Here is a 115,007-nt window from a genome sequence, read left to right as displayed (position 1 = left end):
TGTGGAAGAAGTTTATGCGTTACCGAAACGCGAAATACTACAAATCACTTGTCGATGTATCATGAATTTACTGGTATATAAAATCTGAGGTTAGGGATGGGAATTACAAGAGAGCAAATGACAGGTAGAACGAAATAAACATGTTCCATTAAAGTATTCTCGCAATAAATCCAATTTCACGTGCTCTTTTGTGGGTAATAGCTAAAACACACCGAGACCAAAATTAGAATCTGTTCGTTTATGTCTATGCACAATGTATTGATTAATGTGTTCACGATGCGAACGGACAAGTAGGCCTACACAAAATACAGCGAACACATTTATGACAAACCGGTGTTATCTCGTATACTGCTTATATAAGATGGTCTTGTGTTGTAATCTCATCTGTCAGTGTTGTCAAAAAAAAGTAGTTATACACTGTGTAATTATGTCTGGTCACATAATTCATACTTGAACCTTACACTGCAAACGAGAGTCTAGACAGAGTGTTTCTAAGCAAATACAAGACCCACTACTGTGATTTTTTTTAAAGAAAAGACAAAAAACAGCAGGAAAAAGGCCGAAAACTGATGATATTCTCGCCACAGAACTTGACAGCATTTCCACGTTTTTTTCTGCATACAGATAATGAACCGGTTCACAATGAAGAAATATGCGAACAAATAAGATAAATGTTTGGTGCAGTCACTGTCACTAAACAAAAGCGAATCATATTACTAAAGATGGTGAAAAAATGATGGATGTACTTGACACACCGTCTGACACTGGCGTTGACTATAAAACATATAAAATCATATATATAAAATGAAGTTGACGCTATCAGTTCAACTTCACCCTGAAAATTCTCATCACTGGACACACTACACTGTAAATCTATGTGTTTTAAAATATGACAAATTTTTTTCCCACTTTAAAATAACTTTTAAGTGATTTATATTTAAACACATTAAGTGTGTTTCTTAAAATCGCAAATGAGTTATTTTACAACACTACTGTTTTAAAATAAAACATTTTTACTATTTTGTGATAAAACATTTAAAGTGTTTATAAGCTTGTCCACACTTTAAAAACACTTAAAGTGTTTATAATCTGCATAATTGCGAGAAGTGTATATTATGAAAACACTTTTGGTGGAACATTTCAGGGATGTTTTTGCCCATAACACATTAGAACACGTTTTGAAAAGTGTTTCCACCAGAAACATATATATATATATAATATATATATATATATATATATATATATATATATATATATATATATATATATATATATATATATATATATATATATATATATATATATATATATATATATATATATATATAAAGTGCTTAATATCACAACACTTTTTTTAAAAGTGTTTTCACTGGTCACACATTTCTAAAGTGTTTCCAACAGGAACATGTATAAAACGTATTTATTATCACAATACCTTTTAAAGTGCTTTTATTAGACACACATTTTGTAAAGTGTTTTCAATCACGACACGTAAAAAATATCTCAACCAGTGATTTCACTGGTCACACAAAGAGTTTCTACCAGAAATATGTATTGAAAAAATGTTTATCATCGCAACACTTTGAACAGTAAAACACAATATTGACAAGTGCTCGTAACAGAGACACAACATGAATTTACACTGATAACATGGTAAAAAATCATTAACATTATCATTTTTGAAAACAAAATATATCAAATGATGCGTTTCATGATGAGGCACTATTATACAGTAATCATAACAAACGATAAACAAATCACATAATCAAGTAAGAATGTATTCATAAGTATAAACATTAATAAGGTAAGTTCGAGTGTAACATTTAAGAAAAACAAACATGTATATTTCTTGTAAAAGATATCAATCGCGTGAGTAAGTGTGTTTACCAGTACTGAAATTCAAACCTTTCGTAGATATAATACCCAATATTTGCGAAAATTGACATTTCAAAACAGATGAGTGTCACACGCAACGTAATATTACCGTAATTGGTATAGTACAGGTGTGATGGTTCATATACCAAAATGGCAACAGTAACAAAAAGACTTCCCTGGCGGCGATGATAAAATACGAACACGGAGCCAACAGATGAGGTTTCAACTGGTACTGGTATTGTTATACTCTGCAAACATCAAGTACAATAACGCGGTAAAACTCCACTACTCCAATAACTAGATACTTAAACTCCAATACAATTCAACGAGATCTCCGATCTGATCTCAGTGCTGAACAACTCCCCTATATATACCCACACTGTCTATAAATAGACCATTACATCAGCATACATAATGAGTCTGGAATTTACTACAAATTTCTAGAATGTTTCTTTACCTTCTATTGCCTTCTACAGTGTCCTATTACCTATTCAACCAACTTCTAAAAATTCCTCCCAGACACAGTACGGTTCTAGAACATTCTCAGTCACACGGAAGTGGTAAACAAGTCGTATGCGACAATGAGTAATTAACTGAAACGAACAACAACATCTTTGAACCCTTTCAGTAGTAACCCATATAACAGGACAAAATTAATTCCCAATATTAGCAGTTTCATCTTGTTCGCTCCGATCGCTTCTCTTAAAATCTGAAAAGTATAACATTATCAAAATGCAGCGAGTAATGTTAAAATAATTATCATTATTGTTTCAAACAATGCGATATAAGATGAAAATATTATTGTTGTTATAAACTAACGCGCATGTAATGAGAAAACGGGAATAAGACCACAAACAAATTGAACTGGAATTTCCTGTTAAATTCTGCAACATTTCTATGATTTTATTTGGTAACTCAGATCTTGATCTGGGGGGGGGGGTGTTGGCATGGACGTAATGGGGTATGGAATTCCCTGGTCCTGTAAATTCATGAACTTGATTCAATCTGTTATCCCGCATATGAAGAATTGAATGGAGGCCGCTGCAAATATCAATGTAGTACACAACTGCCGACGCTGGCTTCATCAATTACAATTTCCACACGATTTGTAACGGAGTAACAATATTATCGTACTTTCAGATTCGTTTAGAATAGCTTCCGGTTCCCTTCTTTCCTCATAAATTCAAAAAAAGACTTCATTCGGTTCAAGTTGTTATTGCTTCTTCAACGAATATGCCACCTGTCCACACACTCCCGTTAGTATAATTTAATCATGAATGAGCGTGCGCACGACACAAGTTACCAGTTACTTGAACACGCAACGCCGTCGTTTAGGAAAGGTATCTCAAAATATTTGCAAAGAGGTAGCACACTTATTTATTGTCCAATATTTATTTTCATGTTGTATTTATTGTATTAATTAAATTTCCGAATAACAATTCATTGGTCATGGATTATTAGAGGCTTAAAGGAGCTCGTTTAAATTAGGCGACAATTTGCACAGGTGCGTGGTAATCACCATAATGAATTCAACACCGAGTCTCCGCCAATAGAAAAAGAGCTGTTAAGAAATTGAATTTAATGATTAGATGACAGGTAATTGCCTGTCTAGCGCACCGTCGTCCAGCTTACTAACTCGAACATTGATAACAACACCGTGCATGTTTAATTCCATCGGTTATTAAACTTGTGGCAGGTACATGGTATGCACACTCGCAAAACACTAAAATCGGCGAATTTATCGCTACATGCACAGTATGACTTGCTGCCAAATATGACGTGTGTGAGCATTTGTTATCAATAAATATGCTGCATACAGTCGATAATAAGTAGTGTGTCTATTAGAGATGCATATCGTAGACGGCATACAAAAGTGTCCTATATATAATCTGGTGTTTTAGATTGAAACATTGCATGCTTGTTTGTTTTCTGAAGTGCCTCAAAATAAAACAGTTTCAAAGAAAAGTGCTTTAGTTACTCTTATGATATTTTGTACATGTCATATATATAAACATAAACACTTATAAAACATGCATAGTCGAGTGTTTTACCTTGAAACATTACATGTGTGTTTGTTTTAGAAAGTGCTTCATGATAAAACAATCTGTAAGAAAAGTGTTTTAGTTACATTGATGAAATTGTGTACATGTCATATACATAGAAACTTATAAAACATGCATAGTCGAGTGTTTTACCTTGAAACATTACATGTCTGTTTGTTTTAGAAAGTGCTTCAAAATAAAACAATTTGTAAGAAAAGTGTTTTAGTTACACTGATGAAATTGTGTACATGTCATATACGTAAACACTTATAAAACATGCATAGTCGGGTGTTTTACCTTGAAACATTACATGTGTGTCTGTTTTAGAAAATTCTCCATGATAAAACAATTTAACAATTTGGAAGAAAAGTGTTTTAGTGTGCTACTCCCATGAACACAAATGTGTATTATACATTAACATTTTGAAAACATTTATAGTTTGGTGTTTTGGGTTGAAACATCGTTGGTGATTTTGCTTTTTGAAGTGGTTCAAATTGAGCATTTTTCGAGAACAATAACATGTGAGAATGCTCAGATGTGATTGGAACTACAACTACCGTTCACCAAATAATAAATAATTAATAAAATTAATAAAATCCGTTAGGCCACGAGGTACTTAATTCACCACGTTTCTCTATTCCTAGTTGTACTTGGTAAGACCATATAGGTTGGCGCGTGACATGAAATTATTTTCTAGAGGTAATGTCATGACCCATCGCATCATTACGTTACTTTCGGTGATTTTCTAGTTGGCATATATACCTACTGTTTACTCACGCGCGAAAAGCTTCGGCAATTTGAGCAATTTAAACTTGCTATAGTGAGTTATACCCGGGTATTTATAGCCAGGTGTAACCTAAAGCTCACTGTAAGTCGACCAAAATTAATTAGAACGTTTTATCAATACACATTGTTAAACGCAACGCCAGTTCTACTAGTATAACATACATGTTGGATGTAAGTTTAGCAAGCGTCAGTCAGCTTATCTCATTATTTCTGAAGCTGGACATTTTAGATACGGATCGAAATTGTATTACAATGTATTATACTTCTTTCACAGTAACGCCAGGTTTACAGGTGATGTAATTTTAAGGTATTGTATCAGATATTTGCATCTTACCATATTAGAAAATGCGAATTCTAAATATGAAAGGACACTTTATTTACAGTGTAATTCATATCTTGCGAAGTTTGACCGGACCCCACAAAAAGAAGTTCGCTAAATCTGTTCTAAACTTGTTAGATTTTGGCATTCCCATGATGTGTCATTGAGAGGAAAAGATGTACAATAAAAAGGTTAATACGAGGATACCGAAAAATACGCAATCAGACATCGATGGACGCGGTACTGTCGTCGTGCATACTTTGCGGCATCCTCATAATAACCTCATATTATAACGATATATATATTCCTAACACAAAATACAAATCCGGGTAATTCTTTTTGAGAACTAATTTACGGCGGAGACCTTGATTTTTGCAACTACACAACTACATATCCATTTTTCATTTATGTGGTTGCAGTTTATCGAGGGAAAGCATAACTTAAGTACAGTAAGGGGTAAAATAATATGCGTATTGAAACAGTCCCAAAATTTCAAAACGAATAAACCGTTTCATTTAATATGTCACATATATATTATGTTTGCACGTATATATTATATATTTTGTTAAGAGAGACATAAATTACTGTTGTATTCACAATGGTAAACATCGGAAGCCAATTGCCGGGTGGTGGCTTATCTCGGACGAACTGGAGCATATTGTTTATGTGAAACCTGTACACGTGTGGAGCACCTCTGATGATTCTGATGTTCAGCCGTGGAACGGACAGAAACCCTGTGTTATCAGGTAATCTCCCCGACTCCTCTATTAGTAGTGACCAAGAGATGGATGACCACCCTTGACTTAACTAGAACGGCGCTATCAGTGTCACTTTTGTGTTTGAGAAACGCGTGTAGGCATCGATGTTGTCCCAGCTGATGAGCATTACGTCCCATGTCAAGGAGTGCCTCTTCACAAACACCAGTCTTTTGGTGTTTAGTGGTGTAGCAGGCAGATTGATGTACACAATCATTTGGTCCGAGCCCACGATAGTGCGTTGGCCAATGTGTTGCAGATGAGATTGATGTGATTGCACTTTAAGATGAATAGAGAATTTCTGCTGCCAAACTGTTAAATAGTCGTATCATTGTGTCCCCTCCTTGTTGAGGTAAGGTGTTTTTCAACCTCACCAATGTAGAGCAGAACAGTTAAGAGAGCCGACTGAACTGCATTTTACTCTTTTCTGGCTGATGTGGCGGTTAACTCAGTGGGCCTGTTGGACGTCACAATATACACTATTGGTGGGAATTGTATGAAAGGCATTCTGACCAGCAATTGATCAGTGATGGTCCATCAAACTACACGACCAGAGCGTAATTACACGTGATATGAGTGGAACAATAATCGCGAGATACTTGGTAAAATGTATATAGAAGAACACGAGTATACGTATAGGAGAAAAGGTATGCTTATTATATGCAGACCCGTAGCCAGCACTTTTGAATAGGGGGTTCGAAAACAACAATAAATGATATATTTGATGTGAAACGTGTGAATTTTATAATATTCAAAAAGTGTGTTTGAGCTCTGTTACATACATTTTTATATTCTCGGTTTTAAATTCAATTGGTTTACTTTGTGTTACGTTGGTAAGTTATTCCATATAACATTTTTGAACTATTTTACCATTTTAGAGAAGGGGTCCTAGGCCATTCCCCACCCACACCCTTGATCCAAAATGTTGTACACAAAAAAGACAAGACTGTACGTATCTTAGCAATATTGTCTAAGATTTTAAGGTAGTATCAGGGGGAAATTCTTCTTCTCTTGGTTCTCCACACGTGTCGGGGGGGGGGGGGGGGTAATCTCGTGTCGTCTCTCTATTGCGTCCCTTTGAGGTACGGGATCGGGAAAGTCACTTAAACTTTACAGTCAAATAGACACACACAACGAAATACGTTTCAGCTCTCGTGTTTAGTCGGTCAGCCGAGCACTCTACAAGACACAGCGCCCTGGTGAAAAATCCCAAAGACTATCGCAAGGCTGACCCAAGACTCTCTCCAGACTGCGTCAAGACTGGCCCCAAGACTCTCCAGGACTGCGTCTCTCCTGGTGTACTCGCCAAGACCAACTAAAACAACTTTATTCACTTTCAAAACCTTAACCAATTACAAAGCAGTAAAAAGACTCTAGGGCGTAACCTTCAATCATACAGCCAATCACACTAAGTACTGAACACGTCATATCTTTTGATTAGTCGTTCACTACATTAATAACTGCGAATACTAACTGTCAGAAATAGTAGTTCGAATAGCGACGGTTATCTCGTAATTAGTTCCAAATCACTGAGTCGCGTTCCGTCCAGAACCTCAAATGGACCGAAACGATGACAGACATAACACAGCAATTCGCTCGTAATCAGCTAATTAAGTCGATTAACAGATACGCAAAAACAATTCATCACAGTAGAATGCTACTAATGAGTTTTTTTGCTCTTCTCAGATGTTAACGCACATATAAAGTGATACAATTTCATGTCGAAATCTGTCTACAATTATTCATTTTAGTATTGGTCAATTATGTAATTTTATTTCTATACAGGGCTTCACCACAACGTACAAAATGTAATGGGTAGAACAGTGCATATCACGTTTTAAAAAAAATACAACATCCATATGAACATATAGTACTAAGTTAAGCTGGATTCATATTTATCTCGTCGCTTGAAAACTTTTAAAGATACAAAGCTACTTGATATATGGTGTGGCAGTTTGTGTAGCGACAAAGTAAGCCCAGACTGTCAGTATAGCATAATTGCATAAAAGTATTGACAAAAGATCAGCCCTTAGATCAATATAAAATGAACATGTACATGCTAAATTCAAACGTATCGCTGCAAAAACTAAAAATGTATTGATCTAACTGTATTTTTGTGTGTCTGCCTAATTCAACATTATGTTCATGGCCAAAACAGCGAAAACTCGTCAGTATCATGATATATTTTAGTCTATAATTGCTTGCCAATAAATCTCCCCGGTTATAATACCATACACAGTCTGGATGATTGTGAAATTGAGGCATGCCATTCTTGCTGACAACAATTTGTTAGTTAGTAAATATCCCTAAGAAATTTGCAGTATCTGCAATTTGTTTTCCAAACCAGGCAATGCCGAAACCATATTTCAACAGGAGATTTTTATGTGGGTTTCCCAAGTAAGTCTGCCGGACTTGTCTAATCGTTTAAGCATGATACAACATGTTTTGGGGTTCCAGCTATTTGTTATTTAATTCACCAATATAAGAGACAACGCTTGAAATAACCACAGCATAATGGCAGCCTTCCACATTCGTCCAACATCGCTACATTGTTTGTACAACTATTAATGCTAAGTAGATATCTGCAAAATGTTGTCTGTACCCTCTCGATTTTACGAATTTTGGTACCCCCATATCGCTAACATAAGAAAAAGCTGGCACAATGATTGCATCAAACAAATTAAATGCACTAACCAATGGCATACTACAAAGTTTCTTGCAGTACGTAAATTTGTTGGGTTACTGTAAATCTGTGTTTAGAGGGCGGTAACATAATATGCATATAGTAGCAGTTTAGTAGCGGTCTCAATAAACTTCAATGACTACATCTCCTTTTTATGAACCCACTAAAAATATAGAACATTTTCTAAGACATCAAAAAAACGTGTAAAAAATATGTTTGAAAAATATGATTTATCGCATAGTTTCAGTGCTGAAGCAACACTGTGGGATAAATTTTTGGTTGGAAGAAGCTCTTCGACCTATACAACTCGTGATGATAAATCTTCGTCATTTTTTAATGTTTTCAATCCTCAGCTGTACACTATGTCCAATAACACAGGCTACACGTACTAATACAATAAGTTGACTACATTTGGCTGATACACTTAGAACAAAGCAGTATAAATGCCATCATTAACTTGGAAAATACAAACTAATGAACCAAACTAGGAAAGTACAGTGTCGTGTTGCCGTCTCAATCCCGTTCGAACCCCACACTTTACTAACTGAGCGAACACTAGCACAAGACAAACGGACCTATTCAGGACCACCAAATCCTTCAGAGAGTGACTACCATTACATTAGTGTTTCAATGTTGCTTTAATATTTAACATCAGCTGCTTGAACGCGATCTTCATTACACCATCGCGGAATCACCGAATAAAAGCTTGCCCATTTATAACAACCTGTTTTGATTGGCTGCTGTTGAACTGAGACGGCGTAACTTCACGATTGACATTTAAAGCTCGTTTCCATCTAAATGCTCATTACTATGCAATTTCGACAGTCTGATAGTTACCTCACTGAGTCGAGTGATTTAAACAATGATATTTATTTGAAAAAATACTGTTTGTTTCATTATGTTCTAATCTACGATCACATATCTATTCACTTCCAAAACCCCTCTACCCCCCCCCCAAAACTACGGGTCTGATATGGGGAATCGTGCATCGTATATTGAACAGTAGGTTTCGTGTTATTTGACGGACTCGTCGTGTAATGAAAAGTACGTGACATGTATCGAAACGTATGCGTCTTATAAAGACAGGTACGCTTCCTATATAGTCAAGTATGTATCGTATATTGTCATGTATGTATTGTGTATTCACAAGTATTGAAAAGTAAACTCCGTACATCGAAATGTATGCATTGTATTAGTGTGAAAACCGTGTTGTGTTCGGGGAACATTGTCTCGCTTGCTAATAACACTTACACGAGAGATTTCAGGTTCAACCCAAAGGCCCCGGAACACGCATTAATTCATTACGAATAGTCCAGCTTTATTCATTTATTCAGTTGAGGTCACGCTTCGCTGCTAACTTCTATCCTCCTTTTGTTTCAAAATTTTACAAACTCTACAAGGCATGGCAGAGTAAACATGCGATCAGCCAATCGCTGCAGTCATTGGCACGATCACGTGATTACCAGGAACATGTCTCACGGTTTAAGAACTGCGTAGTTGCCACTGCTAAATGCAATTAGTACACAATCAGTACACAATTTATTGAATTCCTGTAATAAATATTTATAATGTCTACCCTAAACACACGTTGTTGATTCTAAACAATACTGCAACGGCGTGTGAACCAAATATGCCCACGTGATATCATTACGATAACAATATATTGAAAAGTATACAACATATATTATAAAGTATGTACCGTATATCGAAATGTATGCATTGTATATTCATTAGTATTCAATGTATAATGAAAAGTATTAAATTAAGAAAACATAATATGTTGGTGATGTGTTTGGTTACCATGAATATGAGACAATGTTTTTTTCAATATGGCACACATTATGAAAAATGTAAAAACTTTAAAAATGGCTGATTAACAGAACATTTTAAAAAGCTTTAGATTTTTGTCGATCGTACGACTCGGCATGAATAACACCACGAGTCAGTCATGTATTACTTGTTATGATAATATAAAAGTCAAATTTCACTTTCCACAGAATTCAAAGTATTGTAACATTCAAGGACATCATGTTATTAGTATAATATTAAGTTCATTCAGATTTGATAATTATGTATATACCAGCCAACACTTTAATTATGACCATATATGCCTGTGTTAAATCCTACTTGGCGTGCTGTGATCTATATGAGCCCATGTGCGACGTTGTGTTCATTTCTGCATTTAATATAGCGTCACGTGCGCCGTCCCATTTTCCAGGGCCTTGCAAACGATACATGTACGGTAGCTGTGGCCCATACTGGAACGCCATGGCCAGCTTTGGATCAGAGAGCAGTAGTTTCCAGAATGAAGGTTTCACACCAATATCTTCAGCAATTTCGTCTTCGTATTTAAATGGGTTTATCTACAAATAAAAAAAAAATATTGAAAGTGAAAATAACAAAAAATTAGATTCACAACATACAAACGACAACATAATCACAACAATTCACGTTCAATAAGCATCACATGTATACATTAAACTATCGATTCTTAAACACGTGGCCATTTTTGAAGAGAATTGTAGCACATCTCTAGGAATATCAGGAGTATTATATATTGTATGGATGGTGATGTATCAAGTACTGTCTGAAATATTGTATACCTCGCCTTTACAACATTTTCAGTCACAGGTATTTATTCTGTAGTCATGTCGTTGCAATAACATGTATGACATTTAGGCTCGGTGATGCATCACGTACTGTCTGTATTATTATAAACCCACCTCATCAGAATTGTTATGAATCGATGTTCAGATACAATACTTACGAAACAGTAGCGTCTGCCATATTTGGGCTTTGTTTCAATGTCGGCGAGCATTTCTTCTTTCTTCGGCAACTTCAGGTTTTTAGTAAACACCCTTGTGGCCCACCTGGCTTGGAGTTCCATGCATGGCCACACGGCACTAAATGGAGCTATCATGCCAATTATAGCAAGTTTCTCTGGGTTTTCCACACGAACCGGAAACACGTATTTATACAGCTGCATATTATCGCCGTCTAATAACGGTATTGGAAAATAACATATATTATTTATAATTATAATATATAAATATAGTTAAATCATGTGATTCCTATTTCAAGTTAAATAAAAGCAAATCGTAGCAAATGCTTCAAAGTCAATAACTACTAGCTATGTAATATGGCTGTCAAAGCCATAGTTACATTATAACATTACATAACATTATAACATTACAATGAGGGTTCCCATTGTTTGGAAAGCCGCATATGCTAAATATCTGCTGCTGTTCGATTTAATCGCATCATTGGTATAGTTAACATTGTGTTTATTATTTCCTTTGTTGTAAATTAAAGCAATCAATGCCTCTGCGTTCAGGATATTTCATGATATATACTCACCAAAAACCCAGTCGTGCTTGAGAACTGGCAAAGATATTTCATAACCAGTAGCAAAGATTACAACATCTATGTTTTCAATGGTGCTACCATCTTTGAGTGTTACACTAGTCTTTCCAAACTTTTCAATTCCAACCACAGGTACAAGCTTGCCTTGCATTATGAGAACATGGATGTCATCGCTGATCATCAGTGATTTGGTGGCTAATATCGAGTCGCAATTCTTGGAATAAAACATTAAATTGAGGTCCGTCATATGTCATGAACTTGAGGCGAAATGAATGTTGCAGTAAATATCAGATTTTTGATTTTCAGAATCATTCACCTCGTTCAGAGCATTTTACTGTTGCTTTTCACAAAGTAGCCCCATTAAAACTTAATTCCATGACGAAACATAATAAGTTTAAATCAATCTAAATATTATTTTAAATAATGATAATTTAAATAAGTTCACAATTGCAAGTAACATCGTTCAGGATTCGATCCTACAACCTTCAATACACAGAACTGATATACAAACCATCAGTCATTCGATTGAATTGGCAATGGGCAATCTGAGATACAAGGGAAGACGAGCTTTGAAACACCCACAATGATTATGTGTGAACTATTTCAAATGTACACGCTGCTATATCATTACATAATGATTCAATAAAATTGATTGAGCAATATCATTCATACATCGATTCAAATTCAACTAACTGAATATAGGTTTCATATTTTAATGTAGAAGAAATTGAAACAAACTTTCAAATATGTACACCAAATCATGTACAAGTAATCTTGCTTGCTCACATTTCGAGTTCTAATCTTATCAAGGTATGTAGACATACCGATCGAAATCGACGGAAGTGTTTTACTGTGAAATGAGAGCATGCGCATTCATCATTGCACATATCTGAGATGGCTTTCATACTATGATGAATGAAAACACCACTGTAAAACGCCTCATTTTGTGCGTGTATGATGACTAAATATACTACAGCATAATGGACCGCATATTTATTGTCGTGTGAGTGAAACCATCATCTGGTGCTTGGTGACTGAACACTAAAAACAAAAAATGGTTTGCATCATGCCGTTACGATGACCGAATATGCCACAAGAAAAAGACTCGCGTCGTTCTTCCGTTGTTCACAAGACTATACATATTTTAGTTTTTTGAAATACAATGACCATAATGTGAAAACCTATTCACCCAAGTGTCTGTGAATCATATTTTCTTTGAAAATAAAATAATTAGTCTTAGCCGTAATTCTCACCTGCAATCCTAAACGTTTGTAGTCTCGAATATTTTGTCTCGCAAGTTTGTCTAATGTAGACTCCATGGTTTTTGTGGAACCAGTCATGACGGACCTTGAAAACGTTCGCATATCGTATGGATAACTATCCGGTCCGGTGCGTGGAATAACCCAGGTGCCTTTGCGCATGCTCAGGTATACCTATATATAATAGTATATATTACTAATATGTTGATTTACTGGTCATTATTGTTAATACTTGTCCATATGACGTAGCAGTAGCAAAGACTTTTAAAACAAGGACACACAATTGTTATTGATCATTATATAGGATAAACGTGGTAGGGTGGAAAATATTCCCAGGGAAAGAATAATCTTCACTAAAATTATGTGTTTTAAAGAAAGTGGAAGACGAATATCATTTTTATTGCCATAACAAATTTATTCTCCTTACTATTACAAATACCCACCATTTATAAAACGTATTTTACTTTTATATTCACTCAACCTGTTTGTTTTACTGTATTTATAGAAATTATTTATTCTAATTAAGAGACAATATTATTTCCAACATTCACTAGGATGGCTTGACCATTCTGATCATATTTTAGTGAATTTTGTGTTGTATATGAGGCCAACGGTCTACAATACTGTAGTAAAATATGAATAATTATAAAATGTAAATTGTAGTATAGTTTCTATTCCATTGTAAGATTATGTATATACATAAAAAAATATATAGTAACCTATAGTACATGATTACCTCAGTAGATCCAGTCCTGGCAAGTTCGCATGATATTTCTCCAGCGGTGAAACCTGCACCTGTCGAGAAAGAATCAGATATACATACTCAAGGCTAAGCTGCGAGGTAACCTTTTACTACTTCTACTTTATATGTGGAAACATTACGACATGATTTTCGTACGAGTATCGTCCGACAGTATCCTGTATTCATGTAATCTACGTACCTACAACAACAATTCGTTTGTTAGTTAATCCTGTTGTGTTTCGGTATTGATTTGCATGTATCTGTATTCCCGTAAATTCATCCAAGCCAGGGTACGATGGGTAATGTATTTTGTTGTATATTCCAGTACACACCATCAAATGGTCAAATATTTCTTTAACCCTGCCATCACTATTCATTGAGACAACATTCCATCCATCATCGCCCGACTTTTCTATTGAAAGCACATCTTGGTTATATCTGATGTATTTCTTCAACCCGAAGTGTTCTGCATAGCTGTGCAAATATTGATGTACCTTTTTATGTGGTATGAACGGCGGCCATTCCTTTGGAAATGGAAAGTCGGAGAAGCATAACATTTCTTTGCTGATATTGGTAACCACAGAATCATAGGTGGCCGCCACCTGTCCTTTTCGTAGTTCATCACCGTAGTACCAAATACCACCTATAAAAGTACAAGTATAATGGACTTGGATATAAAATAAACACGTGATCACGGTCTGTTATTTTAACCTCTCCGATGGACACACTGTCCAAGCATGAATGTGGTAATTATATGTATACATTTGAAAACACGTACAGGTGTCACGGTTAGGTTGAAAAAAAAATCACTACATTGTAGCAGGATATAGAATATAACACAAATTAAACGAATTGGCTAAAAACATGTACATTTTATGCATATTATATGTTCACTAGTATAATTACATTTACGTGACCAGGGACAGCCACCGTTGGTGGCACTGTATAGCTTTGAACTTTCAGAAATTTGCTGTTTAAAAATGAAAGGCAAATGAACTTGTTGAATCGAGTAAGCAGTTTACTATAGCGGAGAGCATGCACAGTCTTCTAATCACCACATTAGATAGGCAGCAAGCCGAGGCTAAAATATTCGGTTGCAGTGTTTTATGATCAATGCTTTTTTTATTAATAATAATAATAATAATTGTAGGACTGACATCGAGTTACTTCTTGAATCATACGTCTTTATACGCCGTATATACATCTGCGGGCGCGACCTACGGTCGTGCTAATGATGAAGTGAACGCCATGACAAAACATAGCTACATCGTCGAAAAAGAAAAAAGAATAGTTTCATGAGCTCCCACAATGATAGTACCCAACACACCGTGACAAATTGCTTGCTGATGCCCCGAGCTTCTACCACGCCATATTATCTGTGATTGATATTGACCAATGACCACATTTTTGAATTATGTATATGGAGGTCAAATGAGTCGTATGAGCGTGGCTGTCTATTCACAAAATTGGGTTAAACAGTATATCCGTACACTTCAACTATGGGAGTAACCAACCCGGGCCTGCTGTATGCAGAAACAACTTTGACGGCTCACAATGTAGCCCATTGAGATTAACTATTGGGTGCTCTGAGCATGTTGGTACCAAGAACTATTTGTTAAATGATTCTGTTATTTTATTGTGGGATTAGTGCCTGGCGTATTGTTTCTTTTTCTGTAAATTGTTGTTGTTGCAAAAACTTTCATCAGAATGCAAATAAACATAGATTGACACTGGTAACACTGAAATTTATGTTCAATTGGTGCTCTGACTGTAATGTTATCTCAATACTTACTAAGACGTTGTAGTCTTCACTGTCAGAAATATACTGTTCCCTTTTCGGTGTTATGTATTTTATACCAATTGCTTTATGCTATTGAACGTTTTACATATTATACATATAATTTCTATGATTACTACCGCTTTTTATTTTATTTACCACATTCACTTTATTATCACATGTACACCAGCTGAATGTGTCACAACTGTTCACTTTTGTGAAAGTGGTTTCTCAAATGTGTTATACTAATACCGTCTTCAAACATGTGCCACATCGCGGGCTTGACTATCTTTGTAACAATCGTTATCAGTGGTTTCAATTGCTACTGTGTTCACACGTGTATAAACACTAGACAGAGCCAAAATTTATTTTGACCGACATGTTTCTTTAAAATACTTGCAATGAATGGAACTGAAGATTGGCCATGTATACGCATGTGTCTTCACCGTAGTCAAGAAGTAACCTGATGACCTGTCTCAAAAATTCGTGTTCCTCTGACCTACCACTTACAGTCAGGCATTAGCAAGAATGCCAATAACGTTGCCCACGCGCCAATGACAATGTAGCAAACTACAAGCGTGCCAGTTAAGGTACTAACAAAGAAACATTTGGAAAATCAAAACCAAAACACCTGCTTATAAAACTGAATTCTCAGCAGGCCAGCGATCACTTTCATATGTCAATACAAAATACGAAGATCATCACAAAACTTACAGCGAAAACAACTGGGTCGAGCTTGTAAGCTAAAGGTAAACCCTAGTATTGGTTCCAGCATGTTAATTATTTATAACGTTATTTCTTTTTGTCGCTGTAACGTTTTACCAGTCTTTCCCGCCTATTATCACTTTTAATTACATTCGTTATATAATTGTAAATTGTTATGAAATCGTAGTCATAATGACGATTAGGTTTCGGCGGAATGTTTGTATCGCCATTTGCTAAAAAGGTGGTCAAACGTGTGTTTATCTATTCAGCAAAATTAAAGCTATGCGCATTAAATACATTTAAAATATTCATATTCAGACAACAGACATCAATGTTTCAAGTTCACGGATTATTACTTTAGCCATGTAGATAACTCAAATACACATTTGAGTTAATGTTAACCAGCATTGATATGTCTTCCTTTCATGGATCTATCTTTTATTCTGATCTTTCGACGTGTTTGAATTCTTTGGATAAATGCCATAATGTTAACACCGACAATGTTTCTGACGTTCTTTCGGAAGTCCACTAGAAATTAACGGTTTGCCCTCAAACATTTTTTTTCATGCTGGAGTCACAAAAGGGGATGATTTGAGTGGTTAAAGGGCTGGATTTGTCTTCAGTTTTATTCAGGAAAATCGGAGTGCAGTCAGAAAAACTATTTAATCTCAATTTACAAAATGCTCGAAATTCAATGAAAATGAATCTACGAATTTAATCCCAGCAACAAACTGCTACATTGATACTGTATAAATTATTCATTGTGGTTTGCTGTGTTCCCACCTCAAAAGTCACGTGCCTGTATTTGTAAACAAGTATTTCACATGCCATTTACATTATTGCCACACCAGAGCTGTCAATTCATCGCAGGAATCAGCGTGGAAACTACGGATTTACAGGAGATTTTTAAACACCACACGCATTACTGGTCTAATATTCAATTTGAGTACTGCCGTTTGACTAAATGGTTACGTGTTTTTGATCAGTTTGGTTTGGTCAGTTGGTGGTGCACTGTACAATCGAGGTGAAGAGGCGCTCAATATTTTCATATAATCTGTTCTCATTTTCGTGTTGTGGAACAATTGGATATGACCGAACATTAAGATAACAACTGGGGGTGGTAGACATATTTACATGTTGCCATTTACTTTTAATAAAGAAACTTGTAACAACATGTTCCCTTGTAGGCAGTTATTTACCCGCAGTGTCGTTCACATAAGTTTTATACATTGTATTGTGTGTTGTATAGTGTGTGGACAAGAGTGTCTGGCATATCTGCAGAGTTATTTTGTTCAACGTTCACGTTTTTCTTTAGTTGGGTAATTTGCATTGTCGTTTTGGTGATTGAAGCATGTTACCAAGCTTAATGGTGACATTCAATGGCGTATTATGCACGGTGCATATACCACAGCGGGGTTCCTCTTTAATGCTGGACTATCGACTAGCAGGGCGTGCCCGTTATGTGGAGAAATGGATTCCTTGCAGTATATCTTTTTTGACTGCCCCGGTATATCTGACCTTCTGATCCGCTTCAAAAATATAATTGTTAAGCTAACCCATACTCATAATGACATCCCTCCATGGTGGTTTGTTATGCTTCCTCCACCTAAATCACGTGCATTTACATCGAGTGAGGCACAGTGTCTATTTAACTTTACGGCGGCGGGTGCAAAACGTGCAATCCAATCTTGGGTTGGGTGGCGTCCTTTGAGAAGATACATGGGTGTTTTTGTACCTGGCGTCAAGTTTGCTTCGTGGGGTGGCCAGAGCTAAGCTCCACCGCACATCAAGTTAAAGTACTGTAGTACCATTGCTTCAAGTGAGCATCGAAGGGATGGCTAAAAAGCCACGCAGATTTCAACAGTTAACCAACGCAATAAATTTCCTTGCCTATATTTTATAATAAAGTTCTGTCCTAACAACCGTGTACAGTAGTATTTTTAGTTAATGTTGTGTGTTTTATTTCGGCTGTGGGATTGGTAGGGGGGTTCGTAACCTCTTGTGGTGAGAACCGGTGTGACCGGCCTACCTGCAGGATCCCATGGTTTAACGTGATAGTTTTTTTCTTCCTCTATTAATTGTCAACTGTACTTGTCTCTAACTGCGACACAAAAATCACTACTACTACGACATGAAATGGAATTATTTGGGATATTTCTGTATTCCGTATGTCATCGTTCTCTATGGGCGCAAAATAAGCTGTACGCAATGATAATGATATTACCACTGCTGCTAAGGTAATCCCAGTAGCCTACATAAGTCGTAAACCCCGGTGTCTTTTAATGGTGTGAGTTTTTTTAATGGTGTGAGTTCAACCATGAATACTTTCAATGTAGGTCGTTGACTTAAAAGCGAGGTGAATTCCCCGCATATTCATATACATATTTCTGCATTGTAAATTCTTTCCTCGTTGAACAAACATAATTTCCACTAATGACATAACAAGAACAACACAAGAACAGAGTTCCGAGTTGTATTTACAATCGACGTAATTATACAAGTTAAAAAGTACTTACCTAAATCATCGTGCCTCTCCAAACAAACTGGCACCAGACCTTCCTCCAGACAACTTTTAATGGACAATAACCCTGCTACTCCAGCTCCAATGATAGCCACACGTTGAGACATGATCAGAATCAAACCTATTGTCTATGTATGAAATTGAAAGATGTACAAAAATCTACACGAATAGTTAAATGTACGTCTTTCTGCAGTCACACCTTATTTATTCTTTCTGCAGACTTGTTTCACTAGCACTCAGACATATCAATGCGCAATGACACATTAACACCCACGGAGTGGCTAAATTGGCATGATTCTATGAACCAATTTCCTGTGAACTAAACAGTTTTAGGGGTATTATTAATGCCAATGCAATTGTGGTCAATATGAATGTCAACATAGCTAAGTCTACCTGGCTGAATTGTAAAAATCCTATTTTTCTATCGGCGGATTAACACGTCCACGAGGAGTGACTACGCGTTTGGGGCAAGTACACGATTGATTGTACGTGTACTAATTACGTTGTAGCCTTCTTTATGTACATGTGACACTCAACGGAAGCATGAAGATTAGTAAAAGTTTGCGGAAAATCTTACAACTATGCAGTACTCGATAGTTGACGGCAAAATAACCTTGCACAGCTCAATCACAAATTTAAATCTAATATAAGGTGTTATGAAAAAAATTATAAAACTTATGTAATTTAATATTTGCATTTGTAAGTTAAAATTTGCATTTATAAGCGACGATTTGCATGTATAAGATAATATTTGCATCTGTAAGTTACGCTTTGCATTTGTACGTTAGGATTTGCATTTGTAAGTTACAACTTGTATTTGCAAATAACGATTTGCATTTGTAAGTTAGGTCTTGCATTTGTAAGTTAGTAATTGTATTGTAAGTTACAACTTGCATTTGCAAATAACGATTTGCATTTGTTAAATATTATTTGTAAAAGTAAGCTACGATTTGCATTTGTAAGATACGATTTGCATTTGTAACTTGCAAATTGCATTTTCAAATTACGATTTGCATTTTCAAATTATGATTTGCATTTTCAAATTACGATTTTTATTTCTTACACTGTAAATCTTGGAAGAAAAGTGTTTTTGAGACTTACTAAAACATCTTTTGATGAAAACTGTTCAATGTGAAGCACTCCAGAAATCGCCAAAGATCGATGTTTCAACCCGAACACCGGGGTATAAATGTTTCGCAATAAGGCACATTTGTATTCATGAGAATAACTAAACTACTTTTCCCCCAAATTATTTTATCTTAAAGCACTTCACGCTTCAAGCTAGAACACCTGACTATGCATGTTTCATAAGTGTATGTGAAATATACACAAGTTTATAAATAACACCTTCAATCCAAACAGTTTTATTTAGAAGCACATCAGAAAAGAAACACGCGTGTAATGTTTCCAGGTAAAACGCCCGGCATGCATGTTTAATAAGTGTGTTTATGAACGGTTTATGAAGCACCTCTTAAAACAGTACGTTCACGATAAACACTGTTATATATTGCGTGTTCAAGTAACTGGTAACTTGTGACGCACACTCATTCAACGATTGAATTATACTATAGGGAGTAGGTGCACAGGTGGCGTATTCGTTAATGACGCAACGACATCTTTTCTGAGGTAAGAAGGAAACCTGAAGTTATCCTAAATACACTTGTAGATATGATGATATTGTTACTCCGTTGAAAATGAAATTGATAGAGCCAGCGTCGGCACTTAAGTACTGCAGTGTTATATGCAGTTGCCTCCATTCATTTTATTTGATTATAATCAAGTTCATGCATTTACAGAACCAGAGAATTCAATCCTGCGTAACTTCCTTACCGACACCCCCAGAGACATGATCTGAGTTACCAAATAAAATTATAGAAATGTTAGCCAGAATGTAACGCAGTTCAATCCGTGTTAATGATGCATGGTCATATGTTTGTTTTCCCATTACTTGTGCGTTACTTTATAACAACAATAATATAATTTTATACCACATATTTCTGATTCAAATATCACATTTCTGGAAAACAAGGATAGTTAATTAAAAACTAATCACTGGATTTGATAATATTATACTTTACAGATTTTAAGAGAAAAGATCGGAGCGTGCAGTTATTGTGGGTTATTGTTGGTTGTCGAGTAAATGCTGACATTGGGAGAATAATGAGAACAGAGTGAATTAGGCACGGATTGCACTCGTTGGCAAGGATTGTATGAAGGGCATCCCGACTACCATGTGACCGAGGATGGTCCACCAATCTATCAACACACGGCAAAGCTTTCTTTGCCACCTAATGGTACGAACTATAAATTCACGAGGCAATGACACCGTAAAAAGAAACCAGCCTTAAGAAACGGGATGTCCCACCATTCATTCATATTTGTCAAACAATTCACAATTGCCTCAATATACGGTACAATTATATTGTGTTACAAATGAACAGAAATGGTTTGAGTATCAATTTAAACCAAATACAGTATATAAGTGATATCAAACACAATCAACTGATTGCTTAACCAAAACAATTCAAATTCAGGTTTTAAACTGCAGTTTACAAGATCTGTGAATATTTCTAGCGGATCCGTGGTATACATGTGGTGTTGTTTATTACGACGACTTATAAGGATCGCCAGTTTTGCAATGAAAATAAAGCTTTTCGAGAAAAAAAGTTTGAAGCTAAATGTGGAGGCAACCCCACAAACCAACAGTGCGAAATGGGCGTTTGAGTTTTAGTGATGCTTACTCGACATTGTTCTGTAGAAGAATTTTATTTGTGTATGCTCCTTATAGGACACGCCATTGTAGGTTTCGAAATAAGGGCTCCATATAAACAATCTTTGAAGTTGGGTTTAATTTTTTGTTGAAGGCTAGAATTTCACATCATACTAGATCAATTGTGTCATGCGGAGAATAATCCACACTGATGATGCGTTTATAGAAATTGTCTTCATCAAATTCACATCTGTAAAATTCAATTCACCAGAAAAATATAAATTAAATTTGTAGTGTCTAGTGAAATGTGCATTATCACGGCCATTGTTAGTATGTTTGTTTAATGTTTATTTCAACTTATCAGGTATAGCATGGAAAAGTTTGTTCATATGTTATAGTATAACACACAAACACAGATCGGGTATTCACGCAATTGTCAAGCACAGATAACCAGACGTTTTCATTAAACAACTATTTAATTTTAGTCTTACTAGCAGTTACAAACTGGTTAAAATAGTATGTGCCATGCTTTATGTTCTTGAGTGTATGTGCTGTGTATGTGTATGTGTTGATTAACGGTTCTTGTAATTGGTGAGTAGTGTCGCATACGACTTATTTACCACTCCCGTGTCACTGAGAATGTTCTAGAACCGTACTGTGTCTGGGTAGAATATTGTAGATTTTGTTTAGAAACTGGTTGAATAGGTAATAGAACACTGTAGGAGGTAATATAAGGTAATGGAACATTCTAGAAATTTATAGTAAATTCCAGACTCATTATGTATGCTGATGTAATGGTCTATTTATAGACAGTGTGGGTATATATAGGGGAGTTGTTCAGCACTGACATCAGATCGGAGATCTCGTTGAATTGTATTGGAGTTTCTAGTTATTGGAGTAGTGGAGTTTTACCGCGTTATTGTACTTGATGTTTTCAGAGTATAATAATACCAGTACCAGTTGAAACCTCATCTGTTATCTCCGTGTTCGTATTTTATCATCGCCGCCAGGGAAGTCTTTTTGTTACTGTTGCCATTTTGGTATATGAACCATCACACCTGTACTATACCAATTTCAGCAGGAATCCACAAGTTCACGAGCAAAAGTTGTATGTAGAAATGGTGCTATAGATGGAGACAGTGAGTTGAGCCGGTACATTTTCAGAGCATGGAGAATTTTCTTGAGAAATCGGGTCAGACTCAAAAACAGAGATATAGTATTCTTATAAAAGTTCTGCTATGAAGCATTCTGGTCATGAGGTCAAGAGGACAAATGAATGCATTAAAATCAATAAGGTAATACGTAAAATGGAATTCGAATGTAGCTCCCAGCCAACGTTATTTATCAACTCACTGCGGTTTTAGCCAGCAACATAATTGGTTTGGTCTAGAAACACAGTCTACAAACCATAATCCTGAATATCAGATGCACGTTTGTTGGAAATAAAAATAACTACTCTCTTCATACATTGCACACATGATCCACCAGAACTCGCATGACATTGCTACGTATTTGGGTCTAAATCGCAGTATGTTTTGATGTATTTTTACAATATTCAAAATTAGCACTCACGATCCCACAATGCCTGGTTACTTTGTTAGCCCAGAACATCAAACATCATGTCACAATATGTGTTAATGTATATTCCATGTATAACTATAGAGGACAATAGCTAGGGCCTTTAAACTTGGCACTCCTTTCCCATTGTGTGTCGCAAAACCTTACTACATTATAGGAAACAAATTTAAGAAGGAATAAATTAATGAACAAACGAATGAACAAATGAATGATTGTTGAGGTTTGCTTTGTATCTGCTGTATTTATATCTGTGATATTTGAATCCATGACGTGATCGTGAATATCTCTGATATCCAACTTCACCTTATATGAATGTGAGCATTTGCAATGTTCATCTTAGTCTGATGTGAATGTTTATGTTTTTTCTTTCATCGAATATGAACGTGAGCAACGTCCACATTTATCTGATGTGAACGTAAATATTGGAGATGTTCACTTCCCTCTAAAGTACATAAATGATTTCATGTGATGTGTGTGATATAAACGTGAACGTATATAGTAATAACCAATTTGTACGTGTATTCACTTTGATTTGATAAGAACATGAATGTATGTTATGTTATGTGCACATTATTGTCGTATTTTAACCTGATCGAATGTGAGCAACATACAACCATAAGTGTTTGGGTGTTCATTATGTGGCAAGAAGATCTATTTCGGACAATGATTGAATACTTTTGCGGCGATCTGACAAGAAATCTGCAACTCCCTGTCGAAACATTTTGTTCGACTTCGCAATAGTAGGTTGGATATGATATTGTGGACCCACGGATGTGCTTACAGCTGGTGCTGTGCATTTTCAAGTTGTAGAGATACAACCCACCCCCACAAAAAAAAACTCAACTGTTGAGGCGTTGTAGCATCTGATTATTAATACATGTCTGCCACAAACATGGGGCATTTAACGTATAAACTGAGTGGTGTTCCAGAGATACACAGTCTGGAGGTTCATCATGTACACCCAGACATCCCCAAGTCGTTCTTGTTGAGGAATTATTGCACTTCACTATTAATACATATCTGCCACACCAATTCAAGGCGGAGAAGTCAAGAGGGTCGACTGAACCACCTCCACGTCCTTGCAGCTGATGTGTCTGAGTGATGTACTGGAGACCCAAGATATGAAGGTTCAACATGTCAGGCCATCACTAAGCGTCTGTCGAAATTGCACTTGTTGGCAAGGATTGTATGAAGGGCATCCCGACTACCATGTGACCGAGGATGGTCCACCAATCTATCAAACCAAATCATGATTACACGTGACATGAGCCGAACAAAAAACACAAAGGATGCTAGGTGCAGTATGTATATAAAAGAACACGAGTATGCGTATATAGGAGTACAAGTTTGCTTATTATGTGGGGAATCGTGCTTCGTATATTGAACATCAGGTGTTGCATATATTGACGGACGCATCTTGTAGTGAAAATAATGCGTCATATATTACATTGTCATGTATATCCGCTTCCTATATCGGAAAGTATGTGTAACATATTTTCAATTATACACTGTATAAGTACAAGAGCTCGTCTGTCCAAGTTTTCAATGACAACATCCAAAATATTCTCCAATCACACCTCCAATGGTTCGTATGTATATCTTTAGATCCCACCCAAAATTAATGTCACATTTCAGATTTATATACGTATCAACTAATTACAAACGACTGTCTGAAAGTTAAGAAGTTGCAATGTTTACACATGACTCGCGCGCTCACAAACTAACAAACAAAAACACGGCACTGTGGGGAGGGGGGGGGGCAATCAGTCAATCGGACCACCATTGCACCTAAATATAACAACTCAATATAACAACATCTTTCTGGTCGAATGAACTATTTAATAAAACCAACATATATGTACAATACACAACGAATAATAAAATGACCTTGATGCAATAAAATGAAGCACTAAACCTTGGTATATTATGTTAACACATAATATAATGCCTGGCGAAAGTAAACAGCGCTATAGCTACGTACACGGTGCGGCGACTACGGTGGGACCGACCGATACCTTGGTCAGCCAAAAATGTTACAGTTGTTCGATCTATTCATAGATTGCAGGTGGGTATCCGAGAAAACGCTGACAAACCTCAATGGTGAATCAGCATTTCTTAGATCGATCGATAGTAACGTCTGTGTAAGCACTGAAATATATCGACCGTCAAAGGGGCAAGTCTGATTCACTGTTAGAGCCATGATGTATAATAATGAGTATACTGAGTGTGTTGAAAAGTACACAATATGTTTTCAATTAAGAACACAAAAAACAGTAACAAAGTTTCATACATTGTATTGGGATGTGTTTAGTTACTAAGAAGATAAGAAAATAATGTTTTTTTTCAATATTACAAAAAACATTGTTTTTAACAAAGCTATAATCGTTTCTGTGAGTTGTTGCCATAATATATGGTTCACATTTTCAGTCACAATTATTGTGTTTTTAATCATGTTATTAGAATAACATGTAAAAAACACTTTCAGTCAAAGCTATTGTTTCTGTAATCATCTGTTGTTGCATGTTTCACATTTTCAGCCTAAAAGACAACTAGGTAGATATGTAGATAAAACATTCTAATAATTATACTAAGGGTATGACGTAGAAATATTTCGTTACTAATTGAACGTCAAATTGTTAATCGCAAGCTTTGATCATAAAACAGTGCAACAACATACTTCCATCCTCGAGCTGTAGCTTTTTTATTATTGGTAACTAGAAAATTGTACACGCTTTTTGCCATACTAGACTTTTTACTAGATTCATTTGCCTTTAATACTAAAAAGCAATATCGGCCCGAGCTACCAAAAAGTTTAAAGCTGTATATCACCACCAACGGTGGCTTTCTCTGGCTCCAAGCGTACGTCATATACACTATAAATACATCTAATATTTTACAGTTATTCGACAGACATATTGATTGAACTTCAATATCACCTTATACAGCGGGAATAGCAATTCAATAGTGTTGACATTTCTACAGCAAACATCTTTTTAATCTAATTATAAAAAACAAAGAACAATTTTTTTTTGTTTTTTAAAGAATACTCAGTTAAAGACATATTCACAGATCAGACGATCCCATCACTAATGAGGCAAACATACTATCTTCTTTCTTGAGTAGATTCTGTGGTGTATCATATTCTATAACCTTGCCATCACTCAATACAAGTACAACGTCAGAGTCAAGAATTGTAGATATACGATGCTGAAAATATACCGTTATATAATATTTGTTATCACGTAACTATTAACCATTATGACACAATAGCATTAAAACGAATGTATATCAGGTATATTAACAACACTAACAAAACACTTACTGCAATAGTGAGGACAGTTCTATTCGAAAACGCTGTGGCAATCACGTTCTGTAGAATATTATCCTGTATAACATAGATTTACACTTAAGTTTAGATTTACGTTTGTAATTAATATACAATAGTGAACAATATATATTTATTTTATATTATGATAAGCAATGTAGCATGATATTCAAATAAGTATATATACATGACACATAGCTTCTAAATTTAATTAACGAAACACCTCAATGATAATCCATATCGATACAAACAGTTAAAACACTCTGTAGACAATCAACTCTTTCAACAGAATTGTAAACGCCATGCAAATGTAATCGTGTGAAATGACAAATAAATTACAAACCGTTTTCAAGTCAATTGATGCTGTTGCTTCATCCATGACAAGAACATGGGCTTTTCTGAGGAATGCTCTAGCGAGACACATTAATTGTCGCTGACCAACACTAAAGTTTTCCCCTTCTTCTGAAACGTCAGCATCTGTAAAAAAAACCATATAGTGTGGTGTAATAATGTTTTTATTCATACAATCATAACTCGCGTACAACTACGCATTTAGAATTGATTGCAACATAATTGAGATGTTTAAGGTTCACAATACAACAAGTTTAATGGTTATACAGCTAGATCAACCTTTCCAATTATTTCCAGTGCGCAACTGAATCCGCCGTTTTTTTGTTTTTTTTTTGTTTTTTGTTTTTTGTGGGGGTGGGTTTTCTCAATTTCTCTAGTATTTAACGACTTATTTCAGAGACTCGATAAACACTCTTTCAATAGTTGTGTTTTAAATTGTGCGTGAAATTCCCATGCTGTTCAATATGATTTATGAGACTCATACCGCCACCATCGTCGACAGACTTACCCAACTGCATGTCCAGCTCAGCTATAACCTGTTTCAGCTGTGCAATCTCTAATGCTTTCCATAATTCTTCATCCGTCCTGTCACATTCTGGATTCAGGTTAAACCTTTAATAACAATATAAGATATAATAATTCCAAATCGCTTGGTTGTTGGAAGTTAAACATAGTATAGTCATAATTACCTTATTGTTCCTTGAAATAAAACTGGGTCTTGTGGTATAATTGCAAGTCGATTGCGAAGTATCAACAAAGGTACGGTTGAGATATCGACGCCGTCAATGACAATGTGACCTACAATGGAAACAAGACTATTAGGCATGTGGATACGCCTGGATAGATAACCCGACTTTACAGTGTATAACAATAATGACAATTATCTGTTGATATCCTAATGATATCAACAATTCTGTTAATTGTATATCTAATTAATTTGATATAGGGATCAATCAATACGAGTGCGCACACGACTTTATGTTGTGCAACAACAGTTATAGTTTTTACAATGCTATATATTCACACCTACCCTTAAAGATGTCTATGATTCTAAATATTGATAATGCTAAAGACGATTTACCACTCCCTGTACGTCCACATATACCGATCTATAATGATAATGAATTAGAATGTATTGTGTGTTATGATCACCCACACAATTTGTAAACAAATCATTTTGCCATTAAATGTGAAACGTTTGATTTCAACCCAAATTGTCTTTAATCTGGCAGGAATGTATATTGAATCATGCAAGACGATATATAAGAGAGCTCCGAACCAGGACAGAAACGTCTACTTGTCTTTAAAAAAAAAAAACTTCGACTAGATGAAACCACCTACTACATCAATGACCTGTTATAAGCACTTTCCCGGATGTCTAGATGGAAATAGAAGCGATCAAGTTCGAGACTCACAATGTAATGAGGTGCACTTCAGTGTAGTAAATTGTATCCACTTACCTTTTGACCACATTTGAATGTGATGTTTACATTCTGTAACACAGGATTCAAACCAGCAGCGTATCGCACGGACATATTTTGTAATTGAATAGTTCCCTTGTCTGGCCAGGTGGGTGGTGGTTCGTAAATCCCTATTATGTGATCAAATAGTGTAATAATTGTTATGGTTATACACGTTGGTTGAAAGCAATAAATAAAAATAACACCATACCTTGATAGGGTTCCGGTTCTACGTTAGTATAATATTCTACTCGTTCCACTGCATTCATTTGCATTTCACAATCTGAAGTCAGACGTACTAAGAAAGTTAAATGGTTGGACATCTGAAAAAATAACGCAATGGTTTATTAATGAAGCTACACTAGACATATATAAATATTAGATGTATAAATCTTAAGTACAGGTCTGGAGACACGTACCACTACAGTGTTCAACTTACAGTAAGTGCATACGTTATAGACAATCCTACCAAACTTGCTTCAAGACCAACAAACACACTGCCTAGCAATCCAGATAAACCTGATATTAATATAACCACCGCTCCAATGCATTCCTGGGTAAACATAAATGTTTTCAGCGTGCAGTATATATATATATATATATATATATATATATATATATATATATATATATATATATATATATATATATACTGCACGCTGATATATATATATATATTTGATTTATAAAACTCACTATTTTAGAATATATTAAACACTTAAATATTACAAAAACAAAATATTAGAATATTGTATTTAGGAGGTCGTTTAAATTGATGTTGATGTTTATGTTCCAATATAGTTCAACATGTGATTTTCTGTTATTATAATGAAACCCACATTGCTATGCTATGGTATTATTAACTTACTAGACGAACGGCAACCCAACGAATGCCCATAGATAAATATACTTGTGCCACGTTGTGAACATCCACTCGCCGAGACAAATAACCACGGAAACGTTTTTCATCTCTGTAAAAATAAATATGCTTTGTTCTATTATATATATTATATATATTAAATATATATATCTGATTCACACTAATGATATCGTGGCAAATGCCAAGTGACTTATATTTCTACACGTAGAACACGTTCATGTATTGAGTTTCACTGTAGCGACCAAGTGATCAGATATGTCATGAATGTGCCAACAGTGTATATATGCTCGTAATTATATCTTCTAGGCCCCTCATATGGACAACTGTGTGAATTCTGCATTAAAAACAGTAATTGGGAAGTTGCCCCGCGAATGTTTGCTTTCAGTATGTGTCACTTGTATGTGTGAATTTGATCTGAATTTCACTACTATGAAGCTAAGTTAGTCTAATTATTAACAGAGAGATATCACAAATCCTCGTCTATGTCTTAATAATGATAACAATATTTCGCATCTTTACCTGTAAGCACGTATAGTGGTTAGACCGCCCAACGTTTCTGAAAAATGTGCGTATATTGGCGATCTTGTTATACTCGTAATTCGTTGTAGTTCCCTTGAATTAAAAGTACAAATAAGTTATAATAGTACATTTATATTATATAGAGATGATATACAATTTAGTAATTATTAAACGAGCCAAAGTCTCGGAAAATATGAAAATTACTACACGAGTTTAATAAATACGATATTACGCGGGCACACTTTGATATTATTTTATCAGACGTATGCATTTTCAGCTGTATGCATCAAATGTATGCATTTGTGCCACCAGAAACCAACATTAGAATAGTTATTTGTGTGTGCTCGCGTTCTAGGCGACGCATTTTATTCATTTGCATACAGCAACATTGTGCATACAGCAATCGGCTGCAATTACGCACAAAAAACTTTTTCAAACTATCAATATATAAATGGTTATACCATATTTCAAATATTTGTCAACAATAATTCGTAAAATGTTTTGACATTTTAAATGTGACGAGTTGGTGATTAACACTTTCAAATTGCGTGCAAGGACAAATCAGATTTGTAATATGAACTAGCTATGATCTTAAAATTTTTACTCGTGAGTCGTACCTTGAGGCATTGAGGTAGTAACTCTGTAACACAAAAAATACAACGACGACAGGCGTAATAACGGCAAGAAATATTGGTGTAACAACGCCATTAACAATTATAGCAGACAGACACAGACTCGCGTTGTTTAGTATTCCAGACATTGTCACCCATAATTTCTGTGAATACAAATATATAGTTATATTTGTTAAATGCTTTGACTTAGTTTGATAGTTCACAATGGGGAATAATGTGTGTGGATAGGGTGAGTTGTATATACATCATACAGACATTTCAATCATTGCAAATACATGTCGTTACAACTACATTATATTAATGTATACTTATATGTTGTAATTATTTTAGTATGTTAATTACCTGATCTATTAGATTTGTATCATCTGAAAATCTATTCAATATCCGTCCAACTGGCGTTGTATCAAAAAACCTCAACGGTGCATGGACAATGTTACGTAAAAGTTTTACATGCAGTCGTTTTGCTCCGAGTAACGAGAATATAATCTGGAAGCTAATTGCTATAAGCACTAATCCAATATATGTGAATGAAAATCCAGCATATCCACGAAGGTAGTAATCCAATTCATCATCAAATTGGTTCTGAGTACATGGATAAGAATATTTTGAATAGTAATATATTTAAAAAGAACTTTTCTATATGCATTCAATAAAATATACAAGTTATTTGCACATTATTGACATACAGTCGACAAGTTATACGACGATCATGCCGATAGCTAATGGATAATTAACGCGAACAAAACAGTACAAAACCAAATAGGCAAGAGAATAATTAAAATAATATACTTTGTCATTGAAATTCGACCTTTTGTGTCAAATTCAAGGTACAGATTTACTGCAGTAAAATACACTATCAAATAAAAAGAAAAATGTAAAAACTTACTATTGTTTGGTTATTTGAATCCTCTCCAGCTTCTGACCATTCTGCCAACCAAAAGTTGTTTAAGATAAGCGCTGTAGCTTGTGCGATATACGCACACAAAGTTAATAAAACCAATGGATATCTAATAGCCTTTGCATATGCTAAATAAATAGTCCAAGATACTGACCCAGTCTCGCGTTCCTCCTTTACAATTAATGTCCCAGTCTCGTCTGAGAAAAACATGAATTGGTATACAATTTAAATTATGTTGTTTAAAATCTCATGACTCGATTCATATTATTTTGCATTCAACCTTTATTAACATTAGTGATAATTAATAAAAAAAAACAGTTTCGATTACATTCCATTGAGGCGCGAGAGAATTTCACATCATGTGGCGCATCATAAAAATCTCTGTGACGTACCCTTGATTTCATCAATATCGTCTTCTTTTTTGGAAATTTGTTGTTTTAACCTATCTCTTTCCATTTTAGTGCTCTCCTTTTCAGACTCGCTCTCCTTCTCGGATTCGCTTATCATTGTTATTGTCTGCTGCCATTCTGCATACAGATCTGGGTCATTACTCTGTATATCTTTGAGATTACCACTTCTAGATATCATACAGTCATCCATTACAACAACCTAACCGTGCACAAACCAATACTCAGGTTTATATGTAGTAACACGTTTTAAAAAAATATCACTTAATAATAGAATATGTCTGATTTTGTTATTGGATTTTTTACCTGATCAGCATAGCGTAGATATTGTATTTGATGTGTCACTAGAATGACAGTTCTGTTTTCATCTTTCAAGAAACCCAGAATTCCCTCTTTCATGAGATGGGACCCAACATGTACATCCAAAGCAGACAGTGGATCATCCTACATATAGCAGTAATATGTATATAATCATTTAATATGATGCTCTACAACAAGTTTTCAATATGACGCAATTGCTACTACTGTCGCTTTAGCGAAAAATGTATGAACCTAAATGCAGTTATTAATCCTAAAATTTAATTAAATTTATAATTTTAATTACTTTTCGCTACGATTACAAACGCAAACATGTTGGCAATGATTAATACCCGTTTATGAACATAGCTGGCATGTTTTTCTTACCAGTATTACTATATCCGTGTGCTTGTATAACGCCCTTGCAACACTGATGCGTTGTTTCTGTCCTCCACTGAGATTTATACCTTTCTCACCAATCTCTGTCTGATCTCCAGCTGGTAATATATCTACATCTGGCTGCAGTGAACAAACTTCCAAAACTGTCTGATATCTATATTTGTGTAGGTAGTAAACAATATGAAAACATAGCAGATCACGAATGGGTTACGCTAATGTTAATGATGCGGTATTGGTAACTTGTATTCGTATTAGTGCAGAATAAGAAAATATATCACCTTTTATACTCAAATTCGCTACCAAATAGTATGTTATCACGGAGGGAAGCATTTTGTAGCCAAGGTTTCTGAGGACCATATGATATTCGACTTCTTCCTCTGAAATATAAGGCGCTCAGTGAAGCAGATGCTAATCAAATCAAACTGTATCCGACGATGTATGATGTGTTGTTACTTAAAATATCTCTACCTGTTGAATTGTATTGTTCCAGATAATGTAGTCATTTCCGACAGTAATGCCGATAGCAATGACGACTTTCCACTGCCTACCATTCCAACGATCATTGTCAGGGTTCCTAATAATAAACCATCCACGTACACGAGTTACCTGCTTCTCGGACATATATTCAAATCAAAATATTATAATATAATTACAATGTTTCATAGCCAAGTATTTCAAAACTGACTCCTGTACGCTGCCGTATATTACAGATACTTGGTTTGATCTGGAATTGAAATTATTATTTCACTTGGCTACGCCATTTGGGAGATCTGGGATAATTTATGCGGTTATGTTTTCAATGTATGTTTCCCCACCATTACAATTTGAAACACGTGAAATATTTTGAACACATTATGTTTTTACAAGATTCCATCTATCCAAAATTATTGTTGAACTGAAATAAACTTTGATGAACTGATACAAATCAAGCGCAAAAAATACCATTTAATTGAACGACAGCTAGAATTACCAAGTGAGCGTTTCCAATTTGATAAGAATTTGAGACAAATAATTAAACAAAATGTGTCATGAGCATAATAGCTCTTCTTAGTGTATCTCGATGATTAATGATTGGTGACACTAGTACAGTGTGGTAAATTATATTTTTCTCACAACTTTTCCACATATTACCTGTTGGTATTTGGAGATTAATATTACGTAAGAGTGCTACAGCTGCGTCACTGTCCCAAGCGAAGTTACCGTCTACAACCTACAATGCAAATAAAACATTAGTTCATCAGAACCATGACTACATACTTATATACGTTGTTTGTGATGTCAGAGACTCGGTCTGTGCATAACATCTATTCTCTGTGAGCGCCGTTCACTGTACGTCATTTCGAACTACGTGTTTTGACCCAGTGAGCGAAGCGTGGTATTCAGCGTGGCTGCCTGCATTGGTGAGGCGATTGCCATGATTCGAATTCTGTATTTCATTTTGTAATAGTTGTTTTTGCATGTACAATTTATTAGTTCAAATGTCATCGTACAATGACGCTTTTCAATCCATTTAATTGTATTTAGAAGAGAATGACTTACCTCTATAGCAGAGCCGCATGACTGGTCAGTCGATTTCGACTGAGTCGTATGAGAATCTCCATGTTTGAATGTACCATATGATAGCATGTCACCATGATCCAACAGTGCGTCTCTGTATTTCTCATCACGATAGTCGTTACGTTTTGAGGTCTGCTTAACATTATTAGTGTTGATGTCACCACTGATCTTTATTATTGAAGGAAAACAGATTCCTGATTGTCAATTACATTTAACCCAGATTGAAAATCATTCATATTTTAACGTATATTTTTCATTCAATAAATTTGTTGATGACATATTTTAAAAGAGTGACTTGCCTTAGCATACTCATCGTCGTTTTCATTACTATCTTCGGTAGGTTCAAATCCTCTGCTGAGCGGCTGTCGACCATCATCATGTTCTTCAATTTCGGAAACATTAAAAAATTCTTGCAATCTTGCTGTACTTGCAAAAGCCGCCACAATGAAACCGATAGCATTTGGGAGCATAACTAAAGGAAACACGAACTGGTTGAAGAGAGCCAATGAGGAGAAGGCCAACTCTGGTGTCAAAGGAGTCGGGCTGACGGCTGAATAAACCGCAAATGACTGTAAAATTAAAGTAAATACAGTTAATAGTCATTTAGAAATGCAATGGCGCGATTTTACGTAGCGAATGTTTTAGTAAAAATATTTTATTGTGCTCCACGCTACAAACAAGTATCGGAAAATAATATGAAGTTATTACGAGAATACTGCAAAGTATGCACGAAGACAGTACAGTGTGAGTATCGACCGACGTGCAGCTGTATTTACTTTATTATACATATTATCCTTCCAGGAATACATCATTGCAATGCCGAAATCCAAAACGTTTGGAACAGATTTAGCGAACTTCTTTGTGTGGGATCCGGTCAAACCATGGGAGCAGTCATGTATGTTTTTTTATTATTAGAGGACGCTTACGCGCGTAATCGTTCCATATTTGCAATTCGCGTTTCCTAATATGGTAGGATGAAAATACCTCAAAATTGCGGTACGCTGTAATTTATGGCGGTACAGTGACAAATGTATAATAATAGTTTTTATGGATAATATCTCGAAGTCTATATTAAAATTACAACGCATATGAATAAACTTGCTAGCAACAGCAATAACAAGCAGTACTTAGTTTTGTCTACTTACGATAAATGTTACTAACGTAGGCAATGCTTGAGACAAAAAAGCTGCAAGAAGGAACATAATGACGATTGTCAGTGTAGTCATTGACACAAACATAATCCATAAAGATTACACTGAGCATAGGGTAAAATGAAACGCTGGTTGATACGTACATGTGATGATCATAAGGACTCCTAATTTCAACATTTGGTTGACTTCATTAGTACGCGCAGTCTCAATAGCAGAAGAGAACACTTCTTCCCACCCATAGATTTTCAGTAGTTTAATTCCCAGCAATAGTTCATTTGATTTCTCCATGCGTTGATCTGAATATTTCTAAAAAACATACATTCAGTGTTAAACCGATGATTATGACAATGTAAAGACAATGTAAATGCGTTCCAAAACTTTACACATTGAGTTTCAACCGCATACGGTGCGCATTTATGCCAATATTAACTTGTAAACTCACCAGTACTGTTTGTTGTACATTCGACATCATATTAGCAATCTTGTATTGGAATGGCGTGGCAATCAGGAAAACTGAGGCTCCTATAAGAGCTGCTATTCCCAATTCAAGGTATAGTAGCGTCAGAATAACGACAAGCTAGGAAAAAGAAAATTATTCATTACAATCTTCGATAGGTTCAAACTCTCTGCCGAGCGGCTGTCGACTATCATCATGTTCTTCAATTTCGGAAACATTTTGCAATCATACTGTACTTGCAAAAGCCGCCACAATGAAACCGATAGCATTTGGGAGCATAACTAAAGGAAACACGAACTGGTTAGCTAGGCAATTACGATTGGCTATTTTTTTCTTCAAAAACTGCTTGTATATGGTTAGTACTATTAACAAATACAATACTTCGCTGAGTTTATTAGTCTCGCATTGGAGTTATCTACTATAAACATTGTGTAGCTGGCCAATCATTTGTAATTTCGTTCTATGTACACCTCACATATTTTAATATATCAAACTGTATGGACTAATCTCCACGTATACTTGGTAACTGACTGTGTCAAAACTATACACTATATTTTGAACCAATTAAAAATCCTACATATGTAATAGTAGATGAAACATTGTCTTTTACACCAAACAGACGTCACACACTGCCTAGCACATATAATTTAAGAATATGGACATACCTGGTACGGTATAGTCGTAAAGAATACTTGAAAGGAAAAAAACCATTGTAACGCTGTTGCATCCACGGACATGTGATTAGTAATCTGACCAATGGTTCTATCACTACTAGATAACGATAAATGTAAGGACTTCTCATAACTGAAGCTCTGAAATTAAATGAAATGTTCGTTATTACACATTTCTATTTCAGTTTAGTGGTTCATACTGGCTAAAATGACATAATCATAAGCCGTCGAGGTTTATAACAAGTAGTGTAATTGAACTTGCAGAAAATAAGCTGAAATTGCATATCCAGTTTAACATGTATCGTCCCATGGATTGAGTTGGTCTAGACATACACGCCTCATACAGCTAGTTTGTTTTCATTCGTTGTCCTTGTGTGTATTCATCAGCAGGGGCATAGTTATTTACCTCGACATAAGCATTGCCCTTCACTACAGTAAATTCTCATATAATCGTTAAGTAAATGCTTGACAGTGGAACAATTAATTCGGAATTACAGTGTAGTTGCATAACTCAAATACTCAATAAACAAGGCATCCTGCAGAATATTAGTAATATGATCTTGAACTTGCCTGTAATGACGATCGTATATGAACGGCCTGGAGAACAGTTTTAATTAGTGCTTGTTGTTGGAAGAATGATTTTGCAACAACTGCTAAGAATATAACTGCAAGTAGTACAAATCCATTGCTGAAAAACTCGTTCACTGTGATATACGACGTGGTCTGTAATTTAAAAATAAACATCCTCATTGAACATACATATACATCGTTGTATGTGCGTTTACATAATATTATGGATCAATCGTTTAACCGACGCCATGAGATTAATAAATATTAAACTGACTTACATATGGGCCTGCCACTATATCGCCATAGAGTGTAGATGCATAGGTTACCACGCCCCCAACGGCGACAGGTGGTATAAAGCCCAGTGTATCAGCAATCAATTTTAACACCACACACTGCAGGCTTGTAGCACCGTACACACGAAAGTACGTTCGCCAAAGAGATGGCACGCCATTCTTTTTTCCAACTGCTCGTTCCTGTTGTGAACAAAAATAACGAAAACAAAATTACTTATGCTTATCAGTCGAGGTAATATTCTCAACACTGACATATTGGCGCAGTTGCTATGACAACACGATTCTAGTACTTAAAACTATAATATGAATGTGGTGGAAATTATATATATTACATCTAACTCAACCTAGGATGTATATAACTTATATATTGACTATAACTATGCTTTTTTCACTCACCCGCTCTTTCTCATATCCAGTTACAAAATCCTTAAGCATATTTCTACAGGACATATTGTCTGGTAAACATCCCAAATCTGATAGCTGCAATGGTTTCTTGTATCCCAGAGTAAACATCCAATTCAAAGACCAAAACGCAACACGGGACAGTATATTTGTATAATGATAGACAAAATACATGTCCTTCTTCGTCAAGTCAAGCGGGTAAGACTTTTCTGTGAATAAGCAGCCAAAAAGCTGTTGGGAATAATAAACACAATATTTAAATTAACTTATAGGAAGACGATCTCTGCAGTGAAAGACCCTCATCAATTGAGTCCCAAGCGATGATAACAACACGCTAACAACGCAAAGGCTCATGGGTAGACGCTGTTTGTAAACAATGACACGCTATGGCTATCTGACGCATGCGCAGGTAACGCCTCCCCCGCTTCAAGTGTTGTAGTCGCCCAAGCCAGACAATTTAATTACATCATTTCAACTTGAAATACACTTTATAGCGTGATTTGTAGCTTGAAAGTCGCCAACGCGCATCAAATCATATGTCGGATAGAACGTTTTAACTGTAATTTAGTGTATTCACTTATATTACATATCTGAAAGCAAGGCAATAGCGTTTCCGTCGTATTTGTGTTTATAACACATCACTTGTAATACCTATTTATACTATGGTAATGAGCAATGAACTTCAAGATATGCCTTAACCAGCGACAATAGCTACGTTGCCACCATACCATGTCCGTATTGCATAGCATATTTATTATTTAAAAAAAATAATTATTTTAAAAATGTCCAACGAAACTTTGGATAGTTTTGTCGACGAACTTTTATCACGGACACGAGTATATTGAATATTCGTGAGGACTTTGACATTTGAAAATAGTCTTTATGAATGATGCCATTTACAATCAAAGGAATTTAAAAGTAAAATGTCATCAATAAAACATATGTTTTCAAAGTGAATTGTAATTATACGATTATGGACTCATTTTATTAATGTGTGGATCAGCGGCGACGCCAGTAAATGTACTATATCTACTCACGGCTAAAATAGACATTGAAACCTAACGTAAACAGTTTTCAAACTTTGTCAAATAAACATAAATTTATGAGAAGCATACATATATACTAGCTCCTACGTCCTCAAAATTTTGGTGATATGGTTTATTTGATCAAAATGTGCTTAGCAATTAATGTTGATTAATTAGGTCAAGTACAATGTGCAAAAGACATTTCGGTCGCAATAGAATGAATGAATGAATGAATGAATGAATGAATGCGACGGTGAGATAAATCGCAATTCACATAACAGGCCGACATAGTAAACTCTATGGCTACGCAGGTTGTCACTGATAACAATCAGACCGTTATGACAACAGACCAAAGTAACAGAGCAGACACTCAGTTTATCAAGCGTTGCCTATCGAACTATTTGACATGGGTGGCAATTTGCCCTTGTGCGTTTCGAGGTCAGTGGAACTACAAACCATTGATAAAGTTTTGACTGGAAGTACGCCATAAGATAAACGAAAAGTTAATAATAAATTGAATTCTACCGGTAAATTGCCCTAGCATTGATTAAGTGTACTTACTGGACGAGTACTCGAGTGAAGCACTTTATTTCGTATGTGTTCATAGTGCTTTAGTAATGGTGTATATAACAACAGTTCAAGTCGCTTAATAGATACCTGAACATGTTTTGCATTATGTTATAATAATGTATGTATTTATTCTGCAAACGAATAAGCTGCAAACAATAAACAATAAGAGTAAAATCGTAAGATCAGGCCGTAATATGATGAGATCAAAACCCCTCGTGAGTGGGGCTAATGTTTAGATTATTCGCAACCCCGACCCTTGACCTATTCAAAAACATTCCATACCTTTGATCTGATTATGTTTATTTCAACACAGGCACAACAACAGTGTATAACTAAGATTATAACCGACATGTCAAGTCGTAAGATGGTGACATCGAACCCTACTTCGTCAACGAGGCTAACAAGATGGATACTTTCTCCAAATATAGCAAATATCCAGTAAGTCAATAATAGCCAAGCTAATCGTGGTTGATTCCAGTATTCCATATGATGATAATACACTAAGCTGAGAATGGTACTTATACATGCCAGTATCTGAGGTATATAGAGATGTGGTTGCGTCGTGTCATGTCTGGTAATGTCCGTTAGGATCCCCTCACCGACGGCAAAGAGTAGAATTATAAACAGAGACATCACCAATAACCACTTAATCGTGTGACCTGGGTATGGAATCAACGCCCGTGAGTAGTACAGCCGTAGACTTGTAAAACGACCCAGTGTTACGAGAGCAATTAAAAACAACACACTGAACGTCAAATGTATGCTCGAGTTCATCAGGTGAGCTGCTGAATCGTTTCTAAGGTGATCCAGGGTCTCAGAATACCACTTTTCATTATATCTGTACATCCATGGAAAAGCAAAAGTAATATTTTTAGCCATTGTGGAATTCAGAGTAGATTGAACGAAATGAAATGATCTGAAGACAGAGGTTGTGCAGGCAAGATGTCTCGTTATAACTACAGTAATGTGGTAATGTCTCAGGGTAGTCCAAACGGATGTCAGATTTAAGAGAGTGTGCGGCCGAAGTTGTAAAGATGGTTTAGATAGCACATCGATCGCGTGATATACAGCGCTCAAAGTTCACCTACAGTAAGCCTCATCGTGTTCAGTGGCGGATCCAGAAGGGGGCCAGGGGGGGGGCATGGCCCCGCCCCCCAAACGCATGACGATTCGTATCATCTGGATTACGCATAGCTTATCTGCGATTTACGGTCCGTATATCTTAAGCGTAGCTTGGACCCCCCCCCCCCAATACATTTTGCTGTATCCGCCACTGATCATTCGTGTCTGACTCTCGCGCCTTAATCAACCATATTTTCACAGGTTTACATTCCCCCAATATGTATTAGTAACCTTGTATATCATTCACATAACCACTGTTCTGCTAAGATAAATGATAGTCACGTTATTATGAACAGAGGCGCTCATTCATTACACATGAAAGATCAAGGATGTTAACTTTTGGGTTATCACACATACTGTGATTCCTGATATATCCTACTTGTAGCATGCCTAGGCTGTCACTGTCTGAGCTAATACAGCCCTATCGCTGATAACATCAGAGACATATTAACAAATAAAGTTGTAAAAGAACAGTAGCCTTTTTTTTAAGGCAGATTATGTTAACATGATATTAAAGCGTCCACGTCTCAGCAACTAACCTGTGTGACCTACACCGTTAGGCAAGCGTTTTGTTTACGGTTACTGATTCTATCTTACAATAATGTCACAGTTAAATATATACAGAATATGAGAAAATGTTTTATAAAAAAGGGGGTCTGAAAAATACAAAAATCCATACTGTCAATGAAGACATCACAGGTCAAAAGTCATGATCATCGGCCATATCAAGCACAAAACTGCATTCATGGTCGACATATATTTTCATTAGAAAACTCATAGTACAACATATAACCATATCTCTTCATAACCATGCTCATGAAACCTTTCAATCAAAATTAGAAAAAATAAGTGTGTTTGCTTTACAGTTTATAGTGATATGTTATTACATTCAAGTATGAATTAATTAGAGAAAATAAAATATTCTGTTTCTTACAAATGTATTTATAAACTTCACTTCTAGGATTGTTGACTTCCACGTTCAACATCTAATCACTTTTTCTTATCTACATTTACATCATCAAAACTGCAACTGCAAAAAAGTACAAACCTATCATTTAAAGGAGAGATGGCAATGTAAATTCTGTTTGTTTGCAATGGTGTACCAAACAATAATTCCTGTGTTTCAAATTAAAATGCATTGTATATGTTAATAAAAAAATAATTTAGTAATTAGTTTGTATTAAACACTTAAATAAGTAAACTATATGTAATAGTTATAATGATTTATAAATTTTAATTACAATAAAAATTCTCAGGATTACGTGCAGTTAGTGTTAATGATTGAATTATTTGTACAACATGATCTCGTGCTTGTCCTACTACATTTTTAAGGACTTCTTTTTTCAAAGTCACATCATTGTAGTATTTTCTGTGACCCACGGTTTCATCTTCGCCAGCCAAGGAACGTTTGTTTCGGGTCACCCCTCCAAACTAACCCTTGGCAGATTGAGCCACTACAGTGTTATTGAATGGGCTCCCTTAATGGCAAAGAGGAGAGATGCGACAATCAGCTGTCGTGTATAAAAATACAGTACGAGTAGAGCGGGTTATTTAAATGGCGACCCAAGCAGAACAGATCGCGCAGTTACTTAAGTTAAAAAGCCGCACCGATCACCAAAACCATGCAATTGAGGCATTGCTAGTTGAAAAAAGATGAGTTTGTCAGGGAGTGACAAATCACGGAAATTTGCAACAGTTCAATTCTTGACCGATCAGTCGAGTAGATTCTGAGATTTTCTTTCGGACTTGACAGTTTCATTACTTTGTTAAAACATGGGCGACATACATATTTGTTACTTTGCCGAAGAAGTACTCCACAAAGCCTGTAACGTTGACATAATAAATTGTGGAAAACTGGGTGAAAAAATGCAGTGTCTGATTTGGGGGTTTGGCAAACAATCTCAACACATTCTGCACGCACGGTTACTGGAAGAATTTTGAAGCAACCGTGCTACGCGTCGGCAATGAGTCGACACCAACAAACCGTGCGATTCGGACGATGCAAGGTTCCTTGCGCTTAATACCCCGTAGCATCAATCCACTCAATACACGACATAACAAATGTCCTATCCCACATCTTGCGCTTTGGAAAATGGATCGAGTTAGATGAAGCTTAGGGTCGTATACAGTCACTTGCAGTGTCCTGGGTCGCAGATATACAACAATACATCTGGGCGTAGGTGGCGCAATCACGCTGAATAGGTAAACATCAATGGAAAAGTTTGCGTTTATCGATTTTAAGTTTCAACAATACTTAACTAATTAATTTGACGATTCGTCGTAAAACTCGAAGGCGTTCTGCTATATTAATATCACGGTGAATCGTCTTGACTAAATTATTATCTGAAAAACGTCTTACTTGCAAGTGCTTGTATAAAAGTAAAATTCACACAATAAATACGCAATAAATTTTAAGCAGAGGCGTTTTTTCCAAAAGTCTATGTGGCCTTCGGAAAGGAATTACTTTCGAAATATGTCCAAAATCGCCGTTTTGAGGGTCATTTTAGAAGAATCCCGAACGTGTTTCAAGTCCAGGTCATCGAACTTTCAACGCGCCGTGACGTCACAAGTAGTTTCTTATGTAAACCTGAGCTGAACATTCAATAGCTGTAAGCTGCGTTACTACTGAACATTTCAGATATTTCTACTATTTCTTCAGCTTTGCTTGATACGTCAACGATCATAGGGCCGTACATGTATGAGCCGACGCCAGAAGTCAATGTTCGCGACATTCGCAAATTCCCAACACGGCGAATTTGAAAGCCAAAATTACTAGCACAATATCATTACATACTCATTTGCTAAACCAATATCAAAATTTGTAATTTGCCAATCATTGTATATTGCTGTTGGTTACAATATCAATAACACTTGAAAAAGAAAATGACTGTAATTCATGTAGACACCCCTTTTTCTTGATAAAAAGAAAGCAACAAACGGCCCAAATTACCTTGTTTAGTAAGTCTTGTATATGCACTTCAAACTGGTATATATCAGTGAACTATTTAATGCATTTATTGTCACGGTGAAATTTGAAAGAAAATTATCAGAATGTTAATTTTACTATATCCGGTAACTGTAATAAACATTGATTTAAGTCAAAATGTATTTTATTTAGGTTTTACTGTGGTGGACGATGTCAAATAATGTCTACAGTAAGGGACTGTGTATGCTTCAGGGAGGTCAGTGTTGTTGATGCTAGGTGTTTAGAAGCAGTGTTTGAATTCGGTTCAGAAGAAAGATTGCAATGCATCACGCAACATTTAGACTAATAGATGTGTTAGTTTGAACAAATTTGTGCTAATATCTCACCTCATTAAATGGTCCTGAGCTTGAAAGACATCGACATATTGCCTATCTTCCGCTTACAAGATGGTGTTCGGGTTTTCTTGGAAGAAGTATCCGGGTAATCCATCCTCGTGCTTGTGCTGTTTCTGACAGATATAACAAATAACACACTGTGACAGTACATCTAAAGACGTCGACGCTATAAAGCTGTCAGTATATGATCAAATAAACTCGAATTGTCAACTACGGCGACTGGCACAGAAATATTTACGGTCTAGATTATTACCAGTGGCCATACACGTTACAACGACCGACATCGCGGCGTATCATCTCCATCTATAATACCGCGATGTTACGTCCGTTTCCGGTTTCGTATTGTAAATATTTTTATTTTACTTTTTTATATGACGATTGAACATCAGCAATCGTCGGTGTATGATGGATTTTAGCTCTATAGCCTGTGGACGATTAACGCCACTTTCACAAAGCGGGCATTATCTCCATTCGTGTTTTCTGATTGGTCAGGGAGATTGTCATCTAACTGTAAGGCCGTCGCTGATTGGCTGCTAAGCTGGAATGACGATTTTGGGTTTCAAATACCCCGGGAAAGTATTCTATGTTCTTCGTGTAATTAGGTGTTCGTATTTAAGAGATTTTTCTACACAAAAACGACGAATTCGGCCGAATATTGTTATCGGTTAGCTTAATATTACCCGAACGGAAAGATTGACATTTTTATCCTGATTTGTAGGAATCTGAAAAACGCGTTTCACAATTCACTTGTTTCTTATTTAGTTTTATGCCGCATTCAAGATGGCGGCCCCATATAGTAAATATCGCATTTATTTTTTTATCACGCGTGCGCTAGATGACTGAGTCAACAGACTACTGAAACGATGAACATTTTCTGCATCAACCGAGCATTTAACCCACACAAAATGATAATAATTTTTCAGCAATTTTCCCGAACTGTTGACAAAGACAGACAAAATGGCTCAGACGTTGCTAACCTCAACAAAAAATACCTACACATTAACGTAGTAACGAATATTAACTTTTTAGAACAATTATTTTCATTTTTTTCGAGAATAACGGAACACTGAGTTTTACACAACATTAGCACAGAAGTCGGTGACGCTTATACGTCGATCTGTCGGCTTATTGAGCTCTATTTCTTCAATTTAGTGGATTCGCATAGAAAACGAACGTCGCTAGCACTGAATATAAGCGATGACGTCATAGCGGTTGGACACGCTTCAAAGTGAAGTCAATGGTAATTATCATATCTAACAATAGTTTCCTAACCGTTCTTCTCGTAACCGTGCGCACGCAGTGGCGGATCCAGCAAAATGTATTGGGGGGGGGGGGGGTCCAAGCTACGCTTAAGATATACGGAGGGTAAATCGCAGAGAAGCTATGCGTAATCTAGATAATACGAATCGTCATGCGTTTAGGGGGGCATGGCCCCCTGGCCCCCCTCTGGATCCGCCACTGTGCGCACGGTTATTCTTTATAACATCTATGTAACCGTTGTGTAACCGGATCAATCGTGAACATGAACTAACAGCGTAGTCACTCCTCGTGGACGTGTTACTCCGCCATTCGAAAAATTGGAATTTCACAATTTAGCACTACCGGGTAGACTTGGCTATGTTGCCATTGATATTGGCTAAAATGTTAGACTGGTTACTTTGATAATAATAATTTGATCCATGGAATCACTCAATTTAACCACTCCTTGGGTGTCAATGTGTTACTGCGCAATGATATGTCCAAGTGTAAACAAGTCCGCAGCAAGAATAAATAAGGTGTGACTGCAGAACGACGTAGTTCACCTATTCGTTTAGATTTCTGTACATCTTTCAATTTCACACATCGACAATTTGTTTGATTCTGATCATGTCTCAACGTGTGGCCATCATTGGAGCTGGAGTCGCAGGGTTATTGTCCATTAAATGTTGTCTGGAGGAAGGTCTGGTGCCAGTTTGTTTGGAGAGGCACGATGATTTAGGTAAGTAGTTTTTAACTACTATAATTACCTTGATTGTAAATACGACACAGGACACTGTTCTTGTGTTGTTCTTGTGTATGTCGTTAGTCGATATTCTATTTGTTAAACGAGGAAAGAACTTACAATGCAGGCATCTGTATATGTTTATGCTGGGAATTCACCTTGATTTTTATGTTGATGACCTTCATATTCACAAGGTTGAACTGACACCATTTAAAAACACAGGGGCTCTGCGACTTATATGTATGCTACTTGTATTACCTTAGCACAGTGGTAATATCATTATCATTGCGTACAGCTAATTTTGCTCGTTACTGTATAACACTTACGCCTATGGAGGAAGATAACATAAGAAACACAGAAATATTCCAATTAATTCCATTCCATGTCGTTGTAGTAGTAGTGATTTTTATTTAGCAGTTTGACAAGGACAAATAACGTAAAAGAAAACAAAAGAACGCACAACGTTAAGCTTTGGGACCCTGCAAGTAGGCCAGTCTCACTGGTTCTCACGGCAAGGGGTTTCGATCCCACCTACCAGTTCCAAAACAGAAATAAAACACACAAAGTTCAAACAAAGTTCAAAAACTACGTGATAACACTACCACAAGTTGATTTATTCGTGGTTAAATGTGGACACAATCTGATTAAAATCTGATGTAGTGTACGGGCTTTAATTATTTTGGCTATAAACTTATTTTATTACCAAACGCTTCAGCGTGGTATTAAGAATTTGTTTTCAGGGTTGGGTGATACCAAGGTTGAAAATGGTTGCACATATGGGTGTAATTCCTGGAATTGCAATAGAGAGGGTTCAGGCCGAAATACAATATATAGTGTTTCCATGTTTCGTCTGATATTTCTGTGGTATTCTGCTGCTGTAAATAATGCAAGATTTGTTCCGAAATTCAGTGTGTTGTGTGCACTCCAGGGTTATTCTTTTTTTTCTCAAAACACCCCTATTTTTTAATGGCAATAGTCCAATAGTTTCACCCCAACTGGGAAATCTGCATTGTTGCTTGAATGAGAGCTAATTAAACACATTTTCCAGACCGGCGAAAGTGTATACAACAGCCTATTTTAACAGCCTGTCACGTGATTTTACTCTGAATGTCAACAAGAAAGAGGCTAGTCCATTTTACGCAGGAATAATTGGGGGTACAATATGTGAGGGGTAGTATCAACAGAGATGTGTATACTGAAAAGTAACATCTATCTTTCTTTTGCATTACTTAGCATTTCTGTTTTAGTATACTGGTTTGAAAATGTTGAATTTGCATGATTTGCGATGTTTTTTTTAATTAACTGAAACTCCCCTATTGATTGAATGTCGGGTTTGAAGAAGAACGGCACACCACGTGATTCGTTTGAATACAATGGTGAAGGGTTGACACAAATTAATGTTGAAGTTAAAAGTTTCTCCACAGAATTTTGCATTGGCAAACATGCCATGCTACTGCGGTACTCCACTGACGGAATGACTTTCATCGACAGCGGTCGTCGCTGAGCCGCACGCTACAACTTCGCTTGTGATGTAACTTGTTAGCCGTGGATTGAATGAATCTTCATTACCGGTTAAAATGTTGTTCATTTGGCGTTGGTAATCTTTATTTGTAACTGGGTAATGTCGCAACGTCGCCAGCAGAAACATCCTAACTAAAACCGGGCATCGTATATGAAGTTCGCAAAAAACATTCAGTCTTTAGAAGTCACTTAATTGTATTGCTAGGACGTATTCTGCCGTTAAATGTATTATTTCCATCCGTTTTGCGATAGTATTTTCTAGATTGGAGGCAGTATTTACATTTCATTCAAAGTTCAAGGTTGCGTTGAGATTACGTTGACACAGTGTAACAATGTCCGTCGGCGCCGGTGTGCAACGTAACCAAAATAAAAGACATAATCATTTAAACACTGCTATCACAAGACTGGTAGGAGGTAATAAAGTTGGCGCGAAAGTATTCAAAAAAACAGTTTCTGACTGTTGCCATGGTAGCTGTGGGCCAGGATTGTTTTTTCCAATTAGTGACGGTACAACCTGCCTGTCATGTATGAACAAAATTAGCTAAGAGAGAGAGTTAGAAGCTGTTGCTGGTGAAAAGTTACCCCAACGTTGGGGTCCATTTTCTCGGTAATGAAAATAGATATAAAAAACAGTAAATTGTTGCCTACACTCAAGCTGAGTAGAATGAGCTATGTCCGTGCTTTTTATTTTTAATTAAAGAAATGTAAGGTGTACATTTGGCGTGAAGGTATTAAAAGAATCAGTTTTTGGATGTTGCCATGGAAACGGTGGTCAGAATTTGTTTTCGGATTTTACAAAAAGTAACTTTGTGCCCACACTCAAGCTAAGTAAAATAAGCTATGTCTGAGGTGTTGTATCCTAAATTTGTAGCAGGAGATACGTTTAGTGAGAAGTTATCAACAAAGCTTGGACGTTCAGTTGTGAGACATGACAAAATAAACGGTGCCAGTGATAGATTTCGAGTATGAAAAAACAAAATAAACGCAATCAAAGGCGCCGACCACGCGCGTTGGAAATAAAGAGAACGCGTTGCGACGAGTAATCTCGCCTGCATCTTTCACTCACGCAAACGCACACACATGCTATTTCCGTATATTGAATACGTTGGCAACGGAAGGGACAAGTTTAAATCATCTTTGTATTAACACAACTTGAAAGCAACAGTTTCACACTGAATATATGTTTATAAATTATCAAACTAAACATTCAATGAAGCGGACTGCGACGGTTAAGACGAAAAGACAAGGCTAAGACGAAAAACATGTGACAGTACGATTATGTTCGTCTACTACATGCCCCGGGACTACACGTTCAAGTATCCAACTTCCCAATACAAATTTGTTTTAGTATCAGCAATAATTTCTAGTACTGCCTGGATAATTGCGTATTATTAGTTTACATCAGACATAACCCTGTACAGGATTTTTTAACAATGTCTCAAATTTCCGAAAGAATATTCAAATAAGTTGGGATGAATATGAATTGAATGTCCATCTTTTACAAATCAGCTATTAAAACAGTTCACCACCACGATTATGGTGAATTGGCGAGTTATCAACGAAGACGACGGGACGTCTCCAATCATGAGCTGGCTGGTTCGAATTTATCCACTTTTACAGTGATGAATATTGCATTCGAGTTGAGTTACTTGTAATTACAAGCTTGATTTACATTTTTCTTGGGGTGTTTTTTGTCAATGTATTAAATATAAGTGCGTTGGGAAATAGCATAATTATATTGCGTCAGTGAAAGAGGCTGGTGAGACTGTGTCACAACGCGTTCTATTTATTGCCAACGCGCGTGGTCGGCGCCTCTGATTGCGTTTATTTTGTATTTTTATTTTGAAAATGTATCACTGGCTGCATTTTTTTTGTTACGTCTCGCAACTGAACGTCCAATCTGACTTTGTATTGGCTGTAAGAGCAGTCCCAGTGGAGCGGATCGCCAATACCATGTTCATTTGCATATCGACCGTGAAAATACCGAAAACATTATTGCATGGGTGATATGCAAATTTAATAGTTTTAGTCAAAATAAGTGACTGCCTAGAAGTACCATTATTCTTGTTCAAATTTCATTTCACTCGGCAAGTATATCCATGTACCCAAGCGTAAAATATCGTACTTCTAAATATTGTTTATTTCTGCTATGTTTCGAAAAACGCTACTCTTGAAAGGACTAATTTGTTTGCTCCAAGACCTCATTTGCATATGTGGTGTGGAAATACCGATTTTGATTTCAGGGACGAATCAAAATAAACTGCAGTACATATGTAATAATGTGAAATACTTCATTTTCACTGTAAACATTTTTCCGCTAAAATAAATTCCAGTGAAAATGCCATTTCCTACATACCCCATTGAGACTTGACACAGCACAGTGAAAATTGGATTCACACGTGATGCTTGAAAACGAAAATAATTAAGTGAAATTCTATGTGACTTCATGAGAGTTGGAAATGAACAAATTATATGACACCCAACCCTACCATTCCATACACAGTGTAAACTACACCCCCAAAACATCCATTCACCGATGTATTCTATTTGACTTCTCAGGAGAAATTGAAATAAACAAATTATATGACAACGAACTTAATTATAATTTCAGCTTCTAGTTCAGCACTGGTTAAATAAACTATGTCGTCTCTATGCCAACTTGAAGTTATTCATTGCTTACACCATTGACTTCAAAGTCTACGTTTCAATCCGAGGATTAATTGCATTGGAGTGCCAGTCTTTTATTTTTCTATTGTAATGTCAATTTCTTGCGATTACTCGGAACATGAAGCTGTAACCACAGACTGTCTATGTTCTGTAGCTAAATCCTGGTATAAGTACCGGTTAGGCAGGCTTGAACTATGTATTTGAAGCCAGCTGAGAGGTAAATCCAATCCAATAGATTTCTCATTGTTTGGTAACTATTTGCTGCAAATGCAACAAAAATCAATATAAAAATATTACCCACACAGCCTTCTACAGGTTACTTGTTTTATTTTTTATTACTTTTGTTATTAATGCCCTTTTATTTTATTATTTTACTTTGATTTTGATTTTTTTAATTCCGCCCTACCTACATCTGATCCGACGCCTATGTAACGAGATTTCAATGAGACCCACTATCGACGATTTTAGTCAACGAATCACAGACCTCCTTCTATAGCGCACATGATGACGTCACCGGGCGGAGTCGGGTGGCAAACACACTCAAATAAAATGGCGGATTATACTGACGTTAGCGACCGAGAATAACACGGCTTTTCGGTAAGTTTATCATTGTCAAATGCAACGAAAGTCATTTTTATGTTAAAATTGTGGCTCGAATGGTCGACTTTAGATCGTTATTTTGCATAGTTATTCTGGGAGTGACGATTTTGTTTCCACCGTTTCGACCGAACACCAGTGTCTTTTTCCAGTCGCCTGCCCTGGAGACGGGTGATGTTTTGTTGACGATCGGGCCAACATCGTCTACGGCATTGAAGCAGAGCTGTAAATATTTATCAAATTGTATCAACATTTTGTACATTATACAATAACTCTTTATTAAAGTAATTGAGCTGATTTGGACTGGAATAAAATATTTTTTATTGGAACACAACGCAATTGATCAGGAAATATTTTTTGCTCCAATTTTCTGCGTCGATGCCGTGGGCCGGTGACCGTTATACAATTTAAAATCAGTTTGCATTGTTTACTATAGCTGTTTACAGTGTTCTAATCATTACGATTTACTTATTTTTTTGCTTCCATTCTAGATAATCATGCTCAGTGATGTAAAATTGAAGCGATGACTGAATGAACGAACCTTGGCTGGCGAAGATGTATCTGGAAGTGTACACATTTGTTGGAAGTGAAAAAAATATTCAATGTAATGACAAAAATTGTAAAATGCTGTGGAATTTCTTTTGCAAATAAAAATATACTAGCAATTTTCTATTAATGGTTTATTCAAGTGGGCAAAATATAATGTACAAAAAGATTGCCCGTAGAGTGTCGCTACACTGAAAAGTAAGCAACCGAAAGCCTGTATAAAAGGAGCTCTGTGATTGGCTGTTACTTACGCGAGATTTGAACGGGACTTACATAGGTGTCGGATCAGATGTAGGTAGGGCGGAATTAAAAAAAAAATCACAAAATCAAAATCAAAGTAAAATAATAAAATAAAAGGGCATTAATAACAAAAGTAATAAAAATAAAAATAAAATAAGTTTATAGCCAAAACAATTAAAGCCCGTACACTACATCAGATTTTAATCAGATTGATGTGGACATGGTCGACAATGACAGTAGGCGGGTTCAGTGTGTGAAAACAATACTTTATTTGAGATTTTACAGTCACCCGTGACACGACGTGGCGAAGCTTTATCGGGCCACCTAACGTAGCTAACCGGAAGTTTGGTGTTTATAGCACCATGCCAGCTGAATGTGTGCGGAGAACAAACAAACAAACACTTCAAAAACAAAGTGTATTTTCAGTTTGGTTGAAAATCATTAAAGCGCGGTAGTCGTCGCGCTGCGCATGTGCGAAATTTGTGTTGATAAACATTGATTATCCCACAGTCCAATGCGCACTACAAATGGAAATCACAATTACGAGGTTTGATCTGGGCCCGTTATGCATTGTTTACCGCCGGTAACTCTTTCAATACCTTCCAATCACATGAAATTTACCTAATTAAAGCTTGGAAACGTCTCAGTTTGTACTCGTTGATCAGCGAAACAGTCAAAGTCGCCATCTTTGTTTATATGAGACCCATATATCTCGCACATGCGCAGCGCGACGACTACCGCGCTTTAACATCAGTTAGGCAAAGTGTTATTGTCCAGAAATGCCACCGACACTGGAAATATAATGCAACATAATTGAATAATAGTGCAAAAACTGCAAAAGCGCCGCAGCAGACAACACCTGGCGAACTAGTCACGTGGCATTGGAACAAGGAAACGAGTCGACCAGCCTTAGGATATCGAGATATTCGACTATACATTCATGTTTGTCAAACAATTCACACTTGCTCCATATATAATTACACTGTTACAAATGAACAGACAGGGTTTGGTCATTTATTTCACTCAATACATTATGCGGTGCCCAAGTGAGATCAAGCACGTTTAAAATTCAAATTCGGTTTTTAACCTGCACTGTACACGATTTGTGAATATTTCTAGCGGATCAGTGGCATACATGTTTTGTCCGTTATTACGACGACTTAGATGGATTGCCAGTTTTGCATTAGAGATTGTACAAAAACAGATTTGCAGCTTTTCGAGTCTGAAAGTCTAAAGCGTTATGTGGGGACAACACCACAGATCACCAGTGCGGAATGGGCGTTTGAGTTTTAGTGAGACCGACCGACAATTGATTGACTCTATAAAGAATGTTGTTTTTGTTTGGACACTCATAAAAAAATATGTTGAAGTGAATCTTAATCGTCAATGAGTGGGCATTTATTGCTTGTGCTTTTTTTTACATTGAGCAGAAAATTACCGGTTGTGTATGCTCACTGTAGGATACGCCATTGTAGGTCACCTTCCAGTTTCGAAATAAGGGGATCATAACAGTTTTTGACGTTCGGTCTAGTTTCTCGTGGGAGGCTAAGAATGTCACGCCATATGGTATCAATCGTGTCATGCCGCGCATGATTAACACTGATTATGTATTTATAGAGACTGCCTTTATGAAATTTATAAAGTGCAGATTCAAGTCATCAGAAAAGTGTAAATCAAAAGTCTAGTGTCTAGTGACATGCGCAGTATCGCGCCCATTAATAGTATGGGCGTTTAAAGTTTGTTTCCACTTATCAGGTCACAGTCAGCTGGCGCACACGTGATAATAAAATAAATACGATATTTACTATATGGGGGCCGCCATCTTGAATGACGCATAAAACTTAATAAGAGACAAGTTGTGAAACGCGTTTTTCAGATTCCTACAAATCAGGACAAAAATACCAATCTTTCACAAAAATAAGGTCCGTTGAGGTTATATTAAGCCAACCGATAACAAAATTCGGCTGAATTCGTCGTTTTTGTGTGGAAAAATCCCTTGCATACGAACACCTAGTTACGCGAAGAACATAGAACACTAAGCCGGGGTATTTGAAACTAAAAATTGGCATTCCAGCACAGCAGCCAATCAGCGACGGCCTAACGCTTAGATGACAATTTCGGTTTCAAATATCCCGGCTTAGTGTTCTATGTTCTTCGCGTAATTAGGTGTTCGTATGCAAGGGATTTTTACACACAAAAACGACGAATTCGGCCGAATTTTGTTATCGGTTGGCTTAATACAACCCCAACGGACCTTATTTTTGTGAAAGATTGGTATTTTTGTCCTGATTTGTAGGAATCTGAAAAACGCGTTTCACAACTTGTCTCTTATTTAGTTTTATGCGTCATTCAAGATGGCGGCCCCCATATAGTAAATATCGCATTTATTTTATTATATCAGATGTGCGCCAGCTGTCTGTGTATCAGGTTCGTTTATATGTTGTTGTAGAACACGCACAGATCGGGTATTCACGGAACTGTGCAAATCAGACCAGATGTTTTATTGAACAAATGTTTTATTTTGGTGATACCCGTAGTTACAGACTGGTTAAACGGATGTGTGTCGTGCTTTATGTAATTGAGTGTGTGGGGGTTGTTGAATAATGGTTCTTCTAAAAGGTGAGAGCAGCATTAGTGTCATCAATTTTGCGGATCTTTTCAAGACAATTCCAACACCGCAATAACTCAGTGTAGAATGGTTGTAAACTTGGGAATGCATAGTCAGTGTTCGTCACAAAAAGTTGTTTCGTGTATGCTAGATTACCTATTTTTTTTTTTTAATTAATCGTATATTGAAGTGTGATGTAATAAATACAATGTACAGATTTTAATTAATCGTATATTGAAGTGTGATATAATAAATACAATGTACAGATTTTAATTAATCGTATTGTGATAGGTAAATTTGATGTTTAAAAATCCTTCACTTAGGTAACCGGGATTCGGTCGTTTTCCACGCTAGACTCACGATAAACACACACAAGCTCCATTCATGTTCCAAACGATTCTCTGCCAAGTCACTGGTTTTCACCCGAGACAGCATTAAATCATTCTTTATTTCTTGTCACTCCTTAACCAATTACAATCAGTATAAGAGACTCCAAGGCCTTGCCTTCAAACAAACAACCAATCACATGAAAGTTTTACACATCATAATCAATTGATTAATCGTCAAGCTATCTAGAAACCCACTACTATATGTCAACACTAACTAATATTTATGGGGTAATAGTCTTGCACTAACATTCCACAAAGATACCACATTAGTAAGAATCGCAAACAAAATTGGTTTAAGATTACAGCTACTGTACTGTAATCTTTTAAAACTGCAGACTCATAAGATGTTTTTGGCTGATTTCGACTAGCTCGCCATCTGGCCTTGTCATTAACCTTTATCAGTAGATGTCATGGCAACCACTGTCAAACTGACTGACCTCGTCATATAACCCCTATCAGTAGATGCCATGGCAACCACCGTTAGGCTGAAATATAAATCATGACAGTATATTGAAGTGTGATGTAATAAATACAATGTACAGATTTTAATTAATCGTATATTGAAGTGTGATGTAATAAATACAATGTACAGATTTTAATTAATCGTATATTGAAGTGTGATGTAATAAATACAATGTACAGATTTTAATTAATCGTATATTGAAGTGTGATGTAATAAATACAATATACAGATTTTAATTAATCGTATATTGAAGTGTGATGTAATAAATACAATGTACAAATTTTATGTAATCGTATATTGAAGTGTGATGTAATAAATACAATGTACAGATTTTAATTAATCGTATATTGAAGTGTGATGTAATAAATACAATGTACAAATTTTAATTAATCGTATATTGAAGTGTGATGTAATAAATACAATGTACAGATTTTAATTAATCGTATATTGAAGTGTGATGTAATAAATACAATGCACAGATTTTAATTATTCGTATATTGAAGTTTGGCATAATAGTTAACTAACAGAATACTGATTAACTTTTTTTTTAAATACAAATACAAAAAAAAATGAACAAAATAGTTGATCAAAATACAAATACAAAATCACAAAAAACAAGGTCAAAGTCGCTCATGTTATATATATTTTTACAGTATTTTTATTTTTCTAGGTATTTCATTATATTTTCCCATTTGTTAACAAATATTTCGTGTTTGTTATATTGTTCTGCGATCGCTTTTTCGAGATTAAAGGTTTGTTTTACTCTTTCAATGAATAAGTTTAAGTTTGGTTTAGAATTATTGAACCTCGCAATATATAATTCGTATTTTCCAAGTAAAATTAAGTGCTTCTACAGGGCTTGAAAGTTACTTTTACCACCAGAATTAAAGATTACCTCTTTTTTTTTTTTTTTTTTTTTTTACAAATATTGATATTTTCGGCACATATATTTATCCAAAATATTTTAAATTTTTGCCAGAATTTCTGGCTTTCTTCACATTCCCACAGCAAGTGTTCTAAATCTTCTTTTAGGTCACAGTTTTTGCATTTGTCATCGTCAATTTTCTTATTTTTGTATAGAAAAAACATTTGTCGCAAGAATTCGATGCAAAATTTTATACTGAAATCCGCGCATTTTTTCGTTGATTGTTATCTGTTTAATTTGTTTCCAGGCTTCCTGCCAGTCAACATCATCTGTATATTATTTACTAGCAAAGGTGCTTAATGTAGTGGCCTTCTCAAATTTTGAATTTCTTAAAACATTGTAGTAGTCATTACTTTTGAATTTTCTATATCGCTTATAGTTTTCGCAAATAGGTCTCGTCTCGTCTCCTTTGGCGACGTACGCTGTTTTAATGCTGATTTCCATTCTGTGGGGATTGCGGACGTTAAACCATAATATTGGTGATGGACAAGAACCATACTGATTCACGTTGACCGAATCAAGTTGACCCCGTGTTTCCAGTCCTGTTATCGTTATCCCATACACGCAGGTATAGGGGTAATGCTTTCAACTTGAAACCCTATCCCTCAGGCTGTTTGCGAGTGTTCATGTTTTAGATAACATAAATATACAAATACACCAACATCTGTTGTTTATCATCTACGTGGGAGGTCTATTTCACATTAGGAACACTTATGACGAGCGATTTATAAATAATCCTATGCGCTCACACTTAATCTTGTGATTGAGTTCAAACTGGCATTCACGGACAGTGCTTCGGAATAATACACATTGCTCGTATCAAACACCGTTGATATTCGCGGGTGGAACGCATTGGGCCACTTTCTGTCTGAAATACCCTTACCACGAAGACTATTTTGACTCGTACGGTAGTCATGTCACAGAATTTAAGAGACTTCTCGTACGTGGATCTACAATCATCAAATACTTTGATTTCAAGCAATGTGTAGCCAATACGTCATGTATGACTCGTTGTGTAGATATCCATGAGATGACCTTTCACAGAAGGTCAAACTTGGTCTACCGCCTTTGAATCTTCGGCAAGAAGGCGAGGACATATCTTCTTCGCCAAGGGAAAAACGAAAATCGCTACGTTACACCGTAAACTCATTCCGTGTGATGATTATGTATGTCAAAAGTTATTCTGTGAAACGATCAGGTAATTATATATTTTAACTCATCGTAGCGTAGTCCACCATTTTTGAAAAAAACAAACTGTACGTCGATCAACCGATTTTGCATACTTTGCATTTTAGCGGGGTTTATGACCGCAGTTTTACGGGGTGACTATTGGTTTTTAATATTATTCTCTCTCTCTCTTTTTTTCTTCTACGACAGATGAGCGATTCTGATTGGAGCGATGGAATAAAAAAAATGTACAGACTGCTTGACTCATTGAAAGGATGTAAGAAATGTAAAAATGAACATGTATATATAGAATGAATTATTATTTATTGTTCACTGTTTACTATTATTGACGTTTCCCTTTTCTGTGTTTTTAATCGAATCGTTTATGTACTCGTATTTTTTCGTGTCGTTAAAAATAATTTACTCAAACAAAACAAAGCAAATATGAGGTAAGAAAATATAAACGATGAACAACATATGTATATATAGAATGAATTATTTTTATTGTTCACTGTTTACTGTATAATTATTGACTTTTCACTCTTCCGTGTATTTAATCGAATCGTTTATGTACTCAAATTTCTCGTGACGTGAAAAATGAATTTAACCACGCTGCACATTTACATGTATGTACGTATTTTTCGAGGTGTTAAGAAATATTTAATCATGCTAAACATTTATACGCTACGCAACTATTTTCCTTACTCACATCGTATGTTTTTTTCGTGGCGTCAACCACGCCATGAATGTATACTTCATGTCAATATTTCATTCTTGTTTACTTCTTTTGTGCAATAAACTCCGTTAGTTTTCAAAAATGCCGTGTATTTATTAGTGTGTGTGTGAGAGAGAGCGCCCTCTATGACACATTCTGAAAAATCTTTCGTGCACGCCTGTCCAATTTAAAAAAAATAATTAAAAATAATTAAAAAAATGATGGTAATTTATGCAAATGTATTCACGATGACCTCGACACGACCTCGTATTCACATCAATTTTATGTATGCAAATGTATTCACAATATTACATTGTGACGTCATCCTCATGAAAAATCTTTCGTCCACGCCTGTCCAATTAAAAAAAAATAATTAAAAATAATTAAAAATAATTAAAAAAAATAGTTAAAAAAATTAATAGTAATTTATGCAAATGTATTCACGATGACCTCGACACGACCTCGTATTCACATCAATTTTATGTATGCAAATGTATTCACAATATCCCATTGTGACGTCATCCTCATTCAAATGATCCCCTTTACGGCATTGGTCCTCATTTATGCTAATTTATGCACGAATTCCCATTGTGACGTCATTATTTATGCTAAGCTATGCACAGCCTCCCATTGGGACGTCATCCCACCCCGTATGACGTCATCGCATCCGAGTATGAACAGCGCCCTCATGGTCGTCCCTATAATGTTACTTTAACTGCTAACATTGCCAGATTGCGTGTCTTCATCAGGTATATCGCATTCTTGGTTTTCTGTTAATGCATTAATTTGCATAAAATTAGCAATGGATCCTTTTGTCGGTGTAGATTTACCGCCACGATTTTTTTCACCACTTCTTGTTCGTCTCATCTTTGTTCTATTGGAATTTGTTTAAGGTACCCAGTTCATTAATGGCCTTGATTACCTCTTGTTGTGCGTCTCTGTTGCATAAAACTGTATAATTTGGCACACTTTTCGAGAGCCCTTGACACTCCTACACTGTCAGTTGCTCGCACATGGAACTACTGTTGATATAATATAGATTATATATAGATTACCTACTTTGCTTAGAAAACAATCTGTGAACACGGGTGATCATTGTCGTCGTAAAGATATCTCTGTATGTATGTAATTCACTCCCATGGCTTTGGTGCTTGAAGCAATATCAACAACATTTTTGACCGCCTTTATCAAGTGCGAGATGAAATTTTTCAGCAGGAATCCAATGACGGTCTTGCCACGTTGTATGTGGCAAACGGTGTTAGTGAATGGAGACAATGAGTTGAGCCGGTATACGACAATTGAGATGCAATAATGTGGTTTATAACAAGTGTGCGCCCTCTATATGACAAAGTTACATTCCGGAAGCAGAATGCGACCAGAATTCAATTTTGTTTTCTACTTTTTGAACCAACTCAACCCAATTTTTGTCTGTATAGTTCCTGTCATTCCCCAAGTATACACCCAGTAATTTAAGACCAGTGTTGTTCCATTTGATATTTAGTAGCGAGTCTGTGCGCCCACGCCACTCACCAACCCAACCCCACAGTCCCTCTATAGTGGTGTAACACACTTGTACGTCTCGATAGATTTTATGTCAGTAAACACACCATGAACCGAATTAAAACTGTATCAATCAATAACACTGCACTTGGTCTTTCAGACCTTTCACTTGTTTATATTAATATTGTCAAAACCCATAATCCAATATTGGCGCGACTGGCAAACGCAGCGTAATCTTTTTCAAAACATCCTGATTGACCTAGAAAATGACATTCAAACTATTGAATATAATTTTGATAACAATACTGATCTCCCCCATGAATATAATGCGAAAAAGCAACTAACGCGTAATGAGGTCAATAGAGCCACAGTACGCGCGCGCCATAATAGTATATAAATGAAGGCGACATATGTAATTCTTTCATATGTTAACTCTTCGCTCGGCGTTCCGCGTTCCTCAGCAGCGCGCGCAGAGCCCGTAGAAATACGTGGTACAGTGTTGCGTGTCTTAGCAACGCGGAACGTCTTGAGACGTAGCTCCTCCCCAAGGATACTCGAGTTCACCTTTAGTTTTTTGTACAAGCTCGATCCAGTTGTTTTCAGTATAATTTTGTGATGATCTTCGCTATTACCAAAGTCTTTTGGGTCGTTGTATGAGAGTAACCGCTGGCGTTTGTAAGATCTAAGGTCACTAGTAGTATTACTTGAGTTATTTAATGCTGGAAATTCGGTTTTATAAACAGGTGTTTTGGTTTTAGTTTTCCAAATGTACCATTTTTTGTACCTTTACTGGCACGCGTGTCAATTTGCGTATAGTTCGTTTCATCGTGGAGGTAAAAGATGATTATATTTTGCCCTTTTAATTGCTAATTTATTTATGATTATGTGATTACCATGATGATGATGAGTTTATCACGTGTTGTGTGTAGACTTCTAATGTTTGCCTCAATGTCTCCTTTGTATCTTTCATCCCATTTCCTATCATACATTGCTATGATTCAGAGTAGTTGGGCGTCAGCTTTTGTCATTTGTTGCTGTATATCTCGAATATGCATTGTACTGGTACTGTGTGTTGAGTTATGAACTTAATGAGCTGTTCTGCGATTTTTTCTCCAGTAAAGAATGACTTGACAAATAAGCTGGTAAACTACATTATTGTCATGTTCTGGGAGTCTAATTACCAATCTGATTATCAAGTGTATTTCGTTCTACCTGTCATTTACTCTCTCGCAATTCGCACACCAACTATCGCAGATCCTATACCATCGTGTTGGTGTCACAAACAAACACACAAACAACTAGGGCTTCACGCTGTTTAGGGGTAGGCCAACATAAACTCTTAGTGATCCGTTACTCGCATCGCCATCAACAGAATTTCTAGTAGTCAGCCCCTTAGTTTTAATTCTGAGTTCTATTCATTGTATTTATGTGAAATAAATCGCTAAGAGTTGAGTTTGAAACTAGATACATAACAAATATTTATACCACGTTCACATATGTGCCAGAAAGCCGGCTTAGAGACCAGCTTTATAGTGAAGCCGGCGTTGAAGAACGTGTGAACACGATAAGCCAGCTTCACGCCGTTTTAGTTTAAGCCGCCCTAACATGGCAAGTCTTGACCGGCACCCCGTTCTTACAGAAATGGCTTTAGCCCGTGTGAACAATAAAGCCGCCATAGAAGCACTCCCTCCAATAAATAATGGATATAAAATACATAAAACCGAAAAATTAAAAACTACAAGCTTCTTTTTTTTTTCTCTTTACACAATTTTATTTCATTTGATTACAAACATTACAGTAAACATTAATTACATAATACAAAACGACAAAAACAAGCAAACAAAAGTAAAAAAAATAAAACAAAAACAAAATAATTGCTAATACACTGAAATCAAAAAAATTAAACACTATCAGAGATAATAGACCACTTCCGTAAATGTAATTCCAATTTGTTTTTAGATATAGCTATATGCTTTTCAATCTCGCATGCTTCAGTTACCACTTTATGAAAATATACATCACTCGGTATACTCTTACTCATTTTACAATTATAAATATATTGCTTCCCTAAAAGTACCAAATAATTCGCCAACACTGAAAAATCAGTACAGCCTAAAATTATCTGCCTGAGGGAAAGAGCATCTGGACCAAAGATATTTTTAAATACATCACTAAAGGCAAATCAAATTTTTTGTGTATATTTACAATAATAAAAAAGATGGTAAGTAGTTTCCGTTTCCTGATGACAGAACGAACAATTCGGACTACTAACCTTTGATGATTTAATTTTAAAAAGATCATAATTAGTAAACAAAATTTTATGTAGTAACTTAAATTGAAATTCTCTTGATTTCGTGTCGATTGCTGTCCTAAATGGTAAAACGTAATATTTAGACATTGCAGCAAAATTGAGTTTAAAATCTTTTATAAAATACTCTGAAATATTTGGATGAATAGTCTTTGCACGAAGAAAGTTATTTTTTATAAAATGTTTACTTAGCACAGATGCCAGTATATTCTTACCATCAATACAAATATTTGGCACTGAATCGTACGAAAACCTTCGGATAGGATAGGAAATATGTGACCAAGCTTCCCTCGTAGTTTTTGTAATTGCATTAAAAACACAACACACAAGATATATTTCAAGTCTGGTTAGGTTATGTTTAGCAGATAAGACAGCAATACTAACGGGTGTGTTATTTGGAAATAAATCACCAATGCAACTGATACCCTTATTGGCTATTGTAGGGAAAAACACAGATTTGTTATCAATTAGGATATCCTTGTTGTTCCAAATTATATGATGTGATATTTGATTTTTAATATCTAAATTTTGAAGAGTAGACCAAGCTACCAAGGCTTCGCGATTAAATTCGGACAGGTTGATTTTCAAATATTCAAGTCCGTAGTTACAACTAAATATTAAGTTGCCTCCAACAGGCTTTAACCTTTTTAAGAATAATTTTTTCCATGCATGGGTCACTGAAGGGTCAAAGTACCTTTTCAACCACATTATACGAAATGTACCGTACATTGTAAAGATATCAGGGGCTTTCAAACCACCTTCTCCTATGTCTGCAATCATAACATTGCGGGCCACCCGGTCATGACCTTGCCAAATAAAATTGAAACACTTTCTATTTACCTCAAGTAAAACTTTCTTTGGTACAGAGACCATTCTCATAAGATACACAAACTTTGATATAGCAAAGCTCTTCACAATCTGTATTCTACCAATTAAAGTTAAATTTCTTTGCTTCCACAGATTCAAGGTTAACTGTAAATTTTCCATTGGCTTGGCGTAATTTAAAGTAGCAGCCCAATTTGTATCATAGGAAACATAAACACCAACAATCTTGATTGGCTCCTTAGGCCATTTAATACCAAAAGGTGTGTCTTTTCGACCTTTCCAGGGCCCAAGCCAAAGGGCTTCAGTTTCTTCTGTGTTTACTTTTAACCCTGATACTTTTTGGAAGCAATTCAAAAGCTTAAACAAATGTATTACAGAACATTCATCTTGCAAGAAACATGATAGGTCATCAGCAAATGTTACATCTGTTACAAGTTCATCACCCAACTTAATACCTTGAATATTTGGATTTGCCCGCATGGAGATTAAAAACACTTCCAGCGCCAGAATAAACAATGTAGGGGACAAAGGGTCCCCCTGTCTGACCCCCTTCTGAACTTTAAAATAACCCGTGGTAAAACCATTATTGATAATCGAACTTTCTACGTTACAGTAATACGATTTCACCCAACGAAATAGTGATGGACCAAAATTAAAAGTTTTCAGGCAATCAAACAAAAAAGGCCACTCTAAAGAATCGAAAGCCTTCTCAAAATCAATGGCAACTAAAATACCTGGAATATTATTCTCATCAGTACTAAGGAGTACCTCCTCAATTAACCTAATTAAATCCGTGACGTCCCTCCCCTTAACGAAAGCTGATTGTGTATAGTGAATAAGTTTTGGTAAAAACTTTTCCATCCGCTTTGCAATACAAAGAGAACCAATTTTAGCATCTACATTGATTAGCGATATTGGCCGCCAATTTTTAATATATTGTTTGTCTTTAACTTTTTTCTCGATCAAAGTGATTATACTCTGGCGCTGGGAGTTTGACAGACAGCCATGGTCATAGGCATAGTTAATGGAATTAAGTACATAAGAACTAATAATAGACCAAAAAGCAATATAAAATTCTACTGGGAGACCATCGTTTCCAGGTGTCCTGCCTTTTGACTTTGCGCCTCCCCGAGTGAAATATGACCTTCACACTCATTCATTTGATCATTCGAAAGTTTTGGTATGGTTAACCCCGAAAAGAAATTTACGTCCAAAGTTGTATTTGTGTGATTTGAACTGTAAAGGGTGGCATAATATTTTTTCAATTCGGCCAAAATTTCAGATTTAGATTGTTTTAAATTATTGTCGGAGCCTATAATTCTCGTTATATGAGATCTATGTTGATTTCGTTTTTCCAGTCCCAGAAAAAACTTTGTGCCCTTCTCTCCCTCTTCCACCCATTGGGCCCTTGACCGAACAATTAAACCCTTTACAGCATAATCATACAGTGAATCAAGTTCCGCTTTAATGTCGTTTAAATATTCAATATTTTTAGGGGTGGGATTCAAGCCACATAAAATATCAAGATCATTCAATTTATGTTCCAATTCTTCGATTTTTGAACGACGTTGTCGTGCTTTTTGTTTACTATATTGAATAGTAAATTTGCGTATTTCATACTTCAAGAGATCCCAAAGAAGCCCCTTATCACATATGTTACTATAATTTTTTTCCCATTCAACAAAACGTTCGCTAAATTGGTTATGATAATTGTTGTCATCTAAAAGACTGCAGTTGAATTTCCAAAAGGAAGGTCCACGTGGTGAATCATGTGGATCTAAAACAAGGGCAACAGCCGAATGGTCGCTAAATGAAACTGGGCTGAAGTCGACAGAGTCAACAATGTTTTGTATATGGTCAGAAAATAATCAATCCTACTGGCAATAGGTGTGGTCCCACCTCTCCTCCAAGTAAAACGTCGAGTATCCATATTGCGGATACGCCATATATCTACCAAGTCATGTTTTTCTAGCAAATTTGAAAATGATTTCTTAGATTTAACCCAGGTATGGGGCTTGCCTCCCTGACGGTCAATGTTAATATCGTAGGTAAAATTAAAATCGCCCCCAATGATAATCTGAGTGTCAGGATCATAATCTAAGTTGTCGATACATGACTGAATATGTTCCAGAAAAGAACAGTGTGACTTTTCGTCATTTGGGGCGTAAATATTAAGCAACAAGAAAGGGCTATTTTCAATTAACGTATGTATAAGATCAAAACGACCATCAGGGTCGATGACAGTGTTTTTAACATCAAAGTCTATATCACGAATAACAGTAAGCACTCCCCTACTACTATTAGTACCATGTGAAAAGAAACCCTGACCTCTAAGTTGCGACGACCAACTATACTGATCTGTGGAGAGACTATGGGTCTCCTGGAGGAAAATAATATTCACTTGTTTTCTATTTAGCCAATTCCATACTTTCTTTCTTTTGACGAGATTTCTTATACCATTGACGTTTAACGTCACAATTTTAAAAACTACAAGCTTCTTAGTAAATATTGAAATAACATTTCAGTTGATGACAGAGCAACAATTGAATGTCAGGAATTAGTTTTCGCGTATCTGTTGATCGACTTGTTTAGCTGATTACTAGTGAATGGCTGTGTTATATCTGTCATCATTTAGGATCATGCGAGGTCCTGGACGGAACTCGACTCAGTGATTTGAACTAATTACGATATAACCGTCGCTATCCGGACCGCTATTTCTGACAGTTGATATTCGCAGTTAGTAATACAGTGAACGATTAATCAAAAGATATGACGTATTCGGTACTTAGTTTGATTGGCTATGTGCAAGTTGAATGTGTGAAGGTTACGCCTTAGAGTCTTTTAACTGCTTTGTAATTGGTTAAGTTTTGATACGTAATAAACGGACTAAGTCCTTGGTCAGAGAGAGAGAGAGAACTCCACGAGGCGAGAGAGTCTTGGTCCGTGCTGGGCAGAGAGGCTCCGACAAAGCAGTTTGCTCGAGGCGTTCTCGATGTAGCTAAAGGCTAGCTATTGAAACGTATTTCATTGTGTGCGTTTATTTGACTGTAAAGCTTAAGTGACGTCCCCGGTCCGGTACCTCAAGCAGACGAGACAGAGAGCCGAGAATTCCCCCGTGACACGTGTGGGAGAACCCCGAGTAGAGAAGAATTTCCCCGTGATGTGAACACAAAATTCAATGTTTCCTCAGTATTAAGCGTCAATCTATGTTTATTCACATTCTGGTGCCAGTTTTACACCAGGCACTAACCAACAATAAAACAACATAATCATTTAGAAAATAATTCTCGGTACCAAAATGCTCAGAGCACCTAATAGTTAATCTCAATTACTCCGTTGTGAGCCGTCAAAGTTTCACTTTTGTTCAACTGACCTGTCAATAACTGCCACAACGAGGCCAAGCATGCGCAATGTATATCAAATATGCTAATAATGTTACTAAGGTCATGACTAAGAATATTTCATTATTATTAGTATTAATCAATAGCATTGATCATAAAACACTGCAACCACATATTTTCAGCCTCGGCTTGCTGCCTATCTAATGTGGTGATTAGAAGACTGTGCACGCTCTCCGCTATACTCAACTGCTTACTTGATTCAACGAGTGTATTTGCCTTTTATATTAAACAGCAACTTTCTAAAAGTTCAAAGCTGTACAGTGCAACCATCGGTGACTGTCCCTGGCTTCGGAAATGTAATTACAAATTAAATTAGTGAAAATATACTATGCATAAAATGTACATGTTTTTAGCCAATTCATTTAATTTGTGTTTCATTCAATAAACTGAATATTCTGCTACAATGTAGTGATTTTTTCAACCTAACCGTGACACCTGTACCCGTTTTCAAATGTATACATATTATTACCACTTTCATGATTGGACAGTGTGTCCATCGGAGAGGTTAAAATAACAGACCGTGATCACGTGTTTATTTTATATCCAAGTCTACTATACTTGTACTTTTATAGGTGGTATTTGGTACTACGGTGATGAACTACGAAAGGGACAGGTCGCTGCCACCTATGATTCTGTGGTTACCAATATCAGCAAAGAAATGTTATGCTTCTCCGACTTTCCATTTCCAAAGGAATGGCCGCCGTTCATACCACATAAAAAGGTACATCAATATTTGCACAGTTATGCAGAACACTTCGGGTTGAAGAAATACATCAGATATAACCAAGATGTGCTTTCAATAGAAGAGTCGGGCGATGATGGATGGAATGTTGTCTCAATGAATAGTGATGGCAGGGTTGAAGAAATATTTGATCATTTGATGGTATGTACTGGAGTATACAACAAAATACATTACCCATCATACCCTGGCTTGGATGAATTTACGGGAATACAGATGCATGCAAATCAATACCGAAACACAACAGGATTAACTAACAAACGAATTGTTGTTGTAGGTAGGTAGATTACATGAACACTGGATACTGTCGGACGATGCACGTACGAAAATCATGTAGTAATGTTTTCCCATATAAAGTAAAAGTAGTAAAAGGTTGCCTCATAATCGCTGCGTAGCCTTGAGTATGTATATCTGATTTTTTCTCGACAGCTGCATGTATCACAGCTGGAGAAATATCATGCGAACTTGCCAGGACTGGATCTACTGAGGTTACCATATTGTTTTTTTTTATGTATATACATAATCTTACAATGGAATAGAAAATATACCACAATTAACATTTTATAATTATTCATATTTTACTACAGTATTGTAGACAGTTGGCCTCGTATACAACACAAAATTCACAAAAACGTAATCAGAATGATCATGCCATCTTGGTCAATGTTGGAAATAATATTGTCTCTTAATTTGAAACCATGGAATAAATATTTCAACAGGTTATGTGAATTTAAAAGTGAAATAGAAATACGTTTTATAAATGGCGGGTATTTGTAATGGTAAGGAGAATAAATTTGTTTTGTGAATCAACATTAGTTATATATACTATTATATATAGGTATACCTGAGCATGCGCAAAGGCACTTGGGTTATTCCACGCACCGGACCGGATAGTTATCCATACGATATGCGAACGTTTTCAAGGTCCACCATGACTGGTTCTACACAAACCATGGAGTCAACATTAGACAAACTTGTGAGGCAGAATATTCGAGACTACAAGCGTTTAGGGTTGCAGGTGAGAATTACGGCTAAGATTAATTATTTTATTTTCAAAGAAAACATGATTCACAGACACTGAATAGGTTTTGACGTTATGAGTCATTGTATTTCAAGAGAATATGTATAGTCTTGTGAACAACCTAAGAACGATGCGAGTCGTTTTCTTGTGGCATATTCGGTCATCGTAAGGGCATGATGCAAACCATTTTTGTTTGTAGTTTTCAGTCACCAAGCACTAGATGATAAAGTTATGGTTTCAGTCACAAGACAATCAATATGTGGACCTTTATGATGTTCATTCATCATACACTCACAAAATGAGCCGTTTTAAAATGTGAAACCTATATTTAGTTAGTTGATTTCAAATCTATGTATGAATGATATTGCTCAATCAATTTTATTGAATCATTATGTAATGATATAGCAGCGTGTACAATAGAAATAGTTCACACATAATCATTGTGGGTGTTTCAAAGCTCGTCTTCCCTTGTATCTCAGATTGCCCATTGTCAATTCAATCGAATGACTGATGGTTTATATATCAGTTCTGTGTATTGAAGGTTGTAGGATCGAATCCTGAACGATGTTACTTGCAATTGTGGACTTGAATAATGATCATTATTTAAAATGATGTTTAGATTGATTTAAATTAACATGTTTCGTCACTGAATAAAGATTTAATAGTATAATGCCATGAACGAGGTGAATGATTCTGAAAATCTAAAATCTGATATTTAATGCAACAGTCATTTCGCCTCATGTCCATGATATGTGACTGACCTCAATTTATTGTTTTATTTCAAGAATCATGAACCGATATTAGACACACAATCACTGATGATCAACGATGACATCCGTGTTCTCATAATGCAAGGCAAGCTTGTACCTGTGGTTGGAATTGAAAAGTTTGGAAAGACTAGTGTAACACTCAAAGATGGTAGCACCCTTGAAAATATAGACGTTGTAATCTTTGCTACTGGTTATGAAATATCTATGCCAGTTCTCAAGCACGACTGGGTTTTCGGTGAGTATATATCATGGAATATCCTGAACGCAGAGGCATCGATTGATTTTATTTACAACAAATGGAATAATAAACGCAATGTTAATTATACCAATGATGTGATATTTTTTACTGAAATAAAGTAAAATCAGGTAAAATACATAACGTCATAGCAGCCTAAATGTTTACCGTGTGTACAAATGATTCGATGTCACATATCAACAATATTATTGGCCGTTATGTGTAGTTGTGTCCAAATTACAAAGCCAATTTTAAATCTTGGCCAGTGTGCAAACAAGATGGCAACAAATCAAAACATTATTTTATATAACTACAATCACTAAGGCTTTGACAGCCATGTTACATAGCCCAGGCAATAGGTATTGAATTTGAAGCATTTGCTACGATTTGCTCTTATTTAACTTGAAATAGGAACCACATGATTTAACTATATTTATATATTATAATTATAAATAATATATTTTATTTCTCAATACCATATTAGACGGCGATAATATGCAGCTGTATAAATACGTGTTTCCGGTCCGTATGGAAAACCCAGAGAAACTTGCTGTAATTGGCATGATCTCGCCATTAGGTGGCGTGTGGCCATGCATGGAACTCCAAGCCAGGTGGGCCACAAGGGTGTTTACTAAAAACCTGAAGTTGCCGAAGAAAGAAGAAATGCTCGCCGACATTGAAACAAAGCCCAAATATGGCAGACGATACTGTTTCGTAAGTATTGTATCTGAACATCGATTCATAACACTTCTGATGAGGTAGGGTTTATAATAATACAGACAGTACGTGATGCATCACCGAGCCTAAATGTCATACATGTTATTGCAACGACATGACTACAGAATAAATACCTGTGACTGAAAATGTTGTAAAGGCGAGGTATACAGTATTTCAGACAGTGCTTGATACATCACCATCCATACAACATATAATACTCCTGATATTCCTAGGATGTGCTACAATATTAATTCTCTTCAAAAATGGCCGCGTGTTTAAGAATCGATAGTTTAATGTATACATGCTTATTAGTCCCCGTTCGGACGCAGTCCGAAAACGGGGACTTGTGTTTTGACCTCCGTGTGTCCGTGCGTGCGTGCATGCGTGCGTGCGTGCGTCTGTGTTTGCGTCCGGACATGTATCTTAAAAAATGCCTGGACCAATCACAACCAAACTTCACACATACATCACACATGATATTATACATATGCACGTCAATTTGTTTCACGATCTGATTCAAGATGGCCAAATGGCGGCCATTTTTTGTGCTAAAAATCATCAAAATCAGGTATTTCTCGGCTGTTTACAGATGGATTTTGTTCAACTTGGTAAATACATTAGACATTATGGGACCTTGATGCAGATAATTTTGTTTTTCAGATAAGATTCAAAATGGCCGACTGGTGGCCATTTTGTTTTAATGAATGTGGTTCTCGTGCCATATCTCTGACTTGCTTTCACTGATTATGTTCATATTTTAAATATTCATTATATATCATGTCATAGATAGACAGATATATTAGTTTGACGATCCTATTAAGAATGGCCGAATTGTGGTCATTTTTGTGCTAAAAAATCATCAAATATCAAGCATTTCTGGCATTTATGAACGGATTTTGTTTAAACTTGGTACATACATTAGACATTACGGGTTCCTGATGCACGTCATTTTATTTTTCAGATTGGATTCAAAATGGCTGACTGGCGGCCATTATGTTTTAATGATTGGGCTTCTAGAGCCATATCTCTTAAATGCTTTGACTGATTATATTCAAATTTTATATATTCGTTATACATCATGTTATATATACATGTATTCAAAATGGCTGATTTTGAATGCTGTTCCAGAGCAATATCTCTCAATATGGACAAGTACTTGTTTGACGATCAGATACAAATGTCAATCATTTTAATGTTAAAAAAATCATATTCCTGACATGGTTATATTCCAGCTATATTACTATAAACAAAACTATATATCTTAAATGTGATAACTAACGGAGACTGTGCCATGCATGGCTTGTGGCAGACATTTTCACAAACAAGGCTACCGGGGTAAATTATGGAATTCAATGTACTCTTAGTACTTTTGAGAGGTAGCGACTTTTGAAATCTTCCTCTCAATTTATCAAATAGAGTAATCTGGTATGTACACTGTAAGTGCAACTACAAAGACAACAAGAACCATATTTTTAGTCCCCGATCAGACGAATCCTAAAACGGGAACTTGTAATTTGGTTTCCGTTCGTGCGTCTGTCCGTGTGTCCGTCCGGAGTCATATTTCAGAATCTTTTGGACATATTCCGTTCATTCTTTGCATGGGCTTAGTACTTTATGTGGGACATATGCACATGCAGTGGTTTAGCGATTCGATTCAAAATGTCCAACTGGCAACCATCTTGTTTTTTGAAAATGTCGTATTTTGGACATGCTTTGTCAGTTTTCATTAAAATTTGGCACATACTTTATACATGTTATGATACATGTCTATGACAATTTGTTTCAAAATTGGATCAAGGATTGCCGATTGACAGAAATCTGACTTTTTGACCTTACTGCTTGTCACGAGGCTGATTTAAATATTTGGATAAACTATACAAATGTCTAAATATCGGGTTCCAAATATCACTCGTGTTGCGGGGTTCTTTTACCCGTACCAAATGAATGGTTTATACCTCTAAATGTACAGAGTGGTTGTGACCAGTTCAGCAATATGTTTGGGAATACGAACATACAAACACAACATACTAGAGAAGACGAACTAATCAGTAACAGGTAAAGGAATTTAATTAATCACGGAAAACAAATGCATTACAAATAACATTTACCGCTCCCTAAACAAGGGAAATAAATGTATACGGTTCGCTCGGGGTTATGAGCACCGGAGCGTATGATGGGAAAAATGCCCCAGAGCTCACAAACACGAGCGGGTAACTTATAACAAATGATAGATTAATAATAAATAGACTTCATAGTGTAGCTACACAACTACAAACAAAATACGGCATTCCCCGTTTCAATTGTTGTCTTAATTAACCGGTTTGTGCACGTAAAATAAGATAGTCATAAAAGATACAGAATGCATTTCACAAAAATACAATAATTAAACACTTGACAGCTAGTGCCCTAGACTAATGGAAAGTGTGGGTGTGGGGTGCATGCGACTCACAGTTATGTCCGTACGACTTGTGGTTATGTCCGTGATGGAAGTCGGCGCTCGTTGTACGGAAAACTGAGTGTAGTCACCACCTGGATATCAGAATTGACGAAGGAACGATGTTACGCGTCGAGACCATTCGCTCGCAGAAACCCAGCACTGGTGAGTCTTCAGGGAATATTCGAACAGCCATATGCGTCACCACAACTTCAAGAATCTGGGACCAACTTTGTCAAGGGTCCTCCTCCACCGTGATGTCTGAAGAAGCAACCCCGATGACATGGCATTCACGCAATATATAGTCGTACATCTGGGATTAACATCACAATACACTGGAACTTAACGGCGGAACCATTCGATGCACAGGGATAATTGACACCACGCAATTGCACAATGTAGTGTCACGTTCCACACATTCGCAGTAAACTACTAAATCAATTCAAAAACGATTGCTGTGTATAATAGAATGCATTTAGCATTTCTCCGGTTCAGACTGCCACCTCGGTAGCTTTACAGTTATTTCCGACGATCCCTGAAATAGGGTTCCAAAGTCAATGTGACGTGATTTCCATCTTGTGCAGGTTACGAGTCTTGACTGTACGTAAAGTTAACGATCTTTCTGAACCGGGGAAGTTGAAATAATCGCGACATAAATGTATCGTATGTAAATAATAAAAATCTATCTCAGCTGTCATATCCTACCTCGCTGTCATATAGTGGATCTTATCCTTAACTGACCACAGTGAATATATTTTAATACAGACCTTGTGACACTACTATATTTCCAAGATGTATGTACCATTTTAATTCGTATTTGGCACATACATCATACATGTCACTTTGTTTCATAATCAGATCATAGATGGCCGAATAACGGCTGTTTTTATTTTTGGCCATATTACTATATCTCTGTCACCCATGTATCATTTTCATTGATATTTAGCATGTCATAAATGGATACATGTACATGTCAATTCAATTTGCAATTTGATCAAATATGGTGGTCATCTTGTTTGTTTAAAATGTGATAACTTGGACCAAAGACACTAGTGTCTTTGCTTGGACATGCTTTCACCTATATCTATTTTGCCTATAATTAGTATTTTGTCTATAATTAGTAAATTATTTGAACAAAGTATGAATAAACAACTAGGTTAATATTTTGATAGTCATAACATGTTCTACGAACACCAATATGTTTTTAGAAAAAACACAGTACAAAGATCTCACTCATTAGCTTGACTCAATATCTACTTCACAAAATTGACCAGGGAAATTTCACTTTTTGGCTCTTCATAGACTTCTCTAAAGCATTTGACAGTATCAATCACAATATCTTACTTGCCAAACTTGACCATTATGGTGTTAGGGGGTTACCTTTGCAATGGCACACCAGTTATCTTGCCTCTAGGAGTCAGTTTGTTGGCATTCACAACATTCAGTCAACAAATTTACCAATATCATGTGGAGTCCCACAGGGTTCCATATTAGGACCAACTTTATCTCTTATATACATCAATGATATCTACACTTCTTCAGAAATTTTTAATTTTAGACTTTATGCAGACGACTCAAATTTATTTTACACAATTAAAAATATTAATAATCTTAATTTAAACTTCCTAAATGATGAAGTGACCAAGGTTACAGAGTGGTGTGATGCCAACAAGCTGGCTATAACGCAACCAAAACCCAATATTTAGTAACCCGTAGTAGTAAGAGAAAGATAACATCATCTGGAGTTCTCTCACTGAATGACACAACAATTCACGAAACATATGGTGCATCATTCATTGGTATCACAATATATAAAAACTTATTATGGAAAAAAACACGTCTTGGGGTCAAAGAAAACATCAGCAGACTTACGGGTATTTTCCTTAAACTTCGTTATATTGTTCCTCAATCTATTCTTGTTAAAATAATAAATAAACAAATAAACAATCTGTTGTATACGCCACTTTGGACAAAGAGAACTTTAAAAAAATTAACGGGAACTGTGTCATTTTCAATGACTTGTTGAACATGAATTGTATCGTTTGTATGCTGTGAACCTCAATGTTTGTTAAATTCACTTTTATTTTCCCACTTGTAGGTGAACCCATTTCAATACGAAGACGAAATTGCTGAAGATATTGGTGTGAAACCTTCATTCTGGAAACTACTTCTCTCTGATCCAAAGCTGGCCATGGCGTTCCAGTATGGGCCCCAGCTACCGTACATGTATCGTTTGCAAGGCCCTGGAAAATGGGAAGGGGCACGTGACGCTATATTAAATGCAGAAATGAACACAACGTCACACATGGGCTCATATAGATCACATCACACCAAGTAGGATTAAACACAAGCATATATGATCATAATTGAGGTGTTGGCTGGTATACTTATAATGATCAAATTTATTATACTAAAATAATTGGAAATTATAATAACATGATAACCTTGAATGTTACAATATTTTGAATTCTGTGAAAACATGTCTGATTTGACAGGTTTTACAGTTTAGAAAGAAGCAATTGAGTTTTTATAATATTATAACATGTAATACATGACTGACTGACTGGTGTTATTTGTGCTAAGTCATACGATCGACAACAATCTGAAGCTTTTTTTAATAAATTTTTCTGTTAACCATCCATTTTTAAAGTTTTCAAATCTTTCGTAATTCATGCCATATTTAAAAACATTATTGTGTCATTTTCATGATAAACAATCACATCACAAACATATTATACTTTCCAATATACTATGAATGCACATATTGCGATATACGGTACATACTTTATAATATATGTTGTATACTTTTCAATATATTTTTATCGTAGCGATATCACGTGGCATATTTGGTCCACACGACGTTGCAGTATTGTTTAGTGCAGTATTGTTTAGAATAATTAACTTGTATGTTTAGAGTAGACAATATAAACATTTATTACAGTATTTCAATTGCGTACTTAAACCGTGAGACATGTTAAAACCGAAACTGTAAGGCCGTCGCTGATTCGCTGCTGAGATGGAATGACGATTTTGGTTTCTGATACCCCAGGAAAATGTGCTATGTTCTTCATGTAATTAGGTGTTCGTATTTAAGGAATTTTTCCACATAAAAGCGACGATCGCGGCCGAATTTTGTTATCGGTTAGCTCAATACTACCCCCAACGGATCGTATTTCTGTGAAAGATTGGCATTTTTGTCCTGATATGTAGGAATCTGAAAAAAGTGTTTCACAACTTGTCTCTTATTTAGTTTTATGGTGCATTCAAGATCGCGGCCCCATATAGTAAATATCGTATTTATTTTGTTATCATTTGTGCGCCAGCTGACTGTGGTAGGTACAGTCACAGCTGCAGTTCGCGTCATCACCTGGAATATCTTTTTCTTCAATTTGTGTTGAAAGATGGCCTTTGAGGGTTATGAAGTAGATGCAATGTTTTAAACCCAAATAATTCATGAAGGATTTAAACTCTGCTCCGTTGAATTGTGGTCCATTATCTGTGGGTACATTTATTAGTGACCCCAGTAATGAGAACATGCCATATAATCTGGGGATGATTGTTCGGGAAAAGTTGAACTGATAGCTTCAACTTAAGGGAAGCGACTTCGGTACAACGAGTAGGTATTCTATTGTTGCGCGATCAGAAAAATCAACACTGAATAGAAGTTTGAACATTTTCAGTAATTAATGGTGTTATCGACTGCCGTGGCTTGAAATTCGTGGAGATTTCTCGTATGAGCTGTTTGATATTCACGATGCGTTGCATCGATTATTTTTTGCCGTTGTATTTGTATTTGTATGCTGATTATTTAATGATTTTGTGATTACCATGAAGTACGAAATCTTTGGAGTCAGTGATGTTGAGTTTATCACGTGTTGCGTGTAGAAATCTAATGTTTGCCTCAATTTCGTTCATCCCATTTCTCGTCATATACATTGCTATGATGCAGAGTTGTTGGGCGCCACCTTTTAACGGTGATTGTTGTATTTCGTGGTACTGTGTGTTGAGTTATGTAGTTGATGTGCTCTTCAACGATTGTCTTGGTTGCAATGGATGACTTGACTGGTAAACAACCTTATAGCCATATTCCTTGAGAATGAGTATTCATCTTTCTATTTATGATGGTGATTCGGGGGCGCAATCATGAGATGTTGAATAACGGCACTAGTGGTCTCTGGTCAGTCATTACTCGAAATTGACTTCTATATAAATAAAGGTAAAAGTTGCATAACTCATTATGCTGGATGTTGCACACATATCAATGAGCATTGGAAGTGGTATACTGTTCACAAAATACAATAATCAAAGGTATTTTGTTTTGTTGTGTTTTTTGGTTTTCACGTAGAGCGCGACTTTTCAAACGAACAGACATCCACAGATAATTTGTGATTTGATTTCCTTATTTTATTCACAATGTTCAGCAAATTTTTAGTGATCTTGTTTGGAACATTTCAATAGTTTCTCCTTTTTCTTGTACAGCGTCTCTGAACTTGAAGCGATCATACCCAATAATACGTTTCGGAGAAAAGTATGCTTGTAATTTATCATGGGCTGTATTGTAGTCTGTGCCAGTGTCAGACAGTGTGTCAAAAACATCCATCACTTCTTCCACAGCGTAGTGTAGTAATAGAGCTCGCTTCTGTTTATCCTCAGTGACAGTAAATGCATTGAATATTATTTCGAATCTCTTCCCATATACTTTCACCGTGGACCAGTTGATCCAATATCTTTGTGGAGAGAAAAACGTGGAAATGCTGTCAAATTCTGATATATCATCAGTTTGCAGCCTATTTGCTGCTGCTTTTTCTTTTCTTTCTCAGAAAAATTCGATAGTCGCTGTATTTTAGTGTGTGTAGGCATAAATGTCCGCCTCCAACGTGCATTAAATTGTGCAAACACATGCTAATTTTGGTCCCGGTGTGTTTTAGCTATTACCCACGACGGAGCACGTGGAATAAAATTTATTATGAGAATACATGAATGCAGCATGTTTATTTCTAGTGCTCAACCATTTAGTTTTAATTCTGGATTCTATTCATTGTAGTTATGTGAAATAAATCGCTAAAAGTTGTATACCTCAACCTATACGCTAGTCAATGTAGAACTTTACTCCTAATATCATGTATTCTACCGGCAAATTCATGATATATAGACAACGTAATTTGTTTATTCATAAACCTACAAGTCTTCCACATAACACTGAGTACGAAACTCGATACATAACTAATATTCAGTAATAGTAGAACAGTTATTTACAGCGGTGACATCATGCTAGCTCAATCTTACAGTCCACACCTGTATAACATTTTCAAATCAACAGCAGTAGAATCGTTAGAGCGCCCTCAGACACAGGAAATGGATATAGATAGGCTAGTATACAGTATACTTAGCAGTCTTAACGGTGCATGTTATGTTTATGTTTTGTTACGTACTTGTGATTCGGTATATTTTGGTCACATACACCAATGCCTATGTAACGAGATTTCAACGAGACCTCCTCTAACTGGCAATGCAAGATGTAGTAGAGTTTCAGGACAAAATTTGATCATAAAAAAAACAATCAATAAAAAAGATGAACAAATCTGAAATGTAAATATATGGAGAAGTGAAGAACAGAAGAACACATTTTTCATCTAATCAACGCATTGGTCTTCCGGGGTAATATAACATATAATAATTATAGTCCCAAGGAATTTTATCGAAAGTCACTCATTTGTAAATATTACATGAGACTAAAAATGTACAAAAAAACGTTGCGCTGTGGTGGTGTTATTGTTCTTTCTGTTGTCAATCTATGTCACTCTGAATCGGATTCTTCATCTTGTCAATATTGGAGATCTTTCCCAATGATATAAGCTCATTAACTAAATTACTAGTACACACAATACGGTTGTTCATTCAGTGACCACCGCAAGTTCTATCTCGAAAAAGCACGCATCTTCACGTATTCTAGAAGATTCAAACTCCAGCCTCTACATTTGCATTACCCAATCACGTGATAGTGACTCTGTATTCAGCCAATCACAGACACTTCCGTTAACATAATATTACATGATGTCATACCTGGGATTGGTTTGTATTTATAAACACGACGTCGAGATTTTTTTTTTCAAATTCTACATATCAAGATTACGGTTATTAATATTAGACAGTTGTACAAATACTTACACTTGGTAAGGTTCGCACGATGTCAATTACATGCTTTAAACTACCGTTTAGGTAAAATTTATAATTTGTCAAATAATGTCACTACGTCTTTGTAGTGAAAATGGGCTCAGGGAATTATGACCTCTTCAATTGTACGTTTAGACAAATGTGAAGATGAGACTCATTACCGCAGAGTTCGACATGCAAAGCAATTGTTTAAGTATTTAATATTATGCGTTTCATAGACGTTCAATAATTGTTGGGTGAAGGGGAAGAGATTAATTTAGCAGATTTGTTATCGTGTTCAATAGACAAATTTCTAGCTCCGCCGTTACATTAGAAACTGCGCGCCCTGTTGTAAAAACGTTTCATTTTCGTCCACCTGGGGGGGGGGGGTGTCTGTGGAAGCGCTTTTTAGCTCATCAGAAAGCCGGGAACCGGGAAAAACAGCGAACTAATTGCGCGACCTAGAAATCAATCCCTATTCTCGCGCAGAAACCGACCGATGGCGCCATAACTTTAAACTGTATTGTGCTTGGTAAAATACTTGTGATGAGTTGTGAACTTTGCTAGAAGAGGACGTGATACAGATCTATACAGTAGAAATTTGTATTATTTAGGTCCATGTGGTCATCTCTTGATGTGTCCCCTCGAGTTTTATTTCAACAAATTTGTATAATTTGAAGATTACTCAATCTCAAAGCATTTTGTGTCATTTTTTAATCTTTGTAACAGATACACAAACAAATATTCAATATTTTGATCATATTATTGTTTCGATAGATTCATTAGTAATCTATGTAGTTATGAGTTATATAGTCATTTTCATTATCTCAACAAGTCTCATCTTAGCGCTAAATCTTTTATTATATGTATAAATATTTTCACAAATCGATATTGTTTTTATATACATTCTACATGAAACTATTGCGATTTAATTTGTCATATCTCAATTACATACACCCATTATGCTTGGTATATATATATATATATATATATATATATATATATATATATATATATATATATATATATATATATATATATATATATATATATATATATATATATATATATATAACATAATGTATAATGAATATATACAATTTGAACATAATTAGTCAAAGGATGTCAGAAATATGGCTCTAGAAGCGCATTGATAAAAAGGTTCCTATCTAAGATATAGGTCCTGACACACGCACTGCGTCCGAACGGGGACTAATAAGCTGAGTTATTGGGCACCCTTAAGGAATGCCAGGTGAACGAGTGTAAACCGTGCTGGGACGTGTAGCTAGTTGGATGTTAATGGTAATATAATATAACAGCATGATCTTTCCCGTGAATTATTTGTAATATTATGTAGCCAATTAACTTTCCTCCACTCTTTATCAGCCTAAACTCAAGCGATTGAGTAAATCCTGTTCAGCGATACCGCACACAATACATGTATTGTCGTGATATGTTGATTTTCATGGCCCTGTATCTACTAATTCATTGTATTGTTATGATAGCGACTTCACGGTCGCACATTCCAATCATTATAAATATATATTTCAGGAATTTGATAAATGGATTGTTTACTTATTACCAAACGCTTCAGCGTGGTATTAAGATTTTGTTTTCAGGCTTGGGTGGTACCAAGGTGGAAAATGATTGCACATATGGGGGGTAATTCCTGGAATTGCAATAGAGAGGGGTCAGGCCGAAATACATATACATAGTGTTTCCATGTTTCGTCTGATATTTCTGTGGTATTCTGCTGCTGTAAATAATGCAAGATTTGTTCCGAAATTCAGTGTGTTGTGTGCACTCCAGGGTTATTCGTTTTTTGCTCAAAACACCCCTATTTTTTAATGGCAGAGTCGAATAGTTTCACTCCCACTGGGAAATCTGCATTGTTACTTGAATGAGAGCTAACTAAACACATTTTCCAGACCGGCGAAAGTGTATGCAACAGCCAATTTTAACAGCCTGTCACGTGATTTTAGTCTGAATGTCAACATCAAAAGAGGCTAATCCATTTACGCAGGTATAACTGGGAATAGAATATGTGAGGGATTGTATCAACAGAGATGTGTATAATGAAAAGTAACATCTATTCTTCTTTTGCATCGCTGAGCATTTCTGTTTTAGTATACTGGTTTGAAAATGTTGATTTGCATGATTTGCAATGTGTTTTTTTACTGAAACTCCCCTATTGATCGAATCCCGGGTTTGAAAGAGAACGGCACACCACGTGATTCGTTTGAATACAATGGTGAAGGCACGCAAGCATGACTTACGTTGTCAGCAGTAGTCGCTGAGCTTCACGCTAAAACTTCACTTGTGATGTTGCTTGTTAGCCGTGGATTGAATTAATCTTGATTACCGGTTAAAATGTTACTTATTTGGCGTTGGTGATCTTTATTTGGAACTGGGTAACGTCGCCAGCAGAAACCTTCTGGGATTTTGATGTTGATGGTTGCGCCTCCATGGCAATCTCTAATTTTACTGCGGGTGGATCTTCCAAGAGCCCTTCGGGGTTTATAAAACTCATTCAACATACATAAAGTTCTCTCAATCGTAGTAATCCATGTGATGTACACCTAATATGCCAAACATGTTGCTGAACGATTTTGCCAATGAAAACAAGCCGGTTGGCGATCCACTTCACTAAAAAAAAACTAGCAATATGTTTTCGGCTGTTGCCATGGTAGGACATGAACGTGAAGCTAACGTCGGTTTATAACTAAAACCGGGCACCGTATACAAAGTTCGCAAAAAAACATTCAGTCCTTAGAAGTCATTTTATTTTATTGCTAGGACGTATGCTGTTGTTAGGGATTGGTCAGTTACTTCGGCCTGGGGGTGGATCAGTAGGGGGGTTACCCTGTTTTTGATTTTGCGAATGGGGGGGGGGGTCACCCTGTTTTCCACAATTCACACACGCGCTTATGCATATATTTTTTTTAATTTTATTTCAGAACAATAGATTAAAAAGTTAATCGTACAAATGTGTTCTTAATAATAACTATTACCCATATTGCCAATAAATTTGTTGATGCAAAAAATGTTATAGGCTAAATATTTTGGGGTTGAAGTTGACAAATAACTAACAGATTATGCAATGCGGCAGAGCCCCATGCAATTATACAGTTAAGTTGTGAACACATCCCAAGTCCATGTGATATCAGATTATTTTATTTAAAGTCTGAAGTCACCATTGTATAAGATATTTACTGGATTTATCCAATTGTAGCTGGAGACGGAAAAACACAGCAATTAGTACAAAGAGCAGTGACAGTTTTTGTTCAGCAAATCAAAAAAGTTAAATGGATTCATGTATATAAATAAATAGTTTTTTTGTTTTTTTTTAACTTTTAAATATGCATATTTTGCTCTGTAAAATACCAAAATCCAACACAAATTTATACAAAAATCAAAGTGTCCTTTGTTTTCATAAGCACAGACTGTGCTTCAGGTGTAAAGCTTTCCTGGTCTATAAGATATGAAAGATATATTAAATCCAAATTAGTTTTCAAATCGCCTAGATTCAAATCCTCTTTTCCTATCTTATAAGGGCGTTTATCAAGTTAGTACTCCACAGCTTTGTTTTTATTTACTATCTTTAGCAGCATAGATTTCCCTACTTCCTGCAGCCTTTTCTGTAGTCGTTTGTTGGCTGTATGCTTCCCCTCCCCTCCTAAGGTGACTGGTCTATTAAATGCAAACACTAAAAATTACGGCAAACCACGATATTTTCAATGCACATCATACATTTTGTAATCATGTCAGAGCCAAAAATGTTAATGTTTCTTTGTTTTTCGGGGGGGGGGGTCAGCATGTTTTAAAATATAATGTTAGGGGGTCGCCCACTTTTTTTTGTTGATAGTGGTGGGTCAACTGAGATTTACAGCTGACAAAATGGAATCTGCCGACCCCCCCCCCCCAAGCCAGAGTAACTGAACAATCCCTTAAATTTATTATTTCCAACCGATAGTATTTTCTAGATTGCAGGCAGCATTTCAGTTCATTCAAAGTTCAAAGTTGCGTCGGGATTACGTTGATACAGTGTAACAATGTCGGCGTCGGTGATCTCTTACCGGTGTGCAACGTAGCCAAAATAAAAGGCATGAATACAAGACTAGTGGGAGGTAATAAATTTGGGGTCGAAAGTATTCAAAAAACAGTTTTTGGCTGTTGCCATGGTAGCTGTGGACCAGGATTGTTTTGCCAATTAGTGACGGTACGACCTGCCTGTCAATTATAAACAAAATTAGCCAAGCCAAAAACAATCTCAGTAAATTGTTGCCCACACTCAAGCGGATTAGAATGAGCTACGTCCATGCTTTTTAATCATAGAAATGTAGGGTGTGATACATTTGGCGTGAAGGTATTAACAAATTCAGTTGTTGGCTGTTTCCATGGAAACGGTGGTCAGAATTTGTTTTCAGATTTTACCAATAGTAACTTTGTGCCTACAATCAAGCTGAGCAAAATGAGCTATGTCTGAGGTGTTGTATCCAAAATTTGTAGGAGATACATTTCCTGATAACTAGGGTGAAGGTGTGACCTACCTGCTAAGTTTGAGCGAAATCGGCCAACCCAAACAAATCACAGAAGAATTAATACGTGAAAACACTAGAAATCACACACACACACAGATACACAAAATTAAAGTGATTTTAAGGGCAATCCAAGTGGAACGAATCGCCAATACCATGTTCATTTGCATATTGACCGTGAAAATACCAAAAACATCATTGCATGGGTGATATGCAAATTAGTTTTAGTCCAAATAAGTTACTGCTTAGAAGTACCATTACTGTTGTTCAAATTTCATTTCACTCGGCAAATATATTCATGTACCCAAACGTAAAGTATCGTACTTCTAAATATTGTTTATTTCTGCTATGTTTCGAAAAACGCTACTCTTGAACGGACTACTTTATTCGCTCTCAGACCTCATTTGCATATGGGGTGTGGAAGTACCGATTTTGATTTCAGGGACGAATCAAAATAAACTGCAGTATATATGTAATAATGTGGAATACTTCCTTTCACTGTGAACATTTTTCCGCTAAAATAAATTCCAGTGAAAATGCCATTTCCCTCATACTCTATTGAGACTTGACACGGCACAGTGAAAATTTGATTCACACCGTATGCTCGAAAACTTTTCATCGAAAATAAATTAAGTGAAATTCTGTGTGATTTCATGAGAGTTGAAAATGAAAAAATTATATGACACCCAACCCTACCACTCCATACACAATGTAACCACACCTCAAAAACATCATTTCACCAGTTTATTCTATTTGAATTCAGGAGAAATTTAAATAAACAAATTATATGACAACAAACTTAATTATAATTTCAACCTCTAGTTCAGCACTGATTAAATAAACTACCTCGTCTTTATGCCAACTTGAAGTTATTCAATGCCTACACCAGTGACTTCAAAATCTATGTTTCAATTCCAGGAATTTCATTTGTTATTAATTGTATGGGAGTGCCAGTCTTTTATTTTCTATTGTAATGTCAATTTCTTGTGATTACTCGGAAAATGAAGCTGTAACCACAGACCACAGTGCTGCAACTAAATCCTGGTATAAGCACCGGTTAGGCAGTCTTGAACTATGCATGTGAAGCCAGCTGAGAGGTATATCCAATCCTATAGATTTCTCATAGTTTGGTAACTATTTGCTGCAAATGCAAAAAAAAATCAATATAAAAATATTACCCACACAGCATTCTACAGGTTACTTGTTGTATTTAGTAGTGGTAACTTTGCAAGGCTTTAACCGTGAGACACATCCCTGGTAATCACGTGATCGTGCCAACGACTGCAGCGATTGGCTGATCGCATGTTTACTCCGCCACACCTTAATGTTTTGAGAGGGTTTGTATATAGAAAGTTTGTAACCTTTGTAAGGGAGAAGAAGGAGGGAACGGTGCAGCAAGGGGTTACCTCAGCTGTCTGCTTGTGTGAATAAAGCTGGACTACCTGTAATGAACTAATGTGTATTCATTTGGGTCGAATCTGGTATCTCTACGTATAAGTGACACCAACCAAGCGAGACGAAGTTCCCCGATCCCATAACACAACGCTAGTGTTCATAACAGTATAGAGAGATACTAAACAAAAATTAAAAAAAAACAATAGTTTCTCTTGTTGGTACAAAAAAAAATAAATGTATTTTGCTTCACGTTATGTAACCACATGTGTTGCCATTAGAATGACCGGTTGCCAAGTTGTCGACGTGAAATCTCGCGAGAAACGTTGTCCGATTTAAAAAAAAAAACCTCACCTGGACGTTTGTATTACTGCAATTTAAATAATATAATTCATTACAATATAAACTGCTCAAATCTAAGCATATCCAGGTCAAGTCGACATGGCTGCAGGAAAAGACGCCAATTTTTGTATAATATTAAACCCAAAACGTCAGCTGCCCTCGACAATTGTATAGCTAGTAGTATATCCAAGCAACAACACCCAATTAATGCAAATACCACGTCATGCGTACAGAGGTGAGAAAAGGTTAAATTCTGTATACCATACTGTTGTATGTATGAACAAAAACGAGACGCCGGTCCCAGTAGTGTCACAGTGTTTGCATCTATGATTCATAATACTTGAAACTAAGACATGTTGAGACAAGTGATAGCACTTATGTAACCACATGTGTTGCCATTAGAATGACCGGTTGCCAAGTTGTCGACGTGAAATCTCGCGAGAAACGTTGTCCGATTTAAAAAAAAAAAAACCTCACCTGGACGTTTGTATTACTGCAATTTAAATAATATAATTCATTACAATATAAACTGCTCAAATCTAAGCATATCCAGGTCAAGTCGACATGGCTGCAGGAAAAGGCGCCAATTTTTGTATAATATTAAACCCAAAACGTCAGCTGCCCTCGACAATTGTATAGCTAGTAGTATATCCAAGCAACAACACCCAATTAATGCAAATACCACGTCATGCGTACAGAGGTGAGAAAAGGTTAAATTCTGTATACCATACTGTTGTATGTATGAACAAAAACGAGACGCCGGTCCCAGTAGTGTCACAGTGTTTGCATCTATGATTCATAATACTTGAAACTAAGACATGTTGAGACAAGTGATAGCACAATGCGAATTGGCGGCTTCTCACTACTGATAAAACAAGCGATTATTATTGCTTCTGACCTATCTCCTTCGTAATTAGTCGAAGTTCATGGCAACGAGTCTTTGTACTGGGATGATTTCGTCTATATGTGAACGGGAATGGGAATTCCAGACATTTTTAAAGAAACAATCGGGTCACTGAGTGTTTAAACATGTGTAAGACTGCGACCACAACAACTATACAGTCGACAAGGTAGATGATGTTTTGTAGAAAGAGAGCATATACTGCAAGGGGGTTATAAGAATTACAACAAACGAATGAGATATGTATATGTCGACTCGTCGACATAGAGACCAATGATTTAATGCGTGAAATGTTATTACTTCGTTACTGCTATACAACCCGCTTAACTCCTAGCATTGCCCGAGGTTTGCGAGAGGAAGACGCACACCTGTGTATTATATTAAATCAAAAAGATTAGCTGCCCTCAAAAAATTGTCTATCTATATCCAAGGAATTACATTCAAGAATACGTCAATGCAACTACGTCACGTGGGGAGAGGTGAAAGAGAAAGTAGTCATGTTTTGTTAGTATTGTGTTAATAGCTATTTACAGGTAGCATGCACACTGACCCATAGTATCTCTTAAAAAACAACGGGTACTGTTTACTGTAATCAAAATTGGTAATTATTTTCCGGCAATTGGTAATCTAATTGTCTGATTTGTATCCGTGGAGTTTTAAAAATCGATCTGATACTAAAGTTTTTGTTTATCGCAATTACTGTATCGGCTGACAGAAGTATATTGTATTGTGGAAAGATGTGTGTGTGTGTGAGGCGCTTCAATTAAATTACGCTTTATAATTATCACATTCATTTTCAGGTGAAAGACCTGAAAGGAGCTTGTAAGTATGACGCATGGTTGGTCAATGATATATCGCCCTAAAGAGAAAGAGGAAGTAGTTGTGTTTTTAGTTTTGTCTACGTGCATAAGTATTTGCAGGTGGCAGACACAATGACCCACAGTTAGCTGGGAAAGTACCCATGACCAAGGTGTGCCACACCTAGACGGTTAGATTACAGTATATACTCGCGTAGTCTAATTCGTTGAAGTCTTTTTCGACGTGATTCGTACACCAATTGTCCAAAATCTGCTAAAGTCATAAACTCGTAATTTTATGGTAAGTTTTCTATAATTCCAACCTGCTTTTTCATTAAGTTTTTTTTTTGCCGTTTACACTACCGCTAAAGAAAGTAATCGCACGCTTGACAATTTTCCTGGTGAAACTGCGTTACTCCACAAATGGGTGGAACTTGAGTATCGTATGGTAAAAATCCGGTGTTTACACATTTAATTCCAGATTGAAAGACATCAGTATGGGAAATCTACAAAGTAAACCGGTAGCGCGGCCTGTTATCAGTGATGACGACCCAACATTACCACTGAGCAGAAAAATTGCCATTGTTGGAATTGGATGCCGATATGCAAATGGAATCGACAGCGTTAGTAAATTCTGGAAAATGTTGACGGACAAAATCGACTGTACAACACCTCCCACAGAAGATAGGTAAGACAAACTGGCTCCCTTTATACTGGTTACTAGCTGTAGATAGTATTGTAAGGTACACTACACTACAATTGAAAAGTGTTATTTTCCTTAATAATTACATGCTTATGTTCAGGGGTCCGATCCTATAGAACTGGCCCCAGTTGATGATGCCGGAATGTTCGGCGATGAGTCAAGCTGCCTACTACATAAAGTAACTATGGGTTAATCTGTTGTGTTTTCTAGTATATTACCAGGCAACCTTAATTCTCGAACACGTAAAGGTCATAGTCGAACCTCAAATACACATGAACAAAACAGAATATTTGAGTCATGTATTCTCTCACCCCCCCAAATTAAAACGTCAAATCAGACAACAATAAAGCACGAATGAATACAAAACACTTACTAACTGACTATTACCAATTCAATACGTGTTCACAAGTGTTCTGTTGCGCCAAAACTACCTTGATCCGCGGTCATATTTTACGCAGAATATATGTCTAAACCATTTCAGCTGTACATTTTCCACAACGTTGATAGCACATGATTGGAATTATCGAAATATTCAGTTGGCAAGCTAACAGTAGCAGTCAAGGGGTAGTAGTTCGTTTTCGTTTTTGTAATTACTAGTAGATCGAGGAATGCCTTAATTTGTGCCGTGGGGTCGATGAAGGTGTATTCATAATTATGGGCCTCCACATGGGTAAAAAATAATATGGCTTTTTCCCACTTCACTTTTTATGGATTCCTGCAGCTTCACTCTTCACATTTTATAAAAAAAATCAATTCACTTCATTTTTTATAACATAAATATTCTTCACTTCACTTTATATAAGCATTCAATTATTGTACTAATTAATATTACTCAGTAACTAGAAACTTTGCATTTCAGATACAATTTATTTCATTACATATGTTATCAGGGTGAACAATCTTCATACTAATAAAGCACTATAGATTGTACTGTTGTTTCTGTTAGTCCCCAATTTGAATTATCGGTAGTCGAAAAACCGGCATATACAATTTACCTTCTGTGCATCCAGTCATAACTCAGCTATATATTATTTTTTGTCATCTTTAGCACATACATCACATATTGAGGGCATGATGCATGTGCAGGAGTTCATGATTGGACCAACGATATGTGACTACATGTATTTTATTTGTGTGACTACTGGTAACTGAGAAGCAGATTATGACAAAATCTTTCCCTGCAAATAGACTAGTAACATTCTTCATAATTGTTACATAAACAACATTTTTCATGTTACCGGTACTTTCTGTTTTAAAGCAGGATGAAATGTTGTAAACATAGGGACACTATTATAGCCATGTCGTAGTTGGCAAGTAATATTATCAATAATCATTAATACTTGTAATAAATTTCAAAACAAGAATATGATAGTGCAATAAACTAATTCAGTGACCTGACAAGCTTAAATAGGTAGAAATCCCCTGGAGTCGTGTTACAGAAGAAGAAACTTGAAACTGACCTAACTATAATTGTGTGTCCCCAGGGAATTACATTTGTAGTCTACATGTATTTGTATCTGAGGTTGACCAAAATGAAGAATGTTTTTGACAATATATTCCCCAAATATACATGTTTGAAAGCCCAATTTATAATCAGATGCACATCTCATGCTGCTCAATAAGAGCTATCACTCTCAAATACATTGCATCAAATCTTTTACTGTAATTAAGCTCACAAAAGTCCTAAATATCAATTTCGACAAACAATGACAAAAACGCACCAAAAATACATATTTCAAAGCCCAAATTTTAATCAGGTCTGAATCTCACGTGGCTTTAAAAGATATATTAGTCTCAAATACACTGCATCAAAACCTTTCATGTAATCAAGCTCACAAAGGTCCAAAATATTAACTTTGACCAAAAATGACAAAAAAAACACCAAAAATACATGTTTCAAAGTCCAAATTTTAAAAAAAACAACATATCATCAAAACTTTTTGTGTAATTGAGCTCACCAAGGAGTACTTAAGGTAGCGAGAGGGGGAAAAACTAGAAAAAAAAAACATTTTTCAAAAAAATTCGGATTATGAAACATTATATTGTGTACTTTCTTTATCTTTGGTCCAAATTTACTGTGCGCGATGCATTTGGTGCGTAATTTCAGTTTATTCATAAAAAATGTAGTTGGTAGTAAACATGTCCTCCATACATTTACATATCATGTTGAGTAGCAGACTAAAGACACAGGATTTAATTTGCATACTGATTTGTTGACCATCCAGCTTTATTATATCCTGTGTAATCTATAGTGTCAGTTACGCGATCGCGATCGAAGCACAAACAAACATTAGGCTATAGAATTTTAAGCTTTTCTCTGTGTTTCAATAACATAATATAATCATGGGAAGGAGTTCTTAAAAATACAAAACCTGGCTGCCGAAAAATGTCTGACGTCGTTAAATGTAAGTGACCTGGGCTCATATTATAGTCAGCCCGCAGAGTGGTTTGAAGACGAGCCTATCGACAGTTACAACAAAAGTTCTGAGTGATTGGCACGGTGACACCGACAGTTCAGACAACGACGGCGTCGAGATGGAAATCCTGGATACAGACGCTGGTTAATGATAGAATTGCAGTCTGTAAATAAAATTGGCAGTGATATATTGATGTGTCGTTATTGAAAAAAGGGGACTGTCGTTTTGGCAGAAAACACGAACATCCGCCATGGCTGGAAGAGTCATTTTTACTATAAGTGCATGAATCCAAAATGCAACTCTACGACTGACATTTTTCCGGCGTCGAAAAGGAGTGGACATTTCTTTCAATGTAAACCGTAAGTTGGTGATCGCAGCTCATGGCATAGGAAAGGGTCGTCGCGCAATGCGTAAATTTAGTAGTTACATGGAATTACCGCCTCCTCTGTCTGGAACCACTCTTCAATACCATCCCGCTCGTGGTTCTCTGTGAGCATGGCCAACGCTACATTTCGTTTTTCATCGGGAGGGAAAAACAGTGCTGACTTAGAGATAATTGATTATAACGAATCCGATAACGGTACACTCTCCATAGGCAGAAAGTAATGCAAACATATCTGTACTTGAAGGCATGTATATCCCGTAAGTAAATATATGCTGTCAAGATGGCCCGCCCTGTGTTTAAAGAACCGATTGTACTGTTGACGCTGTTCAACATAACAAAGGGGCTTGAATAAATTAATTGCGCGGTACGCCATCTTGTTCAAGTTAGCACCCACTTTCGATGAAACTGCTAAGTTTTGTCACTCTTTAAGAAACAACCAACCATGTTTTCACGATATAACTGTCCTCGCAGATCTGATACTTGTATATTCACAGGGAGCCCAGGAACTATAATCAACTGTAATACACAGTCTCTATGAGCGGGGGGGGGGGGTTATCGGCTGGTATCTAGTGTAAGAAATAGACAAGGGATGAAGGCTCCAGCCAGCTCACATTTTTTAAACTCGAAAAAACAGACGAAAAAAATAAAAAATAAAATCTAAAAAAAATACCAGGTTGAAGAATATTAGTTGCTCCTTCGAATTTCGCCAAAGCCTTACAAAGCCCACATTTTACCGATATCTGCAGAATAAATCAAGAAAACTACACAAATTGACTCCATTTAGGAATTCCTAACGGTAAGTCTGTACGCACGACACCGTTGGAGGCGTGGCCTGTTCAGATTTGTCAACAACCAATCACAAGACTGGTTACGAACCAGTTGAGCAAGGCTAACTGAGTCGTGACCTCGATGTGGTTCGTAACCAGTCTTGTGATTGGTTGTTGACAAATGCTGAACAGGCCACGCCTCCAACTGTGCCGTGCGTTCGGGCAAACCGTTAGGAATTCCTAAATGGAGTAAATTTGTGTAGTTTTCTTGATTTATTCTGCAGATATCGGTAAAATGTAGGTAGGGCTTTGGCGAAATTTGAAGAAGCAACTAATATTCTTCAACCTGGTATTTTTTTTATATTTTACTTTTCATTCTTTTCGTCTGTTTTTTCGAGTTTAAAAAATGTGAGCTGACTGGAGCCTTCATCCCTTGTCTATTTCTTACACTAGATACCAGCCGATACCCCCCCCCCCCGCTCATAGAGACTATGTATTACAGATGATTATAGTTCCTGGGCTCCTTGTGGTATATTTATAAAGTATGATGGGAATGGTAGACATTTGGTAATTAATTAGCTGTTTATAAGTGGCCAAATTTGAAGAAACGTTTTATTGAGTTTTTACGGAAACAAATTTTTTGACTATCATAACTATTGAAGATGTCTTCTTTTAACGCTTTTCTTTATGATAACGATGTACAAATTACACAATCTATTCGCCACAAAATGGGCTAAAATATGATGTCTCATGGACGTTGATGTGAGCCGTTTACGTTGAGTTACGGCCACGAGAACATGGAGACGTTCATAAAATTTAGTCTATAAAGTTCAACGAACTATATCTCCAGAACTATAAGGCACATAAAAATTCCAAGACGCATTTTCAAAGATCATTATCTTATCAAGCAACAGTGAAAAGATCAGAAACATAGAAAAAAGGAACACCGAGCAACGATCGTAACTTAATCCCCTGACCAAATTTTAACACGAAACATACATATTCCGTATTATTAAATATCTCAGCTTTCCGAAAACTTAAATATCGCTATAACTGCATGCTCAGTAACTGGCGAGGAAAGTCCTAATCTCAATTAAACTATAACTTGTGTTTCCCCTCTCGCTACCTTAAAACTTTGGAACCACCTATTCAAAATATAATCTACAAATGGCCACAAAATGTAAATAACTGGTTATTGGACAGACAATATGTAGCACAATAGGGACACAATGTTTCCGCTTCTACAGCTGTATTTTATGGCTTGCAAGTGGGGACCTTGATCTGTGCTGGCTGTGCTTGTGACTCCTATGGTGGTGGAGTTTTTCTTTTTTCTTCCTTCTACTTCTTTGGTTATTTTCTTCATCCACACGTAGCCTGAAATTACACATTTTATGTATTAATATAATGTTACAGTCCCCTGTCCAATATTGAGAAACTTTTAATACACTCCTTATGCAAAACATAATTTTCACGCTCTTGTTGACTGAAATAAATATTTGGTGGCTGAAAAATACCACCTAAATGTGGACAGATCATCACAAAACATCACCTGAATGTGTAAATAAGTTGTCTTAGTTAGTACATGCATATCCAAATAGGAGACAAAACATCATTTTCACCTCAATGTTTGCCTCAAAAGACCCCCTAACTTTCCCTCAACCATATGTAATGCACAAGGCAAAAAAAAAAAAAATGTTTGTTTTCGGTTAACCTACCTAACCATATTTTCGAGGAAATCCAAACACTTATATTAGGCAAATTAGCAGGTCACTTGGGATGTCTGCAAACTGTAATGTAACCGTGTAACATGAAACCTGATTCGTTCTGTGATGCCAAGGACGAAAATAACGACCAATCACAGTGGGTGATTCGTACAACATGGATAGCAGGCAGTTTTGCTTTTCACCTCTCCATCATTCATGCATCGGCCATGTGGGGCAGTCATGTTGCCCATGGATGATGTCGCCAGTGAGCTCGAATAAACAGTGGGGAACAACCGTAATCATTTGTGCCATAAACGTTAGGCATATTTGTTTTTAAAGACCGTTAAAGCAGTGTTTTTTTTTTTGGTCAGGCGATCGATTTTTCTCCCGCCCGATTTGCCAAATCACAGGCCCTGTCCAGTTTCACAGACCAACACATGGCTGAGGAAATAAACAGCAAAAGGGGTAAACAAAATCAGTAAACTAACCTTTTTATGCGTAGTCATGCAGTACTGTCAGTGCTCGTCAGTCGTTCTGCGAACCAGCTCGTCTGCAAAATTGTTCCGTTTTAGACTTAACAGACATGCGCAATCGCGATAGATGTCAGAGCTAGATATCTTCATTACATGCATTCTGATTGGTGTAGGGTACTTGACCGTCATTTGACAAGCGAATAAAGATGTGGGTAACATATTACGCTTTTAGTCCCTTTTATTACCAAGCCAGATTCTGTTGCGCAAGATTCGGCGAAACCGGCGATGTTCGGCAATGTATGCCATGTATGATATGTGTCTCGCTTCCATATTTATAAAAAAATCACTTCAGTTTCCTAATTTTATAAAATAATCACATCGATATTCACTTTCTATAACTCAAACAGGTCACTTTTACAATTTTTATAAGATTTTCACTTCGTTTTTTACAGTTTTTAAAAAGCATCACTTCGATTTTTACAACTTTTAAAACGGGTACTTCGCACTTCGTTTTTTACCCATGTAGAGGCCCAATTATGTACTAGCCGTTTCAGACTGGGTTAAAATCTAATGCTTCATATTTCGTAGCTTGTAGCGTTGGATTTAGGTTTTGGCCTGGACATTTCCATAGTAACGGATGATTACACAAGCTGAAACTGGGGACAATACTAATGTTCATGTTTAACCCCAGGTTTCTGTCATTTCTAAAATTGTTTTGTTGCATTTACTCAGGTTTTTTTTTCTATTTTCCCCTGCATTTTCGCAATATACGGTTTTGGGATAAAAAGACGAACGAACTGTTGATATTGAACTGTGGTGGCGAAATTCATTTGCATATTACTACATGTGGGCGTGAATGCTGTCGCACGAGCAGTGAAGCGTGGCAGCGTCCCAGCGCTCTAGAGCAGTGTTCAAGATGGTGGTTTTCGCACCAATTCCGGACGCTGTCGAGTCAGTTTTACAACGGTATATTTGAGGAATCAAGGGTTTCTTGTGAATATTGGGCCATCTCTCTGTACTCGTAGACATACATGTACCCCAATTTTGGTCATCGCAGTCATTGCATTTGCTTGAATAAATCACCCTCGCTTAAGCTCACTTTATTGACAGATAGGGCAAACTAGTCGGGAGACCACCAGGACAGCAGCATAACTCGCGGAATCTAGAAGCGTGCGCACTGGATGGAACGCTTCTACCGAACGCGTTTTAGCGTACTGAGCAGACGACGATGGCCTCACAAAATTGTCTGATTTCGATACGCCATTTGCGTTTATGATCGAAAAGAGCATTCATACAAAATCGCCCAATTTAACATTAATAATGCGGTGTGACAAATGAAAAATCAGCCCACCAATTTTTAATGATATGTTTCGATCAGAAAATGTAAAAATCGAAGACAAATATTGGTTTCGCGCCGATGAGTTCATTTCAATTACCTCAAAAATTTTTGGGTAAAGTTATGAAAATTTGTTGCGAAAATGTGTCGCTGCTTGTAAAATAGATAAAATAAAGAACTCATCGGCTAAAATATGACCTAATACAGATATTCTGATTAAACAATTATGTGAAAAAGCTCGAATTTTGGAATAAACAACCAAGTTGTAAAAAACACATAGCACTGACGATGTTAAAGATAGTGAGACTGTATTCTGATCACGTGACAATGCTTTGCGAATACCCGCAACGCGCCTTTGCCAGGGAAGGAGGCCAATTCACACCAAATACAATGACCGCTTCCAGACCGGGGATAGAGGGACTTTGGTTAATTTTTTTTTTCAAAGTTGGTACATCACAAGTCATGATACATGTGAATATCGCTTTGTTTTATTTTGTTGACCTTCAACTGACAGCCATTAATTGTCCCTAAAATCTACATTTGGACATTTCATTCAAACTTAGTCATTATACCTGTTTCATGCACATAATCTGACCATGTCTTCCATTGTTTGACTAAGTCACTAAAAACATGACGGGGACTATTTCATTGACACTGAATTGTCATTTCTGACATCATGTACCCTACACCCTCAGCTGTAATAATCACAATTACAAAAAAGACAAGAAGATGGCTGCTGATAGTTTTATTGTACAATTGATCAATATATAAATAACACTACATCCTACCTATTTTGTGTCTTTTTTATTTCAGACTAGATACGTCATTTTTTATCTATCCTGGGGGACCAGACAAGAAAACCCTGGGTAAGATGTACAACAAATGTGGTGGATACCTAACACAAGATGTTTACACCTTTGACAGACAGTTCTTCAAGATCCCACCAGGTATACATTTTAATTTTCAAGTGTTGGCTGTAGTTTCAAGAATTATCCAAGTATTGTTGGGAGGACTTAAGTAATACATTATTACAACAATGACTATTTATTTCATCTTTCAGATGAAGCAAATCACTTGGATCCTCAAGTGAGAATTCTTCTTGAAGTGGTTTGGGAAACACTGGAGGATGCTGGAATAAAACCGTCTTCAATACGGGGGTCGAATACAGGCGTGTATGTTGGCTCGACTGCCAATGAATATACATCAATGTCTTTATATCCATTTGACAACATTACCCAGTATACAAACTCAGGTACCAACTCATGCATGCCATCTAACAGAATCTCATATGAATTTGACTTCAAAGGACCAAGCTTTACTGTAGATACAGCTTGTTCATCATCACTTTACTCTATACATCTTGCATGTGAAGCTATTAGAAATGGTGACTGTGAAATGGCCATTGCTGGGGGAGTGAATTTAATCCTCCAAGCTGGAACTAGTATAGGATTTTGTCAAGCTGGTATGTTATCACCAGACGGGAAATGTAAGAGCTTTGATGCTTCAGCTGATGGGTATTGCCGGAGTGAAGGTGCTGGTATGGTGTTTCTCAAACCCTTGGAAAAAGCTGTCAATGATGGAGATAATGTGTATGCTGTAATTCGAGGAGGTGCCCTTACTAATGACGGACGTACCCCTGGTATTGCAAATCCTAGTTATGAAGCTCAGAAACGCCTTGTTAGTAGCGCCTACAAACACGCGATGGTAGATCCACATGATGTACAATATATTGAAGCACATGGTACTGGAACTCAAGTTGGAGACACTACTGAAGCCAATGCTTTAGGGGAAGCCATGGGTAAAATGAGGCCAGTAGAAAAGCGACCACTTTATATTGGGTCTGTTAAATCGAACCTTGGCCACAGTGAAGGTGCTGCAGGTGTAGCTGGTGTCATCAAAGTTGCACTTAGTTTGAAGCACAAACAGATCCCTCCAGTAGTACACTTTAAAGAAGGTAACCCCAATATTGACTTTAAGACAAATGGGATAAAAGTGCCAACATCTGTCATAAATTGGCCAAGTTCTCCCAAACTTCTAGCAGGGTGCAGTTCTTTTGGGTTTGGGGGTGCAAATGCCCATCTGGTATTTGAAGCATATAACCCACCTAATGACAAGAGACTGTCAAATACAAGAAAAATGGAAATGAAAAGATCCATAGTTGAAGATGAAGTATCTTTACCAGTACTTCTGGTTCTTTCTTCTGCAACAAAAAAAGGCTTAGCGAATAGCGTGACAGACTGGATTAGTTATTTGGAGAAAGAGATTGGACAAAACCACACCGATTTTATAAATGCTGCATTTACAACTAGTATGAAGTTACAACATCACTCATGTAGAATAGCAATAATAGCAAGAACAAGAGAAGATGCCATTGTAGAACTAAAAAAACGACGAGATGGTAAACCATCACCTAATTGTGTTGAAGGCATTTCCAGTGATGTCAGAACTCCAATAGTGTTTGTATTTTCCGGCATGGGTACTCAGTGGTGGGGAATGTCACGGCAGTTAATGAATTGTATTCCTCATTTTCGTGATACAATAAAGGTAAATGTGTAATAAATACTATATACTTATAAGGTTTTGGGCTCTTTGGGATTTCATTGTGTGTTCTAACAAAAACACGTATTTATGTATTTGCAGAAAATAGACATGATTCTTCATAAATGTGGTGCTAAGTGGTCACTTGAACACTTGCTTATGCAAGAAACTGATCCAGATATCATATCCAGTACAGGTAAGGTCATTGTTAACTTTTTGTACCAAGTGTAATAAAATATTCAATTACAACACTTGGTAATCTCCTAAAGTAAAACATAATAGTACAAAGACTAACTTAAACAAACACACTAACTATTAGATGTAGTCACTCAACTCAGAACTAGCTCAACAACGTAATCTAGAAAAGAAATCTATGTTTATTAGTGGGTAATAATGTCTCAATTATAATCTGATCGGACATACTAACAGTACATCAAACAGTGTTTCTTGGTTTATAAGGTGGCAGGGTGGGTTAGCTGTCATTACTAAAGGCATATATGTAATACTAAAACACTTCTGGAAACTTTTGTTATATAACTTTTGACCTAAAATACAGCACGTTGTAGTGATTCCAATAATCATAGACATTTTTCTATTTTTTTTACAGAAATTGCACAGCCTTCTATTTTCGCAGTACAAATTGGACTTGTTGAAATATGGCGATCTTGTGGCGTGAATCCACATGCTATTGTTGGTCATAGTGTTGGTGAAGTAGCAGCAGCTTACACAGCTGGCCTGCTAACACTAGAAGATGCTGTAGGTATAATTTATAATCGTGGGAAGCAATTGATGAAGACAAGTGGTTCTGGTACAATGCTAGCAGTACTACATTCCATTGAAGAAATAAAAGATCGATTAGCAAGCAGTAATCTCAATGATGAATTGGATATTGCTACCATAAATAGTCCTTTGCAAATTGTGATTTCAGGTAAAACAAGTGCAATTGAGCAATTTAGTGAAGAATTGAAGGCAGACGGTATTAAAAGCATAAGTTTAAAGGTCAATAATGCGTTTCACAGTCATCAGCAAGACACCATCAAAATGACTTTTCTAAAGCAGTTGGAGTTTCTTTTTGAACACAAGAAAAGAGATGTTGCACTAAATGCTCAATCTATTCCTATGCTATCAACAGTCACTAATCAATACATATCCTCTGAGAATACCATGGATCCCGAATACTGGTGGAAAAATGTACGACACCAAGTGAAGTTTAAGACAGCCATTGAAATACTATTGAATGAAGGATATACTGTTTTCCTTGAAATTGGACCTCATCCAGCATTAATACCTCCTATGAATGAAGTTGCACTAATGAAGAAGCCACAAGCTAGTAAGTTTTCTGTGACACATTCAATAAAAAGACCAAAAGATATACAGTTGTTAGCAGATGACATGATTCATTTGTGCCAGGCGCTAGGAAAACTCTTTGTTGATGGCTGCAAGGTAGATCTACAAGTATTATTTTTTACCAGAGAATGTGAACAGGTACACGTCCCAACTTATCCATGGCAGCGAGTACATTGCACTGTTGAAACCAAAATCAATAGGAGTATTTACAGATTCCCCATGGAAAACCATGCTTTACTTGGCAAAGAACTAGAAGTATCTTCATTTTCCAACTCTCAGACCCATGTCTGGAATTCTGAGATTTCTCAAGTTGTTCTTCCATGGATGAATGATCATATTGCCCAAGGTAATGTTATTTTGCCAGCAACTGCATATGTTGAAACTGCATTAGCAGCATCCAGGTCTATGACTACTGATGATACAGAGATACATCTGGAGAATTTAGCTTTCAAAAGATTCCTATATGCACCAGCTACAAGTGCAATACTTGAAACTACATTGGAAAAAGACGGAGAGCTTTCAAGGTTTTCACTGAGAAGTAGAGATAAGAATAAGAATCAATGGACATTGCATGCAACAGGTGATATCAAATTGATGCTGGATAATTGTGATAGTAATTCACCCAACACTTGGCATCTTTCAAAGTGTGATTTTCAGCAAGTTAGATCCAGATGTCAACAGATGATTTCTCACGATGAATTCTATTTGAAAGCTGCTCAAAGTGGATTTAACTTGGGAGATTCTTTCCACTCTGTTAACAGCGTTCTACACAATGCTGATTTTTCAGAGGTACTGCTCTTTGCTGAGAGATCTGCAGCTGTAAAGAGAGAGGGTAAGAAGTACATATTCCATCCTGCCTACATGGATGCAGTATTTCAGACATTTGCAGTTATCCAACTGGCCAAAGATAAAAATGACGCAGATGATAATGGAATAACATTTGATCCAGTGTTTGGTGTACCACACTCAATTCGAGAGATGAAATTCAAGGGAATGGTACCTAATTCAATAATCTGTCACATTGAAGTAGATAAAAAAGACCAGGATGAATATGTTTGCAAAGCTGTAATGACTGATGCAATAAATGGCAAAGTGTTCTGCTTTATGAACCATTTGAAATTTGCAAAGATTTTAACTTCAACAGAACAGCTTCGGCTGTGGTCGGTATGCTGGCAGAAACTTTCTTCTACTGAAGTCACTCCTGTCAAACACATAAGAGAAGAAGGGCTCACAGAAAACCTACAATCCGATAAGGCAGCTATAGAAAATGTAACATTACCTCCCAATAATGAAGCAAAAGCTGTTCTGGTTGTCCCTGATCTGCAAGGTTTTTCCCAATGGTTGAAAGTTATGCTCAAGTCAAATAAAGTTAAAGTAAAGATTACTTCATCATACACTCCAGACAGAAAGGAATGGGACATTGAATTGAAGAAGGCCATTAATGTTTTTATGCCAACTGATATTGTCATAACATCATCGCTGGATGTTAACCAAGATGTGAACTCACTAAATTCCTTCAGCAGTTTCACACGTACCCAGTCTGTTGGAGGATTGCTTGCTATAAAGGTATACAGTATGCTTAACCAACTTAAAGTATGGCCTATACCAACGTTGTGGTTGTTGACACGCTGTTCTCAAGCTGTTGTTGAATATGAAGAAACTATACCTTTAAATGTTGGAGTTCAAGCAGTAGGTATAACAATTATGCATGAGGATCCAGAGTTTCCAGTCAAAACAGTTGACCTTCCATTGCACTACGATGCTTCGAAACTAGCAGAAGATGTATCAAATATAATCCAAAGACCAATACCTTTTGAAAATCAGATTGCTCTCAGACCTTTGAGAAGTACAGAATTTGGGCACACACCTGAAACAGACATAGTGTATGACGTACATGCACCAAGACTGCTAGTTGAACCAAATTTAACTTTCACTGGTAGAGTAACAGTAGATAAATGGAGGATGGAAATGAGTGATGCTCGATTCCAATTTAGACACGAATCAACCGCATTTGGTGATGTGCAGGCAGGCAAAGTCAAGATAAAAGTTGAAGCATTTATGCCACTCATAGCCGATGATGAATCATCATTAGAAGGCAGTAGTTTTAGTGTATTCGCTGGAAAAATAACAAAGAAGGGCAAGAATGTATTAGCTCATGTGTCTGACGAAAAAGTGATTGGCTTGGTAGACTGTTTGTCATCTACAATACTCATTAATGAGGATTACATTTGCAAGATACCAGACGGAATATCGTTTGTAGACGCTGTTCATATTGCTAGAAAACAACTGCTACCATACCTTGCATTGACGCATATTGCCCAAGTACATGAACAATCTACAATATTGATGTGTGTAAATGATGAGGTTGATGAGTATGAAACAGTAATAACAAAAATAGGGAAATTACTGGGTGTGCAAAGACTGACCAACATAAAGTTGGGAAGAGAAACAAGTGCCCTTGTGAATGGAGGTGAAAGTGTGCTTCCTATCAGTCAGGTTGACAATTTTGATCTTATAATTTTGAGACTAGGCGAGGATCTGAAGCAAGAGCAAATTAGCCTGATATGTTCTAAATTGAATCCATTCGGAAAAATCCTTTTCTTCCATGAAAGAAATTTGGTAAAGTTTCCACCTAATATACAAGTACTGAGTCTAGATTTTGGAATGTTTCATAGTCGGGCACGAGGGCGTGTGATCTTTCAAGAAAAGATGCTAGAACTCATGCATTTTCTCCTTCGCCATGATGATGTATCATCTAGATGCGAGTCAGAATCACCTACCAAGTTGTTATCTGAAGTTTCTGCATTAAGGAAAGTTGAGTTGAATATGACAGTTGTATCAGTTGATAAGGTTGAAATTCCTGTTTTGTTTGATATGGATGATGGTGATATCAGGTTCAATCCCAGAGCATCTTATTTGATTACGGGTGGAAACAAAGGTTTTGGATTAGAGATGGTGGAATGGCTTGCCAATAGTGGAGCTGGTTATATCATTACATTCTCAAGAAGTGCACCAGATGTAGAAGTTCTACACAAATTTGATATAATAAAGAAGAGAACAAATATCAATATACTACCAATGAGAGTTGATGTCACAAACAGACATTCACTAAAAAACGCCTTTGCCAAGATTAAAGAAAATGGAACAATACCAGCATTGGAAGGAATATTCCATTGTGCAGTAGTTTTCCACGACAACCTACTCAAGGATATTACTGAGAAAGAGTGGAATTCAGTGATGGCGGCAAAAGCCTATGGTGCTCTTCTTCTACATCAACTCATCAAGCAGTTTGAATTCCCAATCAAATATTTTGTCATGATATCATCAATTATTGCACTTATTGGAAACTCAGGCCAAGCTAGCTACTGTTCTGCAAACATGTTCTTAACTAGTCTGAGTCAGCTGAGAAAGAGTCAAGGTCTACCAGCCACTGTTCTGCATGCAGGGGTTATCAATTCAACCGGGTTTGCTGCCAGAAAGGGGTATGTTGCTATATGGGATGCAAAAGGAGTGAAGAGTATGTCACCTGCACAACTCCTCTATGTCCTTGGTTGCATGATCAAGTCAAAATGCACAGCGCTAGGAATTACATCCATGTACAATAAGAAGAAATACTACAATATGAATAAACACATGGTCACCAGTCACATGAAAGAGGATCCTGGTCTATTTTCTATCTTTAAAAAGCTAATCACAATTGAAGACAAATACTTAGAAGATTCTAATGATACTGTGGTGAACAAAATTCGTTCAGAAGATCTATCATCAGCCATCAGAATAATAGAAGAACATGTTTGTGATTATTTGAGACGAGTTCTTGGAATATCAGGGGAGGTGCAAACTGATGTTTCGCCTTTTACACTTGGTCTTGATTCTATGATGTCAGCAGAAATGAGTTCTGTATTAACAAATCTGTTTGGTGTCTTACTTCAGCCAGTTGAGCTTTTGAATGACCAAATTACAATAAATAGATTAAGTGAAGAAATTTATTATAAGGTGATTGAGAGCAGCAGCTCAGGAAATAATACGCAAGTGACAATTCAAGAACACAGTGTTCCCAAGCTGTTTGCAATTGATGGGCCACTTCAGAAATGTCATTCGCAGCTAGTATGTTTCCCACCTAATGGTGGAGGAACTTCCGTATTCAAGCATTGGTACCAATCATTGCATAAACATGGTATTCAGACAGTAGTTGTCCAGCCCCCAGGATGGGAGGGCCGAGAAAGCGAGAAACCTACAAAGCAGTTACAAAGTCTGGTTTCACTTATTGGTGATCAACTACAGCCAATACTCTTGACAGGGAAGCATATCTTTTATGGCCATAGTCTTGGAAGTTTGATTGCATTTGAAGTAGCACACTACATATTTGCTAACTATGGTATGTGTCCAGTCCAGCTGTTTGTCGGTGGCTGGTATGCTCCATCAATGCCATATCCACATCCCAATGATTACAATATTCCATTCGCAGCTCTATACACCTCATCCAATATCTCAAACATGTTACGAGAATATGGAGCATTCAAATTCATAGATGATGCTGTATTAAACAACTCAGCTGTACTGGCAAGACTACTGCCATGTTTTGAAGCAGGACTGGAAATTTGCAAATTGTACAAATGTGCACACGTAACACAGCTGCCGTGTGATCTGACTGTTTTTGCAGGCAGTAAAGACGAGTTTATCAAGCCATACATGGTGGATGATTGGCAAAAAGAAATAAACCAAGAGTCAAAATTCAAGAAAATCACTCTCCCTGGGAAACATCACTTTCTTTTGACATCTACACCTAGGTTGCTCAAAGAGATATTTGAATGCAGTGGAAACATGAAACATAATGCTGCAGTTCAAAGTGGTCATGAATCTGATCTGTTGTTATATTAGGAGATAGAACATTTTGAAGTGTTGTCATGTACTTGTATTGATCTGTTTGTTGTTTACTGAGAGATTTTCACACTATGCAATGATGATACGAATTGCTCTACCTGGTGGAAAACATAATATCACAAACTTCCAGCAAGTGTTAGATTATCTTATCTACTGATTTGGACCAGAAGCTTCAGCATCACTCGATATTCACTGCATAACAGTTATGTCAATCTTTTCTTATATATATGCTTAGCAGAGACTGAATACTAGCCACACTGTCATTGACAGTTTTTACTACAAAGTTTACAAACTGTGTTTGTTGCTATCATGGCCTGATATTCACTCTACAAGTGAAAAAATGGTTGAAGGAGATAGTCAGCGTGATAGTCTAGGTGTGTATTTCACACACACTAAGATTAGATTCGGATAATCTTGCCAATGTGCATTCAAACAAAAACCCATATTTATATTACAATGTCTTTATCGACCTTCTAGCAATGACTGAAAATTCAGTTTCAATAAATTGTTGAATTCAATTAAATTTCTCATCATGCAAACTCGGCTTATTTGCATTGTTAATAGAATCATCAGTAATGAGTGGCTGAACAACATTACCTTATTTTACTTTATTCTGCTATTAACCTATTACCAGGACTCTAGAGTTGTCAGTTGTTGAGTTTATTTTGTTTTTATGTATGACCTGGTTGATCACTCGTTCATCTGCAGCAATGTATTGTCACACAGACGGTATTGTGGACGATAACATCACTGCTCACAATATTGCATTCGACTCCTGGTATACCATTATAAACAAGTTATGACATGACACGACACAGACTAAGTTCTTTTCATTGTATGTTTTTATATGAGTACATGTTCGGTTACACCTCATGACAATATTAACAAGAGATGAATGCACTTATTCAAAATGTTTGGCAGATTAAAAGCTCTGGCAATATTATATATATATACCACATTTTAAAAACCCTCAGATCTGTTTCCACAAATCATTGAACTTAGTGCATTTTCGCTACAAGATGTACAAGTTGAATCAATTTTGAATTAAAACTTGAAACGAATGCTTGTCAATACGCGTGATGTATATTGTATTTGTCTTTGAACAGTATGGTCTTTGTAAATTTTATTTATAAATCATTAATTGATCATGGCATGATCTAATACTAATGTATAGCCAGCAACGTATACCCAATTATTTTTTCTAAGTAATCAAAATCATTTGTGTTATTATGTAGATAACAGATAATTATATTATATTACAACTGCGTATGTAAACATTGTATCACATGTTATCGAGATTTCGCATTATTGTCATTTAACAGTATATTGTACAATCAACATCAGTGCAATGTTTTCGAAATTTCGCACTTCTTTACATTTAATATAACTACTATTTTGTTAACTGCCGTCATACTTCAGAATACATGTGTCTGAAATAGTCACAGAAGACTAAAAGTAGCATCCGTATATGGGTTATGTATAGACAACAGTAGATTTAGAATATTGGGAGGGCAGGTGTTTGACCGTAGATAACAAAAGGTCGCCTGCCGCATTACGTTTTTACAATTAACTGAAACAATTTATTGTTTTGTGAATATGAAATCAAACCATATGTGCATTTACATTTCCAATTTTCCCACAGTGTTTTAGAAAAAAACATGTCTTGTATAATCTCTTTTAATTTCTTGAGTTGAGGAACAATCACCAAAATAGTTGGTTAGTCTGATCTTTTGCACATAAAATCCGAATTTGTTTCATCAAAAACTAGACGTAATGTGACATTTTGTTTGTGTGGTTCAAAATTAAGGTTTATTTCCGTGAAAATTACAGAAAACAAATTTAACCCAATTTGAGCGGAGGAAATTGCGCTCAATGGGTCAATATGTATGACACATTGGTAGACTTAATTTCTCATGCAATGTTCAGTTTTAAGGAAGATCACTTACTGTATCCCACAATATTATTCTTACAAGCCTTTGTGTGTGTTGTGAACAATCACCATTAAGTTTCAACTATTGAATTCTAGACATAGGCTGATCTTCTCATCTCATGTAGCACATTAACTTCCATACTACCACTATGTTCATGTTATTGTGATATGTACATTGTGTTGAAATCTTTATACATCATCTTTTTAAACTTGTCTAATCGGAAATACTGTTTCAGAACCTTGATTGAAAATATTGTATCATGATTGTAATTTTCACACATGAACTGAGTGTAATTGTTTACACAATTCGTGGTATGATTAGTATAAGTGACAGGAAATCATTATGATTTTTCATTATTTTGACGCCGGTCAAACAGCGTTTTGAAAATGATCATCTTGAAAATAAAAGTTCGGCATTTTAAAAATGATGTATACTTGGTATAATAATTTCCATATTCAAATTAACATGTAACAAAACAAAACATTTTTTTAACAAAAAATTGAATTTTATATGTTCAGAAAATGTCAATAATAATTGTACAACGCATGCGTGTACTTCCGGTCGTTTCTGAATCTGCATCAACTTACGTAGTGAGTCGTAGTTATACTGATTTTAGTACATTTATGTCAATATTTGGCACGTACAACACGTCTGGGAATGTCATTGGCATCCTATTAATTCAACTTATTTATAAATATATTGGACATGTCACAAACGATCACTGTTGTCATACACTGCTCGTTTGGTGACGAATAATTCCTGTTATCGATTCAAATGGTTTCTGACTGGATTAAAGGTCATTGTATTGTAACAACGTATACTGAATTGGTACCAATTGATTTCATTTGGTCAAGAACTAAATACATGAAATCCATTGTAGATTATATAAATGTGACGCTAATCTCATTGTTATTGCTTTCTAATATGTTAATATGACAATGCTTTTAATGACTTTCCATGCGACAAGTGTGCCACATATATGGTCTGTCGTCATGCAAATTGATATCATGAATTTAATTTCCCTGGGTAATATGAAATATATTAACCGGGAAAACCATTAGTATATTTTACAAAATTCGAATTTGTTTGTGAGGCAGATTTTAAAAGAAAAAATCCGTTATTGATTTATGTATAACATTATGTATCATAGTCTTTAAATAATTAACGCATTCGCACGTGAATAAAACAATTGTTATATTTAGTCCATTGAGTTGAATGTATTATTAAACAGATTGAGCTTTAAAATGTATTAATGTTTATACGTCCTCAGCTTATGACACAAGTCATCTTGTTTCACGCCAAAAAATATGTAATGTTATTTGGTGTTTAATGAATTGATCACTACCCAGCATCAATGAAGACAAAGTGCATGTAATATGACCATTGACATTATACACACAAGGTAAATACGAGTATTACTCACTGATGCAAACACAAACAGTTGAATGGCAATGTATGTAAACACTAAAGAATGATTTAGATACTGTATTCAAGTTTATAAAATTGTATTCAGTGTTAGAGTTGGTGGGTAAGTTGTGATTTTATTCTGATACTGGTTTATGGAATTCTAGTATAGTCCCTTAACATATTTCAGATCTGGTTTCCCAGTATCAATGCAGTGGAGAGCGTGTTTACGTGGCAATTATGCTTATATAGCTTACAACTGAGGAATTGCAAAAATACGAAAGTTCAATGATACTTCACATAGTCTGGTATGTGCCTGTCCGTGATACGCTTGAGTATACCAGATCCTTTCCTCCATTGTGAAGAGTTTGTTGATTAATGACGTAGCCTACTTGAATTGAGAATATGTACATAGAAACAGATGCATTATGTGCCAAAATACAAAGTGTTTAATCAAGCGGTATATTTTAAGCTGTTGAGACAAAAACTATTCATAAATCAGCATCTGACCTGTGATTGAATGCAGTCATTAAATGTTAGTTGGAATTGCAAGGAATATAGCAGTGCGGTGTGTATCACGCACACTTTACGGTATCACCATATCGCCCTTGTTTTGGGCGGATTTGGAGGGGACTTCCAGGGCACAAGAGCTCATGAAATAACAATTACACAAACCAGATCTTCAAATCATGTCATAATACATGTATCTCGAATTTGTTATAAATAATAAACAGAGAATTAACACCAGACTTATAAATTGCGTTTGTCCATGGTGCGGCATAGTCTGTATAAAAAATGCCACTCCTGTCCCGTTTTTCACCCCCCTAACAGTAGAAGAAAATGACCAGTTCCTGGGAAGCCCGTCACCAGCCGGTCCGTAGACTGTTCTCCGAGTATTGCCTTGCTTACATCACGTCTTGTATGATTTGGTCTTTTTCAAAGGCTAAAGGTCGAGATATGCAAATTTATCGAATCGTATAGCAAATGTCCTGAAGTCTGTTTTCGGCAGTGAGGCGTTAAAACAAGCAGAGGAAACTGGGGGTAATCAAGTGTAATGCAAGTGTACCAGTTACGAGTAACAAGAGTTAGTAAAATGATAATAAATAGAATAATATACCTGACACGGCCCGATGCTAGGAAGCAACGTATGCTAAGGATCGGGAAACAAGATTAAATCACTATCAAAATATAAATTTATTTGTTCTGTACGCGCAAGGTATCACTGGAGTGTACAGTATATGAAAAATGAAAATTACTTGCAATGAATTACTATACTTTCAATATTGGTCAAATACAATACATACCTCAAACGTCAAGACCTCAAGACTTAATTCTCCAACTATATGCGACTAGAATATAAATACAAGTACAAGTATGATGAATGCACACATTAACCCACAGAATCAGAAATGTACATATATAACCGGCATGTACATATATGGCCAAGCATTCAGAACATCCCATGAATATATCATCTTTACACCAGACTACGGCTGGGTTTTACAACAACGAACTCCAATTCGGTTATTCTAACAGTGGCTTCAGAAATACCACCAACCCGCATTAATTACTATATAAATTAAACTCGTGGCCCAATACGCTAACAATAATATTATAACAGCTTAGCTCGATGGCAATAATATTATAATTATTCGGAATGCTTGCCCCTTAAAATAGTTGATCAATTTTAATATGTTGTTATACAAATATAAATCATAGGCATAGGGATTTGATATAAATACAAATATGTATGCAAACACAGTTCAGTTCGTGAAAATGGCCACAGTAACGTAGCAATGTACACTAAACGCTGGAATGGCGACGTAGAATCTCGTACTTAAGACGATGACGTTCACACCTTGCACTTCTCCCGCCATAGGGATGAGGTAATCAGTCGGCGATGTTCACGCAACTTTCGGTTCTTTACCTATAGGGCTGAAGTAGTCAGTCGACGAACACGAACTCGGTGAACGGCAGAGCAGACTTTCAGTATTGATAACGTACAACCGGACATAACAGTGTTGAAATACATGCGGTGAATTGGTACTCAATTGCATTACACGCCACGTGGCAACACCAGGATTTTGCCACACCTGCCGACTACTCGAGGTATTGTAATGAATGACCAAGAATTGAAGTCTGACGACCCCTTTATAGACAACGTATGGGGCGTCTCCCTAGCTTAATAGTAAATGTGTTGGGAACATACAAAAATAAAAATAGCACAATTCCAAACTATGAAATGCACCAATACCCAATCAATGTAAACACAAAATGGATACTATACCATTTTGTTCACATTTAATTTCTGTAACTACTTGACACGTATTGGATAAATAAAGCCACAATTCATCACTACACACAAAGCAGATTTGACTATCATTCATTTTGCATATTCGAGTAGGACTAAACTCCAATTCCCTGTCGATTAACACAGTTATGATCAAGTAATCCGGTTAGTTTAATCTTTTAATTAGATTAAAATATGCATGATTTGCGTTAAACAAGCAGCCTTTCGGCTGTTAGCAATTCACATTTCAATTAAAGAACTGAAGATATCTTTAGACAAGGAACAAATCTGAGAGAGGTCTACCTGAGGTACCTATATGTATAGTACCAAAGCTATTGGACTTGCGGTTTTTCAATAAGAAGTTGAAAATATCACTTTTTACCAAAAATGACAAAAATATTCATCAAAATTATAGAATCGAAGATATCACGAAATGAACAAATCTGAGAGAAGAGAGGTCCACATGTAGTACCTATATATCGAATACGAAAGCAATCCGACTTGCGGTTTTCAACAAGAAGTTGAAAATATCGCTTTTTACCAAAAATGACAAAAATATACATCAAAATTAGAGAATTAAAAATATCATCACGAAATGAACAAATCTAAGAGAAGTCTTCCCAATGTAAATATACGTCAAGTATCAAAGCAATAAGAATTGTAAATTTCAAGAAGAAGTCGAAAAAGTAAAAAGTTGACATGGACGACGGACGACGACGGATAACATCCGACGACGACGGACAATCACTCATATGATAAGCTCCGCTCGACTAACTTTAAATAGGTATTGAACGGCAGCTACGCATTAAATAACAGCGATGAATCATGAGTCATCATCAAGCAGCGATTAATGAAGTTTCTTAATTTTGCAAACATTTGATATTGTTCCCAGATGAGTGCATTATATTTTTTAAATAATTTAACATGGTCTGTAACACGTTTTATGTAAGCATTCACTATAATGCACAGAAGACAATGGTACGCGTAAACAATGGTACGGGCGTTGGACGAAAATTACTGGTCACATGGTCTATATGGCGAACTCCTATGGTCACTTGGAGACGTGTCATACGCTGTCATACGTCTTAATCAAACTATACATACACACGTTGTAAATTGTAATAGTTTGGAAATAGTCAAGAATATACTGCTTTTAATAAATAAAAATAGATGTTATTTTATTGATGAGCACGTTAACAAATTAAACATGATAAATCATCTCAATATATCTTATTGCGTCCTGTCACTATTTCATTGTAACATGCTTTTTGTGTGACATCCACAGACTAAATACATGGTAGTTTTGTACAAAGTACTCCCCCATGACCAGGGAATCAGATTGAATACATACGTTGAAGCAAGCGCCTCTCCGCCGTGTGTTATTATATGAACAGGTTTATTTCAACGGATCTATACTATGTTTGACAAGTTTGTTCGCCAATGACCGATTATAAACTAAAATAAAATGCAACTGTGTTACAACCTGAAAGAGCATACATGGACAACATGCTGTGAACCGTGTATACCGTTGTCAATAACTTTTCTGTGAATAGGTGAGTATATCATCTTGTGGCTTTTGGAATGTTGCTTTTTTAATCAGATGAAATGTTAATTGAAGGTACCGTTTAATTGTGGCAGCCATTTAGCAAGTAGGTGGTCCCAGAGACCGAGTCCATCAAAGCATTTTGAATAGACTCTAAATTCAGGTTGGTCAGACTGCCAGACTAACATCATATCAACAAGACTATCACAAGTTTTTTTTTTAACCAGAACGTGTAATCACTCGAATGTGGTTAGAATTGTTTCTATAGTCTAAAGACGGGCCCTCAACATGTTTCCGTACTGTCAGGATCAATTCCAACTGTAGCAACGCAATGTATCAGTAACTGGCTGGACCCAGTTTAGAGTGGGCGCTGCTTTAAAGGCATTTGTTTGTCCAAATATGGTCGAAAAGAGTCGGGCGTGATATGAAAAATGATTGCAGCTCTCTCATCGGGCATTACAAGGTATATGATAAACGTGTTATCAATTTCTCCGTGTAGTGTTTCATTGCCACCTTCTTGTCAGAGCGGAGCGTTCAATTTATATTGCTGGGAAAGAATTCACACATGTCGGCGTGTGAGGGCATACGGGCCCTGGCAGATTAATTAAGTATGTTTGGAAATAAATCCATTATTGCGCACAGTGTGAACCCGTTTCCTTTGGATTTTGTTTATGTGTTGTGCTTGCCAGATTATCTCTACTTTCCCTACTGCGTGACAGGGAGACGAGTCTCTGTAGTTGACCATCTAGTTGACTGTTTCCATGATTGTAGTAATCATAGGAAATCCGTATATCGACCATCGCAGACGGATACATGCTAATTTGGCAAACATCATGATTTCCAATTTTGAGTTACAAATCCCTCCGCTAAATATGGGTCGGTTAATTTCATATAATAAAACACAGCTGTATGTATGATCACAAAATTATTAAGCATACAACAACAACAAGTGGAGATATGATCGCACATACACAAATAAACATATAATTTACAAGTATAATTCCTCTCGCCGTTGTACATGCTATAGCTGATTGGTATGACTGACATTGCAGTAGGTTGACGATTAGCTGAGTTTGAGTAATTCAAAGTTTATTAATATCCAAAATATCATTGTTTAAATCGTACTACAACTATCCGTTTCTTGTAATGCTGTGGCCAGTTTACCACAATACGCCGTTCTTCTACAATACCAGATATATAGCAACGCACTACAGACTATACTGTTGAAAGTGAACACTGAAAACATATATATATGTGAGCACTGAACACAACTTGAACCATAGCATGTAGTATTTCATGATGTATTTGGGCAGCCAATATTGTCAGCAATTTAAATACAGAATTTTTTGCGGGAGTTCTAAACTAACATAGAAAATTATGACCAAGCTTAGTCAATAATTAAAGTTAGATTTTTAAATTCCCTGTACTTTTTATTGTGCGCAGTAACTAGAGTACTGCTCTCATGTCTGCTCACCGCCATAGAAATACTTAAGGTAGAGATGCAGGTTCGTGGGCACTTGGGAGTGAATTTTTTTTTTTGCTTCTTATTATCCAAACAGTCTTGGCTATGGACTGTTAAAATTTTGTAGAATTGTGAATAGTGAAACATACTGAAAAAACGATTTTAAAATATAGATAACAGGTGCAAACATTCTCTCTTGTGAATGCTTAGCAAGATATAGCAAGGCTGTACATAAATAATAAAAAAGAAACATGGTGAAAAAAAGAAATGACGGGATCTCCATATTATGCACTATATTTAACTTTTGACAAAACGATAATACATTTAAATTTGGTACTGTTACAGCCATTTTAATTATGAGCATTAGCAAACTTCTTACTGAGTGAATTGTTATGCAAATTAGCAATTTTCTCAGCTTCTTTTTAGTGCACATCCCAGAACTTTAAAAAAAATAGCTCCTAGACGCTTTGACCTTTTGTTTTGAAATTTTCACAAATGATTGACAATGTGTTTATCTTCAAAACGCCTGGGTGTTAATTTATGCATAAACTTGAAGTAGTGAAATTTGAGCTGCTGCCTTGCAAAATTGACAACTGGTACACAGTTTTCAAGACGGCACTTTCTTCATAGTAAACAGATGTACCCATAAATCAATTTTGACAGGAAACAGAAGCATGGTTTAGAAGCTAATTTTTTTCAAATTACTTTTGACCAAAAAAGCACATTTTTGTGCATATTTCAAACTACAGTGTCCATAACAAAAAAATACTAACAAAGTTTTAAAATTCATACAATAACCTTTCCAAAAATATATAGTTTTGTGTACAAGGGAGGTCATCTTGGTTTCCCAATTAACTGATTAAAATACCTGTCAGGTAAACTGCATCTCTACCTTAATTGCCAAACTCGAATGCTACGAAATTCAAATACCCTACCAATTTATGTAAGCCTTTTAGCATTCCTAGACTTGAATCTCGCAAACATGTTTTCTCATAAATCGTATTGAATCATCGAGTGAAAGATGTTTTTGTATGATTTGGTCACTGAGAGGTTCAAAACTGCCATGTTCTGGTCGAACATTTGGGGCGAAGAGTACATAGACACAAATTGTTATGTATGTGTTCTATCAGATAGACATCATCAACAAAAGGTACCTTCAACTTTTGTGTTGCCTGGATTGAGTCACATTATTATACAACAGGTTCGCTAAAGACATAAATTGCTTACTGAATCACTCAGTTTAATATATATCGTAACCCGAGCGGTAATAGTGTTAACATTTGTCAACATCAACTTTTCTACCACGTGTATGTGGGCTTTTCAACTAATATCCTCTTTACTTTCAAAAACAAGTGTAATTGTAAAAGTTCTCTAAAGTAATTGTGTTTTATATTATGATTAACAAATACAGTTCAATGGAAATTATTATAGGAAATTGTGCACCTTCTAACAAACTTCATATGTAATTTATCCAAGTTATAATACTGTTACTATTATGATCAGTATACTCGTTTCTGTTGTTCGTCCTTCAAATATATGCAAAACATTGCCCATGACTTTTAAAGACGTAACCTATCGTCAACGCCCATTAAACTCGTTGTCATAATTTGAAATAACAAAGCATGTCTACAGAAAACCACTTGTATCGACATTTAGTGGTATTGTACTTCGCAGGCCTTATTGTAGACCACCTGATAGGCAAATCGATACTCGATACTGTGATTTAGATACTACTCTCAAGTGAATGTAGACCGAGCGCTTTCTTGTCTGATCAGACATAATAGGTATGTATTGCTGAGCTGACCTAGTTTATCGCACTATTGATCAACATAGAGAAACAAAGGCGCCTTGAAACAACCTCAGATAACTATCCATTTAGAACCCTATATGATCTGTAATGTATTAATTAAGTAGCTTATGGTACTGGACAATACAATTCTATTTTGTTTTGTTTCTTTTCATAAATCGTATTGAATCGTCGAGTAAAAAAAGTTTTTTGTACGATTGTGGAGTAAAAATGCGCAATGTCCATATCATTATACATCCACTATGTGTTATAGCAATACAAGAAAGAATGATTTATTTTGTTATCAAACGAAAACAATGTAATTAGTGAAAACACACATTTCTTAATTTAAACATTTCTTCAAGTATAGGCATTGTATTTAACTTTTCTTTTTCCTTTCCTTTTTAAAATGCCACGACATTTTATTGTTGGCATTGTACACCTCATTTTGCATTGTAGCCACTTTACTGCCGATACAGTGTAGAATAAATATGCAACCCACTAAGAGAAAGATTGTTTTGACTAACAAAATGTATTGGAAAATATGAATAAACAAATGAATCAATTACAATTACTATCAAGAATCTGAAATATGTGACCATGGAGTGCTCTACATGGCTGCACTTGTAATTGTAATTATGTACGCTATTCCCGTGTATGTAGATTTATGTTAAGTTATCAGCATGTATTATATTGTACATTTCCACTCCTTTTTTTCCATGTCATGCCCTGCGGCGTTGTAAAAATGGTCGCCTTTAAATTTAGTCATCGGTTGCCCACAAAAGCAAGACACATATGGCAACAAAAAATGATGGATTTGAGAAAAAACATTGTAAATTTAAATAATTTTAATAATAGCAAATACAAAATTAGTAAACACATTTGTCAAGTGTGTTTACACTGAATTCAAAGCGGGGGAGTCGTCATCCGCGCATGCGGCAGACGACGTCGACCATAGCGTGTCTTGTTTACGAACAGACGTCTACCAATGAGCCTTGTCGATTTTTGGCATGCTTTGATATCGTCGCTTAGGACTCAATTTATGCGCAGGTGACGACCCCTTTAAAGCGTACAAGTTGGTCCTTGAGCTATTAAGAAACGTAGTGTACAACCTGTATGATACAGCGCTAACACACTCACTGAGCTCGGAAAAATAACTTGTGCTAGATCTAGTGATAATTGTATCATGACTCAAACGATTGAGGGAGGTTTAGTTTATACTAATAAATATTATCCGTGCTTTAATTTGATCCATCGTAGAAATAATCGGCATCACATGGACGTAGTAAATAAATAGGAGATCAATTTCTAACAATTGTATCATGTAAAGAAAAAAAAAACTGTGATATATTTTTTATTCAAAAACCAACTTTTTATCGGTTTGAAGTGCCTGAGAAATGTACGTTGTTTCTGCTCAGAAAATATTTGTTTTAATCCGATAAATTAAAATTCTTGGCTGCCTGGTTGTTATTCCAGTTTGTCAACCGTTGATAACTCAAGTAGAATTGAAACTCCGCATAAGAGATTCGTGACGTCACCCGGCGAACACAAGCTTGTATTCACTGATTTCGCACGAAGGAGTACGATTGTTTGTGACGACTCTGATTCATTCCACATACAACTAATCACTCAGATTGAATCGTTTGAGGTGACAACTCCGATGATACTGGGTTCAATTAATGTGCAAGCAGGTCCAGCCAAGGGGACTAGCATAGAATAAAAAACTTAAATCGTTAGATTATGCTATGAATGTACATCACTTGAATTCAATGTGTCGATAAATCGGTTGAAAATTAAATTGATTAATAACGAGTTGATTAATACGAAACTGAATTGTCAAATGCGTGTTTTGGACTACGAATACGAGGCGTCCAATTTGAAAAGGCTAGTCTTGCCTTGTTTATGTGTGACACGGCCAGAGTATGGCATTTCATTTTGCCGAGGTTTCATTGCACTTCAAATGTTATCCTTATTATATTATCGGAACTGCGACTCGGCCCTGTTCGCTGAATAGTGTTGGCACTACCGTCTACCGTTGTCTGCGCTTAACATTTTTCTGTAAACAGCGGGCTCCAAAATGCGTCTGTAGCAAAATGTGCACTGGTATATAATACGGTGGAAATTACGGCCTTAGTCCATTAAAAAACGAAACTGTACGTCTATCTAATCCGATTACCGGTAGTTGTGAACTTAATGTGACGTCTCTGCACTGTTCTGAAAAGAAACACTTATCTCTGCGGCTTAGCAAATTTCCAATGTATTAACTACGTATTGCAGGAGAGCTGAACCGAAATTCAAGAACCAAGAGTTGGGTAGCGTGGTCCAAACGGATGCTTGCATTCTGCTGTCGTGAATTTGCTACTAAATCATAAACCAGGGCAAGACCCATCTAAAAACGAAAGTTTGTGTATCACATATCTCAGGCACTTTAAATTTATAAATAAAAAAGGCGTAATAACGGCGATATTTAAAAATATACGATTTAGAAAAAATACTCGACGATCGAGACGTATGACCTCAATGAAGCATTCCTGTTTAATATTCCAGGAATTTAATCGATAAAAACAACTTGAACGAATATGATGTACAAAGTATTCAAAATATGCATTACATAACTGTCTAATTTGAACATATTATTATCGTGTTTTGAGTTCAATGCTCGTATAAATGTAACGCGCGTCTTCATTTAAAACGATCAAAACAAAAACATACTGATTTATATTT

General features: G+C 36.2%; 4 protein-coding genes and 3 long non-coding RNA genes across 8 annotated transcripts; 3 read left to right on the top strand and 4 right to left on the bottom strand.

Moving 5' to 3' along the window:
• Nucleotides 1-9,314: 9,314 nt before the first annotated feature.
• On the bottom strand, nucleotides 9,315-18,998 carry LOC100372791 (flavin-containing monooxygenase 5-like). The gene is made up of 7 exons (XM_085497295.1): nucleotides 18,823-18,998; nucleotides 14,024-14,467; nucleotides 13,819-13,877; nucleotides 13,077-13,256; nucleotides 11,818-12,037; nucleotides 11,228-11,457; nucleotides 9,315-10,823 (listed from the first exon to the last, which is right to left on the bottom strand). Exons 1-7 carry the CDS (start codon nucleotides 18,932-18,934, stop codon nucleotides 10,584-10,586), a joined length of 1,485 nt encoding a protein of 494 aa, XP_085353421.1. The 5' UTR covers nucleotides 18,935-18,998; the 3' UTR covers nucleotides 9,315-10,583.
• A 7,090-nt stretch (nucleotides 18,999-26,088) lies between these two features.
• On the bottom strand, nucleotides 26,089-39,858 carry LOC100376159 (ATP-binding cassette sub-family C member 9-like). Its single transcript, XM_085497294.1, has 30 exons — nucleotides 39,262-39,858; nucleotides 37,379-37,615; nucleotides 36,968-37,162; nucleotides 36,690-36,842; nucleotides 36,114-36,260; nucleotides 35,434-35,568; nucleotides 35,135-35,297; nucleotides 34,986-35,026; nucleotides 34,140-34,409; nucleotides 33,823-34,008; nucleotides 33,415-33,493; nucleotides 32,752-32,857; nucleotides 32,562-32,660; nucleotides 32,272-32,437; nucleotides 31,894-32,031; nucleotides 31,573-31,789; nucleotides 31,169-31,377; nucleotides 30,625-30,864; nucleotides 30,268-30,425; nucleotides 29,651-29,743; nucleotides 29,120-29,222; nucleotides 28,691-28,804; nucleotides 28,463-28,574; nucleotides 28,252-28,382; nucleotides 27,822-27,900; nucleotides 27,481-27,589; nucleotides 27,300-27,403; nucleotides 26,784-26,917; nucleotides 26,438-26,500; nucleotides 26,089-26,322 (listed from the first exon to the last, which is right to left on the bottom strand). The coding sequence occupies exons 1-30, from the start codon at nucleotides 39,856-39,858 to the stop codon at nucleotides 26,179-26,181; spliced, it is 4,722 nt and encodes a 1,573-aa protein (XP_085353420.1). The 3' UTR covers nucleotides 26,089-26,178.
• Nucleotides 39,859-45,309: 5,451 nt separating this feature from the next.
• On the top strand, nucleotides 45,310-50,857 carry LOC146747490 (uncharacterized). 2 transcript variants are annotated; one of them, XR_014929034.1, is made up of 2 exons: nucleotides 45,310-45,400; nucleotides 50,680-50,857. It is a non-coding gene; the product is annotated as an uncharacterized LOC146747490 (long non-coding RNA). The 2 variants fall into 2 exon arrangements; XR_014929035.1 differs by lacking the exon at nucleotides 45,310-45,400 and adding an exon at nucleotides 49,996-50,188.
• A 13,025-nt stretch (nucleotides 50,858-63,882) lies between these two features.
• Nucleotides 63,883-73,529, top strand: LOC100376313 (flavin-containing monooxygenase 5-like). Its single transcript, XM_085497293.1, has 6 exons — nucleotides 63,883-63,922; nucleotides 65,848-66,158; nucleotides 66,853-67,032; nucleotides 67,821-68,040; nucleotides 68,525-68,754; nucleotides 73,290-73,529. The coding sequence occupies exons 1-6, from the start codon at nucleotides 63,883-63,885 to the stop codon at nucleotides 73,527-73,529; spliced, it is 1,221 nt and encodes a 406-aa protein (XP_085353419.1).
• A 9,083-nt stretch (nucleotides 73,530-82,612) lies between these two features.
• On the bottom strand, nucleotides 82,613-83,816 carry LOC146747489 (uncharacterized). The gene is made up of 2 exons (XR_014929033.1): nucleotides 83,629-83,816; nucleotides 82,613-83,023 (listed from the first exon to the last, which is right to left on the bottom strand). It is a non-coding gene; the product is annotated as an uncharacterized LOC146747489 (long non-coding RNA).
• Nucleotides 83,817-85,796: 1,980 nt separating this feature from the next.
• On the top strand, nucleotides 85,797-105,047 carry LOC100376465 (uncharacterized). Its single transcript, XM_085496785.1, has 5 exons — nucleotides 85,797-86,002; nucleotides 93,912-94,045; nucleotides 94,159-95,642; nucleotides 95,739-95,832; nucleotides 96,244-105,047. The coding sequence occupies exons 1-5, from the start codon at nucleotides 85,812-85,814 to the stop codon at nucleotides 101,862-101,864; spliced, it is 7,524 nt and encodes a 2,507-aa protein (XP_085352911.1). The 5' UTR covers nucleotides 85,797-85,811; the 3' UTR covers nucleotides 101,865-105,047.
• LOC144349041 (uncharacterized) lies at nucleotides 90,929-91,881 on the bottom strand. Its single transcript, XR_013419901.2, has 2 exons — nucleotides 91,778-91,881; nucleotides 90,929-90,960 (listed from the first exon to the last, which is right to left on the bottom strand). It is a non-coding gene; the product is annotated as an uncharacterized LOC144349041 (long non-coding RNA).
• Nucleotides 105,048-115,007: the final 9,960 nt, after the last annotated feature.

Source organism: Saccoglossus kowalevskii, chromosome 3 (assembly GCF_978046115.1).
Source record: "Saccoglossus kowalevskii chromosome 3, keSacKowa6.1, whole genome shotgun sequence".
In the NCBI taxonomy this organism is placed as follows: Eukaryota; Metazoa; Hemichordata; class Enteropneusta; family Harrimaniidae; genus Saccoglossus; species Saccoglossus kowalevskii.
The sequence above is the reverse complement of the archived record's forward strand: the minus strand, read 5'-3'. Positions and strand labels throughout refer to the sequence as shown.

Excerpts from the sequence above, each read along its gene's own strand:
- LOC100376313 (XM_085497293.1), top strand. The coding sequence starts at position 63,883 with ATGGGGCTTGCCTCCCTGACGGTCAATGTTAATATCGTAG. Across the intron at positions 66,159-66,852 it reads AAATATTTGATCATTTGATG|GTATACCTGAGCATGCGCAA; the intron begins GTATGTACTGGA and ends TATTATATATAG. Across the intron at positions 67,033-67,820 it reads ACAAGCGTTTAGGGTTGCAG|AATCATGAACCGATATTAGA; the intron begins GTGAGAATTACG and ends TTTTATTTCAAG.
- LOC100376465 (XM_085496785.1), top strand. The coding sequence starts at position 85,812 with ATGGGAAATCTACAAAGTAAACCGGTAGCGCGGCCTGTTATCAGTGAT. Across the intron at positions 86,003-93,911 it reads ACACCTCCCACAGAAGATAG|ACTAGATACGTCATTTTTTA; the intron begins GTAAGACAAACT and ends TTTTTATTTCAG. Across the intron at positions 95,643-95,738 it reads ATTTTCGTGATACAATAAAG|AAAATAGACATGATTCTTCA; the intron begins GTAAATGTGTAA and ends ATGTATTTGCAG.
- LOC100376159 (XM_085497294.1), bottom strand. The coding sequence starts at position 39,858 with ATGGCTAAAAATATTACTTTTGCTTTTCCATGGATGTACAGATATAAT. Across the intron at positions 34,410-34,985 it reads CTACGTTAGTAACATTTATC|TCATTTGCGGTTTATTCAGC; the intron begins GTAAGTAGACAA and ends TTAATTTTACAG. Across the intron at positions 30,426-30,624 it reads ATACAAATCTAATAGATCAG|AAATTATGGGTGACAATGTC; the intron begins GTAATTAACATA and ends TTGTATTCACAG.
- LOC100372791 (XM_085497295.1), bottom strand. The coding sequence starts at position 18,934 with ATGTCTCAACGTGTGGCTATCATTGGAGCTGGAGTAGCAGGGTTATTG. Across the intron at positions 14,468-18,822 it reads GGAGAGGCACGATGATTTAG|GTGGTATTTGGTACTACGGT; the intron begins GTAAGTACTTTT and ends GTACTTTTATAG. Across the intron at positions 13,878-14,023 it reads CAAACGAATTGTTGTTGTAG|GTGCAGGTTTCACCGCTGGA; the intron begins GTACGTAGATTA and ends CTTTCTCGACAG.